Below are 116,083 nucleotides of genomic sequence, written 5' to 3'. Positions count from 1 at the left end.
TGTGCCTCATTCTTGGCAGGTGGGGGCCTAGCATGACACAATAAATTAGTCTTCTCATTTAAAGCTTCTTCACAAAAATGCCCATTTTTTGTTGTTTTGATTAATAGTAAGATACATTTATAATGCCTTTATCTGTCCGAAATTGTCTCACAGGCCTCCCATGTAAGACAAAAATTCTAATGTGGCCCTCATCACGAAAGGATTGGACAACCCTGCTTTAGAAAAAATTTTAAATGGCCGCAGCTGCCAGGTTGTCACTGTGAAGGAAAAGCCCCTCCGTCGGATGGCCCTCGGCCGCAGCTGTAGCCCTGTGGCACCCGTGGCACCGGCATGGGCAGGAGGAATTAAAGGAGGCCTTGCTGGCTGCCCAGTATGCCGCCAGGAGGCCACCTCCATCTAGCTGCTGGGCTTCCGCCTCAGTGGAAGGCCCACCTGTCATTTAGCAAATTCCACATGACGTGTAAAGAGTGCCCTCAATAGGTGCTTTAATTCGCCTTATTGGCTACCTGCCGCTGGCGGGGGTGGGGTAGCTGTCACCCTCCCCCCCCCCCCCCCCCCCCCACCCTCCACCCAGAAGCAGCCTCACTGAAAATAGGCCAGAGGCAGGTACATGCAAGCAGATTGGCACACCGGCCAGTAGCACAACATTGCCGGCACGCCCGCCTCTGAAAACACAGCTTTCACAGAATGAAAATCTAGCCCTAAGATTCCACAAGTAGTAACGGAGATGAATGACCAATCTCTCTGTTTCTTGGTGATTTGACTTCAGGAAGAATTCTTTGATCTTTGAAGAGTATCACTGGATCTCTTACATCCACTTGAAAAGGAAAATTGGGCTAACATCTCAACCAAAAGACAGCACCTCCAACACTGCAGCACTCCCTCAGTAATCCAAAGTATATAACAATTTACCAAATCTCTGAGAAGTACCCCAAAATGCTTCAAAAATAATGAATTACTCGTAAATGCAGTCACTGCTGCTATGTAAGTGAATGCAATGTTCTCTGTGGTAACCATCAAGCCATGTCCTAAAGTTAACTATGGAAAGAATATCACACTTTAATTTCTGTAAATATTGAGGAAAATCTAGAGCTTCAGCTTTACACTCACGTTGTTGAACTTGCTGGAGTCACACATTTTATTGCCAGCTGCAGATAGAATTCACTAGAGGGCAATGATACAGCATAGCAATGCCAGGCAGCTCATAGTACAACGAGCCACTGAACATAATCACACAAATCCTCTGCACTTCTATTGAAATCATTGGCAGTGGGAGAGAAAGAAAAACTACATCTTGTTTCCAACACAATGTGATTTGCATGTGCACGTACTCATATTCCAAAACTGGGAGAGAACACAGGACAAAAAACTATGCATGAACAACGTATAACTTTACAGCAGCCCAAGTCCAGGAATCCTCAATGGGACAAAATGAAGGGTTGGAAATTTCAGTGTTTGATATTAGCAAAAGATGTATTATAGAGGAAGTAAGATAAGCGCATGAGGGGGGAAGGGCATAGAAAGATAGAGTTATATAAGGTAGAGTGGGAGAAGGCCCGCGTGGAGCATGAATACCAGTGTAGACTAAAAGTAAAATACTGCATATGCTGGAAATCTGAAATAAAAACAGAAAGTGCTGGAAATACTCAACAGGTCTGGCAGCAACTGTGGAGAGAGAAGCAGAGTTAACATTTCAGGTCTGTGACTTTTCATCAGAGCAGTTCTACAGTTCTACCGTCAGCAGAGTTTTCGATAAGCACAATTATATGTAGTGTGGGAAACAGGAGGCTGGCCTGAAGTTCATTGGAATAGTCAAATCTAGAGGTAACAAAAACACGGATGAGAATTTCAGCAGCAGGTGAGCTGAGGCAGGGTTGGAGTCGGGCAAAGTTATGGAAGAAGCAACAGGCAGTCTTGGTGATAGAGCAGATATGTGGTCAGAACCTCAAATCAGGGTCAAACACAGCACCAAGGTTGCAAATGTTCTGGCTGAGCTTCAGATAGCTGCCGGGGCGAGGAATGGAAACAGTGGGCAGGGTACGGAGTTTGTGACAGTGACCAAAGGCAATGGTTTTGGTCTTCCCAAGATTTAGTTGGAGGAAATTTCTGCTCATCCAATACTAGATGTTGGACAAACAATGTGACAAATCTGAGCCAATGGAGGGGTCAAGAGAGGTAGTGGTGAGATAGAGCTGAGTGTCATCAATGTCCATGATATGCACAATAAACTCAGCTTAATGGCAGAAATATTAAATTATTACTTTGCCCAGTACTGCCCAGGAGACTAACATGGTGAAAGTGACATTAGAAGAGATCAAAAAAGATAAAAATATTTAAAATAGAAAGGGGGAGTTAATTGAAAAAGTAATTAAGCATAGACAGAATATAGCTATCAGGAAAGATTAAATAAAATGGGGCTCTTTTCTCCAGAAAAGAGAAGACTGAGGGGTGACTGGATAGAGGTCCAGTTTCTGTGTTATAAATCCTATGTAATAATGTCATGCAGCGTGACCCGCAAAGTTACTACCCATGGCTTAATTCCACTAATATTACAAAAGCCGACTGCCAATGGGAACCTTGGCTGCACAAACAGGAAATTACAGCCGTTCTGATTTTAATCATTAATGTTGTTACTGAATGTATTTGCTGCAAGAATATAAAATATTGGCAGAACTAACAATGTGAAAATGTGGCCCATGACAGATTTCATGAAAAGCCAGATTAGTAGCGGAGAGTATGTAGGGGTGATAATTAAGTTCATGTGGTTAAAGTCTTGCATTCAGCAAGGAAATAAGCAACTAGATATCACCTTTGTCCAGTTAATTAATGACACAATTCCTTGGGGCAATTACATCCAGAATCCACTTTGAAATCACAATACAGATTCTTGATGGTTTGTACAGCAAATTTAAACCTTTTGCACAGGGATTTTACCTGTTCCTTACCATAATCTGTGGACATTCCAGCAAACTGCATAAAGTCCAGTAATAAGAAAATTGTACTTTGATTTTTAATATCCCCTATGATTTTCTTGTCATGTGCAACAAATAGTGTCAAATACTCACATAGTTTATCAATCTGGAAAGAAACAGATGATGGTGAAAGCTAACTTGCATTCTATTAATGACTAAAGGGATTCTTTCTTGAGCTGCAACTTTCATAACCAGGGCTGGATTTTACGTTGGGCAGGCGGGAGCTGGCCACTGATTTAAAAGTTGGTGATGAACCCGCTTCAGCCTAGCCTGGGGATCCGTTTCACATTTTACGGGTCCACAGGCTCAAATTGTTCCGAGGCGGGACTTCCACCCACTTGAGGGAGGAAGTCCCGCCTCATTAAGCTGCTGGCCAATCAGCGGGCTGGCAGCTCTTAGTCCCAGCAGTGTCACCAGGAGTGGTGGCCACAGCTGGGACTGCAGCCCAGCTGCGGACATGGAGCCGGGAGTCCAGGTAAGTTTGGGTTGCCTCGCCAGGGGTAACCGGTCAGGCCCCGGCGAGGCAAGGGTGGTTGTTTGGGGGGAAGGGGGGGTCGTCTCAGGTCCTGGGGGTGGTTGGGGAAGCGGGGATGGCCCTCAATCGGGCACCCGGTGCCAGATTGTCAGGGCCCAACCCCGGGGCACTGAGAGGCCGCCAGGTTTTACCAGGCGGTCTTTTCCGGCTCCAGGATACCTGCTTACCATATGTAAGATCCGCGTGGAGGCGGGCGAAGGCTCTTAAGTGGCAGTTAATTGGCAACCTAAGGGCCTTGATTGGCCTGGGGCAGGCGGCCCGTTTCTCGCCACCCCCCATCCCGCCCGCCCCCCGACCTACGTAAAGTGGAGCGGAGGCAGGACCGGGTCAGGAAGGCCTCCCAGAGCCTCCCGCTCCAATTTACGCCACCCCCCCTGCCATCATCCGGCTTGTTAGGGTGGTGTAGAATTCCGGCCCCAGTGTCTTTGTGCCTAGTTTTACCTCCATAGTCTCTATGCTTCATTTTGTATGACTGAGTAACCTGTCTGCACATATAAGTGTGGCAATCCCACTTCCATAATAACTCTGAAAACAAAATTCATAAAAGACATTATACAATAAGCCTAGGTCCCGGATGAATTCAGGAAAGTGAAACCATTGCAGAGCCCATTGTATTTAACCATCTCTCCTTTGTCACTTTTTGTCTTCTGAAGCGGCAAAAAATTGTGCAAGAAGTGCTTCAAAGTCATTCCACACAGCGCACACTGTCCTCTGTTCCCAATGTACATCCAATTCGATTAATTTTGTAAATTTTCAGCACATCAACAAAAACAACTTGTCTTTATATCGCACTTTTAAGATAGTAAAATGTTCAAAGGCACTTCACAGGAGTGTTATCAAACAAAATTTGACAGCTAGCCAGATAAGGAGACATTAGGACAGGTGACCAAAAGCTTGAGGTCTTAAAGGAGGAAAATGAGGTAGAGAGGCAGAGAGATTTAGGGAGGGAATTCCAGATTTTAGGCCATTGGCAGTTCAAGGTACAGCCACCAATGGCGGAGCAATTAAAATAAGGGATGCTGAAGGGGCCAGCATTAGAGGAGTGCAGATATCTCGGGGGTTGTAGGGCTGGAAAAGGTTACAGAGATAGGGAAGGGTGAGGCCATGGAGGGATTTGAAAACAAGTTTGAGAATTTTAAAATTAAGGTGCTGCTTAATTGGGAGCTAATGTAGGTCAACAAGCACAGGGGTGATGGGTGAATGGCTCGTGGTGCGAGTTAGGACGCACGCAGCAGAGTTTTGGAAGACCTCAAGTTTACGGAGCGTGGAAGATGGGAGGCCGTCCAGTAGCGTATTGGAATTGTCAGGTCTAGAGGTAACAAAGGTAGAAATTAGGGTTTCAGCAGCAGATGAGCTGAGTTCCAATTCCTGTTGGTTGAATGGTGAGTGGTTACACAGTTTGTATCGTCAATCATAAATATCTGAAAACGGTTGAAATCTCCAATTTCTAATTCAAGCCATTGGCTGAGGCAATACATTATGATATCCGGATACTTAACTCAAAGATACCAACTGACTTGTTGCACTAGTGCCATCACTGACAAACGCAAGTAAATTATGTGTCATCAAGCCCATGACTATCAAGACTCAATCAAGCTCTCTGTGATAGCTTCTGATTTGGGATTTCCAATTGCTACAGAGCATGTAATGACTTGTCAGTATCATATCTAAAATATAAAGCAGTTTTGCTACTCAAAGGATGCAGATTCATCATTTAAAATTGACACCTTTCCTTGATCTACTTAAGTTGGTTGCAGATTTCTTTCACATCTCCTTGCATATTTTTTTTAATTCATTCATGGGATGTCGGCATCACTGGCCAGGCCAGCATTTATTTGCCCATCCTAATTGCCCTTGAGAAGGTGGTGATGAGCTGCCTTCTTGAACCACTGCAGTCCATTTGGGGTAGGTACACCCACAGTGCTGTTAGGAAGGGAGTTCCAGGATTTTGAGCCAGCGACAGTGAAGGAACGCCGATATAGTTCTAAGTCAGGATGGTGTGTGACTTGGAGGGGAACTTGCAGGTGGTGGTGTTCCCATGCATTTGCTGCCCTTGTCCTTCTAGGAGGTCGCAGGTTTGGAAGATGCTGTTGAAGGAGCCTTGGTGCATTGCTGCAGTGCATCTTGTAGATGGTACACACTGCTGCCACTGTGCATCGGTGGTGGAAGGAGTGAATGTTTGTAGATGGGGTGTCAATCAAGCAGGCTGCTTTGTCCTGGATGGTGTCGAGCTTCTTGAATGTTATTGGAGCTGCACCCATCCAGGCAAGTGGAGGGAATTCCATCACACTCCTGAATTGTGCCTTGTAGATGGTGGACAGGCTTTGGGGAGTCAGGAGGTGAGTTACTCACCTCAGGATTCCTAGCCTCTGACCTGCTCTTGTAGCCACGGTATTTATATGGCTACTCCAGTTCAGTTTCTGGTCAATGGTAGCCCTTAGGATGTTGATAGTGGGGGATTCAGCGATGGTAATGCCATGGGGAGATGTTTAGATTCTCTCTTGTTGGAGATGGTCATTGGCTGGCACTTGTGCGGCTCTTGTGTAGTCATTGATTCTTGTTGCAATGTAACAGGACTGTATTCCATTTCCAAGTCTTAGCCCATTTATTTCCCGCAGTTGAACGATTCCTGGATGGTCATTTTCAGATGATAAACAGTTGTGAAAATCTTTAGGGCAGAATCCAGTTCAAATGCATGTATTCTATCCACTACTTTTTGCATAATTTCTCTTCTACTTTTCTCCAGATCGATTTCTACTCTGTGCTAGGGTTATGATCGAGGAGCTACAGTTAGACTCAGTACCTCTGGGTTAGGAAGGGGTAAATTAGCCAGGGTTGTTACTCCTACCCAGTGCAGTACTTAGGGAATCGTGCAGGAAGTTGCCACCCAGTGATTGTTTCAGACATTAAGTTGACATTCTGCTGGATCCCAAACAAATATTAAATATCCCACGGCCCAGGACATTGCAGGGTTGAAACATTAGGGAATGCTGCTTTCTGTCGACATGAACTGTGCTTTTATGTTTTCTAGGTTGTTACCCTCAGCTTTATTAAGGCTGTTAATTTTAATTATACAAATTAAAATGTTTTAAATGATGGGTTCAGCCAGGGCTGTGTCAGGCCGTAGGTTATATCCACAGTTCTGCAGCTCACTTACGTGGCAACACTGAAGCACATCACAGTGAAAAGAAAGAAAGTACATTTATATAGCGCCTTTCACAACCACTGAATGTCCCAAAGAGCTTTACAGCCAATTAAGTACCTTTGAAGTGTACTTACTGCTGTAATGTCGGAAACACACCAGCCAATTTGAACACAGCAAGCTCCCACAAACAGCAATGTGGTAATGACCAGATAATCTGTTTTACTGATGTTGATGGAGGGATAAATATTGACCAGGACACCGGGGAGAACTCAAAAGCAAAATACTGCGGATGCTGGAAATTTGAAACAAAAACAGAAAATGCTGGAAATACTCAGCAGGTCAGGCAGTATTTTCTGTTTTTGCACCAGGGATAACTGTCCTGCTTTTCTTCAAAAATAATGCCATGGGAACTTTTTTGTCCACAAGACTGAGTGGACAGGGCCTTTGTTTAACTTTTCATCTGAAAGAGACACCACCCTCCCTACAGTGCAGCACTCCCTCAGTCCTTCACTAGAGCGTTAGCCTTGTTTTTTGTTTCTAGTGCTGGAGTGGGATTTGAACCCACAATCTTCTTACAGAGCAGAAAAAGTGCTACTAACTGAGCCACAGCTGACAGCACATGTATATAATATGGGTTATTCAACAAGATCAATAAAATAGTGCCAGAAAAATAAATCATCAAACTTTGTTTAATTTCAGAGTTACAGAGAGAATAGTAGCCATTGACGGTGATAAATTGGCTGGATTATCTGGATATATGGAAATCAAAGATTTATCCTTGGATAAAGTGTCATAACAACAAAATTGGATATAAAGCTGTCGTATTTTGTAGATTAGAGTATTCAAAACTCAGGGAGCATTAATGTTAAGTGAGTGGAGGTAATTTTTTTATAACATACAATGGTAAAATCAAAGGTGGCCAATTACCATCTGAAAGAAGCTCATTGACCTTAAAAAGCAACTGTCATCCTAGAAGAAATGTCAAAGACTGAACATATGGAACATTCTATTGAAAGGCAGACTAGAAAGATTGAGAACAATCAAAGATAGTTTTCCGGCAAATCTTCCTTTCCTGTGGATTCATCCAATTTGTTTGAATCATTTTTGAAGTGCTGTCATTATTGTTTTAAGAAGATGATTCATTGTTAGTTCTGGAATGATTAAAAGATAAAGAAGGAAGCACCTTGGGTGTTTGAAACAGTTAATTTGTAAAGATATGAAAGCTTTAACTAAGGTTTATTGCAGTTTGCTTATAATCCTAGCTCCTGAGAATTGCACTATCTTGATGATCTGCTATCACAGTTTCACTGAGGTAAAGAAGACCATTTAGTTGATCTTAGCTTATCCATGAAAACTCGAGTTCTTATCATTACATCCAACCATTGGCTGGATGATTCCTAGGTTTTCACTTCCGCTATCCTACCAGAAGCCTATTCCATGTGGTTCTTGTTCCACTTATGGTTTTGTTTGAGGTAATTTTCTGAAATGATTGTTTCCATGCCATTTACTATCTTACATACCTCGATAAGCTCACCTCTTGATAACCTTCTTTCAAGGCAGAAGGATTCAAGTTCCTCCTCAAAACTCAGTCTTCTGATGTTAGGAATCAGTCTTGTGATCTCAAAACTGCCTCCAGGGCTCCTGTATCACCCTTGTGTCTTGGTGACTAGAGCTTATAGACCCATGGAAATTTACAGCACTGAAGGAGGCCAATCAGCCCATCATGTCTGTACTGGTCAAGAAAGAGCTACCTAGCCGAATCCTACTTTCCAACGCTTGGTCTTTACAGGTTACGGCACTTCAAATGCATATCCCAGTACTGTTTAAATGCGGTGAGGGTTTTTGCCTCTACCACCCTTTTAGGCAGTGAGTTCCAGATCCCCACCATCTTCTGGGTGAAAAAATGTCTTCTCACCTCTAATCCTTCTACCAATTACTTTATATCTATTCCCCCTCGATATTGACCTCTCTGCTAAGGGAAATATGTCCTTCCTATCCATTCTAACTAGGCCCCTCATAATTTTATACTCCTCAATTAAATTTCCTCTCAGCCTTCTCCGTTTCAAAAAATAAAACCCAGCCTGTCCAATCTTTCCTTATAGCTAAAATTCTCCAGTTCTGGCAACATCCTCGCGAATCTCCTTTGTCCCCTCTCTCGTGCGATCTCATCCTTCCTGTTGTGTGGTGACCAATGTAATCAGTACTCTAGCTGTGTCCAACTAGTGTTTTATACAGTTCTCGCATAACCTCCCTGTCTTTATATTCTATGCCTTGGCTTATAAAGGCAAGTATTCCACATGCCTTCTTAACCACCTTATCTATCTGTCCTGCTACTTTCAGGGATCTGTAGACATGCACTCCAAGGTCCCTCTGTTCCTCTACAATTCTCAGCATTCTACAATTTATTGTGTGTTCCTTTGCCTTGTTTTCCCTCCTCAATGTACTACCTCATACTTCTCCAGGTTGAATTCCATTTACCACTTTTCTGCCCACCTGACCACTCTATTGATATCTTCCTGGAGACTTCTTTCTTCCTCACTATCAACCACATGACCAATTCTTGTATAATCTGCAAACTTCTTAATCATGCCCCCTACATTTAAGTCTAGATTTATGCCACAAAAAACAAGGGACCCAGCACTCAGCCCGGCGGCAACCCACTGGAAACAGCTTTCCAGTCACATAAACATTGGTTGACCATTACCCTTGCTTCCTGCCACTGAACTGGGGAGGTCAAACAAGGCAAAGGAATACACGATTAATGGGAAAATACTGAGAAGTGTAGAGGAAGTGAGGGATCTTGGAGTGAATGCCCACAGATCCCTGAAGGTAGCAGGACAGGTCGATAAGGTGGTCCATAAGGCATATGGAATCCTTTCCTTTATTAACCGAGGCATAGAATATAAGAGCAGGGAGGTTATGCTGGAACTGTATAACTCATTGGTTAAGCCACAACTTGAGTACTGTGTGTAGTTCTGGTGACCTCAATACAGAAAGGAGGTAATTGCACTAGAGAGGTGTTATGGCCAGGTGAGAAAGGTGTCTAGGGGTCCCTCTCAGCCTTCACCTGGTCTTACTGTAACAGGGTTTAATTTTAAACACACCATAATTTTAGCTCCCCCTTGGTGAATCCTTGTTCATCGCTTTCCAAGTATAAGGCAAAGAAACCAGCACAAACAGGCTTTCTTAGGTTTAAAGAAGAAAAGTTTAAATTTATTAAACTTGAACTTATACTCTAATTTGGTTAACGGCTACAGATACATGATGCACCCACGCTAGCATGCAAAAGCGATACACACATACAAATAGAGACAGAAAAGAGCAGTGGAATTGTTGTTATGGTTCTTCGTGCTCACCGTAGAGTCCTTGATTGTAGGTAGATCTTGCTTTTCATTGGGACCCAGTATTCTTCTTAAAACTTGTTCGCTGTCTTTTCTCTCTTGGGGTTCATGTGTCGTCATTAGATTCAGAGGCTTGTGAGAAAGAGATGGGAGCAGACAGGAGAGATCTTCTCAGTCCAGGAGCAAACAGACACTCTTGAGTTCAAACTCTCTGTGGCCAGTTCAAAAGAAAACCCTGGAACAGCCAGGTAGTCATGTGACCAGCTGGTCTAACCAGTCCTGCCCCTTGTAGATTGTATCCTCCTTAGCAGGCCCTGTAATGCTCTTCCTCACCTTCGATGTCTGTTAGTATGTAAATATTTTTCCAGCCACAGCTGATCTGTTTAACAAGTCATTTCCTCGTTCCAACAACAGTTAAAAATCAATGTTCATGACAAAATTGATGTACCTCATTCTTGGCAGATGGGGGCCTAGCATGACAGAGGGTACAGAGGAGATTTACGAGGATGTTGCCGGGACTGGAAAAATGCAGCTTTGAGAAAAGATTGGATAGCCTGGGGTTGTTCTCCTTGGAACAGAGAAGGCTAAGGGGAGATTTGATTGAAATGTAGAAAATTTTGAGGGGCCTAGATAGAGTGGAGGTGAAGGGCCTATTCACCTGAGCAGAGAGGTCAGTGACTAGAGGGCATAGATTTAAAGTGATTGGTAGAAAAATTAGAGGGGAGTTGATGAAACATGTTTACACCCAGAGGATGGTGGGGGTCTGGAACTCACTGCCTGAAAGGGTAGTTGAGGCAGAAACCCTCAACGTATTCAAAAGGAGTCTGGATATGCACTTCAAGTGCCGTAATCTGCAGGGCTACGGACCAAATGCTGGAAGGTGGGATTAGAATGGGTGGATCGTTTCTCGGCCGGCACAGACACGATGGGCCAAGTGGCCTATTTCTGTGCTTTAATTTCTATGATTCTATGAACCAATTTGGGATCCAACTTGCCACTTTCCCTTGGATCCCATGGACTTTTACTTTTCTGGACACAGTCCTCAAGGTGTGGTCTGACTAGAGCATTATGCTATTTGCAATATGACTGCTTCTAACTTTTACTCAATAGAGCTCAGCATTCTATTAACTTTGTTGATTGCTGCTCCACAGTGCTTGAACTTGTCGAGTTGATTGAAACTCCTAGATTTCTCAACTTCACCTTTAATTATTTCAATCTCATTCATGAAGAACCGTCATTGCTCATTTTCCCTTTATATGTGCAGCACTTTGCACTTGTCCATATTAAATTCCTCCCAATGTGCCTGAACCTCTCTCAACTTTCACTAAACATTTATGGAGCTTAACTGCATCTAGCCCATATGGTGTCATATATGGCTAGATTTGCTGCTTTTCATCAATGATCCTTTCATATGAATCATTTATCAAAAAGTTGTAAGTTTAAAAGTTACTTAATGTTGTAGTGCTCCATCTGCTTACATATCTTTTCCAGCTCAATTTCTAGCTCTCAAGCTGTCTCCACAGAATTAGCTACCCATCCTAGTTTGGTATTATCTCCAAAGTTGATCAATTTGCATTAAATATCTATATCCAGTTGTCAATGTAAATTAGAAGTAGTAGGGTGTCCCAAAGCCAATCATAGGGTACCCGATTCAGTAACCCTTCTGCCTCCATCCAAACCTAACTCCTATAATAGGTACTCACTGCTTCCTACCCAAACACAATTTAAGAATATAGGAATTGCTAGACAAAAAAGACCAAGGTCCAACTAGTAGCCCTTCATGAGGAACTATACCAAATGCTTTTTGGAAGTCTAGACACTACATTGTAGGGTATTCCGCAGTCAGCTTGGAATGTATCTTAGAGTCATACAGTGACAGAATCGTACAGCATAGAAACAGGCCCTTTGGCCCACCGTTGATGCCATTGAACTGATTCAAGTGCAATTTAGCTGCTATGGTTGACAACTGTTGAGGGCTGACAGCACGGCAAAGGTACATCTGGTGCTAGATCTTCTTTTGCTTAATACCTAGTGAAAACTTATTCCTTTGAGATTTATGCTGGTCAACTATCCACCTGTCCACAATATTAAGTTATTGGAAATAAAATGCAGCTTTTTAACTTCTTCATTTGGAAGTTGTTCAACTACCAGGATGAGTCTGAATCCTTAAGTGCATCTGGGGACCCCAGGTAATAACAGGAGTACACTTTCTTTTCCAAACCTCTCAATAGTTTGTGAGTGTAGTAAAGCATGCATTTATGTCTGTTGGAACTGAACACTCCGACCATTCCAAACCATTTAAAACCTAAATTGCACACCAGGCCTGCCAGGAGACTTATTTTTATAAGATCCGTTTGCCCTTATGAGAAGCCTGGATAACAGTGTGGCATTATTAGTACTTCTAAAATAAAACATATTTGGATATTGCTTCTTCAGGATGAGCATAGTAATTTCCCATCTTCAATTTTTTTAAAATTAGTCCTTTTTAACAGTACATGCATATTAAAGAACTTATAAATTAGGTTTTCTGACCAATGCTTTGTTCATGTGTTTAAAGTGAGTTCATTTCATGTAATTGTTTGGTCATTATCGCAAACGTAGATAAATGTTATGGATCAACATAGGACGTCAAGGAGGAAAACATGCCATTGACCTTTCTTACTCATCCTTCCTGCGCTTCATTTAATTGAGCCTACCACCCCACCCCAGCTTGAACTTCCATGACTCTATCATCTTACCAGGTTGATCTTCCAAATATTCAGCTCCAAGCAAAAACATTTTTGTTTCAAGTTTACTTTCCATTATTAAGTTTTTTGTCCATTTGTCCAACTGGCCTGATCCCTTGAAATAATGTTCTGAGCTCACCATATCTGTCCATATCCAAGGATAACTTGATGATGTCCCCTCTTAGCCTTTCTCTCTGTTCACTGTGCAGCTTAAAACTTTTCTAATCTTTCCTAATATCCTATCCCTTTTTGTTTCTTATTGTGTTTCTCTGCACCTCTCCAATGCACCTACACCCATTTTGAAGTGTAACTACCAAGCATGCACACAGAACTCCACATGTGGACTGACCAGTACATTATAAAGCCGCAATACCATCATGGTACATTTACACACGGTCTCCAAACTCTATTTCTGTTTTAATTGCTGCTGCATATTGTCTCGACATTTAAAGTGAGAAGAATATTGCACTCCCAGACTGAACTTAATGAGCCTGCTGCCGGATTGCATTTGACGACGCGGGAGGGCGTGCGAGATGGGAAGGGTGGCACTACTACGTTAATGGCAAAGGGGTTAGCGTACCACCTGATCCTGACAGATGCATGGCTGCATCTCGGCCACATGCCACCTTCCATCATAGCTCACCCCCATTAATTCATCTGATAGCATGTGTCAGCCTGAGATATATCAAATCCCCCAGTAGGGGACGTGAGGCTGACAGTAGCAGAAATGTCATGTTGATCGCTTTGCCCATCTCTACTATCTCCATCCTTCCTCTTGCAGGAAAAGACGGCTGACAATAGGAGGGAGATGGCCCGGACTGGTGGAGGAGTTCCGGATCTGTGTCCTCTTACCACTGCCGAGGAAGAGGCCTTGGAACTGGCAGGGACCCAGTCGGACAGAAAGACCGGAGTCTCTGCACAAGAGAGTGAGGATTGGCTTCCGTTGACATACTCATCACTTTTGAAGACCCACATCATGTATGGATGACATGATGAGTTCTGCACAGCCAAACCCACATATGTTTGTGTTCTCTCATGCAGATCGGTGTGTCGGACGAGGAGAACCACTCAGAGGATGCACTGTCCCATGACGGTCCTGCACCTTCCACCAGCGCAGATACTTTTACCTTGGTGGGGAACAGCTCGGCTTTAGAATCAAGGTCACAAGCTGGTGAGAGCACCACATACGCACCCGAGCAGCTGGCTGAGGCTAAGACAGCCAAGGGCACTGACAGTCAGAGGACTGTGGGTGGCCAGGCCCATTCTGAGCCTGAGGCTGATGGCAAGCCTCTGGTAATGACAGCACAGGGCATACTGAAGATGCAGAGATGGGTAAGGCAACATCTGGTGGAGATGCCAGAGGCCATGCACAGCCATTAGTGGATGAGAAGGAGTCCATCCATGCCACAAATGCTGCCATATCTCCATCAAGGGGTTACCATTGCCTTGGCCATGAGCTCGATACAGCAGTGGCAAGGCAAGAGAAGGAACAGGAGCCTGGAGACTTCTCCTGCTCCTCATCATACTCTGGTGAGCAGGGAAGTTCAAGTGAGCCTTGAAAGGGAGGAGGCGAGGCTGCCCTCCACATCTGGGGGCTCCCTCAGGGCACTCCGAGTGTAGACACTGGCTCCTCAGCCCCTCTGCCAGACAGCCCAACTCCAGCAGCCACAATGCCTAGCACCCTCAGGCAGCTGTGGTCTTCCAGGCCTCAAGCAGCCAGAGGACGCCCAGTGAAGTCATCACAGGCCAAAGTGCAGCCTGATCAGCAGCCTACCTCCAGCTCAGCTGCTGTTGCAGGGCTCACACCATTTAGGAGTATATGCAAACATATTAAGTAGACCACCTAGCCACACTTAGGAACTCACAGGTGTAGAAAATATGTAACGTAGTGATTAATTAAAAGTTATTTTGTGCAACTCATTAGCGATCATTGTTTGAAAACCATGTTCCTATGCCTTAATTGTGAGCTGCTGACTTCTCCCTTCCCACTTAGTACAATGCCAATGTGACCACGGGACTCATTAACGTATGTTCTCCCATTGGCACTAACGTGCGTTGCAACTCATTGGAAGTCGGGGAACACAAATGGAAAGGAGGAGACAGACTACATGCATTAAGATGACTCTTTATTGCATTCTCAGTGAGTGGCCATCAGGGGTGACTGGAAACGGGTAATTATGAGGGTGGCTGTTGTCTCCTTTGTGTGTCTCTCAAACTGTCTGGCCTCCAGCGCCGTGTCTTCAACATTCAGTGCTGCTTGCCCCTCTCCCTCCTCTGCATCCTCCTCATCGGTGGATGAGTGCTGCTCAGGCATCTCATCGGCATGTAAGGCCTCCCTTCTCTGCAGTGCTAGATTGTGCCCAGCACAGCAGACCACCACGATATGTGAGATCCTTGCTATGGGAATACTGTCGGGCTCCACCGGATCAATTGATGCAGTGGAGCCTCATCTTCAGTAACCCAATGGCCTGCTCGATGGTTGCTTGAGTGGAGCTGTGGCACTGCAGTGCGAGGGTTCCTCACAGGCATGAGCAGCCAAGTCTTCAATGGGTAGACCTTGTCCCTAAGAATCCATCCCTGAAGGTGAACAGGTGGCCTGAAAAGCTGTGGCACTTGGGACTGTTGAAGTATGTAAGCATCGTGGCTGCTTCCTGGGAAGCGGGCACACACCTGCAGGAAATGCTTTTGGTGGTGGCAGACCAGTTGAAGGTTGATGGACTGGAAGCCCTTCCTATTGATGAAGGCAGCTGGCTGGTCCATGGGAGCCTTGATGGCTACATGCACGCAGTCTATCACATCTATCACTGGAGGAATCCAGCTATGGCCCCGAACCCCAATGCCCCTCTCGGCCTGTCAAGGTCAGTCCAGTAGCATACATAGTCACTGGCCCTTTTGAGCAGGGCCTTAGTCACCTCCTTGATACAACGGGGGCTGCTGCCTGGAAATCCCCACACACGTCCCTGGTGGATCCCTGGAAAGATCCAAATGCGTAGAAGTTGAGTGACACTGTGATCTTCAGGGCCACTGGCATAGGATGACCCCCAAATCCCATGGGCTGCAATTTGTCCTGAAGCAGGGCATATAAGTCGGTGACAACCTCCCTGGAGTGCTGTAGTCTTCACTGACAAGGGGTGCTTAGACATTTGGAGGTAGCTGATTCAAGTCCGGTGTACTCTCTGACGTACGTGGGCCCTTCTTGGGCCTGGCAGGCTGCTGTTGGTCTCATTATGGATCTTCAAGGACAGACACAGCAGCCTCCTGGCCGTCCCTCTATCAGAGGCGCCGCATCATGCCATGGGGGTCCAAAAATACAGGGTGTATGAGATCCATGCCAGGTGACCTGTGGGCCTGCAGATACAGATATGAGCCTAACTTGGCAACAGAGTTTTTGACAGTTCTCTCGGAGAAGTCCCTGATGGACCTCAGAGCCCAACCTTGCTGATGGCCAACCCTCTCTTCAGCAGTATGAGGCAACCAAACATTTCACATAGTGGTTTGGTAACCCAATGGAGCACCCCACACATCCACACTGCACCCTTGTAGAGGCCCCCAGAACCCTATCCTCCTTGCAGAGCCCCCCTGAGACCATGATCCCCCCTTGCAGAGCACACAGGAACACAGTCCAACAATGGCATCCGAACACCACCCCCCCCCCCCCACCCCTTCCCCTATGCAGCAATGCTCAGGGCTGCCTCCCTGTCGCGGCACTGAATCTTCTCGTCTTGGTGCCGTCAGGTTTTAACAGTCATGAACCCGTAGCGGTATGAGAGCCACCCACCATACACTGAATCAAATCATAAAATCGAGGATAATTAGATTTAAATGCATTTAAAAAAAGCTTCTCAGCAATTTGTAATAACCTCCCGTCACAACAGGGTGGCAATGCTGTCATAGTGCTTTCCCACCACTAACAAAATCTGGAACCAACGTCACGACAGCTGTTTCTCTAACAGTGGGACTTGGGAAAATCAGCTCCACTGTCATCACCAATACAAATACATTCCATTGAATAATTGCCATATTAAAACTTAGAAAATTGTCACAGATCCAGTGTGGTTCTTTTGTTCCCTCACACCATCATTCCCACCATAAATGGCCACATTAAATTCTGCCTCAAGGTTTCTTCGAGCTGTGCCAATTCCTAATCCCTTCAATGTCTATCAATGATGCTCATTCTTTCACCAGATATGGAATACTTTGCATTTGTCACTGGGTGAATTTCATTTTCCATTTCATTATGAACACTGCCAAAAACAATTCATCCCAAGTCTTGGGACCGCTTAAAAAAATAATTTTAATTAGTTCTGTGGGACATTTTCATTTATTAAAGATGGAAACTAATTCTATATTGGCAGGCAGTATTTCCTGAGCCTTTCAATTTGACATCTGGTTTGAGTAAAACACTGCAATGCTCTGAACAATAAGGAGTGAAAAGCGTCCCATATGTTATTTACTAGCAGTTTGGTTCCAAAAAGATAGAACATTTTTCTTTTGACATCTTCTAACACAGTTTGTAGTGTAAAATATAGTGAGAATGTCAATAGAAGGCAGTCTTTCTGCACTAAGTAGTTGAACTCTCTTTAACCCAGTATCGTCCAATGCTTCTACTCCATTTTCGCAGATATGTAAAATCTTGAGACAATTTTCTAAGTTTTAATATGACAATGACAACTATTCACTTGTATTGGTGATGACAATGGAGCTGGTTTTCCCAGGTCCCACTGTTAATTTTAATTAGTTTTCAGTCATTCAACAGATAGAAAATCATGGTTAGAATGTCTGGGATCTCCAAATCTGCATGAATGGCAGGTGAGGCTCCCAGTAGCATCACAAACAGAGAGAATTAATCTCAAGACTCCAGATTATTGTCTTCCAACTCCAAATGCAACCCCTGAAGGGAAAAGGAATAGCTTCCTCTTCCCTGGAACTAACAGAAACAGTGACGTTTCTCTGACCAGAGCTGTTCCTTTACAACAGGATCAAGGCATGTGCGGAAAATCAAATGATGCTTTTACAGCCATCCTTCTCGCCCATCATCTGATTTTCCACTTTGCACTGTGTCCATCCAATCCAATCACCCAGAAAAATCTTCACCTCAATGCTTTGCTTAACATTTGAGTTTAAAAGGCATGCAGAGAAGCTTAGCACTAGTGCATTAAACATTTGTACTGAAACAGCACTGGTAACAAAATCAACCCCAAAATTTCATCGTCAGCTTTTTTGAAAATCATGTAAGATTTCTTTAATGGCTGAATGTGTAAATTCAAAGAGCATAATTTCACTGAACCACACACACCAAGAAGATCCTTTCCTATTCAGAAAGCCAGCTGGCGAAGGATAGAAAAGGAGCCAATCTTTACACATTTTTATATTTATTTACAGAGTTACACATTACACACATACAGCTGCAAAACCAACAACCACTGTTCAAGCATATGTCTATTTATTGGGACACAAGTGAATCTCCAGTTAATGTCCACCATCTACATACAATTAAACATAATTAATATAGAATTTACAGGTCCCACATTTGATTCATCAATCTTAAAGTTGCATGTTTCAATATGTTACTGTTTGTATAAAAGATTATAAGCATTGATTTATTTTAAATACAGCAACCATAAATACAATTATTGCACACATTATATATTAGTGAGACTAGGCATTCAAAAATGAATCCTGCTGAAAAAGTATTCTTTGTTACATCTGATAGGTCAGTGATCAATGCACCTTGTGATATGGCACCAAGAGCCATACAAATGAGGACGATCCCAGTTACCACTCCTGCTTTGTTCTGAAGTACTTGTCCTCAGCCAGGGTGGCAGTGTGTTCACTACGAGCACTCCAATGTCCTCTGCCTAGAGAAGAAAAAAATTGGCCCAGTGATCCCTTGTATGTAAACGTCAGATAGGGCAAAATATTCCATACTCCAAGAACTCTCTTCCGTCATCTTTCTTATTGACAATTTAAAAATTGATGTCCTCTTATCACTGACTCCCTGACCAAAGAAAATATTCATCCAAGAAACAACTTTCATAATTGATAAAATCTCTATTAAATCTCCTCTTAGTCTGCTGTGCTCCAGTGGAAAAAGTCCCAAGTTTGTTCTCAGAATGATAGTTCCTCATTCCTGGTCTAGTCCTAGTGAACCTATACTGTACACTCTCTATGGCTTTAATGTCCTCCCTGCTAAGGATTTCGCGAAACTGCACATGGTATCCTAACTATTGTCTAAGCATTGCCTTGTATAAATTCATCATTACCTTTTTACTGTTAGACTTTTTTCCTCTATTTATGAAATCCCAAAATGCTGTTGGCCATTTTTATTCATTGGTCTACCTGCACTCACACTTGAAGGAATTACGTATTTCAACCCGTAAGTCTCTGTTCATCCTAATCCTTTTGTCTTTGGTGTTTTTTTTCCATTCTTCATTTTCTCTCCAAAATGCACTGTATTGTGTTCTGCATTAAATGGCACCTGCTAATTGTTTGCCATTCTGCTACCCATCTTTGTCCACCTGATTTTTTTTTAACAGTTCTGCCAAGCTGTTTGCAAAACCTTCTGTTTCTCTGTCTTCAGCACATTTTCATATATTCCCTCCCCCTAAGTTCAAATCATCTCCCAGGTCCAAATGATCTATATAAATACCAAAAAAGTGGATCAACCACTTTCAACTCTTCTCTAATCTTAGCAAAGTCCACTAACCCTAGCCCTTTACTTCCTGTACATCAACTAGCTTTCTATCCATGTACAGATATATTCAATAGCCCAGAGTCTATTACATATCTTGTCAATTGAACTGTATCAAGAAAAAAACTATAGTATTAAAAATGTGTGTATCTTACTGTAATATTGTATGATTATAATATTACAAGATTGTTGCACGCCTGTAATTTTTTGATTGTCATTGCTAGCTATACATCAATCAAATCATTGGGAATTTATGTTTTACCTGCTTTTGGACACCGTGGTCATCCCGTAGAACCATAGAAAAGTTGTGACACAGAAAGAGGTCATTCAGTCCATTGTGTCTGCGCGGCTGAAAAAAACTAGCCGCCCAAGCTAATCCCACCTTCCAGCACCTGGCCCATAGCCTTGCAGGTTACAGCACTTCAGGTGCAGGTCCAGGTACCTTTTAAATGAGTTGAGGGTTTCTGTCTCCACCACCAATCTGAGCAGTGAATTTCCGACACCCACCACCCTCTGGGTGAAGAAGTGTTTCCTCATGTCCCCTCTAATCCTTCTACCAATCACCTTAAATCTGTGCCCCCTTGTAATTGACCTCTCCGCTAGGGGAAACAGGTCCTTCCTGTCTACTCTATCTAGGCCCCTCATGATTTTGTACACCTCAATTAAGACACCCTCTGTTGTCCACTCTATTTATTCCGTCGCTTACAATTTACTCACTCTTTCTATCTCATCTCCCTCCTGAAATTTTGATCCTTTTCTAAAGTGAACCTTGATCTCTGTTCTGCAGCCTCCCAAATAAGCTGTGTCTAGCTCTGCTCCCTCCTGCTTATTGTCCCAAGTGCTCCAGCTCAACTCATTCCCTTCTTCTGAGGCTCACTCAGAGTATCCCAACCTTGACTCTGCATTTTCTGGTTCAAGCCATCCTGAGTCCAACAGCCAGCTCCACAGCTGGTTTATCCTGACCTAAGTACAGTATCCACTTACTTATCCGACCCAACCATTAGTACAGCAGTCAATTTGCACTCAACCCAATCAGACAGTAAACATCTCCTGTTTTACTCAACTCTGAAGGCAGATCAAATGCTATCAATTTGGCCATATTATTTATTTATTTCTACAAGAGTGTTGGACTCAAAACCAGAAAAGTCCTATTGGACTCACAATCTAATTGTGGGTAGGGACTACCTAAGAAAGGCGTGTTTACCCATTGTTGTCAAACTTGAGTCACCTGTTCAACAGTCCAGTGTTTAAGAGTTCCACGTCTCTTCTGAAATCCCATGATCGTTACAAGAAATACATCATCCCTGAAAAATGATGACATTCATTAATAAAAATGTTCAAAAATATGGTTACAAAAATTATGGCAGACAAACTCACCAATGACAGACATCCTTGATTTGGCCTCATTTCGCATAACATTTTTACGAGACAGAACAGCTCCTTTAGCTTTACAGTCATAATTGTGGAATGCTTGCTTTATTATTACTATCTATTCATATGACCTAAAGTGTTTAAAAAACTGTCAGCAACAGACCTGAAGTGATTAATTGCTTTCCTGAAGCACCCTAGTGTTTATATTTATCAGTCATGCTCAATCTGGAGCCAGAATCTAATCATTAGCCATCACCCACAGTTCTTCCTCTGGGTGGTTTCCTCTGTCCAACCTGTCAATCAGTGATGAAACGCTGGCAAGAAAATACTGCAGTAGTGGCAACTTTCGAGCACATTGTCCTAATGAAACACTCTTCAGGGGTTTTTCCACTATATCAGCCTAAAGTTACAATTGTCTCCTGGGAACATATCTGTGCAACAGCTGCTTTCCAGATGTCAAGGAGATGAATAGCTGTGGACAGTTCTTTCAGCTGGGGCATAATGAAAGCCTTTTTTTCCTGAATGTGTTTGTTCCATAGCTGTCTGAAAACACCTGCATCCACATGTTGTTTTTCTGTTTCATTCAGTTTTAGCATTTCTGAACAGTAATATCATTTTCAGACTTCTTTCCTAATCTGTGCAAGACGGGAAGCTTCAAAATATACCAAATGCGACAACTTATATCTTATTCAACACAGCTGCCATTCATGTAAAAACTGGACATGCAGCACTGAAGACAGAATGCACTGAGGCCAAGGAACCAGAAATGCTAAATGAGGTACCTTTCCACATCCTTTTTTATTGATTTGATATACTTTATATGCAGTTTTTGTTTTATTATTTTCAAGTGATGTGCATTATTTATACTTGATATTGGTTGCATCATATTGCACTTTTGTTGGTTGGATCCTTGGCCTACAAGTTCCGAAAAAAGACAGTAATGAAGCAATGGAATTTTAGAGGGGATAAGTTTTCTTTTTCTGAAAAAGCTAGATGAAAAGCCAATGCCCATAGTCGATGAAAGCAGGAGAGAAAGTATATACTGTAGTCAAAATAGTACAGTGTAAGTTGGAGGAAATCATGCTCAGATGTATAGGGTTCTGGCAAGGCCAATCCTTGAGCGTGATATCCAATTCTGGTTGAGACATATAAGGAGCTTTTTCAAGCTGTGCAAGGGTTGCATAGAGAAGCTATGAACCATGCAAAGCCATGAGCAACGAGTGAACTTAATTTTGATGCAAGACTGAAGAAATTTAGACTTTTCAGTCTTGAAATGAGATGACTAAGAGATGATCTCTTAGTAAAAGGCATAGAAAGGTAAATCCAGAATAGTAGTTACAACTAAACCAGAAAATCCCATGGCACTATTTTAAAGAGGAGTAGCAGAGTTATCCCTGGTGTCCTGGCCAATGTTTATCCCTCAATCAACAACACAAAAACAGATTACCTGGTCATCATCACATTGCTGTTTGTGGGAGTTTGCTGTGTGCAAATGGGCTGCTGCATTTCCTGCATTACGACAGTAATTACACTTCAAGAGTACTTCATGGGCTGTAAAGTACTTGGGGGCATCCTGAGGGCGTAAAAGGTGCTATATAAATGCAAGTCTTTCTTTCTTTCTAAGCCATGAAACTAGAGCAGGAGGACATAGGTGTTATGTTTTTGGGTTTCTTCTATCTTTTTTTACATTACATATTTTGGTGTCAGTGTTTCAGACTATTCTCGTAAATGAGCCTTCACTCTTTATGACCCAGAGAGTGTTTTTATTTGCCTTGCTATCTCAGTAAAATTCATAGTATGCTTGGGTAATGAATAGAGACTGTTTGTATTTGTATTGGATGGCTTGGCCCTTCCCTCAGATACTTAACTTCAGACAAACTGAATACTTATTACAACAGTTGTAGGTGGGTGATTGCATGGTTAGCTCTTAATTCCTTGTATAAGGTGACAAAATGAAAAAAGCTAATAGCATAACTGGTTTCAAACTAATAAAATGTAAATTTAGGGTAATGAAATCTCAATGGGGTACATATCACGTGAAATGGTTTAAGGATGGGGGAAATGGCAACACGCCAGAAATGGGGATTTAATAGTTACAGGGGCTGACACAATCACTTGCAGTCCAGACGGACAGTCCCAGGTACTTTGCTACCTCCCATGTGCTATAGGCTAAGAGACGTATTAGAGGTGTGAGTAGGAATAACAAGACACAATATATTGGAACCACTCACCAGGTCTGGCAACATCTGTGGAGAGAGAAACAGAGTTAACATTTCAGATCAATAACCATTCATCAAAACTGAAAGAAGTTGGACATTTAATCTGTTTTTGGAGAAGCTTGGGTTGTTAAGGGGCAGTCAGCACAGATTCGTTAAAGGCTCTTTGTATCTGACTAACCTGATTGAGTTCTTTGCTAAAGTAACAGAGATGCTTGATGAAGGTAGTGCAGTTGATGTTGTAAATATGGACTTTAAAAAGGCATTTGATAAAATCACTGCACAACAGACTTAGCCAGAAAATAGAAGTACATGGTGTTAAAGGGACAGTGGTAACTTGGATATGAAATTGAGTAAGGAATAGGGGAAGACTGGTGAATGGATGTTTTTCTGACTGGAAGGAAGCATGGAGGGTCAGTATTAGGGCCATTGCTTTTCTTGTTTTATTTATAAATGACCTGTACATGCTTATAGGAAGTATAATTTTAAAGTTTACAGATGCTACAAAAGTTGGCAATGTAGTAAGTAGTGAATAGGTTATTAGCAGACTTCAGGAGGACATGAACAAACTGATGAATTGGGCAAATACATGGCAGATACAATTTAAGGCAGATAGACTTTGGGAGAAACAACATGGAGAGACAGTATAATCGAAATGATACTATTTAAGGGGGATTCAAGAACAGAGGAATCTGGGATTGCATATTCACAAATCCTTGAAGGTGGCAAGACAAATCAATAAGAAAATGTACAGGAGCCTTGGCTTTGGAAATAGGTCCATTGAATACAAAAACAAGAAAGTCATGCTAAACCTTTACAATCACTGGTTAGGTCTCTGCTGAGATATTGTGTACAATTCTGGGAACCACACTTTAGGATGGATGTCAATGCCTTGGAAAGTTTAAAGAGGAAGTTTATCAAGATGTTACCAGGGATGCGGAAGTTCAGTTTTGTGGAGAGATTGGAGAAGTTGGGATTATTCTCCTCAGAGAATATTTATCCCTCAATGAACATTGCTAAAACAGTTTTTATTGTCATTATTTCATTACTGTTTGTGAGACCTTGCTGTGCGCAAATTGGCTGCCACATTTCTTGCAATACAACAGCTTCAAAATACTACAAAAATACTTTATTGGCTGTAAAGCACTTTGGGATGTCCTGAGGTCATGAAAGGCGCTAAATAAATGCAGACCTTTCTTTCATTTTAACAGTGACTGCAGGTCAAAAATACTTAATTGACTGTAAAGCACTTTAGGATGTCCCAAGATTATGAAAGGCACGATATCAATGCAAGCTCTTCCTTTCTGTCTTTCACATGTGCTCCCTTATGTTATTTTTCAATCATTTCAAAGGTGGAGTGAGAAAATGTTTGGTAAAAAGAGGCTATATACAAATTGTTAAACTGCTTTATTTCACGGGTAGCAATTATGATCAGACTCACTTGCTTCAATCAGTAAAACTTGTGCTTGCATAATGACATAAAATAATGAACATGCTAAACCTGCTCAAAATCAGTTCCTTCTCTTGCTTGATTTAAAAATATTATTTCCAACTACCCTTCTGTATTCTAACTTTCTGAGTTAACAAAACAATGCCCAACCAGCTTATTGTTTAAAACTTGACTGTCAGAGAATCTCCCTGTGTTCACAACGAGGTGAGGTCCAATGCCAAATACCCAGGGCTAACAGATTATGAAGATAGACTAACAAAGTTCCCCACTGAACTTATTTTTTCCTATCTTGACTCTACCTTTTCTCTCCTAGTCCAGTCTCTTTCCACCTGCATACTTCGGACGCCCCATGTCATTTTGACAATTTCCCGTTTCCTGGCCCAAACCCCTTCCTCTTCACTGTGGACATCCAATCTCTCTACACCTCCATCCCCCACCAGGACGATCTGAGGACTCTCCACTTCTTCCTTGAACAGAGGCCCAACCAGTCCCCATCCATCACCACCCTCCTCTGCCTGGCTGAACTTGTTACATTGAACAAATTCTCCTTCAACTCCACTCACTTCCTTCAAATAAAAGGTGTTGTTATGGGTACCCGCATGGGTCCTGTCTTTTTGTGAGATATGTCAAACATTCCTTGTTCCAGTCCTACTCAGGCCCCCTTCCTCACCTCTTCTTCTGTACATTGATGACTGTATCAGTGCTGTTTCCTGCTCTCGCCCCGAACTTCATCAATTTTGCTTGTAATTTCCACACTTCTCTCACCTTTGCATGGTTTATCTCCAAAACTTCCCTTCCCTTCCTTGCCTCTCTGTTTCCATCTCTGGGGATAGGCTGTCTACTAATAGTCATGACAAACCCACCAACTCCCATGGCTACCTTGACTCCACTTCCTCACACCCTGTTTCTGTGAGGACTCCATCCCATTTTCCCAGTTTCTCCATCTTTGATGCATCTGTTCTGATGATGCAACCTTCCACAATAGCGCTTCTGACATATCCTTCTTTTTCCTCAACCGAGGAATCCCACCCCCCCACCCCCTCCCACTGTGGGCAGGGCCCTCAACCGTATTTGACCTACTTCCCGCACTTCTGCCCTCATCCCTTCCCCTCCCTCCCAGAACCGTGACAGCGTTCCCCTTGTCCTCACTTTCCACCCCACCAACCTCCGCATCCAAAGGATCTTCCTCTGCCATTTCCACCACCTCCAGTGTGATGCCACCATCAAACACATTTTCCCTTCCCTTCCCTTCCCCTGTCAGCATTCCGAAGGGGTCATTCCCTCCGCGACACCCTGGTCTACTCCTCCATCACCCTCAACACCTCATCCCCTTCCCATGGCACCTTCCCATGCAATCGCAGGAGGTGTAATACCTGCCGTCTTACCACATCTCCTCTCACTATCCAAGGCCCCAAACACTCCATCCAGGTGAAGCAGCGACTTACTTGTACTTCTTTCAATTTAGTATACTGTATCCGCTGCTCACAATGTGGTTGCCTCTATACTGGGGAGACCAAACGCAGATTGGTTGACTGCTTTGTGGAACACCTCCGTTCAGTCCGAAAGCATGACCCCAAGCTTCCGGTTGGTTGCCATTTCAACACTCCTGCTGTTTTCATGCCCACATTTCTGTTCTTGGCCTGTTGCAGTGTTCCAGTGAACATCAACACAAGCTTGAGGAGCAGCACCTGATCTTTTGATTAGGCACTCTACAGCCTCGTGGACTGAACGTTGAGTTCAACAATTTCAGAATATGACTGGCCTTTTCTCCGTTTTTTTATTAGTTTATTTTACTTTATTTTTTAACCATGTGCCTGTTTTTCAAGTAGACAGAGCTGCTCATTATTCTGCCACTAACACTCTCTCTGGACTAATGCTTTGCTTTTCACCACAAGCATTAACACACTCTTTGCCTTTGTCCCATGACAGTTTTGTTATTTAATCTCTCCTGCCCTCTGCCCTATCACACATCTTCCCTTTTGTTCTCTTCCCCACAAAACACTCCTATCCCCCCACCCCCCGCACCTCACTTCAGTTGCTTAAAACCTAATTCTTTTCTAACCTTTGCCAGTTCTGATGAAAGGTCATGGACCTGTAACTCTGCTTCTCTCTCCACAGATGCAGCCTGACCTGCTGAGTATTTCCAGCACTTTCTGTTTTTATAACAAAGTGCTTATTGTTTTCAGTCTTTGAGGTGATTGCTTCCGCGCCTCGTTCATTTGCACACTTTGTGCCAGTGCTTTTTTCAACAATACGTGTGAATATAATTCACTTTAAAACTCAAGTCTAAAATATAAATCCCCAAATCCTTTCTGTGAAGAACCAATGGCTTTTATTTTAAAAATACAGAATTTCTGATTTACACTGCGGACATTTTCAGGATATAAAATCACTCAATAAAATCACGTGGCAATTTTACTTATTTTACAAAGGCACCTGTGAATCACATTTATGAACAGTGCAAAATTACTCATTTTAGATTACAAATGAAGGGCTGAATTTTTCCAGTTCACTACTGATTTCGGCGGCGGGATTCAAAGATGGCGGGGCGCACGCACAGGACTTGCTTCGCAGAGCTACCGTGATATTCAGTGTGCCAGCTCATTTACATGGCCAGGCCAGACCGCCTCCTCCCCGATGACATGGGAGGGGGCGGGCGCTCCGTCCTCAGTAATGGCGTCTGGTGCCATTTTTAAAGGGTTCAAGCCCTTACATTGAACTTGATTTTTTTAAAGTGAGAGGCATTATAAATTTAAAGTAAAAACTTTAATGAAACACCTCTCCCACCCACCCCTCATGACTAAACAGTTTGTTACTTGCCCTCACCCCACACCAAAAACTTACCTTGCGATCCCAACCTCCCCCCCACAAAGCTTATTAAATTTCACCTTCAACCCCTTCCCACCACTCCCTCCACCAATCACAATAGTTTTCCCCACTCCCCCCATCTCCCACCCTAAAAACTTACCTGCTCCCCACTCTCAGCCAGTCTACCGCCTCAGATCTCTGAACGGAGATCCGAAGGCGCGGGAGTCCTGGCAACCGACCAGAATATGGCAGCAGGAGCAGGTAGGTAATTAATTCATTAATTTAAATATTTAAATCCTGCTCCCGTTGCCGAGTGGTGGGGGGGGGGGGGGGCCACCGTGAGGGCTCGCCGCTGCTGGTAATATGGGCGGGTCTTTCCGGCGTCGAGGCCCATGGCGGATTTCTCCCAGAGGTATTTTCTGGGCCCCCCCCACCCCCGGCACGACCCCTGACATTGGGACAGGGGGGGGGCAGTAAAATTCGATCCAAAATATTTCCTACAACGGCTCAGATAACATACTGCCCAGTGTGGGAAAGAGCTATACAGACTAGGAAGGTCTCGTCTTAAATCCCTGGCCAGCACTGAGTTAGTTTAGCTCAACTATGAATGTGGTAGGACTTCAGTGTCTCTGAGCCAGAAGGGAAAAGTCAGGCACAGTTTCTAATCCTGATGCCATTTAACAACAATGCTGAAAATTGTAGCAGTGTTTATTTTCACAAAATAATTTTATTGAGGTCCTGGAGAGCAGCCAGTATCCAGTACTTTCAAAAGAAGAGCTGAAAAAATTGGAAGTAAAAATCAAAGTGGTTAAGTGTGACAAATCACTCATTTTCTCTCTTGAGCATCCACGATTTTAATCGCTCCACCATTGGCCGCCGTGCCTTCAGCTGCCTGGGCCCAAGGCTCTTAAATTCCCTCCCTAACTCTAGGCTTTAAACTAGTAAGATGGGGGCAGGGATCTACAAGAAATATAAGCAGCCTAAATGTAAACAATACAGGGAAGGAAAGCATAGGAAAGAATCAAGTAAGGGAGGACATTGATGGCAAGGGAATAAATAATTATCTAACAGGAGTCTAAAAAGATGTTTAAACGTAAAGTGAGAGGAAATCTGATTAAAGTTGAGTTAAAATGTCTGTAGCAATGCACATAGTGGGATGGATTTAACATTCATGTCACAGCTTTAGGTGGCAGACCCAGAAGTGGGTGCCATTGCCACACAGCACACCTGTAGCTGTCCTACTGCAATAATGCGGTGGGCGGCCAATTATAATAATGGAGGTGCGGGGCCCGGCCAGGGTGGGATTCGAGATGCCGAAAGCAGCGTCGGATGATTCTGGAGTGGGTGTTGGCACCATATTTAAAGCCTTGCCGACCCTGCTTTCACTGCTGCCTTCGAGTCATCCATTGTTTGCTGCTGGTGCTGGAGTGACGCCTGGACCCCCCCACCTCTCTGTCAAGGAAATTGCAGGATGGCTCAGGCAAGACACTGGGCGGTGCCACGGTTTAACGCTGTCTCGCTGGAGATTCTCCTCCAGGCTGAAAGGGGAAGGCGGAAGGTCCTCTTCCCCAGGAATGGCGAGAAGAGGTCCTCCCACCTGACCAAGCAAGCCTGGGAGTCACCCACCCCGAACATGGGTCCAGTGCAAGAAGGGAGTCAATGACCTCGTTCAGTCTGCCAAGGTGAGTGCAACACAACACTTTCCCTTTTGGGGGTTGCCTGTGACTACACGAGATGGTGTGCGACAAGGGGAGGGAAGCATCACAAAAGCTCTGGCAAAGGGTGATAGGCATCAACACATCCTGCCAGATGCATGGCGGCATCTCGGCCACAAGCCACCTTCTTTCACAGCTCACCCCCCATTACCTCCCCTGAGAGCTGACATGTGGATGAGCCACATAGGAAACCCCAGCAGGGGACAAGAGGCTGCCACTAGCACACCTGTCCTGTAGCTCTTCCTGTGATGTATGATTATCTCCCTCTTTCCACTTGCAAGACAAGAGGTACCTTAACAACAGGGAGACCTCACGGACCGGCGAAGGAATTGCTGATATATGGCCTGTCACGGACACATGCTATGCCGAATAATGATTTTTTTATTCCACCGGCTGGAAACCCGAATTAAATTTTAAACAGGGAAAAAAACAGATAAATGGTGACTGCTAGTAGCTAAAATGGCCACCGCAATTTGCATCAATATATCCTACATTCCAATGCATCCAGGTGGAGATGTGTTGTCGGCTCAGTCCCCAGCAAGAACAATGACCTGGGAATTTTGAGTGAACGACTTGTCCTGTCCCCATTAACAGAACATTAAGGATATCACTTGGACATTAAATTGGTTGGGATGGACCACTCAAACCTAATCACTTGAACACAGTTCCGCAGGGATCTGTTCCGGGACCTCTGCTCTTTGTGATTTTTATAAATGACTTGGATGAGGAAGTGGAAGGCTGGGTTAGCAAGTTTGCTGATGACACGAAGGTTGCTGGAGCTGTGGATAGTGTGGAAGGCTGTTGTAGGTTGCAACGGGACATTGACAGGATGCAGAGCTGGGCTGAGAAGTGGCAGATGGAGTTCAACCTGGAAAAGTGTGAAGTGATTCATTTTGGAAGGTCAAATTTGAATGCAGAATACAGACTTAAAGACAGGATTCTTGGTAGTGTGGAGAAACAGAGGGATCTTGGGGTCCATGTCCATAGATTGCTCAAAGTTGCCACCCAAGTTGATAGGATTGTTAAGAAGGCGTATGGTGTGTTGGCTTTCATTAACAGGGGGATTGAGTTTAAGAGCCGCGAGGTTATGCTGCAGCTCTATAAAGCCCTGGTTCGACCACACTTGGAATATTGTGTTCATTTCAAGTCGCCTCATTATAGGAAGGATTAGAAAGGTTTAGAGAGGGTGCAGAGGAGATTTACCAGGATGCTGCCTGGACTGGAGGGCATGTCTTACGAAGAAAGATTGAGGGAGCTAGGGCTTTTCTCATTGGAACGAAGAAGGATGAGAGGTGACTTGATAGAGGGGTACAAGATGATGAGAGGCATAGATAGAGTGGATAGCCAGAGACTTTTTCCCAGGGTGGAAAGGGCTATCCCCAGGGGGCATAATTTTAAGGTGATTGGAGGAAGGTTTCGGGGAGATGTCAGAGGTAGGTTCTTTACACAGAGAGTGGTGGGTGCGTGGAATGCGCTGCCAGCGGTGGTAGTAGAAGCAGATACATTAGGGACATTTAAGCGACTCTTGGATAGGTACATGGATGATAGTAGAATGAAGGGTAGGTAGTTAGTTTGATGTTAGAGTAGGTTAAAGGTTCGGCACAACATCGTGGGCCGAAGGGCCTGTACTGTGCTGTACTGTTCTATGTTCTATGTTCTATGTTCTAACCATGCCTGGTGATCACTAGGGGTCCAGAGTGCTGTCCTTGCAGCAACAAAGTTGCCCTGGCATCTTTGCCTTTGCTACTCCTCTCGGTTTATGTACTGATGGTCCTTAGTGCTCACCCTTACTGATAACCAACCCTCTTACCTGATAGTATAGCCACCCGAACCTTTCACCCAGCTGTTCGGCCACCTGTGTTGAGCACCCGAGACCAAGCCTGCTTGTGCAAACTTCACAGCACTGCAGGCCGACAATGGCCTCCGCTCCCCCCTCTTCCCTTATCCAATACTCTTCATGGCTGCCTTCCTGTCGCAGCAGTGCGGCCTCGCCTTGTCAACCTAATTCCAAACCCCCCATTGAATCGCGATCAGTTGCATTCAAATGTATTTAAACTAGGTGTTCAGAAATTCAAATTGCAGGCCTGTCGCAATGGGGCGGTGATGCCGCCTTGGTGCTTTCCCACCACCGAACAAATACAGAACAGACATCAGGCAGACATATCCATCGCTATTCTCCGGTCCCCCATGCCTCCATTCCCACTCCAAATGGCCTTACTAAATTCAGCTCAGTGTCCATATTAAAACAGGGGAGCTGCAGGCAATCATGCGTTGGGAGGAACCAGACATAGTAGAGACACTGAGACATAGCTTCAGAAAAGTCAGGACTGGGAATTAAACATTACAGGGTATAACATATTTAGAAAAGATAGAGTGGGAAAAAGGGGAAGTGGAGAAGCTATACTTATTAGGGATAACATAATGGCAGTAGAAAAAAGGCATGCAGCTATCAGAAGACAGTAATAGAATGCATATGAATAGAGATAAATGTTAATAAAGGATCAATCACACTAATAGGTGTAGTTTACAGACCACCTAATAATGGAAGGGAGATGGAGGAAGAAATATACAGACAAATTAAAGAACTGAGTGAAAAACATAGAATAATAACCATGGGAATTTCAACTACCCTGATATGAATTGGACAGAAGAGACAGGTAAAGGGGGAGAAGGGAATGGAGTTCCTACAATATGTACAGAACTCCTTTTTAAGCCAATATGTAAAAAGCCCAACGTGAGAAGATTCGCTATTCGCTCTAGTAATGGGGAATGAACCAGAGCAGATAATAGAAGTAAAAGTAGGGGAACATTTAGACAATAGTGACTATAACATAATATGCTTTAAGATGATAATAGAGAAGGACATAAGTATGACATAATGGAACAATTGAGGGTTAGGAAAGAGACTGCCATTAAGTACATAGACAGCAGAGGAGTGCATGATAAGAGAAGATATGAAGAGATTAGGAGAGAAGGCAAAAAAAAACAATTAGGAAGGCAAGGAATGTAAAACAAAATAGTAAAATATTGTACAGATATATCTGTAACAAATGAAGGCTGGGATGAGAACAGGCCCATTAAGGGATAGACAGGATAATTCAACGGTAACAATGGAGAGATATCAGAAATATTAAATAATTATTTTGCTTCAGTATTTACCAGGGAGATAGAACAGGTGGACATAACATTGAATGATGAGCTGAGTAATGAGTTAAGTGCATTTAAAATAAAAAAGGGGATGTGTTGAATAAACTAATTAAACTCAAGGAGGATAAACCCCCTGGTCTGGATGGATTGCATCCACGCATTTTAAAAGAATCTAGGGAAGAGATAGCAGAGGCATTACTACACATAATTAATAATTCATTAGAAAAGGTGTAGTACCAGAGGACTGGTGGATAGCTAATGTAATTCCTATATTTAAGAAGGGGGACAAAACATACCCAGGGAACTACAGACTGTTCAACTTAACATTAGTGGTAGGAAAAATAATGGAATCCCTATTGAAAGAGAAAATAGAAGAATATCTAGAAAAGAAAAAATTATAATAATGAATAGTGAGCATGGATATCAAAAAGGAATGTTTTGCTTGACCAACCTTATTGAATTATTTGAGGAGCTAACTGTAGATGTAATTTATCTGGATTTTCAAAAGGCCTTCAATAAGGGGTTCCATAATCAACTAATTGTTATGACAGTGCTTCTATATTTTTTGTGAAGTTTTTTTTGAGGACTCGTGTTTTTTTCGAATTATGGACATTGTTTTATTTTCAAAAACTGGAAAGGATTCCATGGATTATTTTCACTATGGTCATTGAAAGGACACTGAAAGCTCTTGTTTGAAAACAACATTTACTGGAAGTCACCTGTCTTCAGATAAATACCCAGCAGGGGCTTTTTTACTTGGGGGAGATGTTTACGGAGAAGTGACAGGTCAAGATTTATAAGGCTCAGGAGGCTTGAGTCTTGAGATATTGTTTTTGGTTTCACTTTGGACAGTGAGTTGGGGTGTGAACTGTTTTGAAGACAGTTGCAGCAAATCAGCCAAGAGAGCAGTCACCATCAGCACCCTCTTCCATCTCTTTGAGAACTTGCTAAGAATCAAGTGTAAGAAATAGAGAAACCGATGCTGCATTTCTCCTGAAAAGCCTGTTAGAAATCTCTGATGTAATATTTCTCCTGGAAAACCTGCCAAACTGATCTTCAATGTCGTCTGAAAAGAACTGTTCTAGAAAGATCCCAGTGACAGCTGTCTACGAATATTTGGGATGCCAAACCAAAAAGAACAACTAACATCTTTCCATATCTTCTCTTTTTTCTTCAAGAATTAGTAAATATTTGGCCAAATGATTCTTTTTTGTCTTTTTTTGTAACAGCTCTAAAGAGAAAATCTCTATTTTTTTTTCAGTTAACCGGTGCGTGTGTGTGTGTGTGTGTGTGTGTGTGTGTGTGTGTGGGGCGGGGGGCGGGGGGCGGCTAAGGTAAAAGGGAACTTTCATATTTCACTCTGTGTGTTAATGCTTTGCTTTCATTACTGGTTATGCCTTATTTTATAACAAACTGATAATTTTGTTGTTTATTAAAGAAACCTGGTTGGTGTATTTTATTCTGGGATAAAGAGTAGAGTATATGATTGACTGTATTGGTAACTGGGTAAACATTTAAATATATGTTGTGACCTGTGGAGAAGTGGAACTAGAAAAGACAGTGCACTCCTCGCACCTTGGTCATAACATAATGAATAATGTCAGAGAATGCGGAGTCAAGGGACATGTGGCAGAATGGATCGTTAGCTGGCTTCAAGACAGAAAGTAGAGAGTGAGAGTGAAGGGTGGCAGAAGGTGGTAAGTGGTGTTCCATAAGGATCGGTGCCTGGACCACTACTGTTCACAATTTACATTAACGATTTGGACTTTGGAATCAAAAACACAATTTCTAAATTTGTGAATGACGCCAAACTGGGGGGTGGTGGTTGGGGGGGGTGGGGGGAGTTGGGGGGAGATAGTCAATACTGAGGAGGACTGCAACAAATTACAGGAGAACATTAATGAACTTGCAGAATGCGCAAATAATTGGCAAACATAGTTCAACACACAAAAATGTGAGGTAGTACGTTTTGGTAGGAAGAATAGGGAGGTCACTTATTACTTGCAAGGTGCAAGTCTCAGTGGGGTAGAGGAACAAAGAGGTCTCAGAGAACGAATACACCAATCACTAAAAGTTGCACCACAGGTTAACAAAGTCATAAAAAACTAAACAAGCATTAGGTTTTATTTCTAGAGAGACAGAATTGAAAAATAGGCAAGTTATGGTAAACCTGTACCGAACCTTGGTTAAACCACACTTGCAATTCTAGTTGCCACATTATATAAAGGAAATAGAGGCATCAGAGAGGGTGCAGAGAAGATTTACAAGGAAGATACCAGAAATGCATGGATATACATATCAGGAAAGGATGAACAGGAACACACTGCCTGAAGGGATGGTAGAGGCAGGAACCCTCACAACATTTAAGAAGTATCTAGATGAGCACTTGAAACACCATAGTATTCAAGGCTATGGGCCAAGTGCCAGAAAATGTGATTAGAATAGATAGGTGCTTGATGGCCAGCACAGACACGATGGGCTGAAGGGTCTGTTTCTGTGCTGTATAACTCTATGAATCGATGACTCTAGGCTGGGTCTCTTTCCTCTTGAAAAAAGAAGGCTGAGGAGTGACCTAATAGAGGTCTTTAAAATTCTGAAAGGTTGTGTTAGAGTGGATATAGAAAGAATGTTTCCTCTTGTGGGGGGAGCATAACTAGAAGCCATCAATATAAGATAGTCACCAAGAAATCCAATAGGGAATTCAGAAGAAACTTCTTTACCCAGAGAGTGGTGAGAATGTGGAACTCGCTACCACAGGGAATGGTTGAAGTGAATATTATAGATGCAATTAAGGGGAAGCTGGACAAGCATATGAGGGAGAAGGGAAGAGAGGGCTATGATGATAGATTTAGATGAGGAAAGATAGGAAGAGGCTTGAGTGGAGCATAAATATCGGCATGGACTGATTGGGCCAAATGGCCTGTTTTTGTGCCATTTTTTCCTATGTAAACTTTCTGCCACTTTACCTCGCTTTCCTCCTTTAAGACACTCCTTAAAACCTACCTCTTTGACCAAGCTTTTGGTCATCTGTGTTTTCCTTTTGGGCCTCCTTATCTAGAGAGACAATAGATACGCGCCTGGAGGTGGTCAGTGGTTTGTGAAGCATGGCCTGGAGTGGCTATAAAGGCCAATTCTGGAGTGACAGGCTTTTTCAACTTCACAAAAGCCTTTGACTCTGTCAACCATGAAAACTTACGGAGCATCCTGCTAAAATTTGGCTGCCCTCAGACATTTGTCACCATCCTCCATCTTTTTTTATTCTGTCACGGGATGTGGGCGTCACTGGCTAGGCCAGCATTTATTGCCCATCCCTAATTGCCCTTGTGAAGGTGGTGCTGAGCCGCCTTCCTTAACTGCTGCAATTCTTGTTGTTAGGGTAGGAGTTCTAGGATTTTGACCCAGGGACAGTGAAGGAATGGCGATATAGTTCCAAGTCAAGATGGGGCGTGGCTTGGAAGAGAACTTGCAGGTGTGGTGTACCCATGCATCTGCTACCCTTGCCCTTCTAGTTGGTAGAGGTCACGGGTTTGGAAGGTGCTGTAGAATGAGCCTTGATGAGTTGCTGCAGTGCATCTTGTAGATGGTACACACTCTACTCCACGATGACATGCAATCCGTGATCCTCACCAATGGAACCACCACAGACCCTATCTCAGTCAAGACCGGGGTCAAGCAAGGCTGTGTCATCTCACCAACCTATTCTCCATTTTCGTCGCTGCAATGCTACACCTCACCTCCAGCAAACTACCCGCAGGTGTGGAGATAATTTACAGAACAGATAGGCAACTGCTGCCTTCAATCCAAAACTAAAATCAATCCAACCTCAGTCGTTGAACTTCAGTATGAGGATGACGCTTGTATTGTGTTCACTCTGAAACTGAGCTCCAGATCATTGTCGACTCCTTCTCTGAAGCATGTGCGAAAATGGGTCTTTCACTTTCTTTCTTTGGCCTCCTTATCTCGAGAGACAATGGGTAGGCCCCTGGAGGTGGTCAGTGGTGTGTGGAGCAACGCCTGGAGTGGCTATAAAGGCCAATTCTAGAGTGACAGGCTCTTCCACAGGTGCTGCAGAAAAATTTGATTGTTGGGGCTGTTACACAGTTGGCTCTTCCCTTGCGCCTCTGTCTTTTTTCCTGCCAACTGCTAAGTCTCTTCGACTCGCCACACTTTAGCCCCGCCTTTATGGCTGCCCACCAGCTCTGGCGAACGCTGGCAACTGACTCCCACGACTTGTGATCAATGTCACAGGACTTCATGTCGCGTTTGCAGATGTCTTTAAAGCGGAGACATGGACGGCTGGTGGGTCTGTTGCCAGTGGCAAGCTCGCTGTACAATGTGTCTTTGAGGATCCTGCCATCTTCCATGCGGCTCACATGGCCAAGCCATCTCAAGCGCCGCTGGCTCAGTAGTGTGTATAAACTGGGGATGTTGGCCGCCTCGAGGGCTTCTGTGTTGGAGATACGGTCCTGCCACCTGATGCCAAGTATTCTCCGGAGGCAGCGAAGATGGAATGAATTGAGACGTCGCTCTTGGCTGACATACGTTGTCCAGGCCTCGCTGCCATAGAGCAAGGTACTAAGGACCCAGGCTTGATACACTCGGACTTTTGTGTTCCGTGTCAGTGCGCCATTTTCCCACACTCTCTTGGCCAGTCTGGACATAGCAGTGGAAGCCTTTCCCGTGCGCTTGATGAATTCTGCATCTCGAGACAGGTTACTGGTGATAGTTGAGCCTAGGTAGGTGAACTCTTGAACCACTTCCAGAGCATGGTCGCCAATATTGATGGATGGAACATTTCTGACGTCCTGCCCCATGATGTTCGTTTTCTTGAGGCTGATGGTTAGGCCAAATTCATTGCAGGCAGCCGCAAACCTGTCGATGAGACTCTGCAGGCACTCTTCAGTGTGAGATGTTAAAGCAGCATCGTCAGCAAAGAGGAGTTCCCTGATGAGGACTTTCCGTACTTTGGACTTCGCTCTTAGACGGGCAAGGTTGAACAACCTGCCCGCTGATCTTGTGTGGAGGAAAATTCCTTCTTCAGAAGACTTGAACGCATGTGAGAGCAGCAGGGAGAAGAAAATCCCAAAAAGTGTGGGTGCGAGAACACAGCCCTGTTTCACGCCACTCAGGATAGGAAAGGGGTCTGATGAGGTGCCGCCATGTTGAATTGTGCCTTTCATATTGTCATGGAATGAGGTGATGATGCTTAGTAGCTTTGGTGGACAACCAATCTTTTCTAGTAGTCTGAAGAGACCACGTCTGCTGACGAGGTCAAAGGCTTTGGTGAGATCAATGAAAGCCAGTGGTCATTTGCGCTGTGCCTGACTGTTCTTTGTGCAGTGCTTCTGGCTGCTTTAAGTGCTACGGATGTTAACGCGCTGGGGGCTTTCTTGTAGTTCAACAGTGCAATGCGCTTAGCGGCTATGACAGGTCAATATGAGATTGAAACCAGTCTGCATTTCTCTTCGCACGTTTGCCGTAGGTGGTCAAAGCTGACTCATAGATGGTGTCTCTGATGTGGGCCCACTTGGTCTCAGCATCCCATGTGGGAGTGTTTTGAAGGGCTGTTACAAGTGAATTTAGAAATTTTTGTAACAGCTGTGGATGAGAAATTCTTCTCGTGTTGATGCGCGGGTGGCCCTTCTGCTTGGAATGATGCAACTTTGCTGCACACCAGGGAGTGGTCGGTGTCGCAGTCCGCACTGTGGAAGCTGCGTGTGATTTGAACACTGTTTAAGGAGGTTCGCCTTGTGATGATGAGGTCTAGCTGGTGGCAACGACATGATCTTGGGTGCCTCCATGAAACCTGGTGACAGGGTTTAGTGTGAAAGAACGAGTTGGTGATGCAGAGGTTATGATAGTTACACAACTCAAGCAGTCTCTGCCCGTTCTCATTCATCCTTTCAACGCCATAATGCCCAAGGCAGGAGGGCCATGAGTCATGGTCGGCCCCAACCCTGGCATTAAAGTCCCCCAGCAGGAACAGGTGTTCGGTGTTGGGGATGCTGCTAATGATATTATGGAGTTCCTCGTAGAAGTGGTCTTTAGCTTCATGTGCGGAGCAGAGTGTTGGAGCATAGATGCTGAGTAGGTGTACTGGACCAGAGGTGGTGAGCAGTCGGATGGACAATATGCATTCCGAGTCATTTGAGGGAGGCTCTATCATGCTGAGCAAGGAGTTTCTGATGGCGAAGCCCACTCCATGCTGTCTTGGTTCTTCAGGATCCCTGCCCTGCCAGAAGAAGGTGTATTCTTGCTCTGCTGGAGATCCACTCGCGAGGAGGTGTGTCTCCTGAAGTGCTGCAATGTCTACATTGAGTCTACTGAGCTCGTTGTTAATGATGGCAGTCTTCCGAGAATCGTTGATTTGTGTAAGGTCTTCCGACAGGCCAGGACACATAGTTCTGACGTTCCAGCTTGCAAAACGAAGGGCTGGTACCTTCTTTCCTTTTTTCATGTTGTTTGGTGTGGTGTATCAGTCCACCTTTCGGGCAATGACCCTGAGCTCCAAGCACCCATTGAAGCAGGTGGACTGTGGCGGGACAGGACCTTATTGACCGGGGGCTGCCCGATTTGAGGCGGGCGGTAGCTGTCCAGTGAGATGCGATGACCTCTCCCACCGATAAAGGCAACCCGTGGCGCCCAATCTCTACGCCAATTGAGCTGCACTTATAACCCGTAACTGCTGCCTTCTGTGTTGTTTCAGTCGCTGTGAGGCAACTATGGAGTGACCTCTCCATGACGCATGCCTGGGCGAATGTATGGAGGTTGAGAGTTGCCCAATCGTCAAAACCCCCCTCTCGGCCTTTCTGGTGGGGTTCAGAGGAGTGCAGAGCACGACGTTTGGCACCGGTATGGCTGCAGGAACTGCCAGAGACATGCGAAAGGTGACACATGACCGCCTACGGGGTTCCGCTCCGGATTTTCTGTTAGGGTTTACTCCTTTAGCCTTGGTCTCTCCTGAGACGCCCACAAGGCAGTGGGGTTGTTAGGGCCCCTACACAGGTGGAAGATGATGCCGGTGGGAGGAGGGGGTGCGAGGGGGAGCCTGGAAGGGGGCTGTAAGGGGCTGGGGGATGCAGGGGAAGGGGGTGCAGGGGGAAGATGGTGCGAGGGGGGGGCTGGGAAGGGGTTGTGAGGGGGGAGGGAGGTGCGCGGGGGGGGGTGAGCTGAGAGAGTGGAGCGGGGAAGGGGTGGGTGGAAGGGGGGAAGGGGAAGGGGGTGGAAAGGGGGTGCAGGTAATAAGCCATTTCCTCAGTTCCCACCATCAACGCCTGGAAGTCTCGTCCGCGTCCTTCGGGAGGTGAGCGACATCCTCGGGCGCCGGTACCAGCATTGCCGACAGTACGCTGCAGATGCTCTCCGAGCCATCTCCCACGGGCGCTTTGAAGTTGCGGCCGAGGAGCCGTTCATGGCTTTTTTAGTGTTCGGGGCACCTTTTCGCAAGGCTTCCCTAGGGTCCAGCTGCTCCTTCTTCTCTTCAATGGACTTACCGCATGCCGTGGCCACGGACACTCTGGACGGTGAAGACAGCAGGATCGGACTAAACGACACACTAAACACTCAGAAAATGAAAGTCTTCTCCCAAGCAGCTTCCACAGCACAACACCTCCCCCCGTCAATGAAATTCAATGGCGAGATCCTGGAAAATATGGACAATTTTCCATATCTTGGGAGCCTCCTCTCGGCAAAGGCAGACATAGACAATGAGGTTCATCATCATCTCCAATGTGCCAGCTCAGCCTTCGGCCGACTGAGGATGAGAGTATTTGAGGATCAGGATCTCAAACCTGAGACTATGATCATGGTTTATCAGGCAGCAGTGATCCCTGTGCTTCTATGTGCTTCAGAGACGTGAACAACTAGGATGTAACTAGTAGAGTAGATAAGGGAGAACCAGTGGATGTGGTGTATTTGGACTTTCAGAAGGCCTTCGATCAGGTCCCACATCAGAGATTAGCTTGCAAAATTAAAGCACATGGAATTGGGGATAAGGTACTGACATGGACAGAGAACTGGTTGGCCGACAGGAAACAAAAAGTAGGAATAAACGGGTCTTTTTCTGAGTGGCAGGCAGTGACTAGTGGGGAACCACAGGGATCAGAGCTAGGACCCCAGCTATTCACAATCTATATTAATGATATAGATGAGGGAATTAAATGTAATATATCCAAGTTTGCAGACGACACAAAGCTGGGTGGGAGTGGGAGCTGTGAGGAGGATGCAGAGAAGCTCCAGTGTGATTTGGACAGGTTGAGTGAATGGGCAAATGCATGGCAGATGCAGTATAATGTGGATAAGTGTGAGGTTATCTATTTTGGTGGCAAAAACAGATAGGCAGATTATTATCTGAACGGCGGGTGATAGGTTAGGAAAGGGGGAGGTGCAGCGAGACCTGGGTATCCTTGTGCACCAGTCGCTGAAAGTAAGCAGGCAGGTGCAGCAGGCAGTTAAGAAGGCAAATGGTATGTTGGCCTTCATTGCAAGAGGATTTGAGTACATGAGCAAGGATGTCTTGCTGTAATTATACAAGGCCTTGGTGAGACCACATCTGGAGTATTGTGTGCAGTTTTGGTCTCCTTATCTGAGGAAGGATGTTCTTGCTATGGAGGGAGTGCAGTGAAGGTTCACCAGACTGATTCCTGGGATGGCAGGACTGATGTATGAGGAGAGATTGGGTCGATTAGGCTTGTATTTGCTAGAGTTTAAAGAATGAGAGGGGATCTCAGAAACCTACAAAATTCTAACAGGACTGGACAGACTAGATGCAGGAAGGATGTTCCCGATGGCAGGGGAGTCCAGGACCAGGGGTCACAGTCTAAGGATAAGGGGTAAGCCATTTAGGACTGAGATGAGGAGGCATTTCTTCACCCAGAGAGTGGTGAACCTGTGGAATTCTCTACCACAGAAAGCAGTTGAGGCCAAATCATTAAATATATTCAAGAAAGAGTGAGATATAGTTCTTCGGGCTAAAGGGATCAAGGGATACGGGGAGAAAGTGGGAATAGGGTACTGAGTTTGGAAGATCAGCCATGATCGTATTGAATGGCAGTGCAGGCTCGAAGGGCTGAATGGCCTACTCCTGCTCCTATTTTTCCTATGTTTCTACAACCTATAGCAAGCATCTCAAAGCACTGGAGGAATACCACCAGAGGTGCCTCAGTAAGATCTTCCAAATTTGGTGGCAGGAAAGATGGTCCAACAGCAGTGTCCTCTTCCAAGCCAGCGTTGAAGCGTTCATCACCCAGAACCAGCTCTGTTGGGCGGGACATGTCATTTGCATAAATAAAACCAAGAAGTGCTGGAAATACTCTGCAGGTCTGGCGGCATCTGTGGAGAGAGAAGCAGAGTTAACGTTTCAGGTCTGTGACCTTTCATCAGCTTCTCTCTCGACAAATGCTGCCAGACCTGCTGAGTATTTCCAGCACTTTCTGTTTTCATTTCAGATTTCCAGCATCCACAGTATTTTGCTTTCATGTCGTTTGCATGCCTGACATCAGACTCCCGAAGCAGCTGTAATACTCAGAACTTGGTTGTCGCAAGAGACTTCCAGGAGGACAGCAGAAATGCTTAGAGATGCCCTCAATCATCCCTGAAGAGATCAAACATCCTTGTCAACTCATGACCATCCTATTTGGAGAAAGCTCAGTGTACACCTTGAAGGACTTCGTCAGGAAAATATGGAGGCGAAGTTGAGGCGTTGGAAGGAGTGCACAAACCTCCAAACTATTCATCTACCTGACTCTTCAAGCACCACCTGCCCCTCATATGGCAGAGTTTGCAGATCATGCATTGGACTTATCAGCCATCTCAGAACCCATTGAACTGGAGTGGAAGCAAGTCATCCTCGATCCCAAGGGACTGCTTAAGAAGAAGAGAGGTTTTCTGCGACTGGTGGGCACCGCAGGGACTGGAGGGGGCAGTGAGGTGGGCAATGCAAATGTGATTATTTAATTGCATAAGTTTCCTTTCTTTTACAGTTAATTGTTTGAAATTAGTTGCGTCCCTTTTAAAAAGGGGCCACTTTTGTTCGGCATTTTTGTTTTGGTTTGATGGCACTGGGCTGATGGCATTGGGGCAACCCCACAAGCTGCACATGGTTTCATTACTAAAATTGCTCCGCTTCCCTGGTGGGAAGCCGCGCTGCTTAAACCACGTGACCTGGGCAGGGGGCGGGGCAAACGGAAAACCCAGGGTGCAGCACGACGCTGCAATGGCGGCTGTTGACTTGTAGCGACTGAGGAGGCGGTATGAGACCGGAGTCAAGGGGCACATTAGCCTGTGGATTCGTTCCCGCCGACTCCAATCCCTGTTTGTAGCTGAACATTTCATGCCTGGAATCTTTCCATGTCAAACAGTTAGTGCGTTGGCGCAGGTTATTTTTGTTTTGTTGTTGTGTGGGCTCTGGGGGAACCAGGCTGGATGGGGCGGCAAGGACGCAGGCCCCGAGTGCATCCTGCCAAATAGTGAGTATCCGCTGATAGTAGCGGTCGCGCATGTGCATTGGCTGGCCAGTGGCGCTTCCTGCTAAATAATGCCTTTCTGTACAGTGAGCAGGAATGAAAACTCCTGCAGTCCAACATCATTTAGGATTCGCATCAACTTTACGTATTAAGTTTCCTGTTCTTTATTTTTAATGTGAATATTGCATAGTTGAATTACTAATTGTAACGCAGAAAGCGTAGTGATTTTTAAATAGATGTTTATTTATTTATTTATTTAGAGATACAACACTGAAACAGGCCCTTCGGCCCACCGAGTCTGTGCCGACCAACAACCACCCATTTATACTAACCCTATAGTAATCCCATATTCCCTATCACCTACCTACGCTAGGGGCAATTTACAATGGCCAATTTACCTATCACCTGCAACTCTTTGGCTGTGGGAGGAAACCGGAGCACCCGGGGAAAACCCACGCAGACACAGGGAGAACTTGCAAACTCCACACAGGCAGTACCCAGAATCGAACCCGGGTTCCTGGAGCTGTGAGGATGCGGTGCTAACCACTGTGCCGCCCCACAGGTATAAGTTTTGTTGGTTGAATTGTTCAGATCTTGTGTATAGCTCCCCTCCCAACTGTTGGTAAGTTGAATTGTAGATTTTAATACATGGTATTAATTGAGAACATTTTATGATGAATAACTGGGACAAAACATGTACAATGTATTTAAATTTCAGATCTGATGCTGACTTCAAAGCCGGTAGTAAATTGTTGGGGTAGCTTTTTATTCATTCGTGACATGTGGGTTTGCTCATTGCCTATCTCTAATTGCCCTTTAGAAAGTGGTTGTAAGATGCCTCCTTGAATATAACTAAGTGGTTTGCTAGGCCATTTCGGAGAGTAGTTAAGAATTAATCACGTTGTTGTGGGTCTGGAGTCACATAAAGCCATACTGGGTAGGAATGGCAGATTTCCTTCCCTAAATGATATTGGTTAACCGGATAGGTTTTTACAGCAAAATGGCAGTTACATTGTCACCATTATTAATAGCATTTTATTCCACTTTTATTTAGTGAATTGAATTTAAATTCCCAAACTGCCATGGTGGAATTTGAACTCATGTCTCTGATGCATTAGTACAGGCTCCTGGATTACTAGTCCAGGAATCACAGTGCTACCGTATGCATGGTCAGATTACAGACCCCTAACTCTTTGTTTTCACATTTTGAGGTACCTGTTGTGTATTTCTTGAATTCCTATTTTTCAATGGATTTCCAGTATTTCCAGTTTTATCTCCTTAAGGATTTGCCATTTGAGTTTGGCTTTCTAGTAGATTTTGTTTTGCTTCGTGTATCTTTAGCAAAGCTGTTGGTCATCTGTTATGAACTATGAAAGTGTTTTATTCCAATTAAATAAATCCTGCTCCATAATGATCAATGGGAATATCTGTTGATGTAAATTTACCTCCTGATGTGTTGCATTGTTTCTGATCTCTTGAATAAACAATCAAGAATTCTACTAGTAGAAATAAAAGTAGAAAACGCTGAAAATAAATAGCGGGCCAATCAGCATTTGTGAACAAAGCAGGGAGTCGAGGGTTATGGGGAACAAGTGGAAAAGTGGAATTGATGCCAATGTCAGATTAGCTGTGATCTTATTAAATGGTGATGCAGGTTTGAAGGGCTGTATGGCCTACTCCTGCTGTTAACATTTTGTATGAGTATTCTTCATTAGAACTGAAAACTGAAAGGCATGCATTTTAGTAATGTTGATAAAACGGGAAGTGGAAAGGCAACGGTTTTTCCAGTTGTAGAGAGTGTGTTATTGGTTGAATTACTTAATAGAACTGTTAGACGATATGGAAATTGCCTAGTATGGCAAGAGATGTGAAAAGAATGAGCAAATAAAGAGGCTCACAAACAAGAAAGCAAGAAATCAAAGAGGGGGGAGTTGCAAACTCAGCAGGTCAGAAATGCAAACAGAAAATAATGAAAACAGTGGATCTGTCAGTACTAAATGGAGAACAAACAAACCAGCACCATAAGTGCAGACCCACTACCCTGTATTCTGACATATGGTCCACACCCACCTCCCCACTCCTAACAATGACAAACTGGTCCTATATAATCAGTGCTTAATACAGCTCAGATCTGTACGTGCTAAAGTCAGTTGTTCGAGCAGAAGACTGTACAATGCCCAGGAGAGAATTGAGGTACTGTTGGTGAAATTTGTGCTTTGTTTTGAACCCATGTAGAAGGCCAAAGATGGGGGGGACACAGAGGCTGCAAAGAGATACAGATAGGTTAAGTGAGTGGGCAACAAGATGGCAAATGGGGTATAATGTAGGGAAGTGTAAAGTTATGCACTTTGGCCGTAAGATGAGAAAAGCAGAATATTTTTTAAAAGATGGGAAATCTGTAAGTGTCGATGTTCAGAGACCTGGGTGTGCTTGTACAAGGAATGCAGAAAGTTAACATGCAGGTACAGCAAGCAATTAGGAAGGCAAATGGCATGTTGGCCTTTATTGCAAGGGGATTGGAGTACAGGAATAAGGAAGTATTGCTACAATTGTACAGGGTTTTGGTGAGACTGCACCTGGAATACTGTGTGCAGTTTTGGTCTCCACATTTACGAAAGGATATATGCATTGGAGGCAGTGCAGTGAAGGTTCACTAGATTGGTCCCTGGGATGAGGGGGTTGTCCTCTGATGAAAGGCTGAGCAAATTGGGCCTATGTTCGCTGGAGTTTAGAAGAATGAGAGGTGATCACATTGAAACATATAAGATCCTAAAGGGGCTGGGTAGGGTAGACACTGAGAGATTATTTCTGATGGTTGGGGAATCTAAAACATGGGGGCACAGTCTCAGGATAAGGGGCCAATCATTTAGGACTGAGATGAGAAATTACTTGACTCAAAGAGTTGTGAATCTTTGGAATTCTCCACCTCAGAGTTGTGGATCCTTAATTGTTGAATACATTTGAAGCTGGGGTAGACAGATTTTTGGTGTTTCAGCGAATCAAGGGATATGGCGAGCAGGCGTGAAAGTGGAGTTGAAGCCTAAGATCAACCATAATTGTATTGAATGGCAGAACAGGATCAATGGGCTGTATGGTCTATTCCTGCTCCTAATTCTTGTGTGTTCTTATGTGTATTCAGAGTGGAATGGGAAGGGGAGTTGAAGTGATGAGCCATGGGAGATCAGGGTCACACTTGCTGGCAAATATTTTCATTCATCAGGCTGATTGTTCATAACCTTGGGGTTTATTAAATTGTGATAATGGCAAGTGTGTAGTGTATCCATAAAGATTGTATACTTAAAGGGTAGCTCATTGGTCCTGTTTGTATGTAGTCAGGTAAAGGCTAACATCTGCTTATTGAAGGTGTAGTGGCAACTAGCAGATGTAACTATCACACAGTTGAACAGTTTGAAAACAATATGACAACTAAAGACTGCATCTGCAAATTGAATTTGTTAAAACACATCTTTTATGGACTTTCAAGAGCATGGATTATAAACACGCCAGCACTTTTCAGCTATGAACATCAGTTGAAATTTGTCCAAGATATTTTGGCAATGGGCTGACATTGTTCTCCATTATGTGTTTGAGTGGCATGCTGCCACACTTGCAGCTGGTAAGAAATTCTTTCTTGGAATTAAATTGTTATCTATCAGATGATAGACATCTCATCATTTTCCTCATCCATGTTTGTCTTAACATTTGTAGTCTTGGAAATGCCTACTGTGCATAGCATCGAGCTGATCCATGACTTGTGATTCAAGGAGTTTGGACAACCATGCCTTTGTCTCATCTTTAAACTTTCCATAAATTGTTGCATGCCTTATAACCTAATATTTTCAACTTTTTGGATGGCCTTTTGCTCTGTTGCTAGTCCTGAACAAAAATACTGCCTTTTCCAAATAATGTTTTTGCAAGTTACAGCAATCGACTTGATGATTAATGCACAGCGTTTGGGAAGCCACTTAGCATCTTAAGAGAGGATAGCAGCAGCCTGGTCTGTAGTACTGACATTTAATGAGGGTAGTATTGTCTGAAGGTATTGTTGGATCTGTGAAAGGCAGAACTGATGTGCTTCTTGGGCAACAAACAGCAGAATGAGGGCTATGACCAGGTTCATGCTTGCGGGCAGTGGTAGAATCTTGGTGGAGCTCTTGGTGGTAGTGAAGGCATTGCCAGTGTAATTGTATTTGGTACTGGTAGAAGATAGCTAAATCCTTATGGCCTGACATTGTACTATGAGCTTGGCACTGTCTTTTTCAATGCTGCTGGCCTCTAGAGAGGTGACTGCGTTCTGGGAGATTGTTGACTGGTTACCTAAATTTGGCAATATCTAAGCATTCGTAATGGATGTCATTTGAGTTGCTAACCAGTAGAACATTAAGAAAGTTAAAAAGTTCCATGTTCTCTTAGAATTTTATAAACAAACGAAAGGATACTTAATAAATTGGTAGGGGCCAATTTAGCAGATATCAAGCATGAAGGGAGGGCAGAGATTATTAAGCACTTTGTTTCAGTTTTCATATATTATGTTAGTGGGAATGAAAAGGATTCAAGGGGAGGTGGAGGAGCAATTAAATAGAATAACCATAGATAAAGTAGTATGGAAAATAACTTGGTGAAACTCAAAAGTCAGAGGCAGTGGGCCTTGATTTGCATCCATCTATAATCCCGAGGGAAGCCAAAGTGGAACTAACCGAAGCTCTAACCATCATGATAGATGGGATAGAATTACTTGTTTTAGCTTTAGACAGGACTGGGAGCTTAATACTCCTGGTGTAGGGATAAAAAGACAGAGTTATTTTTCATTTGGGTTGCATATCTCTTTAGCTCTACGCAATTGAAATTGACACTCCTTTTTTTCCCCAGTGTCTTTAGTGCAGCCAGATCATGTCGATCTTCAGCCAGTCTGGAGTCAGGTTATGCATGTTCCTGTACTTTTGTTACAACCACAAGGTATAAATCCGTAGCCCTTTTTGCTTCAGCCCATTGGGACCTGATTTTACCCATTGAGATTTTTTTTTACTGCATGTATTTATACTACACTGATTACACTTTCAGGAGATACAGGGAGCTTAAAAAAAAAGGCAGTGTTAGTAAAGGATTTTGTTGCCTCACCAGAATGTCAGGATATCAGAAGAGATTGTGTTAAGACAGAATCAAGAAATAGGAAAGGAAATAGTACAACAATTGTGCATTGCAGGCCATGAAGCAGTGAAGATGAGAGGGAGGTGGAGATCTGTGGTTAGTTCAAAGAACCATGCAGGAACAGCAGGGCAATATTATTGGGTAAGTTTACCTATTCCAAGATAGTGGCAGTAAAGGCAATGCATGTGATGAAAGTACAAAATGCTTTTAAGAATATATACAGATTTGCTTTCTAGATCAGCATGTTTCTAGTCCAACGAGGAAAAAAAAGTATTGCTTGAATGAAGTTGATAGTAGGAGAACATTTGGGAAGCACAATATAGTTTCGTTCAGTGCAAGAACAGAAAAGGATATTGAAGATCAAGGTAAAGATGCTGGATTGGAAAAAGTCAAAGTTTACCTAGATAAACGATTTGGCTTACCAACTGGGCGGAAAAGTTAGCGAACAGATCAACAGATTATTTTAGTCAGATTTGTGTGTGTAATTATACAAATTCAATGACTGGCAGTAAAGCTAGTGACAGAGTGGGAATGTGGAACAGCATACTGTATGGGTATGAGGGAAAACTAAAGATTATTAGTTTTTAATGAACAATTTTTGAGACTGATTTCTTGCATGAGGTTTGAGATTTCACCAGTTGAGCATATTTACATCCAGAAGCTATCAGTTGAAGAAACTTTTGTCTTTCTCCCTTTTTGCTCCCACAGCTCAGGGGATCTGTAGCCAATTATACTTTAGCACCTTGACTGAGATCAGCTAACTCACCACACATTGGGTAATAGAAGTCTACTTATTGGAATAATTTTTTGGTTAAAAATATTTTAATAAAAATGTTTGCTCAATTAAATTGTCAATGACAGATTAGTTTGGAAATTACTTTTTAAGGTGGATGTTAGCAAAAATTGGCTTTGTATATTTGTAAGTCTGGTTGTGTCTGCAATTTGTATGAGGCACATAGCTTAGTGACTTATGTGGAAGAATCAATATATAAAGGAGTTTTAAGATTTTTTAAAATTTCACTTTGATAACTGAAATAGTACTGTTTTAGCTGAAGAAAAATGGTGTGCAAAAAAAAGTGCATTTTTTTTTACAGTATATATAATGAGCAGCCCAATGAGATTACCATGACTGATCAGGATGTAATCTCTACATATAGTTTTAGATTAATACTTGTGGAGTGCAATAACGTTCCTGACCAAGGACACTTTCACTCTCCTTTTGTTGCTGATGGTCCTGTTGAACCTCTGAGAATTTAAGTAAGGTATAATTTTGCTTTGAATTCCGAGGTTTCAAACATCATCTGTTGATCACAGGTCTAATTAAAGCTAGGGCTATGTATGTGACTAAATGGATCAGAAGAGTAAAAATATTATTTAAAAAGAGACTGGCATTTTGTAATGAAGTGGCTGACATTTGTAATGTCTATATCTTGTTTGATTAGCAATTTCTGTTGGATTGGACTTGAGACTAATGTCGTCCTTTTGAATTGTATTCTAGCATTTTCAGGATATCTTAAATGTGCACACAGATCATTTGATACTGGCTTGCTTGTAGCACTTTGACAGCTTTGTCCACCAGTTCTGGCACCTTTTTATTTGCTACCTTGGGAATGCTATCATCCTTGCAATCAACTGGGAGTCCTGAATCACAAATGGATTAGACAATGGTCCCTTTGGGTGAATTTGCATTATATACTTAGCAATGATGCAGAGTTTGGCTCTGTACTGATGCTTAACTTAGATAATTTATATAAAAGCAAAATACTGCAGATGCTGGAAATTTGAAATAAAACCAAAATGTGGTGGAAATACTCAGGTCTGGCAGCATCTATGGAGAGAGAAGAAGAGTTAACATTTCAAGTTAGTGACCTTTCATCAGAACTTAGATAATTTATGACTGTTTTAAGGCCACGCTAATTCTGCAGTGAAGTGATTGCAAAGAGTATATGGGTTATCACTTTATATTGGACACTTCATCTTCCATTGTATTAACTCTTGCCCAGGATCCATGATGTGCAGGCACAATGGACGAATGATTGCTTCACACAGTTAACTCAGTACAAGTTTGACTAACTGCTTTAACTTTTTATTATTCGTTCATGGGATGTGGGTGTCACTGGCTAGGCCAGCATTTATTGCCTATCCCTAATTGCCCTTGAAGGTGTTGGTGAGCTGCCTTCTTAAACACTTTCCTGGCAGGAAGCAGTGCTACTTGAACCACCTGACCCCGGCAGGGGGAGGAGGCGGGTCAAGCGGAAAACGCACAGTACTGTTAGGAAGGGAGTTTTGAGAAAGCGACAGTGAAGGAGCGGTGCTATAGTTCCAAGTCAGCATGGTGTGTGGGTTGGAGGGGAACTTTCAGGTGGCGGTGGTGTTCCCATGCATCTGCTGCCCTTGCCGTTCTAGGTAGTAGAGGCCACAGGTTTGGAAGGTGCTGTCAAAAGAGCCGTGGTGAATTGCTGCAGTGTATCTCGTAGATCAGGGTTGTCCAGTATACGGCCTGCGAGCCAGAATCCGGCCCACGAATGTAGTTCTGAGATGAGAAATTTTGCATTGACTTCTTTTCCGACTAGCTTTTTAAAAAAAAAAAATCAGAGTTTCACAGCTGACAGGTGCTGCATGAGACCGGTAACAGCGGTTTCCCAACTTTGTACAGAATCGGGGTTTTCCAACTTTTTTTTTTTTAAATGCCACCAGAATACCCCAAGTATGTACGAAGTTTAGAAACCGTTGTTCCCGATGTCAGAATTTGTTAGCTGGGAAACTTGGCGCAATTTTTTAAAAAACTGACCACCCACAAACCTGCTGTGCTTGAGCGCTCCTGCTCCCTGCAACTGTCAGTGAGGGAGGGGTTGGGGCAGAGAGGCAGGTGTAACCGAGAGAAAGAGGGAGGTCACAGAGCGAAGACGACAATGGGGGGGGGGGGTGGGTGGAGGGGGGGAGCACTGAAAAAGGGAGAGAGTGATCAAGATCACTCCTGACAGGCATCTATCTGGAATACTCTGCATCACTACAAGTATGTGGGCAAACATTAACTACTTGTGCAAGCAAAAAAACGCAAGGTATCTCCCTAAATCAGTGTCCAACCTAGTGATGGGGAAGTAAGTCAATAAATTAATCTCATTTAAAGATTCTTCACAAAAATGCACATTTGTTGTTTTGATAGGATAAATTCTTAATGCCTTTATCTTTCTGAAATTGTCTCACTGCCCCCCCCACCCTCCCAATGTAAGACAAAAATTGTAATGTGACCCCCCCCCCACGTGAAAAGGTTGGACGGGCGGCACAGTGGTGCAGTGATTAGCACCGCAGCCTCACAGCTCCAGCGACCCGCGTTCAATTCTGGGTACTGCCTGTGTTGAGTTTGCAAGTTCTCCCTGTGTCTGCGTGGGTTTTCTCCGGGTGCTCCGGTTTCCTCCCACAAGCCAAAAGACGTGCAGGTTGGTAGGTAAATTGGCCATTATAAATTGCCCCTAGTATAGGTAGGTGGTAGGGAAATATAGGGACAGGTGGGGATGTGGTAGGAATATGGGATTAGTGTAGGATTAGTATAAATGGGTGGTTGATGGTCGGCACAGACTCGGTGGGCTGAAGGGCCTGTTTCAGTGCTGTATCACTAAACTAAACTACCATGTTGGTGTTAGAAAATGTCTTGTATTCCTCTGTTAGGAGCAGGTTAATTCTGCATCGGTATATGCTGCTTGTATGTGCTGTTACAGCCAATGTTTTCCCTCTGCCTCTTTTTTTTCTCCCCCTTTTTTTCCAGCCCTTGTCGACCCCCTCCTGCCCGCCTTCTCTCCCTTCCCCTCTTGGTTTCCCCACCTCCCTCCCTGGTGTCCTGCATTGTGTGTAAAAAAAAAAAATAATGTTGAGTGCTCCTTCCATTGCTAATTTTTGAAATCTTCTGTTTTGTTGGTATAAAAGCAGAGTATGAACAGATTCACCACAATTGACTATCCCTATAGTAACTAACCTAATTTCCTTTTGAGTTCAAGTGCCTGGATTTTGCCAGTTGCCATGTGTTTGCTTTTAGCCACTTGCAGGCAGGTGTATTTTTAACACGTGTGTGTGTTGGGATATCTGGTCTACCTTTTTGATTAGATAAATGCTAGTTCACAAAAACGTGCTAATCTTTCTTACGACTGTTTCGGTATATTAATTTTTTTGGAAGCATTAAATGTGGTGAGGTTAGATCTTTGGAAATGGTTGGTCAAGAGTCAAACAGCTGTGTAGAGAAGTAAACGTGTGTGTGAAACTTGCAAAATGGTTTCTGTTAACTGCAGTAACAAATCTACTGTAATTATTGGCGTAGAATCTTTTAAATGCACAATGCTCCTTCCATAAATGAATTGAAAATGGTCACCATGAATAGAATCAGTGGTACAGCACAGAAGGAGGCCATTCAGTCCTCATGCCTGTGGCAGCTCTTTGAAAGAGCTGTATAATTAATCCCACTACCCTACTGCTACCCTGTAGCCAGCAATTTTTTCCCTTTTCATGTATTTACTCAATTCCCTTTAAATTAAATTTATTAAATCTGCTTCCTCCACCTTTTCAGGCAGTGTATTCCAGATCATCACTCTATGTAAAAGTAAGTTTATAATTCATTTATATGCCACTATTTTATGACTGTTTGCGATCACACTATCGGGTACCCTGATAAGGATTGAATTCTAAACAATATGGGCCACTGAGACAATAGAGTTGTTTGCATCGAATGATCATTTCTAATTGTATGTATGAAGCTTATTCATTGAGATTTGGTGTGACCCCCATCGTCTTGATAAAACAGTTATGGTAATGCATGTTTTATGAGTTGTGCTGCTCCCTATGTCTTAGAAACATACAAACATAGAAAATAGGAGCAGGAGTAGGCCATTTGTCCCTTCGGGCCTGCTCTGCCATTCAAAAAAGATCATGGCTGATCATCTAATTCAGTACCCTATTCCCGCTTTCTCCCCATATCCCTTGATCCCTTTGACATTAAGAAATATATCTATCTCCTTCTTGAGTATATTTAATGACTTGGCCTCCACTGCCTTCTGCGGTAGAGAATTCCACAGGTTCACCACCCTCTGAGTGAAGAAACTTCTCCTCATCTCGGTTCTTCTTGCCATACCCCATATCCTGAGAATGTGACCCCTGGTTCTGGACTCCCCAGCCAGTGGGAACATCCTCCCTGCATCTAGCCTGTCTAGTCCCATTAGAATTTTGTAGATTTCTGAGATCCCCTCTCATTCTTCTAAACTCTAGTGAATATAGGCTTAGTCGACCCAATTTCTCCTCATACGTCAATCCTGCCATTCCAGGAATCAGCCTAGTAAATCTTTGCACTTCCTCCATGGCAAGAACATCCTTCCTCAGATAAGGAGACCAAAACTGTACACAATACTCCAGATGTGGTCTCACCAAGACCCTGTATAACTGCTGTAAGACATCCTTGCTCCTGTACTCGAATCCTTTTGCAATGAAGGCCAACATACCATTCGCCTTCCTGAATGCTAGCTTTCAGCGACTGGTGTACAAGGGCACTCAGGTCTTGCTGCACCTGCCCCTATCCCTATCTATCACAATTCAGATAATCTGCCTTTCTGTTTTTTAGAACCAAAGTGGATAACCTCACATTTATCCATGTTATACTGCATCTGCCATGCATTTGCCCACTCGCCCAACTTGTCCATAGGAACAGGAGTAGGCCATTCAGCCTCTCGAGCCTGTCCCGCCATTCAATGAGATCATGGCTGATCCGCCGCCTAACTCCATATACCTGCTTTTGGCCCATATCCCTTAATATCTTTGCTTAACAAAAATCTATCTCAGATTTAAAATGAACAACTGTTCTAGCATCAACTGCAAATCATGTTGGAGCCTCTTTGCATCCTCCTCAGAGCTCACATTCCCCCCCAGCTTTGTGTCGTCTGCAAACTTGGAAATGCTACATTTAGTTCCCTCACCCAAGTCATAAATATATATTGTGAATAGCTGGGGCCCAAGCACTGATCCCTGCAGTTCCCCACTAGTCACTGCCTGCCACTCAGAAAAAGACCTGTTTATTCCTTTTCTCTGTTTCCTGTTGGTCAACAAATTTTCAATCCATGCCAGTATATTACCCCCAATCCCATATGCTTTAATTTTGCGCATTAACTTCTTATGTGGAACCTTATCAAAAGTCTTCTGAAAATCCAAATACACCACATCCACTGGTTCTCCCTTATCTATTCTACTAGTTACATCCTCAAAAAAACTCCAGTAGATTTGTTAAGCATGATTTGCCTTTCGTAAACCCATGCTGACTTTGTCCAATCCCGTTTATGCTTTCCAGGTGTTCTGCTATCACTTCCTTTATAGTAGACTCCAGCATTTTCCCCACTACTGATGTAAGGCTAACTGGTTTGTAATTCCCTGTTTTTTCTCTCCCTTTTTTTAAATAGTGGGGTTACATTTGCCACCCTCCAATCTGTAGGAACAGCTCCAGAGTCTATAGCAATTTGGAAGATGACCACCAATGCGTCCACTATTTCCAGGGCCTCTTCCTTTAGTACTTTGGGATGTAGATTATCAGGCCCTGGGCATTTGTCAGCCTTTCACCCCATTAATTTCCCTAACACTTTTTTTTCACTAATACTGATTTCCTTAAGTCTCTCCCTCTCATTAGACCTTTGGTTCCCTAACATTTCTGGGAGGTTATTTGTGTCCTCCTTTGTGAAGACAGAACCAAAGTGTGTGTTTAATTGTTCTGCCATTTCTTTGTTCCCCATTATTATTTCCCCCGTTTCTGACTATCAGGGGCCTACATTTGTCTTCACTAATCTTTTCTGAGGAGCTCCTGGTATCTGCTGCACACCTAACAGAGCTTGAACCTGCATTTGGTAGTTAACTTGATGACAAACTAGATTAGATTAGATTTGTGCCGAGTCTGTGCCGACCAACAACCACCCATTTATACTAACGCTACAGTAATCCCATATTTCCTATCACCTACCTATACTAGGGGCAATTTACAACGGCCAATTTACCTATCACCTGCAAGTCTTTTGGATGTGGGAGGAAACCGGAGCACCCGGCGAAAACCCACGCAGACACAGGGAGAACTTGCAAACTCCGCACAGGCAGTACCCAGAATCGAACCCGGGTCCTTGGAGCTGTGAGTTTTGGTTTGGGGATTTTTTTTCTAAAAACAATCTTAAAACTAGCAGAAGCTTTTAATCAATTCTTTTTTTTTTGCTTAGTCAGGTGTCTGACAAAATGGGTACGTGACATGGCAAACTGTGAAACTCTGAAACATAGCCAGGCTTGTGTGGCCCACTTTTAAACTCATCTATTTTTCTCCCTAGGCCCCAGCCTAAATGGTCATTCTGCTACCAATATCCCGATTGAAGTCACCTTACTCAGTGCAGAGTAGGGGTCAAACCCCAGACGCTATTTGGTGGCATACCACATTGAACGGTGCGTTAACAATGGACCCTTTGGGAGAGCTAGATGGAAACACATCACCAGAACTTATTTGTGTGTATTGAAGTATTTCATTACAGCTGGTTGGGGTATTAGTAATCATGGCTTCTTATGGACAATAGGGCAGGAAAGTGGGGTTGAGCTAGAAGATCAGCCATGATTTGATTGAATGGTGGAGCAAGCTCGAGGGGCTACCTGGCCTATTCCTCCTGTTTGTTTTTTAAAAATTATATGGCCCACTCTTCTGTTGAAAGTAAAAGGTGCAGAAAATGCCTCTTTGAAAGTCCTGCCTGACTAGTCCACCAAGCCCCATAATTACTAATTCTAGTTTCCATTGTTACCTATAGGAATGGAAGCATTGGGTTTGATGCAATTTAATATTGGTCTTTTCTAATAACACTGTAGGTAATGTTTCATCAGAAGCAAATGAATACTTAAAATGTTCTAAGATCTTGAATCTTTTTCAGCTGCCCCCCGCAATCTCATATTTTTTTTTCTCCAATTTTCCTCTCCCCTTCTGAAGGTGTTGACTCCATGTTGAATTCTGCATGCAGCAGGTAATCACTGGTTTCCTGCTGAAGTGCAACTAGATAGTGAATGTTGGATGGCAACTTTGGGGACTGGCATCAGCTGGCTTTTTTTTTGACAGGTGCAAAATGGCCCTGAAATGACCATAAAAGATTTTTTAGCAGGAGGGGACATTCTTTAGCTAGCATCCATAGTGACAGGAAATCTGCTTTACCTCCTTCAATCCCAGAGATAAAGCCACTATGGATTCTGGCTAAAGAACTCCCTATTCTACAAAAACAGTTTCTTTTACTGAACTCTGATGTCTTGTGCTGATTGGCATGCACTGACCTCACGAGATTTGGGGGCAGGGAGCAAGCAAGCCCCAAGGGAAAGCATCAGTGAATCCTGACCTTGTCCAAGTTCCAAATAGAGCAGCTTTGCAACAGGTTATGTCCTGTGTTTAAGTAGTGAAAGGATTCGGTGCATTGAGGGCTGGTCCGTGGTTTGAGTGTCTCTTGTATGTTTTACCGTGCAGTAAGTGTCCTGATTTTTGGGAGATTTCTTAAAACAGGTTCCACTATAATGCGAGCAATACACTATATGACGCAAGCGAAAAATATGACGCTACATTTCAGAAAAATTCAGGGCTCGCACAATTACTATTTGCAATATTGCTTACCACTTTACAAAACCTCCTCCATAACTGTCCTTCCTCCTTGTCCAAAGCTCTCATTTGAAAATCCAAGATATAAATAGAGCACTGCAAGGGGAATGAGGTCATCAGTTTTCTGTAAATGTTCTTTTTTGCATATTAAATACAGCAGATTTTTTTTTTCGAAATCCTGCAATAACGGTACTTTTTCATTTGGATGGCTGGTATCCAGAAGTTGGGGAGAAGGTTTATGGGGTGTGTGTCGATGTTTAATATTTTCTGTATTGAGGTTTGAAATGAACCAGTTTATACGTGATGCTGCTTTTGTCCTACCTCCCACAGTGGATTTGCAGTCCTGTATTTGCTTACAATGCAGACTCACTAAGTTGTCTTTTATCCATCTTATTTGCAGCTCACATGTATTCAGAAGAGAAGTTTTCCTTTTTCTGTATTTTACTTAGTGGGTATCAGATTACTTAATGACCAGGTGAATAGTGGCACATCATGTGAACTTATCTCAAATCTGAGGGAAGAAAATTGACTGAATTCATAGAATAGCAGCGACACGTGGCTGCTGTCCTGATTATTTCACATGGTGTCCTTGTTTATGGAACATGACATACTACATATCCAGCTAATTGATCTGTCCAGGCTTAACCATGAAGCTGCACTTAATATTTTCACTCCATACAGTTAATGATGGGCTTTGCTGTAAAACAGACCTCACGTGTCACTTTGAAATAATAAATCAGCAGTTTAGGAGTATTTTATAGACGGTAACCTTTTGAGATGAGGGTATATAAGGCTGTGAAACCTTTTCCAGACATAATAGCTTTTGAAGGCGAACAAGCATCATTGTCCTGCATCTGCAAAGGGGAGAGAACCACAGACTTCAATGGAAGATCCACAGGACTCACAGGAGCGACCTGTAAGTTATATGTTGCTTACCTCTGAGTAAAGCCTTAATTTGACTGGATTTTTTATTGTATTTTGTTAAATCTAGGTTTTCTGTGAGGCAATTTGTATTTTATCTACCCATGGCCCGTAGATCACTGAAGGCAGTAGCATAGGTAGATAAGATGGTTGGGAAGGCATATGGGATGCTTGCCTTTATTAGCCGAGGCATAGAATACAAGAGCAGGGAAGTTATGATGGAGCTGTATAAAACGCTAGTTAGGCCACAGCTTGGGGTACTATGTACAGTTCTGGGCACCACACTATAGGAAGGATGTGATTGCATTGGAGGGGTGCAGAGGAGACTCGTCAGGATGCTGCCTGGGCTGGAGCATTTCAGCTATGAAGAGAGACTGAAAAGGCTTGGGTTGTTTTCCTTAGAGCAAAGAAAGCTGAGGGGGGCCATGATTGAGGTATACAAATTTATGAAGGGCATAGATAGGTTAGATAGGAAGAAACATTTTCCCTTAACAGAGGGGTCAATAACCAGGGGGCATAGATTTAAGGTAAGGGGCAGGGGGTTTAGAGGGGATTTGAGGAGAAAATTTTTCACCCATGGGTGGTTGGAATCTGGAACGCACTGCCTGAAGAGGTGGTAGAGGCAGGAACCCTCACAACATTTAAGAAGTATTTCGATGAGCACTTGAAACACCATAGCATACAAGGCTATGGGCCAAGTGCTGGAAAATGGGATTAGAATAGTTAGGTGCTTGATGGTCAGCATGGACACGATGGGCCGAAGGGCCTGTTTCTGTGCTGTATAACTCTGACTCTATGGCCCAATCTTTTGTGCTGCTTTGGAGTGGCCAATTTCAAGTAATTTCAGATCCAGTTCAGAAGTAAATATACTACACAGCTTTTCCCCTTTTCCTTTCTTTTTCCCCCCCCCAACTCGCTCCTTTTATGTGAATGTTGGCAAGGACAGCATTTGTTGCCCATCCTTAGTTGCCCTTTTGCCCTTGAGAAGGTGGTGATGAGCTGCCTTCGTGAACCGCTGCCCTCCATGTGGTGTAGGTACAGTCACAGTGCTGTTGGGAAGGGAGTTCCAGGTTTTAGACCCAGCAACAGTGAAGGAACGGCGAAATCATTCCAAGTCAGGATTGTGTGTGGCTTGGAGGGGAACTTGCAAGTGGTTGTGTTCCCATGCATCTAACACCCTTGTCCTTCTAGGTGTTAGAGTTCGCGGTTTGGTAGGTGCTGTCAAAGGAGGCTTGGCGAGTTGCTGCATTGCAGCTTGTATGTGTTGAATACTGCTACTACCGTGTGTCAATGGGGGAGGGAGTGAACATTTAAGGTGGTAGATGGGATGTCGTTCAAGTCTGCACTTGCTCTGTCGCTCTGATTCCTCCTTACTTCACCCCCACCCCCCGGCCCACTCCTCCTTGCCCTGCCTTGCCACTATTTTGCCGTGCAGAAGATAGAACAATAGAAGTTTACTGCACAGAATGAGGCCATTAAACCCATCGTGTCTGTGCTGGCTCTTTACTAGAGTAATCCAATACTAATCACACTGCATTTGTGCTCTCCCAATAGTCCTGTATCTTCCTTGCCTTCAAATAGTTATTCAATTTTCCCTTAAAAGATTCAGTGGTCTGTGCCTAAACTATGCTCTGTGCAAAATATTTCCTGTTCGAACAACCCTACATCTATAGAAATTCTCCTAACCCCTTTTGGTGGTCAATTCATGAAAGGTGTTTTTTTAATATTGATGACTTTTGTCACTAACTTCCCCTCTGTCAAAGCCCTTCATAATTTTAAGAACCTTCATTTTCAGCCTTCATAAATCTTTGCTGCAGTGGAAATAATCTTGCCTCAAATCTGCCCTCCTCCTGGTGTATCTGCAGTATGTGCTTTTTACGGCTTTAATGTCTTGCGCACAGTATTCTTAACAGTGTCTGAACTGAAGACTTGTAAAATATAGTTAACTGATTACAGAATAAATTCTTGCTAAACAAAAAACATAAAGTCCAGGGCAAGAAAATGCTTTGGACTCTTCAAGTCTGCTGCATCCAGATCCCATGTATAATTATCGTATCAGGAATTCTTATGCCCCCTTCCCTGCCCCTCAAACAGCCTGATTCTCTAACTTTTAAGGAGCAGAAAGTTCCTTTCCTTATCACACCTGGAAAAATTGAGCTGTTAATGTAGCTATAACCATCAATCCCTGTTATCACAGCTCCCCAAGTTGTCAATTGATCCTGTATTATCTGTTCTTCTCTGGGAGTGTGTTCTTTTGCGCCGTCCATTCATGGTGTGATTGTTGTGGAGAGGGGGGTGCACGATGAATTTTCGCTAATCTTGTTCGAGACTTGAATTTTTCTAACCATACTCAAATTGAACGCAACAGAGATGTATAGTGAGAAAAATAATACTTGTTACATGAATGAAGGAGCTGTAACGTGGAATATCTCCCATCTCTTTTTAAGATTCCTTACATAGCTCATTTAAATCTTGTACACCTGTACTTTTTTAATTAAAAAGTAAAGATCTTTGCTTCTGCAGGTGAAGAAATCACGCCATGATTTGGATACCACAGATGAGCAAGGTTTAAGGTTTGTAGACACTTATGTATTAGAAATCTTTAATGCATTATGTGCTTTATTTTATCATTAATACAGCAGGAAGAAAATTTGCAGCTTGCCTTCACCCTTCTCAAGTGACCTCCAAGTACTGTGCCAGTAATTGAAAATCACAGTATTTATCATATCTGAATGAATCAACGAACAGTAATCTATCTTCAGGTTTATGTGGAAGTCAACTTTTTAAAAAAAAAACTGAGGTTGATTTGCTGTTGGGTTTAAGTGAGCCTTGACTCAGTGGTAGCATTCCCACCTTTGAGTCAGAAGGGTATGGTTTCAAACCCTGCTCCAGACAGTCCCAGTTAGCAACTGAATACTGGGCTGATATCTAATGGGGTAGTGGTGTCTGATGGAAGTGGAGTGGTGACACGACTGCCCCCTTTCCTTCTCCCAACCCACCACCTGAAAATTGCTCAGTTTTTCTTCAGTATTACTCTAGATGAAAAGCCAATGTTCATCTCTCTTTTCCAATTTTCACCTTGATTTCATTTAAACAAAAATGAAAAAATTCCACAAATACTTGTGCAATGCTGCCCAATGAAACTGGTTTTGGGGAGGTTGATGGAATTCTGTCGGCTAGAACATCCTGCTTCTGATTGGAAGAAAGCTACAGGCGGAGATCAGGTAGAGTGGACCAAAAATTCTTCTTTGTAAGAAGAAATAGTTGATAGGGAGAAGATTCATCAACCACACCTTAAGTATTTAAAGTTTTAGGGTTGAATAATGAAAGTTCAAAAGAGGGTTTTAAAAAAAAAAAATTCTTTACTACTTATTTCACCAGGACTGGGGAACTGCAGAACTTAATCAGGCTGCAAAGTCAATCAAACAGAAATGATGTGCAAAAGTCTGAGGCTGACAGTCTGGCTAGTAATTTAACTGTGCTGAATGAAGCAGAAGGTGAGTTGTGCTCATGGTTACTTAGAACATTGGATGCCTATTTGACTGCTGAGGGTCATTGCTGTGAAGACCAATATACATTCATCCAGTTGCAATAATGATTACTGGGTTTGGGAAACCTGGCGGATACCACTTTTTCCCATCCACTGCATCTTTTAACCTAGGTCTTGAGTGCACTGGTTGCTACTCTGGGTCCAGCTGGCTAACTCAGGTAACAGGGGAGGTGGTGGTGTAGTGGTATTGTCACTGGACTAGTAATCCAGAAACCCAAACTAATACTCTGGGGATTAAAAACAAGAAATGCTGGAAATACTCAGCAGGTCTGGCTGCATCTGTGGAGAGAGAAGCAGAGTTAACGTTTCAGGTCAGTGACCCTTCATCAGAACTGACAGAGGCTAGAAATGTAATGGGTTTTAAGCAAGTAAAGTGGGAGTGGGGCAAGCGATAACAAAAGAGAAGGTATTGATAGGACAAGATCACAGAGAATAACTGACCAGAAGGTCATGGAGCAAAGGCAAACGGTATGTTAATGGTGTGGTGAAAGACAAAGCGTTAGTGTAGAGGGGGTGTTAATTGACACAAAACTGAACAGCCAAGGCCCCAAGCACAAGCATGAAAAAAACAGTGGGTAGGCACAGTAGAAACAAACTAAAATAAAATAAACACATAAAAAATAACAAAAAATAAAAAGGGGGAGCCCGTCATGCTCTGAAATTATTGAACTCCGTGTTCAATCCGCAGACTGTAGCTTGCCTAATCGGTAAATGAGATGCTGCTCCTCGAGCTTGCGTTGATGTCCACTGGAACATTGCAGCAATCCCAGGACAGAGATGTGGGCATGAGAGCAGGGGGGAGTGTTGAAATGGCCGGCAGCCGGAAGCTCGGATCATGTTTTCGGACTGAGTGGAAGTGTTTGGTCTCCCCAATACTCTGGGGACATGGGTTTAAATCCCCCGTTGGCAGTGGGTGGAATTTAAATGTAATTAATAAATTCAATTAATTTTTTTTTAAAAAATCTGGAATTGAAAGCTAGTCTCGGTAATGGTGACCATGAAACTACCATCGATTGTCATAAAAACCCATCTGGTTCAGTAATGTCCTTTCGGGAAGGAAATCTAGCCTCCTTACCTGGTCTGGACAAGGTGTGATTACAGACCCACAGCAATGTGGTTGACTCTTAACTGCCCTCTGAATTCAGTTGTCAAAGACAATTGGGGATGGGCACAAACGTTGTCCTTGCCAGCGACGCCCACATCCGATGAAACAAATAAATTACTTGGCACATATCAATACTTGAACTTGCATCTTCTGGCCTGTATAAAGAAGTCATATCCAACTTGAAATGCCAACTCTGTTTCTCTCTCCACAGATGCTGCTAGACTTGCTGAGTATTTCCAGCACTTTGTTTTTATTGCTGACTTTAATGGTCCCACTTAATCCATTGTCACTCTCTTTCTCTTAATGTATTCATCAAAACGTTTCCTCTTGTTAGCCCTTGCAAGTTTTATTTCATATTTTTTCTTGCTTTGTTGCTTTTTGTAACTTTGCCAGTCCACTGGATTTCAGTTTTCCTCGCATTTACGTAAAACCTTTCTCCTGTATCCTTCCTAATTTGTTGACCGTGATATGAAATCTGTCACTGTTTTCCCACTGTGTATGGATTATTACTCTATCTGAGAACATTGGCTTCTATGTGTCAGGATGAGTAAGCTGTCTGTTTCTTTGAACCTGTCTTTATTTTTAATATTTGTTCTTTACATAGTTAAAAATGAAGTGGTTCAAAGCAGTGAATCTGAAACTCCACCAGGGAACAGATCTGTTGATGTATATCCAGGTTCAGGTAAAATCTTATCGGTGCATGTCAGTGCTTTGCAATTACTTTGTTTAAAAAGTGTAGTTAAAATGTGCAAAATGAGTTAAATCTGTGTTTACAGAGATAACTACATAGTCATTTACAAAGACGCTATGAGATAATTACACTCCATCTTTTGCGGATCCTTGAAATCAAGACTGGTTAGTTCTAAAGCCTTTTCAAGGTGGAGTGTATTTTCTCAACATTTATTCTCCCCTTCCATTCCAAAAGCATTGACTGCTTGATAGGGCACTATTCTATTTGCACTGGTCACCTGTGGTACTTTTGTCTGAGTGCCATATTCACATGTGTGTGCCTTGACCATGAGTATACAGGGGTTTCACAGCTGAATCTGATCTTGATCGTCGTTAATAGGCACATGCACAAGCAGGGGTTTATGTATAATCCAGAGTTTGAACCCTGGCTGGGTAACTCATCTCACTACTTTAACCGACTCAATACTCCTTTGGCTATATTCAATTAATTTGGATTACACTGGCTGATTAGATTCATAGAATCATAGTGATTACACAGAAGGAGGCCATTCCACACGTCGTGCCTGTGCTGGCTCTCTGCTAGAGCAACTCAGCTAGTCCCACTCACCCGCCCTTTCCCTGGAGCTCAGCAATTTATTTTCTCTTCAGGTGCTTATCCAATTCCCTTTTGAAAGCCACAGTTGAATCTGCTGCTACCACACTCTCAAGAAGTGCATTCCAGATCATCATAACTCGCGTTTTTAAAAATAAAGGTTATTCCTCCTGTCACCCCATTGTTTCTTTTGCCAGTCACCTTATATTGTCCTCTGGTTGTCAACCCTTCTGCCAGTGGGAACAGTTTCTCCTTGTCCAGACCCCTCATGATTTTGAACAGCTCTATCAAATCACGTCTCAACCTCCTCTCAGGAGAAGAACCCTGCCTTCTCCAGTTTATCCTCATAACTGGTTCCAGACATGAGAGACTTCATTCTCAAACTTTTTCTGCATCCTCTCTAAAGCCACATTGTTCCTAAAGCATGGTGCCCAGCATTGGACACACTACTCCAGTTGAGGCCAAACCAGTGCTTTAAAAAGGTTTATCATAACTTCCTTTTTGTACTCTATGCCTCTGTTTATAAAGCTCGGATCCTGTCTTCCTTTTTAACCACTTTCTCAGACTACCATGCCATCATCAACTATTAATGCACATTTAGCCCCCAGGTCCCTCTGCTCCTGCACCCCCTTTAGAATTGTATCCTTTATTTTATTTTGCCTTTCCTCATTCTTCCTACCAAAAGTATCACTTCAGATTTCTCTGCATTAAATTTAATCTATCACATGTCCGCCCATTCCCGCAGCCTGTTCTTTTGAAGTCTATCACTATCCTCCTAACAGTTCACAATACTTCCAAGTTTTGAAATTGTGCCCCAAACACCCAAGTCTAGGTCATTAGATTGAACCTGTGCATCTCTGGTGCCTGTGACTGTGACGCCGCCTGAATGACTTGAGCCAGAAAAGGATCCCACTGACCTGTTACCATATACCTGGATGCCAGACGGAAAAAAGGACATCCGACATCTTTCCACATCTTCTGTTCTTTTTTCCTTCAAAAATTAGCAAGTATTTGGCCAAAGTGTTCTCTTTTTGTTTTTTTTTGTAACCGAGCTCTAAAAAGAAAATCTCTCTTATTTTTTGGTTAACTGGTGTGTGTGTGTCTGTTTGTCTGTCTGAGGAGTTAAGGTAAAAAGGGAACTTTCATATTTCAATTTGTGTCTTAATGCTTTGCTTCGTTACAGGTTAAGACTCATTTTATAATAAACTGATAATTTTGTTTGTTCTTAAAAGAAACCTGGTTGGTGTGTTTTATTCAGGGATAAAAAGTAGAGTATATGATTGACCACATCGGTATCTGGGTAAACATTTAAATATATGTTGTGACCTGTGAAGAAGTGGGACTAGAAATTACCGTGCGCTCCTCCCACCTTGGCCGTAACATCATTGACTTTGAGAAGGACTGGGAGATCCCAGCTCATTGCAACTCAGAGGAGCTTGGGACTTTTAGCTGCAAGGATATCGCTTCAATGAGGACACCGTGTAACACATAAATGTGGTGTGGGGTTTTCAAGTGTTTTAATGGGAAATACCTTTCTCTGTAATTTAGTGTAATAGCTACTTACAAAGTACTGTTAATGTTGATTTTTAGTTTAGTTACAGTAAAAGTCTTAAAACTTGAAATCTTCTGTAATCTTTAAATTGCTTTGGGGAGTTCATATCTCTTGTTTTAAAGTTAATAGTCTCACTGAGGTTCCAGTAACCCTTGATCCTGTTCCGTAACCTCTGATCTCATCCCTGCAACCTTTAGGATTCTCTAAGTCATATCCATATCTTGGTGGTATGTTTCCCAATACAAGACCATCAGTTTATGGATACACACAAGGCAGCAATGACTTGACTTCGTGGAGCACCTTTTAAAACAGGCCAAGGTGCTTCAGAAAGTGGATTGGATGAATCAGAAATAAGGAGAACCGTTGTTGGGGTGGCTAAATGTGGGGTTGAAGAGGTTGATTTTAACGGCTAATGGGGGAGGATTTTGGAACTGAGGGAGGTTGAGGGATTTGGGGAAGAGAATTGCATAATGCAGGATAAGCTGGATGAAGGTTCTGCCACTAAAGGTTGAAGGGGAGCGAAGGATATATATTAGATCAGAGTGAAAAGTTCGTGCTGGGATGTAGGGCTGATGTTGTACAAGTAGAATGGAGTGAGGTTATGAAATAACTGTTTGCAAATTCTAGAGACTTTGAAATTTTGTCAGGTAATAGGTGAGGAAGAATTAGTGCAGAATACAATGGACATGGTAGAATTTTGGAAGAGTTGGAGTTATAAGATGGAATCAGGAGGCTGGTGAGAAGTCAAGTTTTAAGATGACAAATGCATGAGTTTCAGCAACAATGGTGATCAGCTTGTGACAGAAACAGAGTGGTAATAGAATTGTGTTTTGGGATTCAGTGCTCTATTCAAGATCAAACAGGGCACAGATTGATTTTCTTCTGGCTTTGTCTAAAGTGGGAGAGGGCAATGGAGGGAGGCTAAAGTGCAAATGTCCTGGTGAGAGCTGGGCAGGATCACTTCAGTCTTTTGCCAAACTCTATCTCAAATGTGACTTGATTTGGACAAGCAGATGGACAGCACAGTAATGTAGAATTGTGGGTGATGATGGAGCTGAAATTAGGCATTGTTAGCATGCACATAGAAAGTGATCCCATGTCTATAGATAATGCCACTAAGTGGCAGCATATAAGTGAGTCCTAAAGGGCCAAGGGTGGAAGCCTATGGCGCACATGGATTGCACAAGTTCTGGAGGAGAAACTATGGTGCTGATAGGGATGGAAACATGGGAAGGTAGTCCTGTGGCATGGCCATGAGGAAAGGCAATGGAGGAGGGTAGCATGGTTAATTATTTAGAAGGCTGCAGTGAGCATGAGGGGATAATGCAACACAGTCGCAGTCACACAAGATGTCAGTGAGTTTGATCAGGGTGATCTCAGTCTGGGTACAGGAAGAAAGCTAGTTTATGGGGGTGCTGAAAGGGAATGGGGGCGTGGCTGGGGAGAGGTGGTCGAAGAGTTGGATGGTCACAATTCATTTGAGAAGCCTAAAGAGAAAAAGAATGTAGGAGGAAAAAAAAATTACATTCTGAAACAAAAATATATATGCTGAACACATACAACATGTCTGGCATTCATTTGCGTAAAGAAAAGGCAGATTGTGGTATTTTGGGTGTGGTATTTCATCAGTTTGGATAAAATGACTTGTCTCTTCTCTTGGTGTTAACTGCGTACTGTATTTCTCGGTCATTTTCTGCTTTAGTTTAAAGTAGGCAATGAGGGAAAGCACAGTGTGTCACTTTGTGGGGAGGCAGTGGCGTAGTCGTAATATCACTAGACTAGTAATCCAGAGCCCAGGTTAATGCTCTGGGGACAAGGTTTTGAATCCCACCATGGCAGATGGTGAAATTTGAGTTCAATTAATAAAAGAAAATCTGGAATTAAGAGGCATTTTGGTAGGGGCCTCAAAAGATGTAGATGGAATCTTACCCTGACTGATGGCTGTAAAGCCCAGGAGAGCTGGCATAACACCTGGCAATGAAAGACATGGCATAACTGGACATTGATTTCATGGGAGATAACGGTGGACTGGCCGAGTGCTGCCTCCTATAACATTTAGGTCCGTCCCTATGGAGGTGGATCAGAACTTGGAGAAAAGGAGTTTTTTGGAGGAAGCTTGTCGCAGAGTTTCTCCTACTTTACTGTTATTCAAGTCCTGTCACTGTGTAGGTATTGGAGTATTGTCATTTGGATCGTGCCCAAGGACAAAGAATGAGTTCTGTACTTCGGGCATTAGAAACAATTCCACTGGGAGCCACCAGCAGGGTGGTAATAGTGCCTGGATCAGGAGTGGGAGAAGGAGAAGGTACATCAGCTTGAAGCTCTGATCATGGTGGCTTAGATTCCAGTCTGGAAACCATGAGGGGCAGCGTGCTATGCATTTGACATGATCTACATTTGTTGAATTGTATTGTGTGGATGTCAACAACTTGCATATATATAGCCCCTTTAATATAGTGAAACATCCCAAGGCACTTCACAGGAGCATTGTCAAACAAAATTTGACAGAGCCTCATAAGGAGTTATTGGGTGACTAAAAGCTTGGCTAGAGAGGTAGATTTTAAGAAGCATCTTAAAGGAGCTGGAGGTGTTCAGGGAGGGAATTCCAGAGCTTAGGGCCCAAGCAACTGAAGGTACAGCTGCCAATGGTGGGGTGATTAAAATTGGGGGCACTCAAGAGGCCAGAATTGGAGGTGCACAGAGATCTCGGAGGATTGTAGGGAGGTTACAGAGATAGGGAAGGTTGAGGCCATGGACGGAATTGGAAATAAGTGTGGGAATTTTAAAATAAAGGTGTTGCTGAACTGGGAGCCAGTGTAGGTAAGCGAGCATGGTGACGGGTGAACAGAATTGGTGCAGTTTAGGATACGGGCAGCAGAGTTTTGGATGACCAAGTTTACAGAGGGTACATGTTGGGAGGTTGAGCATTGGAATAGTCGAGTCTGGGGGTAACTAGGTGTGTATGAGTGTTTTGGCTGCCGATGAACTAAAGCAGGGGCTGAGATGGACGATCTTAGAGCTAGAAGTAGGTAGCCAAACCATGTACATGCTCTACTGGAGCAATGGTATCCTATGCAGCATCGAACATTCAGAAAAAAATACATTTATCTACATTTAGGTTATCAAAACAACTTGTCAGACAAATTGTTTTGTTTTCCAGCCTTGATAATGAGGTCATGGGAATTAATTTTCAGCCTTTTGCTGCCAGTGGTTTAATCATTCTCCTGATAAGTCTCGACATACACGAGACATCATGCTCTCTTGCTATTAAAATTAGCTGAAGGATTTAAAGGGATTTGAAAATCACAGCACCCTGCTGTACTCTTTCTGTTGGTCTCTTTCAAGGCTGAAGTATATTCAAGGGTGGGGCAGATAGATTTTTGATCTCTCAGGGAATTGAGGGATATGGGGAGCATACAGGAAAGTGGGGTTGAGGCAGATCACGACCTTCGTCTTACTGAATGAAGGAGCAGGCTCAAGTGGCCATATGGTCTACTCCTATTCCTTATATTCTTTTACAACATGCTGTTGCTAAACAGTCAAAAGAATTGCAGCTAAATGTAATTTTAAGCAGCAATTACAAAATAATCAAAAACTATATGTAACATAATAAATTGTGAAAATTCAGGATGTGTTCAAATGTTTGTTCTACTGCCCTTAATCACTCAAAATAAACACCTTCCAAAAATATCTAAGGGGAAAATGCTAATTAACATTTAGGCTCATCTGGAATATTAACACCAACATAGACCGATTAGTTTACAAAAGCAGGGAGGTCATGTTGGAGTTGTATACAACTTTGGTAAGGCCACAGCTAGAGTACTGTGTGCAATTCTGGTCGCCACATTATAGGAAGGATGTGATTGCATTGGAGGGGGTGCAGAGGCGATTCACCAGGATGTTGCCTGGGATGGAACATCTAAGCTATGAAGAGAGGTTGGATAGGCTTGGGTTGTTTTCACTGGAGCAGAGAAGACTGAGGGGTGACCTGATCGAGGTGTACAAGATTATGAGGGGCATGGACAGGGTGGATAGGGAGCAGCTGTTCCCCTTAGTTGAAGGGTCAGTTACGAGGGGTCACAAGTTTAAGGTGAGGGGCAGGAGGTTGAAGGGGGATTTGAGGAAGAACTTTTTTTACCCAGAGGGTGGTGACGGTCTGGAATGCCCTGTCTGGGAGGGTGGTAGAGGCAGGTTGCCTCACATCCTTTTTAAAAAGTACTTGGATGAGCACTTGGCACGTCATAACATTGAAGGCTATGGGCCAAGTGCTGGCAAATGGGATTAGGTAGACAGGTCAGGTGTTTTAATGCATCGGTGCAGACTCGATGGGCCGAAGGGCCTCTTCTGCACGGTATTATTCTGTGAATTGGGCCAAATGGCCTGTTCCGATGCTGTAGGCTACCTAAAGTTCAGAATTCTTCCCAAAAAAGTATAAAGAACACATTTAATGTTATAACTCTCAAGTAGGTTACTTTGGCACTTGCAATAATCACGTGCAATCTAAGAGCAGTGACTAGGAAATTGATTTTCATAATTATTGATTTTCTGTAATATTTTATTGTAAAGGTGCAGAGGCAGCAAGGCCCAGGACATTAGGAAGAGCAATATCTCAAGGGAAGGGATAATCGGAGTTATCAAATTGCGGAACAAACTTTTATTCAGCGTGTCAAGCAGGAGCTTTTAAAGGAATTGACCATATGGTGTGAAGCCAAAAGGCAGAGAACAGAGATTGAGCTGGACTGTTTAGAATAGGTTAACCAGTGATTATTTGTGCGTTTAATAATTACCCAGCAATAGAGATCGAGGAGGTCAAAAATACAGTTTGCTATTTCAATTGAATTTTGCTGATATTAAATTTGGAGACTTTGAAAACTGAAGAATGGAAGAGATTGTCGGAGGAAATGGGTGGCTAGATAGGTGACAAATGCTATTCGGTGCAGATGGATGTGAAGTGCTACATTTTGGGAGGGAAAAATGTGAAGGGATTTGCACCCTAAACAAATGCTTAAGAGTAGATGAATACATAGAACTATTGGTGCAGAGACACAGAATGTGGATAAAAACAAAATAGGATTCTGGATTTTATGCATGAAATACAAAATTCAGGGAGCATTGATAAATTTAGACATTGCTTGCATTTCTGGGTTCTTCATTTGTAGGAAGGATGTTGGAGCCATGAGGAGGCAATTCACTTGAATGGTACCAGGAATGACTGATTTATAGTTATTAAAAAAAAAAGCTTTAAAAATTGGGGCTTTTTCTATTGGAGTAGAACAGGTAAAAGGATGAATATTTTTTCCAATTTTTATTAGTCTTTGTAAACCATTTTCAGATGGCTTGAATTAAAATATTAATAGTTCACAAATGCTTCATGTTTGAAATTAAGTACCTACTGTTGAATGCATTTCATGCTGTGTTTTGATAAATCCTTGTTGCCTTGCATTACAAAAGCAAATACTTTATACATGTAAAATTTTAATCGGGGAAATGTAGGACAATGAGGTTTCATCTTTCTAGTGTTAGTTTTATGTAATTGAAATGAATCTGTTTCTTTTTTGCAGTTATAACCTGCACGGGTTATAGTCCACGGGTGCCAAATCAAGATAACTTGCTAATGTTTCCCACAAAGTAAGTTTCAACTTAAATGAGTGATGTTAACTTTGTTGTATGGTTAAATTGAGAAACCCATACTAATACTTTTAAACCATGGGCAAATAGAACACACAAGTTTTTTTTTTAGGCAAAAGCAAAGACTATTTGACACTAATCTGTATTTTCCTTAGATCGAGTCATTTTACTTACCTTCTTGCCATATCCCTTAATCCCTCCTCTCTCAAATCCATTCATTCTATCAATTTTAGTGGTGTTCCTTGGTAACATTGCATAAATTGTTGCTGTTTGGATGAGAATTTTCATCTGATTTCCATTGCTATTTATAACTTTCAGATGCTCTGGTAATGAGCCCTATCCTGTAGTGAACAATTTGCCCAGATAGTTATAGATTAAGCTGAAAGTGAGAAGTGGATAGACTCTAGTCATACAGCTTTTTTTTTAAAAAAGCATGAGAGCCCCAGGCCAATCCGCAAGGATTCCACAGTGATTGAGCGTGGGTATAATTTATTTGCCATAGTTGGGAATGAGAAATTAGACTCGTTAAGTTTCTCCATCAGTGAAAAATAATTCATTGAATAATTCAATGAACTTTCTCACTGCTCTGTTTTACAGCTGATATTTAAAAATGAAATCTTTTTGTAAATATATGAATTGCAAAGTATTTTACATTTCACATGGTTTTGCCACCTCTACATTTGCACTTCTATTGTAGATTTGTGGGGGCACCTTTTCACTGATTTTCTTTTGCCTTTTCTATGTGAACTTTTCCAATAACATTGTAAAAATTCTGAAAGCATATAGATAGTATACTTTTTACACTCACAGCAAATTATTGGGGGTTTTTATGCATGTTTGTCACAAGTCCTTATAAATTAGTTGAACCCTTAAGTACTGATGGGAGGATTTCAATACTAAAGTATTTTGTTAAACTATCTTATGCTGGCATGGGTTCCAGTATTTTATATAACATGCAATATTGTGTAATCACTGCACTTGTTAACCACTTCATAACCTTTGTTATTGGTCCAATTGCTTGGCTGTTGTAGTAATGATCCAATGTTCCTTTTAAGTTTACTTCAGACTAATCAGTTTTTAACTTTTTTTAGGCCATATCCACACCTTTTTTCTCCACCAATTGTACAAGCGTCTTATACAGGACAGACACGATACCCAGCAGTGCAACAGTCAGCATCTTACACTGCATACCCTCAACCAAGTCAGCCTTATGGACTACCTCCCTTCGGTAAGCTTATGTCCATGTATATGAAATAGGTCAAAGAATTTTCTAGGATACTTGATTCATTGGCTTTCCTTAAAAAGCAAAATACTGTGGATGCTGCAAATCTGAAATAAAAACAGAAAATGCTGGAAATAGGTCAGGCAGCATCTGTGGAGAGATAAACAGAGTTAATGTTTTTGGTCGAAGACCTTTCATCAGTTCACCCATTTTGTATTTCTATTATCTGATATTGACCTTGTTTGCAACTAAGCTTAAAAGGGTAAAGATCCTTCAGAAAGCTATATACTAGAAAATTGTAGGGTAAAGTTGGTTGAGTGAATACATGTCAGTTTTGCAGTGTGAATTCCAGCGTACGTCTCAGTAATGCTTGTATTTAGAGAGATACTGAAACAGGCCCTTTGGCCCACCAGCTCTGTGCCAACCATCAACCACCCATTTCTACTAATTCTACATTATTCCCATATTCCCGACCACATCCCCACCTTCCCTCAATTCTCCTACCACCTACCTACACTAGGGGCAATTTACAATGGCCTATTTACCCATCAACCTGCAAGTCTTTGACTGTGGGAGGAAACCGGAGCACCTGGTGGAAACCCACGCGGTCACAGGGTGAACTTGCAAACTCCACACAGGCAGTACCCAGAATTGAACCCGGATCGCTAGAGCTGTGAGGCTGCGGTGCTAACCATTGCACCACTGTGCTGCCCTTTTGTTGGGATTAAATGAGCAGTTATCAATGCACTGTTTGGGCATTACTGTTCATTAAAAAACAAAAATCAGGCACTCAGTAGATGGATAAGTATTTAGATGATTGACCATGGGGAGATATGTGATCAACTATTTTTAAAAATCACTTTTATCTTTCATCAAGGTGAGCGATTTCTGGATCAGTTTAGTTTAGAGTTACAGCACTGAAACAGGCCCTTCGGCCCACCGAGTCTGTGCCGACCATCAACCACCCATTTATACTAATCCTACACTAATTCCATATTCCTACCACATCCCCACCTGTCCCTATATTTCCCTACCACCTACCTATACTAGGGGCAATTTATAATGGCCAATTAACCTACCAACCTGCAAGTCTTTTGGCATGTGGGAGGAAACCGGAGCACCCGGAGGAAACCCACGCAGACACAGGGAGAACTTGCAAACTCCACACAGGCAGTACCCAGAATTGAACCCGGGTCACTGGAGCTGTGAGTCTGCGGTGCTAACCACTGCGCCACTGTGCCGCCCGTCAGCTGTTCATAAGTTAGATGCAGGAGGGCCAGATGGAGAACAAGCCCTTTCCGAATAAGTTTCCAGGACAGCAGGCCATTTAACTCATGATGTTTGTGTCCAACAGTGTACTTTATCGACAAGTTATGATTAACACCAGTCTGAATTTTTTCCCATTTCCCACACTAGTTATTCTTGTGGCTGGCCTGAACGAAGATGCCAACTTCGGAAGTTGTTTTTTGTTGGGAAAGCATGCCAGCTAGGAGCTGAATTGAGACTTCAATGTAATTTGGTTTCAGCCTACTATTGATGGAGACAGAAAGAGAAGAAACTTGCATCATGTCTGTCTGAACTGAATTCAAGCCCAGGTCCCAAAAGTGAAAAGTGCCATTCATGGATAATTGTCATTTTAATCTTAGGTGCATTGTGGCCTGGTGTGAAAACAGAAGATGGATCACCCAGTCAACCTGGATACCTCAGTTACAATACAGGGTTTAGCTCAAACCAAACCAGTCCAGCACACTATACATATCCTGTTCAAGGTAAAAGTGTAACATAGGACTCAATATTAAACCCCCATGATAATGGTTTGGGGGTGGGGGGGCTAAAAATGGAAAATCTTGTTTTATGGGTTTCATGTTATGCGAGTGAGGGACACTACATTAACATATTTAAATAAGGCTCCCACTGCAATTGGGAGCCTGACTTGAACTTGATAGTTGCCATGCATGGCAGTAAAAAGGAGGCGTGAGTTTCTGGCTCCTCGTGAGCCACTCTGACCAAAGCCTTCAGCTTTCTCTAAGCTGATCGTGCCTTCTCTGTCCCCGCTACCACAATTGCTGACCTGCCCTGCCTTGATCTCTCGCTCCCTTCCAAGCCCGATGGCTTGTTACCGCCTCCATAAATATCAGCCATAGCCTCTGCACTAAAGGAGGTGCTTATATACAATGTGTGGATTTTGCTGCATGTCATACGATGTTTAGTAATATTTATTAGCAGTATTTACCGTGTGAAATATCCTATTAGAATCAATTCTGTATTTTCTTTCAACTTTTTATAGTTTTTAAATCTTGAGGTTTACTACAGATATATTATGAATATGCTTGTGTTTAAATATTTAAATATATAATTATTTGAAAATGATTTCATTTTTATTTTTGGAAGGCACCAGTTTCCCAAGAGCTGGTAGTTATTCTGGAAGTACTGCTGCTTCTGCTGTTGTCACCAGTGCTGCAAGCCCCAGCAGTTCTAATCAGGTAGGTAATGTGTATTGTTCCTGTTATATTTTGAAACCACTTTATGTAAATAAAATTATTGCCCCTATCCATTTTGTTTATATAGGATTATCCTTCCTACACATCTCTTGGACAAAGCCAGTATGTGCCATATTTTCCCAATTCCAATTATGGAACCACAGTGACTCCAAACTCTTTGCCTGCCAGCAGCACCTCAACAACTGTCACCTACCAGATGCAAAAAATACAAGCAGACATTTCCAGTGCAGCAAGCCAAGGTTTCCAAACTGGTAATGTGTTTTAGTACAGTTCTGGTTTGAAGTTGCTCTGTTAAAATCTACAGTATTGTCATGCAACTGTAATGTTTTATACATAATGTGCTGCAGCATAAATCTCTTAAAAGGATACTGACTTTGTTAACATTTTAGCTTTTTTTAAAAAAAGTTGGGGGATGGGCAAGGACTGCAGACTGACTGTGGTAAATAAGATCATTATTGAACATTCGTGGCTTTCTCAAAGAAAAGTGCTGCTGGGGCTCAGAAGAGGACTTCCTTTACATTACAACTAGTTTTCTCCTTTACTCCAGTAGTTGTGTCCTCCCATTGGAAGTAAGGATCTTATTAAATAGATTCCTATTATTATCTCTAGGAACCTTTAATGTCAGTTTTTACTGATTTCCATTGATAAATTTCTAGCAATAGATTCCTGGCTTTTTTCTTTTGAGGAAGCTGGGAGCAGTGAACTGGTTAAAAATTGATTTTCCTCCCAAACTTGATGAAAAAAATCTGCACTTTTTAAAATCAAAAATCAGGTCTGGAGATGCACATGCATCATATGAATAATATTGAATGATGTGTGTGCCATTCTGATGCAACAAAGTCTGTGCAGTTTAGATTTTCACAAGGACCTGGATCAACTTTAGATACTGCTGTGAGGACTTTATTTTTTAATACTATAGAAAATTGCAGTCTTTGGGTATGGAATAAGGACAGCAGTGCACTGACATAGTTACCACACTAATGGTTCCCTATAGACAAAGGTCATGAATCAAAAGGCTGACTCTGGTCACACCAATAAATTGTTTACCAGAAGTGAAATTGTTGCATAATCGTCATCAATTTTTTAGTTTCTCCCCATCATAGTGACAAATAAGCAGCTAATGCCACAATCAATCCACATAGATTCTTCAATTTTACCTCCAATTTGGGGGGAAAAAACTACCAGCGGTAATGAGTCCAATGTTGAGTCCCATAAAAGTGCTATCTGTTAACTGCATAAATAATATGGGTTGTCACCTTTTGTTAAAGTTTTGGCAATGTTCAAAATTAAAACGTACCTTTTCCTGATTTCCCCTCTTTTTCCCCCCCCCCCCCCTGGATTTAGCTGAATTTTGGGGGTCTGGCTTGATTCCCACTGATTTCCTTAGGCTTTTAAATTGACAATAATAACCGACTTTAAAGACTCCTGGATATATAGGTACTTTTGCTCAATAGAAACACCATAGACCCATGTGACCTTTTCTTCCATGTGCGATAGTTTTCCCTAATTTTGTTTTATGCTTCTGTCTATTTGTCCTATTTTAGCTGGATCCCCAGCAATGGATGAGTTTGGGGGATCACTTTTAAGCAGGGTGGAATCACGGACAGCCATCTTTTCACTATCTTCCAGCCTATGAAGTCACTCCAATATATGTCATATTTCACAAACCAGCAGGAACATATTTGATTTATCCACTGTCCAATAGCCAACTGGGTATTTTATTATTGGGTTCAGTGTTTCCCTTTTCATCTCTTTCCATAGCTTTAAAAGAAATTAAACTTTTCCAAATGGCAGCTGGTGTGGGAACAAAGCTGCATGCTGAACCCAGTCAATGCATATTTATGATTATCATCTCCCAATCTTAAGGTTTTACCTTTTTAAAAAAATTAAGCCTTTGTTCATCCAATTTGACATTCAGTTACAAAGCAAATGCCTGTTTTCAAGGAAATCATTACTGTTAAACTTTCATATCGCACAGTTTGGCTACCTTGTCGTGATAGAGATATAGTAATCTCAAAGCTGGCACTTCCATAATTTTCCAACTCCTTTCACTGAGGAATAAAATCATATGCTTCTTTCTAAGAAGTATTCCATGCCAGTACCTGCTGAAAGAATTGGTAAGAATCTTGTCAAGCTGTTTTAATTGGTTAACTCCTTACAAACAATCTCCAGGCTTGTAGTGCTGTTTTGCATTGTTTAATACCTCACCTGTAAACAAATCTGATTAGTAAATTAGCCGATTGCGGAGAGTGCCTTTGTGTGGCTTAATTTGTTCACTTCAAAAGATGGCTGTGATGGTATTCTATGTAAAAAAAAAAAACATTTTTACCACAAAAGGATAGGTTGTTAACTCTGAGGCAAGCCACTCATGTTCACTGTACATTCTAAAATTTTAAGTTTCATAGGGAGCACATATGAATACTAATGAAACTTCTTGGAAGAGGGCCAAATTGCAACAGCCAGCTTTTGTTTAGATGCAGTGTTATTTTGAGTGGCTGCTCTTGTTTACCACCACCTACATCATTTTGAGGCTCTGGTGGCTTTGCAGCCAAAGCAACAATTTGGATCATTATGGTGTTAACATAGTCTAAATCCTATGGTGCAGATGAAAAAAATCCACAAAGTGGAGAGAAAGCTCAGAAAAACAGGATGTTTACTTGCTTGTTTTAAGTCCAAACTAAAAGCTGCACTTTTGTTGTGATAGCAAATGTTCTCAGATTCTTGTTCATTGTTAGAGTCTTGGTGTTACATTATTCTGTTGAGGTAGAAGAGAGCTGATGAATGGATTGTGGAACCTGCAAATAACCAATACCCACTATAAAACGAAGCTGGATTTATGAGGTTAATCTGCTGAATAGTGTTGGTACTGCAAAAGGAACACAGCTGTTGGAAGCAAGTGCTATTGTAGCATTTGAAAGTTAAAACTCCAGAGACCTACACATGGTAGCTGATAATCATGTGAAAGAAAAATTTGATTAAAATTGATCATTTTTGTTACAAAGCGAACTAAATCTGGGTTGAAAGAGAAAAGCTTTAAAATACAGCACTTGAGTTTTTGCAATAGTACAAATGTTTGTTTTTAAAGGAATTGTGTGTGTTAAAATTCCATATTGATTCTCAAAAGTACTGGCTTAATTTTCTTTCGTGTTTAGGAGATTCTGGTGCCGTTCAAAATCTATCACCCACGATAGTGAAGGAGCTTGAGGAACGATCTCGTAAAAATCCAGGTGGGAAATCTAGGGGGAAAGGAAAGAAGAGTTGTTCCTCACCGCCATCTGATAATGAACTGGAGGTACACTTAGATTTTGACCAAACTTTTGTGAAGGAGGATAGGGACAGAGTGGCAGGCTAATTGGTTTAGGGGTATTGCTGTCTGTTGCTTAACATTCGTAAGGTTACTATTCATTAAAAATCAATGGTTATCCGCACCTAATCTGAACTGTCTACAAAGTGCATTTCAGCAGCAAAGTCTTATTTTATTAACCTGATTTCTTTCAAGAACACAATTTGGGAAAACTTCAACTGTCTTATCACAGATCAGGCGGTGCAGTGGTTAGCACCGCAGCCTCACAGCTCCAGCGACCTGGGTTCGGTTCTGGGTGCTGCCTGTGCAGAGTTTGCAAGTTCTCCTGTGACCGCATGGGTTTCCTCCGGGTGCTCCGGTTTCCTCCCACATGCCAAAGACTTGCGGGTTGATAGGTAAGTTGGCCATTGTAAAAAGTGCCCCAAGTGTAGGTAGGTGGTAGGAGAATTGAGGGAAGGTGGGGATGTGAGAGGGAAAATGGGATTAATATAGGATTAGTATAAATGGGTGGTTGCTGGTTGGCGTGCACTCGTTGGGCCGAAGGGCCTGTTTCGCTGCTGTATCTCTCTATGATATAATTTATTTTCTTAAAAACTGATTTTAAGAAAGGTATTGAGAATGTGGCAACTGCTGTTAGAACATAGGCTACATATTCCTTCAAAACTTTGAATTTTTAAAGACCTTTGGTGCATTTAAATGTAAAAGGTGCTCTTCCATGTTCTGGAAAATGTTTACCCTTCTTTTGTGTACTATTCAAATTAAGTTTGAAGCTGTGCTTGTAGAGTTTTACCTGTACAGTTCAGGGCATAAGCAGTTTTCATTTCCATTTCATGCTGTGCGAAATGGAGCCAATTTAAAGCTAATGTAGATAGTGTTTAAAATTCAAATTAATAAAGAACTTGGCTAATGGAGTGAATCTTGTTTTCCCACACTCTATTACAGATATACAAGATGTTTGTTTTGCTCAGGTTAGAGAAATTGGTGCATAGTGAGCAACATACTCGGGTGAAAAATACCATACATCTTGTACTGTTCTAAAAACCTTTGCACAGCAGAAATAAAGATTGCTTATTTTAAACTCATGGTTAGTGTGACTTGTACAAAAATGTAATATATTTGAATACTAAATCCCAATGAATGAAATCTGAACCATTTATGAACAGAAGAATTTTGTGTTGTGAAAAGCAGTACTGAATGGAAATAGGAGCTTTCTCCATTCTGAGTCAGTGGGCTGCAGGTTCTTGTCACACTTCACGACTGAAATCACAAAGTTGGCATTTTGGTGCTGCGCTGTCAGAGATGCTCTCTTTTGGATGAAATGTTATAATGAAGACCTATCTGCCTTTTTAAGATAGGTGTAAAAGATGCATTGGCACTTTTTTTTTGACAATGTCAAGGTTCATCTTTCTGTTGACACGACCAAAGCAAGTTCGTATGTTGCTGTCTGTGGTACAGTGCTAGATGCAAATTGGCTGTCATATTTGTCTTCTAAACAAGTGGCACATAAGGAGTAAGCTAAATATCAGCTCATAAAGCAAGCATAAACTATTTGAAACAAGTCTCATTTTCAGAAGACGTGGTTTAAGTGTTTTACAGCTAAGCAGAGCAAGTTTTTTTTTAAATAAGGATGCTGCCATTAGATTAGATTAGAGATACAGCACTGAAACAGGCCCTTCGGCCCACCGAGTCTGTGCCGAACATCAACCACCCATTTATACTAATCCTACACTAATCCCATATTCCTACCAAACATCCCCACCTGTCCCTATATTTCCCTACCACCTACCTATACTAGTGACAATTTATAATGGCCAATTTACCTATCAACCTGCAAGTCTTTTGGCTTGTGGGAGGAAACCGGAGCACCCGGAGAAAACCCACGCAGACACAGGGAGAACTTGCAAACTCCACACAGGCAGTACCCGGAATCGAACCCGGGTCCCTGGAGCTGTGAGGCTGCGGTGCTAACCACTGCGCCACTGTGCCGCCCTCGGCCTCAGCATTTTCAAAATAGGAAGGAGGAAAATTTTACAAAGCTTCATTCCTCTTCCTGGCACTCCAGCAGTTGAAAAGCACACTAATCGCTATTTGCACACAAAGAATAGCCATTTAGACAGCTGGGAAAATACAGCAGGATTGGCTTTTAAGAGAAGAGTTGTAAATGGAGTCAATTTCTAGAAATAAGTTTGTCTTCTGTATGGAGACAGTTTAAAAAGAAAGATTGACATTTATATGTTACCTTATTGTGTCTCAAACGCTGTGAATTGACTAGCTATGCAGGCAAAGGAGAGAGCCATGTTTCACAGCAGTATCTCAAATAATAACTTGTCTGATTTGGTTGGGCTAGCTGAGGAATTTTGGCCAGTATTGGACTAGTTTGGAATACACTGTCTGAAAGGGTGATGGAAGCAAATTCAGTTGTAAGTTTCAAAAGGGAATTGGATCGATACTTTGAAAAATAAAGCATTGGAAGGGCTATGAGGAACTAATTGGATAGCTCTTTCAAAGAGGCACAATGGGCTGAATGGCCTCCTTCTGTACTGCAAGACTTGATAACTTCAACTCATTTCTCTTCGAACAGTGCTGTGTATTTGCAGTGATAAGAACAGGAAGTTTTACCTTTCTTCAGAAGGATTGCACCTCTGACTATCCCTTGCACTGCATTGTATCTTAACCTAACTATGTACTCATGTCCTGGAGCAGGGCATGAATTTACAAATGCTGTCTCTGAAGCACGAGTACTGCTGACTGAGCCAATACTGGATGCTCACTGCCATCCTGCTACGTCTTGAACTTGCTGTTTGTCATCTTGGTATAAAATTGTTAGGAATGGAACCATTGAACTATAGTGAGAAGTAAAGTCTAACAGAACTGCTGTGTTTAGTATGTGGGAATGGTTAAAGAAACACGTACTGGGATAGCTATTTCACACACAACTTGATTTCGGATGGCAATTTATCCCTTTGGTGTAATAAAATATTTTTTGCCTGTGTACCTTTACAGCGTGTGTTTGTGTGGGACTTGGACGAAACCATTATCATCTTTCATTCGCTACTGACTGGGTCATATGCACAAAAATTTGGAAAGGTAGGAAATGACTAAAAAGCTTCATGTAAAGCTGGTTTAAAAGCTAAGTATTAAAGGTGCATCAACACAGATTTGTAATGAATTGATTTTGACAAGTCAGTTGTACTTCAGGTGCTATGCATAAACATTTCTGCCACATTTTTTTTTAAACAACAATCGTTTCCAAAATGTGCAAACTGTCCTATTAACAGTGCTTTGACTTCAGGAGTGAAACTTTTGTTGTTTAATAAAGGATGTCAGAAAGACTGCTAATTGACCTGAGGACCTGTTAGGGGCACTCAGCCTTCAATTGACCTGAGAAGCCACATCAATTATACCTTGTGCTCTAAGAGATGCATCAAGTTACACAGAAAAGCACTTAAGCCAAATAATACTTTGTAGTACTCCTGTCTCTCTATAAAAGTGTATCCTCCAACCTATTGTGATCAGTGCACCAGGCGATCTGCGTACTCTATAATTTTCTTAATCTCTCTGAACCTTAAATAGAAATTTACAGAATTATGGTGAAATTAGTAAGTGCTGTCATCACCAGCATTCTAGACTCCCAATGCTAAACAATGCAGAAGAGCTGAACTGGTAACAACTAAGAACTGCTGGCTACTGTTGGAACTGCCAGCTGGCAACTTTCTCCATACACGTGTAAAGACAGACTGCTAGTACTTTAAACCTGGTTAATACTAAAATGACTAATGAGACACGCACAGTTGCAGTTTATAATTGGTAGCATTGAATTTTACATACCTGATGCATCAGACTTAAACATCATGGTCTCAAAATATACCAAATACTATTTCCAGCTTTACAGTATGTCAGTGCTTTATCATTACACAAGTTTCTTTTCAAATAAAAACAAGAAATGCTGGAACCACTCAGCAGGTCTGGCAGCATCTGTGAAAAGAGAAGCAGAGTTAATGTTTTGGGTCAGTGACCCTAAGGGTTAACTCTGCTTCTCTTTTCACAGATGCTGCCAGACCTGCTGAGTGGTTCCAGCATTTCTTGTTTTTATTTCAGATTTCCAGCATCCGCAGTGTTTTGCTTTTCTTTTCAAATGCTGCCTCTAATTTTCTCCCTGAATCATTGGCTTGTGTAAACAAATGGTTGATTGGCTCCAGCTTTCCAAATGGGACATTCATTTTCCATATGTAAAGGTAGACACAATGTTGGTATATTGTTGGTAATGGGCATTGTAGCTAAGATTTTTCTGTTCTTAAGAATCTTAGCAAGAGTCACTGTACAGTGGTCAGAGAAAGGAACCTTGATTTATCTGTCTCGTCCACCTCAGTCCTCACATTACATTTCCAGAAGCACTGAGCTAATTGTAGTTCTCCGCATTCCCCACTACTAAATGACACATGCAAATTTAATCGTCCTTTTTTTCATTATCTTCTCTCAATTAAATAATATTGGAACACCGTTTATATGATGTGTGTGTGATACCTTTATTGTCTGATGTGGTTAATTTGCAGGACCCAACATCAGCATTAACATTGGGGCTGCGAATGGAGGAAATGATTTTTGATCTTGCTGACACACACTTGTTCTTCAATGACTTGGAGGTGATAAATATAGCTTAGCGAAAAAATATTAGCATGTCAAATATATTTATATTCAAGTCTCTCCATATAAACTTTGAAGTCAGATACTGCTTAACATTCTAACCTATGGAAGTTGGAACCATTTGATGAATGAAGCACAAAAAGGGAAAGAGAATCATTTGGAAAAAATTGCAGGCCTATTTTGTACTAATATCTTCTACTACAGAATGGTAGACTGTGAATCTATCTTTTTAAATATCTTCTCTTGATTATTTGGGCAGTGTTAAGCGAAGACTGTGATTTCATGGCAAATAGCAAAGGAACACTGAAGATTAAGTCATGCCAGACCTTGTCCATACTCATGACTGATGGGCAAACCATCTTAGCTTTACTATCTATATACATTGTATGACTAATAATTTAACTTTGAACAGTAATGACTTAATAGCCTAGCTTTTTTAACCTGTTTTACTGCTCCAGTTCTTGGAAGGCTAACGTGGTGGAACCTCTTTTAGGCTTGCATACAAACTGGGGAAGAATAGTGTGCATTATAGGAAATAGTGATCAGTACAGAATCCCACAGATTGTTGATGCTAAGTGATATTGTCTCATTGGTAATTTGTTAGCCGCTAATATTATGTAGAGACCTAGAGGCCAGAGTTTGATGTCTCTGTGTAATTCCAAGTCCATTCTTTTTGCCTTGCTTATTCAACAGGAGTGTGATCAAGTTCATGTGGAGGACGTGGCAGCTGACGACAATGGACAAGACTTGACGTAATATATTTTAAATTTTACATTTCAGTTTTAAGTCTTGTACTTGCTTGTGCATTAATGTGCTGTGACATAATGTTGTGGTTAAAATTGATAGCTGTCTAGACTGGTTGTTCACATTTTCCCCCCTTTCTTACTTTAAAAAAAGTTTTGAACTTGTTCACACAAAGGGTAGTGGAAATCTGGACCTCTTTCCCCCCCCCCCGAAAAAGATCTTGAGGCTAGCTTGGGGGGTGGCATCAAGTGAAAATTTCAAAACTGAGATTGATGGATTTTTGTTAGGCAAGTGTGTTAAGGGTTTTGGAACCAAGGCAGCCAATAAAGCTAAGATACAGATCCAGCATGATCTAAATGGCTAAACTCCTGTTACCATGAACTGCATAATTTTGTGTACACTTTGTTTGAGTAGTTTTTTTCTACATTTGAACAATATCTTTTAAGAAGCTATTTTAACTTTTTGATTTAGTAACTACAACTTCGCTACTGATGGTTTTCATGGATCAGTGTCTGGTTCGAGCCTTTCCTCAGGAGCTGGTGTACAGGGAGGTATTGATTGGATGAGAAAGCTGGCCTTTCGATATCGACGTGTGAAAGAAATGTACAACACATACAGTACAAATGTTGGAGGTAAGCTTCTTGGAACAAAATTGTGAGTAGCCACCTTGAGAATTATTTTTCCACTCAGCAACAATATTGGTAAAGGGGCTAAGAAAAGTGAGGAAGTGTCACTTATTATTTCAACAGAGCTACTCAATCCGGCCAAGAGGGATTCCTTACAGCAGTTAAGAGCTGATGTAGAAGTTTTAACTGACTCCTGGCTAGCAACTGCATTGAAATCACTATTGCTAATTCAGTCAAGGTAACTGAATTGATTCACAATATACATAAAACATTTTGGATTTTTGTTGACAATGTTGATTTTATATTCTGTATACTGCATCTGAACAGTGCTCTGGTATTCAGATCAAAGCCTATTCAAATTCATCATGTTCAGATTTGCAGGACTCTGTGGAAGCATGCTTAAGGGATAAACTGAAAGGACAATTTGCTGACTTTGCATCCTTGGGAAGCCTTGCCTGCTAGAAATGCAAATTGAGAATTTGAGCATGTGCTGCATATAATTTTCCATCTATTATTTTAACTGAAAATTGACAGAACTCTGGCTGTAAATGAGATTAATTTGAAGCGCTCAATCTAGTTTCTAGAAGGCAATGGACCTCCAGTCCAAAACTATGCATGTTTAAGCACTAATGACTTTACTTGAGGAGAGCTTAAGGATGGCTGACATGAAAATTGAAGAAATTTCAAATTGTACAAGATGTTGAAGCTGGTGGCCAAAATGGCAAAATTATCCCTTTCCTTAACATTGACTTCTTCAGCTTGGTAACCACAAAATAGATAAAAGGTGGGGGACATGTACATTTGAAAAATTAAATGAGTCTTTGAGGTTTGAGTCTTTGTTTTTTTATTCCAGAAGAAACTGTGTTAACATCCTGGTCACTACAACACAACTAGTTCCAGCTTTGGCTAAAGTATTGCTGTATGGACTAGGTGAAATTTTCCCTATTGAAAACATTTACAGTGCTACAAAAATAGGTAAGGGATTTGTTTTCAATTTTATTTTTCAGTTATTGTCTTTGGGTGATTTCCTACTAGATAATTGAATGCAGCCTCACTGGTAAAGCTAGCTGGGCAATATTTTGAAATTTCACGCATTGTGTTGTAAACTAAGCCTTTTCAATATAAAGTGGCATTGATGTAGTCTCATGATATTCTGATGGAAATTCAAATCATGCTTCCAAGTAACCTCTATGTAGAACATTAAGGGCGTCACTGTTGTGCAGTGGTGAGAGTTGCACTAGGCTGTTCAAATTCTTGCAGCTGGTCATGGTACAACCTTGGGTAGAACTCTGGAAAAACATCCATCTGTATATTCTTGGCTTGCAATATTGTAAGGTGGAGGGAAAAGAATCTCAATAAGGTTTGAGTGTCAGCTTGTGTGGATTTTATTCTGTTTTGCAGTAACCTGTCCTATTAGTGACTCCTATATTTAGTTTTTCACATGACCCTATATTTTCAAGATCTGTCATTATATGTTCTTTGGCCTCCTTGTTTCGAGAGACAATGGGTAAGCGTCTGGAGGTGGTCAGTGGTGTGTGGAGCAGCGCCTGGAGTGTCATTATATAACTGTCCTTTATTACTATGTTCTGGAATAAGTTTTGTAGTTAACTAACTCGTCAACACATTTGTATGATTATCCCAACCAGCTGATATGTTTCAAAGTATTACTGACTAAATCTTTCATCACGTAATTCTTGTCTTGTAGATGCTGTTAGAATAAGTTTTGATAGTTATGACATTCTCTCTGTTGCTTTTGTCTGCTCCGGTGAAGTTTATTTTTTCTCTTTTTTTCATTTTGTTAGTTGTAAAGTTCTTAGTGAATTGGAACAAGTTCATTCAAAAAGAAAATCTAATAGTGGAGAGCGTTATTTAAATAAGCTACTGCTGGCGATGAAAATAGCAGTCTTTTACAGGGTATTTTGTTCAGACTTGCATGTAGATTCATTTTGATATCAAATAATTCAACAGAGGGAGCACTCATTGGAACGCAGTTCATATCTGGACCTTGAATTTGAATCTAGCTCCGACCACTGGATATCTTGGACAGCTGCTAAAAACCTCAATGAGTTTGACCAATCTTAACATGGCCCCTGATGTGCATGAATTCATGCCCAAAACTGTCTGGGATGTCTGATATGGAAAATGGAAACCTAACACTATTGCAGTAGAGTTTTCTATTCTAATGCCTTATACTGGCTGAGCCAGGGTGAGTCACTTGACAGTTGCTGTCGTGCCAGTTAAGTTCTCATGTACTGCTGTATTTGAGTCATAGGAAGCCAAAGTCCCTGTTATGTACAGCCCATGATACTTGGGTGATGTATGTTACATCTACTGGTGCACTGACTGTTGGCTCAGTGGCCAGGTATAAAGCATCTCCCATGTGCAGTGATATGTTGTGCATTGGGTTTTGGAGTGTTGTGGTTGGAGCAATGTTGCTCCAGCATTGGACCACAATCATGGACAGGTTTTGAATCAAAGTGAGGTTCAGTGACACTTCATGTGATGTACACACTGAATTACACCTCAGCATATGTGAATTCAGCAAGTAAATCACAGTACGATAGGAACATAAGGCAGTAGTTAAGGCATGTTAGCATTGTAAAGGGAGCAGTGTTCAGCATTTGACTTGTACTTCAGGCTGGTGTTGGTTGGAAGAAGTGTTCACAGCATGGGCCATTGATTTTTTGCTTCAGAAAAACATTTTAAAAAATGTATTATATGGATTGCATCCAAATTTGGATGAATTTGCCATGTTGAATAGAAAGAGGTTTATTAGGCTCATTTTATTCCATTGAGTGCCTTCATTGTTTAATACCAGTTGGAAAATATACAATCTGTCTACTGGTATTGTACTTTGACTTGCAGCTTCTTTCACAGTGTAATCTATTCTGATTGCTAGTTTAGACTGAAGCAGCATACAGGTTCCAGCTGCCTAAAACACTTTCCTGAGATAGCTTTAAAATCACCACCTGAAGGTTAATGTGAAAAGCAAATCTCAAGAAGAAATATTTGTAATGTTCTACATTGCTGAAGCATTTGACTTTCACAGAATTAATTACATCTGGGGTGGGTAAATGAGGTAGCAGTTCATTGCCAGCAATGTCCCACAGACAGCAATAAGATGAAAGACCAATCCATCTGTTTTTGATGGTGTTACTTGAGAGAGGAATATTAATTGGAAAATTCCCTGCTTCTCATCAAGTGATGTCGAGGGACGGGGTTGGTCTTTTCAACCCCCACCTGAACAAGTAGATCGGAGCCTTTGTTTAACATCTCAACTTCCAATGTTTATAGAGTATGTTGCCAAACTCTATTTTGCTCCTGTGAGATTTTTCAGCAAAGTTTCTCTAGTGCAAATCCATTATTTTATTGGAGGGAAAATTTGTTTTAAACAGTTGGCCTTGAGGGGCAGGTGGAAAGAATTCATGAAGCTTGTGTAAACAAATCCATCTTTGCTGGGCTGGAAAATCACAAGACTTCTTTGTTTTTCAGGCAAAGAAAGCTGTTTTGAGCGCATTGTGTCCAGATTTGGGAAGAAAGTTACATATGTAGTCATTGGAGATGGTCGGGATGAGGAGTATGCAGCTAAACGGGTAAGCTTGATTTGGAACGTTTTGCAGTGAAAGTAAATTGTGCACATTTGGCAAAGGTTTGATACAAAGATAGCAGACATAATTATAACGTGAATAAAGGGACCAGTGCCAGAAATCGCAAAAGGATGTAATAGTTGATTGTGGTTAAGTGTAGCAAAATATTAGCTATGATCATTTGAAAATGTCAATTTTTTTTGGTGGCCAGCAGGATTTGTCTTAAAGTAGGTTTTAGTGATGTTTGCAAACTAGTAGCTTTTTGCATTGGATTGAACCTAATAGATAAAAACAAGGTCAATACTGCTTTCCATAGAACCACACCAGTTTTTAGAGTCAAATCCACTAGAATGCAAAATGCATATTAAATATACATTGCTTGAAAGTCCCATTTTCACCTTTTGTTCATTTGCTGTATTTTAAATTCTGGCAAAGTCTGCTTTATATGTAACCTTCCCCAAACCAGCTGTGCCTTGATGTCCAATATGTGTGAACTTAACACCAACACCTGACTGCAAATTGCTGACTGATGCCTGAAACGATTCCAGTCATCTGCTCCTATTAGTTTGCGAAAATGAAGTCTGAATCTTGATGGTTGGGCATTTCATCAGTTTTCTTGCCTTTTATGTATTTTCTTTTATTCAGGTTTCTCAATAATTAGACCCAGTTGTGATTCAGTTTCTCAGCACCATTTTCTTTTCATTGCATTGTTTCATTTATCTTTTTTCACTTTCCAACAGTTTTTTTCTTAACCTTTTATGTTCTCTGCATGTTTTAATTTTATTAATTGCTCAATTTGTCAGTTTGCATGCATGCTAACTAAATATGCTTCAAACTGAACGCTTTTTTAAAAAAAAGGCATCCTCTTCCCTGAAGTGTGACATTGCCAAAGAAGCATTCATTGAAAAATGAGATGGATGTCTGTTGTGCTTCTTGTAGTGATTTTTTTTTTAAAAATAGGGCTCAAAAGTCAGTTTATTTTCTGGGCATCAGTGAATGAAAAAGAACAAATTTGCATTTACACAGTGTCCTTCATGACCTCAGGATGTCCCAAGGGTACTTCAAAGTTCATTTTGCAGGCATATCAACAAGATCCCACAACAATAACGAATGGTAAAACGAAAAGCAGTAAGCAGGCTCTCAAAGTCATAAGTTTCAAAGTGTACATAGGAAAGAATAAAACCTGCCATAACCTATCCCTAAGGGTTCCTTGCTTAGATTACCTTTTGTCAATATTTCCACTTTCAATTGTGTTAAAATGATATCCCTGGTTGTAATCCAGTCCCACAGAAGAAAACTTTTGTCTATTTAAACGCAACAGTCTTGTTTTCAAGTAATCATGCACTTTTCTGTGCTGATCCCAAGCTGTTGCATGTAACTGATTTCACTGATTTTTGCTATGTATTCTCCATGTACTGTAGTGAATATTTTAAAACTGAATAGTAGCATTGAGTGGAGTGCAAAATTGTTGATTACTGACTTGCTGGGGGTTTTCTGTAGAGACATATCCAAAAAATTATATTTAATTGCATTGCCTACAAACACCTGAAAAGCTGCTTTGTTGTATACTGTACAGAATATTGTTTTTGGGCTTCGAGCATTTTTATTTTCAACAGATAAATTTTAATCCGTTAGCTTTTAATCAACATGCTGCTTATAATTAAATGTCCCCTTTTACTCTAACGTTTGTTAAAGAAAACCTTTATTTCACACAACTAAAAGCAATGTACATGGATTTGCAAGTAAGCATAAATGTGTGCAACATCCCAATTGAAGAAGCCATAGTCTAGCCTAACCATGCAAAAAATACAAGAACAGTAGACTTTGGTTCTGACTGTGTGAATGTTCAAGTCTATCATTAATGCAGAATGATCACATTTGATTTGAGTACTTTAATATTGGGTTATACTGTTAATTGCTGGTACAGTAAACATTTAGAATTCTCCTTTTAGATGTAAAAACACGAAGAGCAGAATACATATTAAACGCACCAAAACAAGTGGTACAGTCAAGATTATGGCTATGATGTTTCATAAAGCTGGGAAATGTTCTTGTTTCACTTGGTACCATGAAAGTGGTCACCAGACAGCAGAACCATATTACCCTTTCCAGCAGAGTTCCTTAAAGAAAAATATGTTTTGTCAGCTTCCCTCATCCACAGGTGGATTATAAGTGCTGTCATTAATTTATTATTGTTTAAATGTTTCAAAATGCACTTAGATTAAAGGTATAGTTCCATCATTGCATCAATGAAGCCGAACTCTGCTGATCATTGTAAATGAATACAATCATTGAGATGCATAATGGAGGTGATTTTGGTATGGGCAAATACTATATTCTAACCAGCAGTAATCATTGAAATCAAAATTCATCTTATCCTTGAATTTCTCAAAACATATGTCTAATTAATATTCATGCTACAACACCAACTAATGCAAGGATTATAATCTAGTCCTGGCAGAGTTTATTTCTTACTGGTTTATTTCTTTTGGATTGCCTGTAAAGAATATAAGCTGACACCCACTCCATGAAATCTTTGACTACGTTTGTATGTTTGCATCTAATTTATTATGAAATTTGTCTGCAACTAGCCCTTCAGAATCGCACTTCCATAAGCCAATGCCCTAAAGAGTAACTTCACAGATTAAAATGTAATGCTGCTTCAGTGTATGTAACCCTTTATGTCTGAAGGTTGATTGCCATCTGCTGGACTTCAATAAAGGATGCAAAACAAAGGTTCAGTTACCAGTTTTACATTGGCAAAATGCACAACTTTTATGTGCATTAAAGGAGGGAGCAAAAAGATAGTAAATACATTTACAGAAGTACACTTTTTCAATTGGTAATCTTTACTCCAATAAAGTTTACTATAATTGTCTTGCAAAGCGTGACTATGGTTCGCTTATTACTTATACTTGATTATATGTACATTCTTAATTCCAGCACAATATGCCATTCTGGAGAATACTGAATAATGGTGATCTGGTGTCATTGTATCAAGCTCTGGAATTGGACTACCTGTAAGCAACTGGAAAGGGACAAGAAGCTAAGCTACTGCAAGTGATGTCATGCACCCTGTTTGAGGATGGACCACTAATTTTGTTCATAGTGATTCTTGTTTAACCCAGGACAAACCAGTTAGGACTGTGGGCAGTTGAACTATGTGAACAATCTGCTTGTTAATATCAGGCATTAACTTAAAAACAAAGACACACGCACTCTTTGCAGGAACACTGGAGGGTTAAATTTACCACCCTTTTTTTAAAAAACAAAAACAAAATACATTCAGATACAACAATTTTTTGAAATGGATGTTAAAAGGAAGAGAAGATCCTGTGCTGAACTATAGTCAAGCAAGTGTCTGCTCCATATTACATGCACTGAAACCTCGACTGGCATTGTATGGAGGTTTTGTGCAAAGCTTTCTTTGGAAACTTTACTGTATAAATGTTCCCAAAAACCCATACTTCAGCATTATCTACAGACCAACCTGGATTCAACAGTGTGTTATACTGGGAAGCTCGGCTGCAGAAATGCATTGGAGATTTATTTGATGAGAAATATAAAGGAGCAGTTCTATCTCTTTTTTTAAAAAAAAAAGCAGACCTTCATTTCAGCTGTGGGTCTTTTTAATTGTAATTTTCTGTAGTTTCTTTTTAAATAAACACCTTTCTCTGGTTGTACACCAATTCTGAATGTTCCCATGGTGATACAGTGCCATTCAGCACCAGATGGAGCCTCAAAAACAGCAGTGAACCTTTCTGGTTTGCTGCTACTTGATGGTAGTAGAGGAGGATCTTGATATTGCATAATCTCTTTCTCTTCCTCTGTTCCTCAAAAATTAAATTGCTTCTTTCTATTTTTCTTTTGTCAGCGACAGAATCACTATATTAGCGATTTTCTGTTTGCTCCACTCGGATTGTTCCTTAGGCATATTTTTACGATATTACAAGTGGACTTTGCTATTACCGTTTTTATAGTCAAACACCACCTAGAAAATATCTGGTTTGAGCAATTTGGATATTTGAGATGCTGGTAATAATGTGTATTAGTTCATCTCTGAATGAATAAAGAGACATAGAAAAACTATAGTTGGCTGGACCTACTGCTGTTTCTTTAAAAATATTTAGATAACTTCTTGTCTCCTGTGATCTTTACAGCAGCTGACCACAAACTGTCCCTTGCCTAATTGTGAAGACTATTTTATTTCTGTTGATGAAAAGACATTGTCTTTTGCCCCATATATAAAAAAAAATTGAGTGTAATATAAACACTTGGTAGCATGACATTTTGGTAAATAAACCACTTTAATGCACCTGGCCTATTTCACTCAAGCCTGATCAGTTAGCACCATCACAATTTATAAACTACAATGTTCAGTTTGTGTCCTTCATTTCTACAGTACCTACTAACATCCATTGTGTTTACACCATGAGTTAGCAAATGTTAAATACTTGTTTTTAAGAAAAATGGCATAGGTACTTGCCTCCCAGAGGCAGAAGTAAGACATGATACTCAGTAGCACAGTTATACAGACACTATTGTTGAATGAATTATGATTTAGCTTGCACTGAGACTTGTTCTATTGAGTGGCCCTTTCAACTAGTCATTCTCTACCTCTTTTGGTTGAAGGACCCCTTTTCAAATGGTTAGTAATGGATCCCCATCTAAATTCTAATGCTATATAACACTCATAATTTGAAAGTGTTGTGTGTAAAGAGTGCTTTAATAATGCTTTTAAGAAAACAGGTATATACTGAGAGATGTCAGTAAAATGAGTGTGCCTGCTTCAGCAGAGTCTGTCTATCCTTGTTGTGATGTCTACCTGATTACCTTCATGCCACTCTCAGCGCTCCTCCATGCATGCTCCTCTCCGAGGTGAGACAGCCAGCTCACTGTGCTGCACGCATGATGGCTTCACTCTGTTCCCACCTCCTGTTTCACATCAATCCTGCCTCCGGCTGTCCCTTGTCTGCTTACCATGGCAACTGACCACTGTGCCTTTGGCAGTCACCTCTATGTAAGGCTGGCTCAGCTCGTACTTGCACATTTCATGTTTCCCCAGTTTGAGGGCCATTGCTGTTGACCGCTATCTATATAAAACATGAAAGTTAATAATGGGTAAAATTGAGTTGAGTGGTCTGCTTAAATATCTTGCCTGTTTTATACAATATTGGGTAGCTGCATAGTCAATATGATGGGCTATAATTTTAGAAATTATAATTTTAGTGGCAACCTAAATTACTGGAATAAGACATTAATTAAAAGGCATGACTGTTTAATTGTAGAATGCTAGTTTAGCTGATTGAGATATCGTTCACAGTCACCTTACTAGATTGTCAATCTAATACCGGTCATCTTCCAATATGGAATGTTAATGCTAAGTAAATACAGATGCTTTACACTCACCCATACTGGTTTTTCTTCCAAGTAGAGCCCCCATCTTTACTCCCTCAGGTTCAAAGGGCGCATATCTGATGCACAATTGGTTTAACCAGATCTGGCTGGACCACATCAAATGCTAAACGGCATTACCCTCTTTCAAAACTGCCCACTACTCCAGGATGAATGGAGAGCAATGGTGACCCCAAGTTTCCCTTCTCTACTACCAACCATTTCATCATCCATTAGAGGCGTGGTAGCTAAATTTGCAGAGATAGGTAGGAAAGTATGTTGTGTAGAGGACGTAAGGAGGTTGCAGACCGATAATAGGATGAGTGAGTGGGCAAAAATCTGGCAGATGGAGTATAATGTTGTGCACTTTGGCAGGAAGAGTAAAAAAGCAGAATATTACTTAAACGGAGATCTACTGCAGAAATCCGAGGTGCAGAGGGATCTAGGTGTTCTAGTGCATGAGTCACAAAAACTTAGTATGCGGATACAGCAAGTAATAACTAAGGCTAATGAAATGCTATCCTTTATTATGAGAGGAATTGAAAATAAAAGTAAGGATGGTATGCTTCAGTTATACAGGGCACTGGTGAGACCACATCTTTTAAACTGTGTGCAGTTTTGGTCTCCTTATTTAAGGATGTAAATATATTGGAGGCGGTTCAAAGGAGGTTTACTAGATTGATACCTGGAATGAGCGGGTTGTTTTATGAGGCAAGGTTGAACAGACTGGGCTTGTCTTCACTGGAGTTTAGAAGAGTGAGGGGAGACTTGATTGAAGATTATAAGATCCTGAATGGTATTGACAAGGTGGATGTGGAAAGGATGTTTCCTCTTGTGGGTGAGTCCAAAACTAGGGGGCACTTTTTTTTTTAAATTCGGGGTCGCCCTTTTAGGACAGAGATGAGAATTCTTTTCTCTCTCGGAGGGTTGTGCGACTTTGGAGTTCTCTACCTCAGAAGGTGGTGGAGGTGGGTTCATTGAATATTTTTAAAGCGGAGGTAGAAAGATTCTTAGGCAAGAGAATCAAAAGTTATTGGGGGTAGATGGGAGTGTGAGACACAGATTAGCCATGATTTTATTGAAATGACAGAGCAGGCTAGAGGTGCCGAATGGCCTACATTTGCTCCTAATTCTTTTGTTTCATCATCCATAAACTTAAGCTCATCCAAAACTCTGCTGCCCTCTTCATCACTTGCACCAAGTTCCATTCACCCGTCATCCCTGTGCGTGCTGACCTACATTGACATCTGGTTTACCAAAGCCTCTTAAAATTATCATCCTCATGTTCAAATCCTCCATGCCTTTGCCCCCTCCCTATCTCTGCAACCTTTTCTAGCCCTACAACCTCTGAAACTCTCCAATTCTGGTCTCTTGTGCACCCCCTATTTATTTTGTCCCACAATTGGCGGCTGTGCCTTCAGCCGTCTAGGCCATAAGCTCTGGGATTCTCTCCTTAAACTTCTGCACTCTTTCCTCCTTTTAAGATACTCTTCAAAACTACCACTTTGACAAATCATTTGGTCACCTGTGCTAACAGCTAGTTTTCAAATTTCGTCTCTTTACGCTCCTGTGAAGTGCTTTGGGATGTCTTACTACAGATGGTGTTCCCCTGCTCTAAACCTGACTTCTCATCTTTCTCTAGTTTCTCTATCTTCCCCCATGCCTTCTCTAAACTTGTGATATCTCTGAGGCACACCTGCTCTCCTGATGTCGCTGACCACCCAACTTCCCTTCTTGGCCTCTATATTTGCTGACATTGTAAATAGTTGTCTATTCTCAGGTATTGTCCTGCTGTTTTTCAGTAGAGCTATAATTACTCCTGCCTCAACCACTGTCCTTGCAAACAACTGCCTCATATCCAAGCTTCCTTTCCTCTCAAGTCCTTGAATGTCATCTCCTAAATTTTCTTTCCTGTCACACCATGCTTGAGTATCTCCAGTCAGGTTTTTATTCTGGCTCCAATTAGCCACATGGCATTCTGTAATACTGGTGCATTTTTCTTCCTCTGCCCTTTTGACACAGTCATCCATAACTATACTCCAATATCTCGACAAGATTTGGGCATGGCTAGCAAGGCCAGCATTTGTTGCCTATCCCGGTTTCGGTGAAAATGAAGCAAAAGTGATAGATGTCTAAGCCAGGATTGTGTGTGACTTGGACAGGGTCACTGAGGTGATCATGTTCCCATGCACCTGCTAACCTTACCATAGGTGGTTGAGGTCGTAAGTTTGAGAGGTGTTGTCGGAAAGCCTTAGTGTGTTGTGGCAGTGTATCCTGTTAATACATTTCCTACCACCAGCACACTGTGGTTGTAGGGGGAGTGGCTGTTTAAGTTAGTGGGTGGGCTGCAGGCAAGAAAATTTTTTATAATAAAAGCAAAATAGTGCAGATGCTGGAAATCTGAAATAAAAACAAAAAATGCTGGAAATAATCAGCAGGTCCGGCAGCATCTGTGGAGAGAGAAGCAGAGTTCTGATGAAAGGTCACTGACCTGAAATGTTAACTCTGCTCTCTCCACAGATGCTGCCAGACCTGCTGAGTATTGTCAGCATTTTTTTGTTTTTATTTAAGAAAATTTTTTGTCCTGGATGATGTCAAGCTTTTGGGTGCTGTTGCAGCTGCACCCATCTAGGCAAGTGGGGAGTATTCTATCACACTCCCACCTTCTGCCTTTGTAGGTGGTTGACAAGTTTTGGGGAATCGAAAATTCCCCTTGCCCTAGCCCTGAACTCATCTTTCTCCATTTCTCTCTTCTAACACCCCTCATGCCCTCTCCAAGCTCATCTTGTCCTCGAGACCCACCTCCTGCTCCCTCGATCCTATATCCACTCAACTGCTCACCACCCAACCTCCCCACTTGGTCCCCACGTTAGCCGATATTGTAAATGGTTCTGTCTCTTCAGTTATTGTCCCTCTATCTCAAATCTGCCATCATCACCCCTCTCAAAAAAAAAACAACCCTTGACCACACTGTCCTTGCAAACTCCCCCCTCTCCAACCTCTTCAAAGTCCATGAGCATATTGTTGCCTCCCAAATCCATACCCACCTTTCCCAGAACTCCATGTTTGAATCCCTCCAATCAGGTTTCCACCCCTGCCACAGTACCGAAATGCTCTTATCAAAAGTCATGTGACATCCTCTGTGACTGTGACAATGGTAGACTATCCCTCAACCTGTCTGCAGCCTTTGACATGGTTGATCACATCATCCACTTCCAATGCCTCTCCATTGTCATCCAACCGGGTGAGACTGCTCTCACCTGGTTCCATTTTTACCTATCTAATTGTAACCAGGATATCAATTACAATGGCTCCTCTTCCTGCTTCTGCACCTTTAAACTTCTGGTGTCCCTGCAGAATCTATCCTTGGCTCCCTCCTATTTCTCATCTACATGCTGCTCCTCTGCGACAAAAGCAGAGTTTTAGTTTTCACATGTATGTTGACGACGTCCAGCTCTACGAAGCCATTGTTTTCAGTCCCCACTCCAAACCCCTAGCTATTGACTCCAGCTCTCTCCCTTGCAACGGTTTGAGACTAAACCAGTCTATTCGCAATCTTGGTGTCATATTTGGCCCCAAGATGAGCTTCTAACTGCATATTTGCATCATCACTATGACCACCTGTTTCCATCTCTGCAAAGCTGTCCGACTTTGCCCCTGTCTCGGCTCAGCTGGGATAGTTCTAGTGGGAAAGGAATTTAGGGAGCAGAATTATTGCGGTGCATTCAGGAGAACTTTTTTGCCCAGTATGTAGCAAGTCCAACAAGAGAGGACTTAGTTTTAAGAAATGAAGATGGGCAGGTGGAAGGAGAGGCAGTGGGAGAGCATTTTGGTGGTAGTGATCATAATTCAGTCAGTTTTAACATAATTATGGAAAAGGACAGAGATAGAACAGGAGTTAGAGTTCTCGATTGAGGCAAGGTCAATTTTACTAAACTGAGGAGTGATTTAGCGAAAGTGGACTGGAAACAGCTACTTGAAGGAAAATCAGTGTCGGAACGGTGGAAGGCATTCAAAAGGGAGATTCAAGGGGTTCAGTGTAAAAGTGCTCTCACAAAGAAAAAAGGGTGAGGCAGCCAAATCTAGAGCCTACAGGTCAAGATTAGGCAGAATAGAAAAGCTTATGGCCGACCGAGAACTCCATACTACAGAAACCCGAGAGTAGTATAGAAAGTGGAGAGGTGAAATCAAAAAGGAAATTAGGAAAGCAAAGAGAGGCCAGGAAAGAATATTGGCAAGCAAAATCAAGGTGAACCCAAAGATGTTTTATTAATACATTAAGAGTAAGAGGATAACTAAGGAGAGAGTAGGGCCCATAAAAGACAAAAAAAGTAACCTATGTGTAGGAGTGGAAGATATTGGTATGATTCTTAATGAATACTTTGTGTCTGTCTTCACAAAATGGGGACGATGCAGATATTGTAGTTAAGGAGGAAGAGTGTTAAGTAATGGATGTGATAAACATAGGGAGAGAGGAAGTTTTAATGGGATTAGCATCCTTGAAAGTTGATGAATCACGAGGGCCAGATTAAATGTATCCTAGGCTGTTAAAAGAAGCAAGAGATGAAATAGCAAAGGGTCTGGCCATCATTTTCCAGTCCTCTCTGGATACAGGTGTGGTGCCAGAGGATTGGAGAATTGCTAATGTTGTACCTCTGTTGAAAAAGGGAGCGAAGGATAGACCGAATAATTACAGGCCAGTCATTCTAACCTCCATAGTGGGCAAATTATTGGAATCTATTCTGAGAGACAGGATAAACTGTCACTTAGAAAGGCACAGGTTAATCAAGGATAGTATGGATTTGTTAAGGGAAGATCTTGTTTGATAAACTTGATTGAATTCTTTGAAGAAGTAACAAGGAAAACAGATGAGGGTAGTGCAGTTGATGTGGTCTATGTGGGTTTTAGACTGGTTTAAAAAAAAGTCTTGCTAAAACCCACATTGGTTCAAAAGGAGTCTGGATATGCACCTCAAGTGCGTAATCTGTCGGGCTACGGATCAAATGCTGGAAGGTGGGATGAGAATAGGTGGATTGTTTTTCGGCCAGCGCAGACATGATTGGCCAAGTGGCCTCTTTCTGTGCCTCAAACTTTCTATGATTCTATCTGCTGAAACCCTCATTCATGCCTTTGTTACCTCTAGACCTGACCATTCCAACACACTTCTGGCTGGTCTCCCTTGAGGTTATCCAAAACTCTGCTGTCCATGTCTTAATTTGCAGCAAGTCGCATTCCCCTATCACCCCTGTGCTCGCTGATGTACATTTGCTCCGTCAAGCAATGTCTTGATATTAAAATTTTTATCCTGGCGTCCCTATCTCTGTAATCTCCTCCAGCCCCACAATCCTCAGATATCTGCGCTCCTCTGTTTCTGGCTTCTTGTGCATCCTCCATTTTAATTGCTGCACCATTGGTGGCTGCCCCTTCAGTTGCCTAGGCCTAAGCTCTGGAACTCCTTCCCTATACCCCTCTGCCTCTCTACCTAGCTTTCCTCCTTTTAAGAACTCTTTTAAAACCAACCTCTTTACCTTAATATCTCCTTATGTGACTGTCATATTTTGTTTTATTATACTCCTGTGAAGCATCTTGGAATGTTTTATTATGTTAAAGGTGCTATATAAATGAGTTGTTGTTGAATTGAGAGGTAAGCCACTCATCATAGAATACTGAGCTTCTGACCTCTGGTAGCCACAGTGCTTATGTGTGGCTGGTCTAGTTTAATTTCTGATAAATGCTGACCCCCTCACCCTGCCCACACCCCAAGATGTTGATAGTGCCGAGTTTAGTGATGGTAATGCCAGTAATGGTGGGCAGCCATAAAGGTGGGGCTAAAGTGTGGCGAGTCGAAGAGACTTAGCAGTTGGCAGGAAAAAAGACAAAAGCGCAAGGGGAGAGCCAACTGTGTAACAGCCCCGACAAGCACATTTTTCTGCAGCACCTGTGGAAGAGCCTGTCACTCTAAAATTGGCCTTTATAGCCACTCCAGGCGCTGCTCCACACACCACTGACCACCTCCAGGCGCTTACCCATTGTCTCTCGAGATAAGGAGGCCAAAGAAAGAAAGAATGCCAAAGGCATTAAATCTAATTGGGAGATGGTTAAACACTGTTGCTGGACATGGTCATTGCTTGCCACTTGTGTGGCCTGAATGTTGCTTCCATCTAGCAGCCCAAGTCTGGAAATTGTCCAGATAATGCTGCACATTGGCATGGACTGCTTCATTATCTGAGGCATTACAAATGAAGTTGAACACTGCACAATCATCAGTGAGCAGCCCACTTAAGACCTTGCAAGCTACCAAATGTACCTATCCTCTTTGGGATCAACCAGGCTGCATCCAGCACCACATACAGTGCCATTGTTCAGTTAAATCAAGTTTGAGTGATACAAGAAGGAATTTTCCGCTTCCTATTACCAAGGCAAGTTTATTTCGCTTTTCCTGTATGAGTCATGTTTAATGACACCAAACTTGTTCCCATTTGGAAATGCTCTCTTTCTTTGTTAACAATCTGATGGTAGCACAGTCGAAGTTCCCAAAGAAAATCAAAATGTTTTGTTTCTTTAATACAAGAATTACAGATTGTTTTTAATATGTCATTAGTACATCTGCTGAGTGAGCCACATTGTACATCGAGCTCTTCTCTGGTGTCAGACCCACCGGCCGTCCACGTCCGCCTTAAAGACGTCTGCAAACGCGACATGTCCTGTAACATTGATCACAAGTCGTGGGAGTCAGTTGCCAGCGATCATCAGAGCTGGCGGGCAGCCATAAAGGCGGGCTAAAGTGTGGCGAGTCAGAGACTTAGCAGTTGGCGGGAAAAAAGACACAAGCGCAAGGGGAGAGCCAACTGTGTAACAGCCCCGACAAACAATGTTATCTGTAGCACCTGTGGAAGAGTCTGTCACTGTAGAATTGGCCTTTATAGCCACTCCAGGCGCTGCTTCACAAACCACTGACCACCTCCAGGCGCTTACCTATTGTCTCTCGAGACAAGGAGCCCAAAGAAGAAGAAAGAAGACATCTGCAGAGTAGCAAGTTGGTTTGTGTGTTTATATAATATATATAAAACAAACTTACTAGTAACGAATCATTTGCATTGTGAAAACTAAGACATCCTTTTTAGTTTCCACATTGTAAATATTTATGTGGTTCCATTGCTACAGCCAAGTTAGAAAATTGAGTATTTAGTGTAGTTAACTCCCTTATCCTATTGGCCCTGTTATCATTGGCCCTGTTATCTTCGTTCACTGGTAGTGAGAATGGACTGTGCTGCAGTCTATGATTGTTTCCTTTGCCACCTCCAGCCATTCTCTACCTCATATTTCAGTGACAGCCAACTGAGGTGGTGGTGGTGGCTTGATTGCTTTTTGTTTTGAACAACAACAGAGAAGAAAAATATCAAAGGTCTGCAGGGTTAGATTACAGATATGGAAATCTTGATTTTAAAAGAATTGAAATTGTTGTGCATCTTTTACATGTACTCACCTGAAACCATACCAGTGTGGAAAAGAGTCCTAACTGTAGACATGAAAAAATAGATGTCTTCCTCTTTTGGTTACTGTGAAAACCTATATATTTCCATCTTTTGATCTATTTATATTTTCAGTGTTGTAAATAATTTGTTGTAAATGGGTTTTTATTAAATAACATTGTGTACCTAGGATAGAACTTCAAACAGTAACTGGCAACATCCCACCCTAAGGCCCTGTGTCTTTTATTGAACAGTACATTCCAGTATTACTACTGGGACTTCACACATTGAATCCAATGTAACCAAACAAAACAATAGTCAGTCTTTACACAACTGCAGCTGACCCAGCAGACTCAGATAACTAGTCTAATCGCAGACCTGTGTCTCCAGGACATTAACCTGAGCTTCTGGATTACTAAAATAAAAGCAAAATACTGCGGATGCTGGAAATCTGAAATAAAAACAAGAGTGTGGAGTTTGCAAGTTCTCCCTGTGTCTGCGTGGGTTTTCTCCGGGTGCTCCGGTTTCCTCCCACAAGCCAAAAGACTTGCAGGTTGGTAGGTAAATTGGCCATTATAAATTGTCACTAAGAGGTAGGTGGTAGGGAAATATAGGGACAGGTGGGGATGTTTGGTAGGAATATGGGATTAGTGTAGGATTAGTATAAATGGGTGGTTGATGGTCGGCACAGACTCGGGCCGAAGGGCCTGTTTCAGTGCTGTATCTCTAATCTAATCAAAAAAATGCTGGAACCACTCAGCAGGTCTGGCAGCATCTGTGGAAAGAGAAGCAGAGTTAACGTTTCGGGTCAGTTCCGAAGAAGGGTCACTGACCCAAAACGTTAACTCTGCTTCTCTTTCCACAGATGCTGCCAGACCTGCTGAGTGGTTCCAGCATTTCTTGTTTTTACTTCTGGATTACTAGTTTAGTGACTTCATCATTATGCCACCTGTCATCTGCATTCATCTTGTCCAACTGGCTGCTTTTCATGGGTGAGCCTGGACAGTAGATGTCATGAGGTTATTCAACAGCAAAGGTAATGCCAGCTGAACCCAATATACTTTCAGCTTGATATCATGTGCACATTCAGCATTTGCTAAATAAATGTGAAGCAGCAATCGTGGCTTGTCGATGCCTCATGTCAAGAATACTGAGGACAGTTGTAGCAGCACTACCACAGCTGTGATCAGATGGCTTTGCACCCTCCTAGCTTATATGGAGCTACTGATCGAGCTTCTGCATCTCCCATTCACTTCTAAAACTTAACTAATACCATGATTCACACAGCATCACAACAGCTGCATGACTACCAGTGGCATCAGGTTACTGTGCTAATTGGGCGTCTTGTACATCTAACAATACAACTTTTGAAATTTAGTTACAAAATACGAAGAATGTTTATGTATATATTAAGGAAATAAATTCTCCCACTATATTTATAAAAATTAATACACACTGTAAAATATATGAACAGCTGATCCTGCACTGAGTATGGGATGAGAAGCTGTTGAAGGTGCAGTATTGTGGGGGAGGCAGTGGTAATGTCACGATGTGTAACCCAGAGGCCTGGGCTAATGCTCTGGGGACATGGGTTTGAATCCCACCATGGGCAGATGGTAAAGTTTGAATTTAATTAATAAAAATCTGCAATGAGAAGCTAATCGAATGGTGACCATGAAACCATTGTCGCTTGTTGTAAAAACCCATCTGGTTCACTAATGGCTTTAGGGAAGGAAATCTACTGTCCTTTACTGGTCTGCCCTACAGGTGACTCCAGACCAGGAATGTGGTTGACTTAAAATTAGGGATGAGCAATAAATACTGATCTAGCCAGCGACGCCCACATCCCACGAATGAATAAAAAAAATTCAGGGACATCCAGCATATTCACAGGCTTAAAAACCCTGCACTTGCACTTCCTTCATGAATCATCAGCAATACTAACTAAATCAGAACCACATCTCTGTGGTCCAGTTAATTTTAATACTTATTTTTCCCAGTGGAAAAGCAATGAGGTTCTCCATTAGTTTAAATTACTGTACCTTCAGAACATTTCAATATTAGTATTTGTGTTTCTAATGGCAAATACACTGGTTATTGAATATCTGAATGTATGAGACCACTGTGATTGGATTCAGTGGCCTTGGCAGAAAGGAGATTTCCTCTGCATGTAGAATGTAGCAAAATCATAAATGCGTTCTTTAAAAATGAGAGTACCATTTGCCACTCCATGCATAAAAAGGAAATATTCCTATCCCCACCATTTATCATTGTATTTGCACATAATCTATTAGAACGACCATGAATGAATACCGTGTTAATATTTCACTGTTCATATGTAAACTGGCTACTAAGTTGTTCAGTCATTGCAAAACTTTTGTCGCATTCTCCAAATTCAGTGTACACAATAACAACAACATGCATCATGCAAGCTCAATCTATTCCTGTTCAGTTTGCTCTTCTGTAGGCATTCACTTACGTATTGCGGAATGCTTCTACAGCCACTGCCCTGGAACTCACTCAGGTCGCTGTTATTCTTATGCGAGTCTTGATCATGACTACTGGTAGGCTATCTATCTATGGACGACATCATAGCCCAAACTGATCTCCCCCTCACCTGGCAGGGAAGTGTAGCAATCGGTGGAAGGAACACCCATCCAATTTCCCCCTCCCAAGTCCACAGTGCTTGTTGTGCTGCTCATGTTTTCTTGGTTGAGATCATTTGACTTGATACAAACCAGGGATTGAACCTTGTACTTTCCCACTCTGATGACTGTCGCTGTGATCGTCCAAGGAACCCACTTAGGACAGAGATGAGAAGAAATTTCTTTACTCAGCGGGTTATGAATTTTTGGAATTCTCTACCCCAGAGGGCTGTGGAAGCTCAGTCATTGAGTATGTTTAAAACAGAGATTGACAGATTTCTGAATACAAATGAAATAAGGGGATATGAGGATAGTGTGGGGAAAAAGGTACTGAAGTGGAAGATCAGCCATGATCGTATTGAATGGTGGGGCAGGCTCAATGGGCTGAATGGCCTACTCCTGCTCCATGTTCCATAGATTCACAAACCTCTTTTTTAAAAAAAAAAATCACCACAGTTAGTGATTGAAGCAGAGATCATGTCAACGTTTAAGAAGAGAGAGGTGGTTGAAGGAAAAGAGAATAAAGAGATGTGGGAATGGGGCAAGCACATGGGTTTAGAATTACTGCTCATCTGGTTTGACCAAACAAATTATTTCCATATTGTAATTTCTATGTAATTTTCCTTAGTAGCCATCAGAGGAGTTCCCCTTAAATGACTTGGGGTTGGTATCTTCATTCCTGGATGCTGATTTTAAGTAAATTAGTTTAACATTCATTGAGTCACCTGAGAATGGCAAGAGAGGAGAACAGGACAAAAATAATTGAAATTCAAGGATCTGCTCCTGCTGTATACATTCCAACTGAAATGTGCCCCCATAGTACCTTTTGACATAAATCCAACATAAAATTTCATGGCAGAGCAAAACTTTTGCATAAATTGACATTCGATAGAATACTGGATCTTTAGATTTCAGTTTCCTCCATTTTTGGGTGGTGGTTATTTCCCTCACGTTTAGGGGAGTAAAAACAATTGGAGAGGATTTTCATTCTCTTGTTTATCAAAGGTCTGTTCTCGCAAATCGTTCGGAATCCATCCTCTTGTAAACTGTCTGTTTCATCTGTTGTCAGCGAGTGTTCTGCTGTGACAGTGGGATGGAAATATTTGTAATAAATGCACTTTACAATCAGGCCAAGCAGATATGTCGATGATATTGCAATAAGGAGTGGTAACGTATAGCTGGCAGTTAAAACTGGGTCTCTATAGAGCCACCAAAATCCAACTAAGATCCCACAATCCACGGCCATGAATGAGTGATAAATAATCTGTCTGATGCATGTTTTTCCCTCAGCAATGGTAAACCAGGTGAAATACAAGATCACTGCCACGGTACACCTGTAGAAGACCTCTTCAGGAAGGCTGTTCATGAAGGTTGTGCCTTGCTGCCATGCCCAAAATAACATGGGCAGCCAAATAAGAGCAAAGTGCAAGATGGCATACAGTTTGAATATGGTTGCAAACAGGGCAATGCTGAGAATCCTGGGAAAGATGAGCAAAAGGTTAAAGATGAAATAAAGCACTGCAGGCATGAATCTAAGACTCATTTTGTCAGGGAGAGATGTGCGCAGGGACTTGTGAAAATCCAGAACAGCCCAGACAATGGAGAGTAAAGAGGCGGCAAAGGAGAAATCTGTGGAAATTGAAACAACAATGAGTGGACAATGCATGGAAAGATTCATCAAACACTTAGTTGCTTAAACATTTTATTTAATAGCACAGAGACCAAGATATATTTTGGAGGAAAGTGGAATTAGCCAGGGGCTCATCATCCAGTGAGGATAGGACTGGCTTTGGTGATGATGCTTCATATTTGAATGGCTTGCTGACACACTCGGTCCGATTTCAACTCTGAATAGGTTTGGCGTGAGTACAATTGGGCTCGCTAGTACTGTTTCTAGATTCGTTCTGAAGATCAGTCACTTGTGCTAAGAACTGGGCTCCTTGGAACTAATCCCCAATAAGACAGCCCTCGGGAGAGGATTTTACGAAGGGGTCGAGTGGGGCAAAGGGGGCAACCTTTGTAAATTAGTGATGTAATTGTGGGAAAACAGCACTGGTACTGTTCCAGAAAAATTTATGCCTTTAAAAAAAAAAGAAATTGGTCTGTAAAGTGAAGTATTGTGTTTCATATGTGAAACAAATCTGTGTTTAATAACTGCTGCCTGATGCAAGAGTCCTTTGAGAGTTTAAATTTGCCATATGCTTTAGGTAGCTGTCTTACTTTAAATGGAATCTCTTTCTCCCATCTGCATTATTTAGCAGCACCAAGTAAGATCTGTAAAGAGTGGGATTTCCACTTAACTGTGAGATCTTGAAATTCTATCTGCTGCTGTACTCGGCCATAGTGAGTGGCCGACTGGCATCCCATCAAGGCAGAAACAGGAGCATTGTGCTTATGTTATTGGATTAGTAGCCAGAGGCCTGGACTAACAATCCAGAGACATGAGTTCAAATCCCTCTATGATGACTGGATTGTTGCCAAAAGCCCTCAATCACCAGTGTCTCAGAGTGAAGGAAATCTGCCGTCCTTACCTGGACTGGTCTACATGTGACTCCAGATCCACAGCAATGTGGTTGACTCCTAACTGCCCTCTGAAACATTCTAGCTCACCACCACCTTCTCAAGGGCAATTAGGGATGGGCAATAAATAGCCAGGGATGCCCACATCCCATGAATGAATTTAAAATAAATGGTCCAGCAAGCCACTCAGTTGTCAAGAAAGTACTCATCACTACCTTCTCAAGGGCAGTTAGGGATGGGTAGTAAATGCTGGCCTAGCTAGTGACCCATCCTGGGAATGAATAGAAGTGTAGTAGTGGGAGGCCAGTGCACAGCACGGTGTTGAGCCAATGACAGATGAGAGGAGGGGATGTAGTGGTGGGTTTTAAAGCCAATTAGAAACTGAAAAATATTTTTTTTTAAATCAGCTAAAAAGGCAGAATGCAAAATGAGAACTGAAACACCAAAGTAAAATGCAATTCAACAGAATTTACAATTAACCAAAATTTCCTAACTAAAATGAACTTAACAATATGAGATATCATCAGAAAAAAAAACCTGCTAAGGAAAACTAGAATTCCGAAATGTAGCATGCATGCATGAATTCCAATAAATATCACTTAACAGCTATCAAAATCAGCGAGATTCCTCAGTTTCAACTTGTACTTTGAAACGAGGGTACACAAGCCTCAAATGAATTCTATGCCCCCCCCCCCCACCTCCTTCAGAAGGTTAGCTCCAAAGTTCTGGCTTGGAGATCAAGGGCAAATAGGAACGGGCAACAAATGCTGGCCTTGCCAGTGATGCCCACATCCCATGAAAGAATAAAACAAAGTCTAATGCCAGTCTACCTCCTGCCCAGAAGCTGTTTTTAGAGTTTTCGGTATGAATACCATTTATACCTGCCCCCCGCGCCATTAGAATGTAGTTCCCTGTCAACCAAACTGGTTCATTAAAGTTTTCTATCTGCACAATTCACTCTGCTGACTTTCTTGAATAGCCATGCAGATGGATACTTACTTTGGCCTAATGGATCAAACTAGTTTTAAAAGGTGCAGTTATATGAAGCTGCTCTTTAGAATCATTATAACCTTAATTTTTTTTGTAACTTTGTAAATTTGTTCTAGGTTTTGCATTTTACTACTTTAATCCGGGCACTGCCTGGCTCGGGTATAAAATTGAAACCCGACCCGACCACAGCCAACCCGGGCCCGAGTCCTTTAATTTTTTTCGCACCCGACCCGAATATTGATCATCCGTTCCGGCATCAGCAGGCTATTCCTGCAGATGGAGTTGTGGGGAATCATGGGTGAGTCTGATCCCGTGAGTTCTCGGAGGCGGCACTGTCCAGCCCGATCCAAAATGCTGGACTCGGAATATAGACCCGACCTGACCCGAACCCTGACACATGTAGTCGGGTCTGGTTGGGTTTGGGTCGGGTAGCCAGACTTTACTGCTGATACACAGTTGTCCTCCTTTAAGGAAAGGTGGCTGAATCGAGTTTTGATCTGCTTACTGTAGGAGTTAGCACTTACACTGGTGAAGCTCCACCTGGTTTTTCAGCAGAATTATGTACAGCATCAGTGTGAGTTGAGGAGCGCTTTCAAAAATGGCCTCGAAGAGTCGTAACATGCTGATGTCGTTGACCAGATAAATGGCATACTGCAAGCCCATCATGTCATTTTCTTTGCACATTTGAAACCCCAGCTTCAGTGCTGCTACGTATCTGATGGAACAAAGTGCAACTGATAAAGTAGCAACCTGGTGTGTCCTCGTAGAATCATAGGAAGTTTACAGCACAGAAAGAGGCCACTTGGCCCATCGTTACCATTCTAATCCCACCTTCCAGCATTTGGTCCGTAGCCCTGCAGCTTACGGTATTTGAGGGCATATCCAGCCTTCTTTTGAATGAGTTTGAGGGTTTCTGCCTCAACTACCCTTTCAGGCAGAGAGTTCCAGACCCCCATCACCCTCTGGGTGAAAAAACCTTTCCTCATCTCCCCTCTAATTTTTCTACCAATCACTTTAAATCTATGCCTCCTAGTCACTGACCTCGCTGCTAAGGTAAATAGGCCCTTCACCTCCACTCTATCCAGGCCCCTCAAAATTTTGTACATTTCAATCAAATCTTCCTTCAGCCTTCTCCGTTCCAAGGAGAACAACCCCAGCTTATCCAATCTTTCCTCATAGCTGCATTTTTCCAGTCTTGGCAACATCTTTGTAAATCTCCTCTATACGCTCTCTAGTGCAATTACATTCTTTCTGTAATGAGGTGACCAGAACTCCACACAGTACTCAAGTTGTGGCCTAACCAATCAGTTATACAGTACCAGCATAATCTTCCTGCTCTTATATTCTATACCTCGGTTAATAAAGGAAAGGATTCCATATGCCTTCTTAACCATCTTATTGACCTGTCCTGCTCCCTTCGGGGATCTGTGGACATTTACTCCAAGGTCCCTCACTTCCTCTACATGTCTCAATATTTTCCCATTAATCATGCATTCCTTTGCCTTGTTTGACCTCCCCAAATGCATTACCTCACACGTCTCCGGGTTGAATTCCATTTGCCACTTTTCTGCCCATGTGACCAGACTATCAATATCTTCCTGCTGCCTACAGCTATCCTCCTCGCTATCATTCACATCTTTGTGTCGTCTGTAAACTTCTTGATCATGCACCCACATTTATGTCCAAATCATTAATATATACCACAAAAGGCAGGGGACCCAGTACTGAGCCCTGCGGAACACCACTGGAAACAGCCCTCCAGTAGCAAAAACACCCGTCAACAATTACCCTTTGTTTCCTGCCGCTGAGCCAATTTTGTATCCACCTTGTTGCATTTCCCTGGATCCCATGGGATTTTATTTTTTTAACCAGTCTGCCATCTGGGATCTTGTCAAAAGCTTTGCTATAATCCATGCAGACCACATCAACTGCACTACCCTCATCTATCTTCCTTGTTATTTCTTCAAAGAATTCAATCAGGTTGGTCAGACAAGATCTTCCCTTAACAACTCCATACTGACTATCCTTGATTAATCTGTGTCTTTCTAAGTGACAGTTTATCCTGTGTCTCAGAATAGATTCCAATAAATTGCCCAATACTGAGGTTAGACTGACTGGCCTGTAATTATTCGGTCTATCCCTCACTCCCTTTTTCAACAGAGGTACAATATTTAGCAGTCTCCAATCCTCTGGCACCACACCTGTATCCAGTGAGGACTGGAAAACGGTCAGACTTTCTGCTATTTCCTCTCCTGCTTCTTTTAACAGCCTGGGGTACATTTCATCTGGCCCTGGTGTTTTATCAACTTGCACCTTCTGTTTCTTAGACCTGATGATAGATATGGATGAGGAAGGCCATTCAGCCCATTCTGATTCATCAATCTCTCAAGCTCTACAGTAGCTCTACAGCATCCAACTATCTCTTAAACAATTCCTACATATTCATCTCTGCCCAAAAACCAGTCCCATGTATTGATCATGCTTTGTGTTAAGAACTTTGTGACTACAGTTCTAAATTAACGTAGTGTTCTAGATACAACCTTTTGGGTACAGTTAAATATCTTGTGGCCCTCTTTCAAGGCTGAGGAGCCCGAATACCAACAGCAAGTTCTCAATCTTCCAACAAGTGCTTGGTGCCCGTCATCTGCATCACTTGGAAGTATCATCACAACTGGATGAATGTTTCCTTTATATAATTTGCTTCTGATAAATTACAAGCCAGCTTTGGGCTGCCTTGTCTGAAAAGAGGGAAATATCGTGTCCTTCACAACCTCAGACATCTCAGTGCTTCACAGCCAAGGTACATTTTGAAGTCTCATCACTTGTAGGAAAACCCAACAACCAATTTGCGAACAGCAAAATCCCACAAACAGCAACTGGATACCAACCAGACAATTGTTTTTTTGTGATGTTGGTTGCAGGATAAATAGTGGAACACTAGGGAGAACTCCCTTGCATTTCTTCAAAATAGTGCCATGGGATTTTTTTTTTTTACATCCACCCGACGGGGCAGACAGGGCCTCGGTTTAACGTCTCAGCCAAATGATGGCACCTCCAGACTCTCTTGGTACTGCACTGGAGTGTCAGCCTCGGTTTTGTACTCCAGTCCCTGAAGTGGGACTTGAAGCAACAATCTCCTAACTCAGAGAGACGCAGCTGATACCTCAGATGAAGAGAACCTGTTTTAGGGCACTGCCAAAACTCTCTGTAACTGACCACCAAGAACACAGGCTCAAGCTCCACTGTTTAGAATGACTGGGGACCTTAGGGCCAAATATTAAATGGTACAGTTAAGACAAAAATAGAACATTACTTTTCAAGCAATCTAGGAGAGTAGGACTAGAAAACATTAATTTAAACTAGCAATAAGAAAGTCTAAAATCAGTATTTGTGGACTGTCATAAAAAGGCAATGAATGTTTGGATACATTACTGAACAGCTGGAGCAATAGTTTGGGTGTGTTCTGTAATTATTTACATTATGAAGCTGATAAGAACTGCCTTAAACCGACTGTAACAGGACAGTGAGAAGAGAAATGGTCTGACACATGGAAAAGGGAAGACAGACAGTGAGAGAAAATGAGTCAGGGTTGGTGGGGACACAGCCAGAAAGAAACATTGAATAATGATGAGACCGATGCTGCTCCATTTAAATTAATGGAACTTTTGTTACTTGTTTACAAAGAGGCGCATTGTAAAGGCCAATAGAAACATCACCATTCCAACTAAGATCAGCGAACTCGTCAGAACTGTGGATCAAGTTCCCCTAGTTACCCCCCACCCCGAGCCATCAGCAACACAACTGATAGCCCTGACTCTCTCTTCCCCCAATGTACTATATCAATACCCCTTACCTCCTTGTCTCTCAACACCCTGTTCTCTACCCCCCCCCCTTCTTTTCAAATCCTGTTTTCCCACACTCTCCGTCTCTTTTTCCCTGTCCATTCCTTGTCTCACTCGTCCCTGCCTTGTTCCTTCCTCCATCTGTTTTGCAATAACCCTTTTCCTCCCTCTATCTCCAACTCTCTCCCACCTCCCCCTGGTGTAATTTATGTCGCTGCCTCTGTCTGCGTGGCGATACTGACCTGACCAGGAATCCCAGCTGCAGCCCGTGTAACAGCCCCAGGACACGCTCTCCCACCAAGCTCTTCAGCGCTGGCAGTCCGGAATTGGATAGGTTCTTCAGCTGCTGCCGATCCCCGGCAAACCAGCACCAGCTGAACAGCTGAATGAGCACCGAGCAAAAGAGCACCAAGAATAACACGGCGCCGCCCCAGAAATAATCTCCTGCCAGGAAGAAAGAGGTCACCACCCAGGCATCAGTCCCAAGATCGAGGACAAAAGTGACCAGCCCGATCCAGTTAAAGATCAGATCGCGCACAGAGAAACGAAGCTCATCGTCCCAAGCCATCTTCGCAATGAAACAATAGGGGAGACAATTTGTCATTGATTTTGGAGCTGGTCTCTTACTTGAGCTTTGTAACTTTTGGTTCCGGTTTGTGTTGTTGCTGCTGCAGATACATCACTCTGCATCTTCCCTCCTTGCACTCCCTGGATTGCATGCTGTTTCATTTTACTTCCAGCTCAGTTTAATTGCTATGGTTTAAAAGGAATTCCCCCCTCCTGTTCTTTATATGGTAACTTTTGTTTGAACACAACTGCGGAGGAAATGAAAAGTCAGGCAAGAGTGAACAAAACTTTTACATGTTCTTCTGTGGCACCCTCTAGTGTTATGTCCTCACTCCAAGAAATACTCTGATGGTCAAGAGTGACCCATTGACAAAATCTCACTGAACTTGGTGTAAAAACGTTACCAACACACAGCTCCAAGAGAGAGGTAAAATTTCTCCCATTTCATTTGATCAGTAAAGTTGAACCAGTACAAAATAAGAGTTCTCTGCGTTGTCCTGGCCAATATTTACCCCTCAATCCACATCAGTAAATTCAGATTATCTGCTCATCATCACATTGCTGCTTGTAGGAGCTTGCTCTGCACAGGTTGGCTGCCACCTTTCCTACACTATAACAGTGCCAACACTTCAAAAGTACTTCATTGGCTGTAACCCACTTTGGGACATCCAGAGTTCATGAAAGGTGCTATAGAAATGCAAGTCTTTTGTCCCCCCCCCCCCCCCCCCCCCGCCATTTTAGGAACATAGGAGCAGGAGTAGGCCATTCAGCCCATTGAGCAAGCCCCCACCATTCAACCAGATCATGGCTGATCATCTACCTGGATGCCACTTTTCTGTACTATCCCCATCTCCCTTGATGCCATTAGTGTCCAGATATCTATGATTTCTGTCTTGATTGAGTTTCCACAGCCCTCTGGGGTCGAGAATTCCAAAGATTCACCACCCTCTGAGTGAAGAAATTCCTCATCTCAGTCTTGAATGGTCTACCCCTTATACTGAGACTGTGTCCCCTGGTTCTAGACTCAACAGCCAGAGGAAACATCCTAACTACATCCACCCTGTCACGCCCTGTAAGAATTTAAGTTTTAATGAGATCACCTCTCATTCTTCGAAACTCTAGAGAATACAGGCCCGTTTCCTCAATCTCTCCTCATAAGACAATCCTGCCATCCCAGGGATTAGTCTGGTGAGCCTCCATTACACTCCTTCTATGGCAAGTATATCTTTCCTTGGATGAGGAGACCCAAACTGTACACAATACTCCAGGTGCGGTCTCACCAAGGTTCTATACAATTGCAGCAAGACTTTATTCCTGTACTCAAAACCCTTTGCGCTAAAGGCCAGCATACCATTTGCCTTCCTAATTGCTTGCTGTACCTGCATGCTAGCTTTTAGTGACTCATGAACAAGGACACCAAGGTCCCTTTTGGACATCAACATTTTCCAATCTCTCACCATTCAAGAAATACTCTATCTTTTTTTTCTACCAAAGTGGATAACTTCACACTTATTCACATTGTATTCCATCTGCCATGTTTTTGCCTGTCCCCATGAAGCTGCCTTACATCCTCCTCACAACTTACATGCCCACCTAGTTTTGTGCCATCAGCAAATTTGGAAATATTACATTTGGTCCCCACATTCAAATCATATATATAGATTGTGAACAGCTGTGGCCCCAGCACTGATCCTTGTACCCCACTAGTAACAGCCTGCTATTCTGAGAATGACCAGTTTATTCCTACTCTCTGTTTTCTGTCTGTTAACCAATTCTCAATCCATACCAGTATATTACCCCCAATCCCATGTGCTCTAATTTTATTTAGTAACCTCCTGTGTGATTGAAAGGAGGAATGTCACCCCTGTTGTCAAATTGTTAAATTTGTTGGCCATCAATCACACTTTTTGAATTATAAATTCTGCCCCTCGTCTTTCCCTGATGTTGACAGTTCTGTTTTAAGATGCTCCTCTGTCTTCAGTGCACAGGGACTTATTTATGTGGAAGATCCAGCAATTCCCCTTCCCCTACCCGCCTTCTCTCCTGAAGCCTGCTCATGCTAGAGTACAGTTCCATAGGTACTGGCAACCCTCCAATATTTCACCATAATGGCCATTCTTCATGTGAGCCAAGGTGGCAAGCCTTTGTAGGCTCTTCCACTGCCCAAAGTATCACAGGTTGCCCTCTCCCAATATCTGCACATGTGCTTTTCAGCTGACTTAATTGGATGACAATCGGGAGCTTTCGCTTATTTTTCCCTTCTCAACCCAGGGGCACTGAGGTTAATTGTAGTAGCCCCTACCCCTGCCCTAACTCAGCACAGACAAGGAGTTTCCAGTTCACTGTGTTATGATCAGATGAGGAGGGGGTCGAAGGGCTCCACTCTTGTCCTTCTCCTTGTTTGACTGCAACAGGGCTTATTTCTCTTTTTAAAGTGAATGTATTTGCCAATTCAGTGAGTGTTTCACTATTTACGTGCTTTGATCATAAAAGAATCAATCGGGCAGGTTTTCTTGAGTTTAACAAAGAAAGAGGTTAGCTTTATTGTACTTAAACTAATCTAAGTAAAATAATAAACTATGTTCCAACTTTCACACACACACACTCGAGGTTCACATACACACACAAATAAGTTACAGAGGATAGATTGGTTGGATTAGAGTCCAGAGCAATAACAATGAGTATACAGTCTGTGGAGGTTGGTGGCTCTGTTGGCTTCCGGATAAACTCTATGGTCCTGAGGCTTCTGGCTTGCAGATGTGGATAACAGCTTCAGGGTTTTCCTGAAGAACAGCGGTGAAGATGGTTTCCTTCCTGGGGTCTATGTCTGCAGCAATAATAGGCTTGGGTGGTTACAGCCAGCAGGCAGAGTTCAAAGCTTATAAGGTGGACTGGAGAGAGAGAGAGAGGGACCCCACTTGGGTCTCCTCTGACCAGTCCAGTTGCTTGTCTGCTGCAGAGAGAGAAAACTCAGCTTAAAACACACAGATCGTGGGGCTTGTCACATGATGGCTGTGTGTATTTCCTCTTACAACTTAATTAGTTCATGTTTAGGAATTCCCTTCTCTCAATCAGGGTTCAATTGTCCAAGTGATTACCTTTGAATGGTTCATCTCCACCAGTATAATGTCCCAAGTATTTGCCTTTAAATGTCTTGTTAATGGGGACTGGCCAGGTGATGCACTCCAAACTTCCCACGTCATTGTTCTGGAGGTGACAGGCCAGACAATTTGACTCCCTCTCGAAGCATTGGAATGTAAGAGATTTTAATGCAAATTTCAGTGGCCATTTTAGCTGCTAGCAGTTTGTTTTTAATTTTAATTCAGGTTTCCCGCCGATAGATTAAAAAAATCATCACTCTGCGTAGCTTGTGTTCATGACAACTGGCATTAGCCGTCTGAGCTTGTCACTGATGTCAGCTGAGCGAAAATTGGGCTTCTACCTAACCAAAACCCCTCAGGTGTGCAATGAGGGGTCTGTTTTTCTCTTGACAAGTGAGATTTTTTTTAAAAAGCTATAGTTAGCAAAGATAAAAGGGGAAGTAACGTCTTCATGTAGCAATGCTCCTGTAACTGCTGACAGTGGGATGAAACTACATCTGGAATTTGGCTCCTGGGTGTTTATATTTAAGGATATTTTAAAGTCAGTTTTATTGCTATTAAAATCTTTTTTTGTTGGGGTGTATCATTTTAGCATCAATAGCAGGGAAAAAGCTAGACCCCAAAAACCCAGAGAAAATCGAAGAAAAATCAGTTTTTATTTTGAGTATCATAAAAGGGTATAAATGTGCTCCAATACAATACAAGCTTCCTTGTCAAACTAGTTTCAACAGGAAAGTACAGTGTTGGTAAGTGGGTTATGTTAACTGACAACATCTGTGGTTAAAATAACACATGACAACCTTGAAGCATAAATGTTTTTAAAGCTTTTCAAATATCAATGCTAAGATTTACTTTTTTATATTTTCTATGAATTGTATATTGTGATCATTGTATGCAGTCCGTGCATTTTGTTAATAAGAGCTGTAGTCATTATCAAGGCTTTTCAGATATGCTTCATTCGTACATTTTGTTCCCAAACATCTACCATTTCAGAAGGTTTGTACTGGATATATCGCCATGCAGCCCATATTTGGCCAGTAAAATTGTATATCACCATAGGCTGTAACCTCGTGGTTCAGCACATCCCTCACTCCTCCATCACTGAGAAGATCATTGTCCTTCACTGAGTTTAGTTTTGCTAGAGCTCCTAGATGCCATACTTAGCTGAAAGCTACCTTGATGGCTAGGGTAGCTACTCTCGCTTCTCCTCAGGCTTTCAGTTCTTGTGCCTATGTTATGCGGTCTGGAGCAAAGAAGTTCTGGAGGAACCCAACCCAAGAATCGGCAGGTTATTGGTGAATAGATGTTCCTCAATGTCACTTTTGGTGACTCCTTCTATCACATGGGGAGGTGGCTGATTGGGTGGTAACTGGCCACATTAGAGTTAGCCTGTTTTATTTTTAGGGATGGACCAGTTTCTTAATTATTACATGGTATTTAGTTCCATGCACAACTTCAGTAAGGAAGCAGCCTATGGCAGCCTACAGCATTCAGATTTGGATTAACAAGCTGGTAATGAACATACCAAACTAGACAAAGCCCAACCATCTGTCCCTAACCTTCAACAGCATCACTATCAGTGAGTTCTCCATCATCAACATCTTGGGATGATCATTGACCAGAAGTTTAACTGGACCAGATGTATACACAGGAACAGGACAGAGACTAGGTACTTTGGCTCCCCACCTGACCCATTAAAAACTGGACCATCTGCAGTGACATTCAATATCCAAAGACAGCACAATTAGCTTAATAGTGCCACTGAACACAATATCCACTCACTCCATCACCAACCAGTGCACTCCGGCACCAATATATAAATGATATAGAGGACACAGTAACTTACTAAGATTACTTCAACAGCTACTCCTTCCCCTGTAGCCTCTATCACTGAGAAGGACAAGAGAAGCAATGTCATGGGAATACATTCACCTCCAAGCCGTGTACCATCCTGAGCAGGATGTAAATTGCAGATCCTTAAACATCACCGGGTCAATATTCTGGAATTACCCATCTAATACCATTGTAGGAGCACCTTGCTGTCACACTCATGAAATACAAACTTATCAACTACAAAATGAACTTTTGAAATAAACCCAAAACGGGACACATTTCCTGTAAAACAAAATGGAGTCGAGAGGTCAGGTGACCTATTCCTTCCTGTCAATATTAGCACCATAGGCTGTAACCTCATGGTGTAGCACATCCTTCACTCCTCCATCACTGAGAAGATCATTGTCCTTCACTGAGCTTAGTTTTGCTAGAGCTCCTAGATGCCATATTTAGTTGAAAGCTACCTTGATGACTAGGGTAGCCACTCATGCTTCTCCTCAGGCTTTCAGCTCTTGTGTCTATGTTATGCGGTCTGGAAGAACCCAACCCGAGAATTGGCATTTTATGGGTGAATAATGTCACTTAATGTTCCTTAATGTCACTTTTGATGACATGAACTAATCTTCATTTCTGGACAAGTCTTTGAGAAGTCATTAAAATGCAAATGACCTTTTCTGTGGTAATGGCTGCATTTCTCTA

The 116,083-nt window shown here is 42.2% G+C and overlaps 2 protein-coding genes across 11 annotated transcripts; one reads left to right on the top strand and one right to left on the bottom strand.

Moving 5' to 3' along the window:
• Positions 1-42,304: 42,304 nt before the first annotated feature.
• LOC137347274 (eyes absent homolog 3-like) lies at positions 42,305-91,109 on the top strand. Of its 10 annotated transcripts, XM_068011613.1 has the most exons (21): positions 42,506-42,583; positions 52,287-52,319; positions 55,063-55,174; positions 57,166-57,270; positions 59,799-59,848; positions 60,657-60,772; positions 62,535-62,612; positions 70,326-70,392; positions 71,484-71,620; positions 73,261-73,383; positions 74,006-74,097; positions 74,183-74,366; positions 77,268-77,407; positions 80,423-80,506; positions 81,973-82,062; positions 82,757-82,815; positions 83,279-83,439; positions 83,557-83,671; positions 84,287-84,408; positions 86,926-87,026; positions 89,964-91,109. In XM_068011613.1, the coding sequence occupies exons 4-21, from the start codon at positions 57,238-57,240 to the stop codon at positions 90,042-90,044; spliced, it is 1,833 nt and encodes a 610-aa protein (XP_067867714.1). In that variant the 5' UTR covers positions 42,506-42,583; positions 52,287-52,319; positions 55,063-55,174; positions 57,166-57,237; the 3' UTR covers positions 90,045-91,109. The 10 variants fall into 10 exon arrangements, with proteins under 10 accessions (XP_067867720.1, XP_067867715.1, XP_067867714.1 ...); XM_068011612.1 differs by lacking the exon at positions 55,063-55,174; XM_068011616.1 differs by lacking the exon at positions 52,287-52,319 and having other exon boundaries at positions 42,515-42,583.
• Positions 91,110-100,736: 9,627 nt separating this feature from the next.
• LOC137347273 (XK-related protein 8-like) lies at positions 100,737-110,735 on the bottom strand. Its single transcript, XM_068011611.1, has 3 exons — positions 110,126-110,735; positions 106,566-106,756; positions 100,737-104,160 (listed from the first exon to the last, which is right to left on the bottom strand). Exons 1-3 carry the CDS (start codon positions 110,485-110,487, stop codon positions 103,436-103,438), a joined length of 1,278 nt encoding a protein of 425 aa, XP_067867712.1. The 5' UTR covers positions 110,488-110,735; the 3' UTR covers positions 100,737-103,435.
• Between the last annotated feature and the right edge of the window lie 5,348 nt (positions 110,736-116,083).

The sequence above is a fragment of the Heterodontus francisci genome, chromosome 31 (genome assembly GCF_036365525.1).
Source record: "Heterodontus francisci isolate sHetFra1 chromosome 31, sHetFra1.hap1, whole genome shotgun sequence".
In the NCBI taxonomy this organism is placed as follows: Eukaryota; Metazoa; Chordata; class Chondrichthyes; order Heterodontiformes; family Heterodontidae; genus Heterodontus; species Heterodontus francisci.
Note: the sequence above shows the minus strand (reverse complement) of the source record. Positions and strands in the feature narration are given on the sequence as shown.

What these genes read in the sequence shown, in the direction of transcription:
- LOC137347274 (XM_068011614.1), top strand. Translation starts at nt 57,238, where the DNA reads ATGGAAGATCCACAGGACTCACAGGAGCGACCT. An exon ending in TGTGCTGAATGAAGCAGAAG is followed by an intron (nt 60,773 to 62,534) that starts GTGAGTTGTGCT and finishes TTCTTTACATAG; the next exon opens with TTAAAAATGAAGTGGTTCAA. An exon ending in ATGCACAAAAATTTGGAAAG is followed by an intron (nt 80,507 to 81,972) that starts GTAGGAAATGAC and finishes GTTAATTTGCAG; the next exon opens with GACCCAACATCAGCATTAAC.
- LOC137347273 (XM_068011611.1), bottom strand. Translation starts at nt 110,487, where the DNA reads ATGACAAATTGTCTCCCCTATTGTTTCATTGCGAAGATGGCTTGGGAC. An exon ending in CAGCTGGGATTCCTGGTCAG is followed by an intron (nt 106,757 to 110,125) that starts GTCAGTATCGCC and finishes TTGTTCCATCAG; the next exon opens with ATACGTAGCAGCACTGAAGC. An exon ending in CCAGGTGGAGCTTCACCAGT is followed by an intron (nt 104,161 to 106,565) that starts GTAAGTGCTAAC and finishes CAATTTCCACAG; the next exon opens with ATTTCTCCTTTGCCGCCTCT.